The following is a 140,402-nucleotide window of genomic DNA, read 5'->3' as shown; positions in this document are numbered from 1 at the left end:
AAATTGTAAAATATTAACCATCCGATATATTTCCACGTGATTACAATAATTATAGTAATACGTAGATTATAATTATATCAAGCCCGTGTATAGTTTATCATTAAACAGCCTTAGCTTTGGGGATTGTGGTAACAATTGCATATTTAACTCAATATCGCATGTATACTTGCTCATTAATAATTATAATCATCATATCATACGATTAATTATTATGCATAATGCTACAAACCATACGATTGTGAGAATATATATATATACACATAGGGTTTTGATCTATGCAAAACTAGATTTAAATACAGAAACGTTTAGGTCTTAGTTAGTTAAACCCTAGCCCCTAAGCTTATTAACCCCTTAGGGGAAACAAGAAACGTGTGTCAAACATCATAACATGGTACATCTTATTCGTATGCATTGCAGTTCACATATTGTGCATTATATAGTTAATAACATCCATTACTCGTGACAATTTGGTGAATTATTCGTATTGTTTTATAATTTGTTATTAATGCGTACGTACTATACCCTAGCCCCTAAGCTTATTAAACCCTTAGGGGAAACAAGAAACGTGTGTCAAACATCATAACACAGCACATCTTGTTCGTATGCATTGCAGTTCACAAATTGTGCATTATATAGTCAATTATATCCATTACTCGTTACCATGTGAAGATTACATACGTGTCTACGTACTATACCCTAGCCCCTAAGCTTATTAAACCCTTAGGGGAAACAAGAAACGTGTGTCCAAACATCATAACATGGTACATCTTATTCGTATGCATTGCAGTTCACATATTGTGCATTATATAGTCAATTATATGCATTACTCGTGACCATGTGGTGCATTATTCGTAGCGGTTTCCAGCCATTATTAGATTACTATTGTACCCTCATAATGCACAAAATAGGACAAATAATGCAACACGGGATTAATTACCCAATGTTGATCTTGACCGTCCATTTCTCTAATCTAATGGCTGATATTAAGAAGGAAAAAGGAGGAAATATAGGAAAAGGAAATGAATACATCCCTATATATATATATATATATATATGGAGATGATCAAAATAAAAATGCATTTAAACCCAGAAATGCAGGCCAAATCTTGGCCCTAGGATTAGATGATCTAATGGTGAATAATTAACCAAAAACAAGGAATGTCATAATTAAGAAATTTTAGGTAATATTATAATATTTGAGTTTAATGTCATGCTAAGATCATTTTAGGTCATGCTTTGTTAGCATGACCTAAAAATTAACTAACTATGACCTACAAGTACCCTACGTTGTTCTGCGTTTCTGTATTTAAATCTAGTTTTACATAGATCAAAACCCTATATATATATATATAGGGTCCCCTTATATGCACAACACCTCCTTAGTGTAGAACTAGAGACTAAATTTTGATCATTAGATTTAAATTTTGATGGCTAAGATTAAAACTACTACATCTTAATTCTGTCATTCATCCAGTCAATTAATTAGTTCATCCAAGGGACAGTATAGTCATTTTGTATATGAGTCAAACCTTGTGAAAGTTATTATGCGTAATTCATGAGAGTATGAATTAGGGTAAAACAAAAAAATCCCCACTTTCTTCTCCCACAATGCGGCGCTGTACTCTAATCATCTTCAAGAATCGATTCTTCCGTCTTCCTTCTCAACCCTAGCTATCTGTCGATTCTCACCATGGTGGGCACAAGGCGGGCCAAGTTGAACGGTATTTGTTGTGTTCTTCTCCAACACAACGGCAGAGCGATACCAATAATCTTCTCCCACACCGCAGCGGCGCGATTCCAATCGTATTCTCCCTCACCGCGGCGGCCCGATTCTAATCGTCTTCTCCCACCGCGTCAGCACCATTCAAATCGGTTTGTTTTCTTATCCCTAGTTATCAAACAATTATCACCATGGTGGACACAAGGTGATCCAAACTTAACGGTATTATTTTTGTTCTACAATTTTACCATTCGATGAAAACTTTACAAACTAAAGTCTTGAATTTTGGTTGTCGATGAGCGGAATCTGTGTTCCAGATCTGGTGGTGGTGAGTTCAGTGATACGTTAATTTAGTAAGCTTCATGTTTTTTTAACTGTATAAGGTGAATTGATTTCAATGTAAGATGAAGTGATTTCCTCTTAAGATGAAGAAATTATATCATATGATGAAGTTATTTATTTTGGATTGTTGAAATTTTTTATTCATTTTAATTGAAATGTTCCACTTCCTGGGTGAAGTTATTACATTAAAAGATGAAGAAATTTGATGATAGGATGAAGTGATTTTATACTATAATTTTGAAATTTAATTCATTTTTTAGTGTATTTGTGGTTAGTATTTTCTGTTCTTTTTTGCTTATTTCTGTTGTAAAGATGATTCTGTAATTGGAATTTAGTCTCTGGTGAAGTGTAGATATATGTTTTGTAATGAATTTGTTGAACACGTGTAAAACAACTGTTGCTTGTGTAAAGGTTGGAGGTGCGCAAACCAGTAGGCCATACCCGAGATTGCCGCCTGTGATTGAGGAAACGACTGGTAAGATAAATCAATCGATGTCTTTAGATTACTGTCTAGGATGGTACAATTGTTGTCTACATTTTTTTTTATTTTTTTTAACTATTTTGGTTATGATTTTTGGAGTTAATGAACACTATTCAAGAGATAGGTGATTACAGTAAAGATGAAGTGGTTTAAGTGTAAGATGGAGTTTTTACATTGTTATATGAAGTGATTTGATTCAAAATTTGTTTGCTTCAAATTTGGATTATTTTTTTGGAAGGTTTAAATTAAAATATGAAGTTATTAAATACTCAGATGAAGTAATAAAATATAAGATGAAATTATTGTTACGTTATGAAGGTTTAAATTATAATATGAAGATATTAAATTATTATTTGGGATAAATTTTGGATATTTGATTAATATGTGTATTTTCAATTGTATTAGACCAGAAGTGTGATGCCAAGAAGCCTGTTGCGAAGAGGAATATCAAGGCCAGGCGCACAGCTACATATGAAGGGGAAAATAGATGCGATGTTGGCGAAAGTTAAAACAAGAAGATTAATTCAAGCATACACTATCCATTTTCATTGTATATTAAACCAATCGATAAAGATTTTACATATGTATTTTGAAATCTTATTCGGTTCACACTGATTATCAATTTGGTTCTACTAAACTTCAATTGGTTTGAATTGTTTATGTATTATGGTGAATCAAATTGCTAGTATTGTGGAACTAATTCTCAATTCGGGATTTCTTAGTGATCTTCAATATATGAGTTTTGATTTGTTTCGATGGTTCAAATCTGATTCATTTTAACTGTATAAGGTGAATTGATTATAATATAAGATGAAATGATTTTCTAATAAGATGAAGTTATTTATTTTGGATTGTTGAAATTTGTTTCATTTTAACTGAAATGTTTCTATTTCTCAGGTGAAGTTATTTCATTATAAGATGAAATAATGTGATTATAAGATGAAGTGATTGCATACCTTAATTTCTGATTTCGATTCATTTTTAGTGTATTTTGTGGTGAGTTGATTTTCAAGATTTGAGTTTCGATTTGTTTGATGGTTCATTTTAACTATATACAGTGAATTAATTACATTATAAGATGAAGTCATTTCGTAAACAGATGAAGAAATTATATCATAAGATGAAGTTATTTGTTTTGGACTGTTAAAATTTGGTTCCTTTAACCGACATGTTTCCATTTCTCGGATGAAGTTATTTCATTATAAGATGAAGTACAGTAATTATAAGATGAAGTGATTGAACGACAACATTGTAGCAGCTGCGGCGGTGGCACAATACATTGGGGCCGAGTTGCGGGTGAATTTCAACCCGGGACTGACCTCGAGACAGTGCCCGAACAACAACGCTGAACCGCTAGTAGGGAGGGCCGAGACGCGGTGTTGGGAGCCGAGTTATGGGCGGTAACCGACTCGAGGTCAGTCGGAGATGTAATTGCAGGCGTGAAATCAATGGAGATTAAATTGCAAATGGTGAATGTAATTGCTTGTGCTAAATTGCATATATTGAATTGCAGTCGATGGAGATGTAATTGCAGGCACTGAATTAAAGACATGGTGTGCGTTAATTGCAGGCGCAGAATTGAAACGTGTTCATCTACTTGCAGGCGTGAATTGGTGATGGAGATGTAATTGAAGGTGTGAGCGATGGTGTGGAATGCAAAATTCAGTTCCAAATAATCGTGAATCACAATAATGTTGATCCAATTTCCTTAATTAACTTAGCATGAATTATGGAAAAGCAATAACCGTATGAATTATGAATTTCCATTACAACCCTTTTGTAATATTAATTGAATAAACAAATGAGATAAAATTGATAATGAATTAACCGTTAGATTAGAATAAAGGGTGGATGAGATTTGTTCTCTAGTTCGGTCTTTAAAATTAGTTCGACATTGAATACTATCCTATATATATATATATATATATATATATGTATATATATATATATATATGGGTGCATTATAATGATAACCCCAATTTTCGTAATAACCCTATAACTAAATCTGGACCACACATTTTTAAAATCACGTGGTCTAGATTCAAACCTAGATTTACTTCATAAAAAAAACGCGGGGGTAAATATGTCATTTCGCTCATGATAAAATTTACGTATCCAAATTTCGCTCATTTAATTTCTGAATTTCGCTCATTTTATCATTTTATCAGTCGGTCAAAAGTATCATTTTATCAACTCAGAGTATCATTCTATCCGGTAAAACTATCATTATATGCAATAAACCTAACATATATCATTTTATCATTTTATCAGACTGTCAAAAGTATCATTTTATCAACTCAGAGTATCATTCTATCCGGCAAAACTATCATTCTATGCAATAAACCTATCATTTTATCATTTTATCAGTTAGTCAAAAGTATCATTTTATCAACTCAGAGTATCATTCTATCCGGTAAAACTATCATTCTATGCAATAAACCTAACATATATCATTTTATCAGTCAGTCAAAAGTATCATTTTATCAACTCAGAGTATCATTCTATCCGGCAAAACTATCATTCTATGCAATAAACCTAATATAATCGGCATAATACATAATATACAAACCTACAAAGCAGTAAACGTATCATTTTATCAACTCAGAGTATCATTTTTATAAGGTTACTGTCATTTTATCCGCTTAGATTATCATTTTATCAGGTAAAAGTATCATTTTATTAAACAAAAATGTCAGTTTATACACCAAAAATACCTATCATTCTATCGGCTGAAAGTATCATTCTACCCGGCAAAACTATCATTCTATCGGCAGAAAGTATCATTCTATCCGGCAAAACTATCATTTTATGCAGTAAACCTAACATTTATAAGCTAAAAGTATCATTTTATCAACTCAGAGTATCATTCTATCCGGCAAAACCATCATTCTATGCAATAAACCTATCATTTTATCATTTTATCAGTTAGTCAAAAGTATCATTTTATCAACTCAAAGTATCATTCTATCCGGCAAAACTATCATTCTATGCAATACACCTATCATTTTATCAGTCAGTCAAAAGTATCATTTTATCAACTCAGAGTATCATTCTATCCGGCAAAACGATCATTCTATGCAATAAACCTAATATAATCGGCACAATACATAATATACAAACCTACAAAGCAGTAAACGTCTCATTTTATCAACTCAGAGTATCATTTTTATAAGGTTACTGTCATTTTATCCGCTTATATTATCATTTTATCAGGTAAAAGTATCATTTTATTAAACAAAAATGTCATTTTATACACCAAAAATACATATCATTCTATCGGCTGAAAGTATCATTCTACCCAGCAAAACTATCATTCTATCAGCTGAAAGTATCATTCTATCCGGCAAAACTATCATTTTATGCAGTAAACCTAACATTTATAAGCTAAAAGTATCATTTTATCAACTTAGAGTATCATTCTATCCGGAAAAACTATCATTTTTATAAGGTTTCTGTAATTTTATCCGCTTAGATTATCATTTTATTAGGTAAAAGTATCATTTTATTAAACAAAAATGTCATTTTATACACCAAAAATACCTATCATTCTATCGGCTGAAAGTGTCATTCTACCCGGCAAAACTATCATTCTATCGGCTGAAAGTATCATTCTATCCGGCAAAACTATCATTTTATGCAGTAAACCTAACATTTATAAGCTAAAAGTATCATTTTATCAACTCAGAGTATCATTTTATCCGGCAAAACTATCATTCTATGCAATAAACCTATCATTTTATCATTTTATCAGTCAGTCAAAAGTATCATTTTATAAACTCAGAGTATCATTCTATCCGGCAAAACTATCATTCTATGCAATAAACCTATCATTTTATCATTTTATCAGTCAGTCAAAAGTATCATTTTATCAACTCAGAGTATCATTCTATCCGGCAAAACTATCATTCTATGCAATAAACCTATCATTTTATCATTTTATCAGTAAGTCAAAAGTATCATTTTATCAACTCAGAGTATCATTCTATCCGGCAAAACTATCATTCTATGCAATAAACCTATCATTTTATCATTTTACGTGATATTTGGCGAAATTCAGAAATTAAATGAGGGAAATGACAGTTTTACCCCCGCGCTTTTTTTTATGAAGTAAATCTAAGTTTGAATCTCAAAACTATCATTTTATGCAATAAACCTATCATTTTATCATTTTACGTGATATTTGGCAAAATTTAGAAATTAAATGAGAGAAATGACAGTTTTACCCCCGCGCTTTTTTTTATGAAGTAAATCTAAGTTTGAATCTCAACCGCATAATTAGAAATATGTGTGGTCCGGATTTGGTTATCGGGTTATTATGATATTTAGGGGTTATCATATGATCACGATTCTCTCTATATATATATATTCAAGCGATTTAAACGTGTCAAATTATTATTTAATTCTATTTCTAACAAACATATATCGCAGTACAAAATTCCAACGAGTTAAAATGAAGAACCGATATATATTTTTGTTTAAAATTATTGATTTTTTCCGATAAAATTACGTCAAACAATCAACTATTATGGGGTTTTACTAAGTAATCAGATTAATCTTTTTGCTGCGATTAGAAATAAGTAATATGGGTTAATCCTTCATTTGGTAGACTAAGTTTTATTGATTAATCCTTCATTTGGTAGGCAGCGACCTTGTACAAGGAAAATAATTACAAATATTGTGAATACCAAAATGTCCCTACTTTATTGGAGGAAATGACTCCTACACCCTTCACTGTCCTTGCTAATTCTGCAGATTGGCGCGGATTAGTACCCAATTTGCCGACATATCCTCCACCTTTCCACCATATAAGCACACCCTCTGTACATGGTTTTCATCGCAATTTCACTCTAAACGTCATCGTCCAATTGCAGTTTCTTCGATGGCTTCAAAGGGACAGCGAAAGCTCACATACGAGGGAAGTCCGTCTGGTATATTGTATCTCTTTCCCTACCAAATTCTGCTATATTTCGTTCGTTCGTGTGCGCACAGTTATAGGATGAGTTCTTTTTCAGGTGTTGCAAGTGGTGGACATGCCGACAAGGTGAAGGGCGATCGAACACGCCGTTCATGGAGTAAACGTGAGGAGGAGGCTTTGTTGGTCGCGCTTCATGATCTAGTCGCCGGTGGATGGAAATCTGATAATGGCTTCCGCAATGGTTACGCCACTAGGGTGTACCAGGTCATGAAGCGCGAGATCCCTGACACAGAGTTAAAGGTGAGTCCACACATTAACTCGAAGATCACAATGTGGAAGCGTGAGTACGGCGCTCTGTCTACCATACTTGATCGCAGCGGAGTCGGGTTCAACTCGAACAACGACTACAAGATTGAATGCAACAATGAGCAATGGGCACAAATTGTGAAGGTGGATTTTAACATCTTATGTTTTATACCTGCATATGTGTCGTTCTTATGGTGACCTAAATTTATCTCCCTTTTTGGAATCGTAGGCCGACAGCAATGCAAAAACAATGCGCAACAAGTCGTGGCCATACTAGGAGGATTGGAAGTCCATATTCGGGAAGGATCGAGGCAACGGGGTGCGGGCAGAGGATTTGACCCAGACTGATGAGCTGCTGAACGGGAATGACACATCCGTGGCTGACGAGTCACAGCCATACATGGCTCCTTACACCGTTGACGACTTCTTCACAGATCGATGAGGCCCTCAACTTTGAAGCTATAACTGATGTGCTCCCAACGGACACCGACACCAAAAGCTTCAAGAGCCCAAGCTTTGCCAAGAAGAACAATCGCAAGAGGAAGCCGGAGGATGTTTTCGAGTCTATGTTGGATGTGATGACGAAGATACATGAGGATACTAGTGACCGCCTTCGGACTTTATCCTCTCGCATCGACTACGACTTCGATTTAAGTACAAAGTGAGTCGAGAGCAAGGTGCTTGACGATATCCCTCTCCTATCGCAGAAGCACAGGTTTATGGCGCTAGACATTCTCGTGAATGAGCCAGAACGTTTGGACCTATTTATCGGTTTCTCAATCACTGACAGGTACGACTACATACTCCATATCTTGGAGGAAAAACAGGGGTTTTGAAGGATGGTGTTCTGGATTTAGGTTGCTATATGGGCGTGGGTTTACACCCCTTTTTTTGCATGCTTAATGGGGTGGTATGATATGTAGGGTTTAAGTTTATCTCCATCAACCAATTTTCCAACTTGGTTGACGAAGTAGTTGGGTCTATTGAATGCTATTATATGCTAATGTATGTATCTATTTTGGTAGCGGAATATGTTTCCCGTTGTGGAGTTTATTCCATTGGTGGGATGTTGTCTTAAATGTGACGCCTACATCCGAATTGTAGCCCCTTTTTTTTCGCACCTGGGACAGAAAATTACAACAAACTGCCGTGCTTCCTTAATTATATCCAAATAAATGTGAACATGCAGAGTGGCGAGTGTGAAGCTCAGGAATATGCATTTAAAAACTCTACTAGTTATGAAGGAACAAGTTTATTTTATTCTACACCATTAACACTCGATGGTAAACTTTGTGGCGAGTGGGAAGCTCGCCACGCGAGATGCAAATAACCGAGTCCCATTATTCCACTCTGTCGTCCTCAACCACTCCCATTATTCGACTCCTACTATTCCTTGTGGGATCCATTGGAGGTTGCCATCCAATCAGCCCGATTTAGCAAAAGATACCCTCTGAACTCTATTTCAATATACCATATCTTGAGTATGACTTGCTTTAGAGAATTTGTGATCAGCAACCCTCCTTGTGCTGTCATGATTCTCCCCCTGGCCTTATTTACACTCTCGTATATACACCCCATATATGTAGGTTATCAATTAATTTGATGTGGACACATTTCTACTTCCATTAACGCTTGCGATGATGGTAGTGAATACACTACCCAAACGCTTTCAATATAAATAGGGGGTGTTATGCACATATTTGTTCACACCTTTTCTCCACCAAAAAAGCTTCTTAACTCTTATTCACACTCCCCCATCGACAGCATCAATCCATCCAGCCATGGCAGGAGAAGCTCGCGACTTTATCAAGTGATATACCTTGTCTCTTACTTCATTTGAGCGACTAGGGTGTTTGTTTTTTTCTGATTTTTTTTCATGGGCATTTAGTTCTTGCAATGCGATCAATGGGGTTCCTGTGCTGCCACCCCCATTTGTGTCCACATTCCACGGCCCCATCAACCGAACACGAATGGTATGCACTCTCGATTCATCATATGAGCTCAAATTCTATTTTTTGCGACGTGTACGATGAAGTGTTGTTTTTTTTTTCCACAACGCAGCCACTGCCAGCATCATGAGTCTCTGTGTATGGCGTCATCCTCCCAATCTTCTGTCGAGTAGCCCTTCCGAACCAAGCTCATTGGTTCGTCGACTTGTGTTTGGAGGGAATCACATGGTGTTTCGGCCGAGGGTGAGAAAGTTTTGTACTACATGTCGACTTCCAACCGGGTGACGAGTTGATGTTCGCCTATCAAAGCGATGGACTATTCATTGTCATCCTCATCGCGTACGGACCTCAACTAATGTTTTTTGACGATCAGAGTATGTTGTAATTTGATGTCTGTATCCTTTCGGCTCATTTTACATGAAAATAAGAGAATAAATTAACCTTACATTGATGTAGTTGTCGCAAATGTAGAAGTCGAAGGAATCGACGCCCTTGCGTACATGCAACAACTCTTTGCACAGAAGGATGCAGCCGCAGCTGCGATGGCAGCGGCCGCCAACATGCCCCACCCTGCAGCCGAGGTCTTTGACATAGTGGAAGATGCAGAGGTAATGGTAGATGGCGACGAACCTCAAACGGCAGAAGAAGGCGATGGCCAGCCCCTGATAGAGGTCGATGCACACAATTTGCCACCGGTTGAAGAAATTGAAGTTGCTGCAGAATTGCACATCCCAATCCTCGACACACATGTCGGTGAGACACATATCGGTCGAGAGCTCCAGTGTTGGCCTTAACCTCAGGACATTAATAAACTTTTCGCGGAATGGGATGCTGCCGCAGCAGAGGTTGCCGCCGCGACCCATGCCGTTTTACCCGAAGGGCCAGTCGAAGTCAACAACGGCGAGGGTAATGCTGCAGCAGTTGAGGCTGTTGAACAGCCCCATGTTGAGCTGGTGGATCCCGCACCACCGGCGGAGGAACTCCCTGGCGCAGATGACGACATGCCACCTCCCGTGGTAGAGACAGAAGTTGGCCAAGGCTCCGCCCCAGCCCCGGACCTCGATTTGAAGTTAGGTGCTACATCGTGGAAAAGGGTGACGTATTCGAAGACCGTCGGTCCAATGTTCATAAAGAAAATTGAACGTACCCCCCTGTCCTTGGCCCTCGTAAGTTGTCGCGGTCGAATACTCCCTTTTATAGTGTTTTAATTTACATAACGACATGACTACTAACATTTTTTTCTAAAATGTTGGTGCGGTGCAGTCAATCCCAAAATCCTTTTGGGAAACATACATTCGCAAGCCCCCGGGTGCTTACGAATTCACTTTCCAGATGGGTCGCAATTCTTGGGATGTGGTTATCAAAGTCAACAAGTCGCGGGTTCGGGTGACAAACGGTTTCTCCGCCTTTGTGAAAGCAAATGACATTGGGGTTGGGACTATCCTAAAGTTCGAGTTGGTTAAGGCCCGTAGGACTGTTTTCATCGTGAGTGTGCAGACTTAAGGACGGACCTTCTCGTCATGCAGCCTTGATTGTCCACAAAGGCGGGGCATCATGCGTGTAGGGGGATCGGGGGGTTTGTTGTTTGTTCATGTGTTTGCATCTTGTTTGTGCATGGTTAATTTGTGTAGCTAAGTTGTGTATGGGTATTGTCTAAGAGGTAGTAGATGGATATGTTAGTGGCTTCAAAATATGCACATTTGTATGGTCGTTGTTCCCGCCAGTGTATGTGTTAATCGTGTTATCCTAGTTTGTTTAAAATATTTGTGTCCCTGAGTGTACTGTGTATTAATCCTCTAAGGAAAGCCAATTGAATAAACACCACAAAAATAAAGGGGATAACCAATTAAGTAATCCTCTAAGGAGAACCAATTATCCTAGTATTGTGTGTTAATCACCACAATCTAAACATAAACAACAAAAATAAAGGGGATAACCAATTAAATAAACACAACAAAATGCACCTCATAAGTCTGGACAGGAGAAAGCATGCCATGATGAGACGGGACTGAGTCTGGATGGGGTAAAAGCTAGCGCTCCGCAATATTCCCCACCGCATCTTCAAGATGGCAAAGGCACGCTCGGTGACATTCCGTGCCATGGTATGCCGCATGTTGTAGAGTTCTCGTGGACTAGTCGGCCTCTGATGTTGTGGCCCCCATTCCTTAAGATGGTACCTGACTCCCTTCAAAATTGTAAGGAAGCCTTCACTGTTGGCATAGCTGTTATCGCACAAGTAATATGATCCTGCAAGGTATAAACGTTGCACCAATGAACACTAACTCGGATTTGTAACTGCATATAATTATGTTGACCAATCCACAAGCAAATAAATTGAAGATTAAACAAAAGAGTGTTTACACGAGAGTTAACGGGAAATTTGTTACTTTTGGTGACACAGATAGTATGATTTTGGAATTTTGTTAACGGAAATTTGTTACTTTTGGTGACACAGATAGTATGATTTTCGAATTTTGTTAAAGATTATAAAAACTGACACAAAAAATATGGATAAAAATAAGCACAGTAGATATCTATAAATAATTAGCTGTATGTTCTTGACGACCAAACATCTCAACACATAAAATTTCAAATTCTGAGATGAAGTAGTTCGAATTCATTTTGGTGATCTCTAACATATCAACACTAATTACCTCTGGTGACTTTGAGTCCGTTGGGACGAGTCACAGCATCACGGAGAACGCAGGAATCAGCCATGATCCCTCCCATCCCGGTAGGACGTACACGAATCGTAAGAACCTGCCACACACTGCAAGTGTGTTCGTAGAGATCTGCCCTTTGCGTGACCTATACCGAGGTGCATCAGATATACTAACACCTACGTTAATGTATGTCCCGTCTAGTGCACTGGCATCCCTGCACCGGTCGTATTCAAGTTTCATAAATAACTTATTTAAAAAACATGGCAACAAAAACGTATTGTTTAATGGATTACGTTTACCTTGAACCATTTCCAACGTGGATCGTCACACGTATCATCAATCAGACTTGGTTTCACCAAAAGGACACTGTGTAGATGGATAACCGCACGCATGACCCGGTGAACGTAACGGCTGACGGTATATCCTGACCTTATGAAGTCGAACCCAACAATCCGAGTTTTCTTGTGATGAGCAATGGTACTCAAAAACATGGCAACATGCTCCTCGACGCTGACATATCTTTGGTCTACTAATCCGGACATGTCTCGGAGGATACGACACAACCGCCCAAATGCGTTGCAGTCCATCCTGAGATTGCTGATGCAGTCCTTGTCAGTTACACCAAACAGTCGGTCCATGCGCTTAACTTGGGTGGGACTTTTGTTTTCATGTTGTATGCGACTGCTGCACGACCGCCCCATCCCCCTATTCTGCGAAGAAATCATTGCGCGAACCATGTTCAACAATGCAAGCAAATCCTGTTACTGGGTACGGACAATGTCCTCCACCATAATGACAACGGCCTCCGTCTCCTTTCTTTTTTCTATCTATCGTTAACCATCCTATAAGAACAGGTTACGAAATTAGAAACAACGGCAACATGGTTGCCGTGTGCAAGAAAAGATCATCCCAAATTTGCATCAAACAGCCATCTCAATAACAACAAAAGCAAACACAACAGCTAGCGGTATAGAAGAAGACATCCAAATACCAGCAATCAAACACAGAAACATCTCAATAGCAACCTCAACACACAGCATGGTCAACACACAACCAAATTTAAATATTCATATAAACAATAAGCATAGACAACAAGAAAGATATAGTTGGTTGTCTCTGTTTGTACAGAGAGGTAGTATAGGCTAGACAAGGATATAGCTTCATAAATGGTGTGAAAAATAGATAAGGATGTCTATGTGTTAATATGATTTACATCTGAGCAAGATCGAATGCAGATATTTAAAATGCAGGAAGAAGGTAACAAGCACAATTCATTGAACTCTTTTTGCCAAACAGAAGCACTGGCACATAATATTGTTGTCAAACTTTCAAGCTCTCTGCAGAGTTGTGCACTTCTTTGATGGGAAAGAGTTTTAAAATAAACTTCTCAGCATTTAGGACATTATGGGGTATTAAAAAGCAGGAAGAAGGTAACAACGCATTTAGGACATTAAAATAAACTTCTCAGCATCACACACTATCACACATCAACCTTAAGTTTTCCTTAAATTTCACAAGTTTTCTGTAAAAAAAAATCCATTCCAAGCATAAAAATCCATTTCACAATAGAATCGGTAGCTCGTCGTCAAAATTAACTTTGGGATTAAGGCATGGAAGAATCCCCAGAATTTAGGTAAAGAATCCTAGTTAAGGAAAGTCGGCAGATGTTCATGAGTACATAAGCCCAGAAATGCATACCTGGTGAAGTCGATCTACTGGGTAGTATGCTTAACGATGCAAAACCTTACACAAACATTATATAGAACAAACAAATTCGGATCAGATCAGCAATAATATACGCAATACACCATTAAATACTTCAATTTTAGTGGACCTGAAATAATCGGCACTATACCACTGATATGATATAGCACTAAAATAATTCAAGGAGGATAAATTATTTTTTATGAATATTCAAGGACGAGGTCTCGAGAATTATTATATTTATTTATTAATCTATGTATATAACTTGAGCATACATTATTAATATACACTATTTTGACTTGTCATTGGGCGAGAGTTCTTGCAACCCAAAGAAATCCGACATCTTAGGTAATAATAATTAATAACTAGTGGAAGCTCAACAACAAATGCCGAATAATGTCATGTTTCAGAAGAATGTGGTCCTAAAGAAGAGAAGCTGGGAGACTGACACAATCCCTACAAAGTTCAAGGATATCGAAAACTTCACCACCTCATGTACAATTGGTGCTAAACAAGATTAGAGAGTAAGAATATATACAATTGGTGCTAAACAAGATTACAATAGAGTAAGAGTATACATAGTTTGAGTTCTAGTTTTAATCTAAGCCTTTATATTTATTCGAGAAGCTCAAATGTACTAGTCGTTTTGGGACATCCTTTCTTAGCTACGAAAAATGCATTTACTGATGTACCAAAATTACATGAGAGCTCGCACATGGTGTGAATAAAAACACATGCTCCATATAAAGGTGATCAGGGGTGGACACATGTATACTAAGGGCTCGTTTTTTAACATGGATTTCTATGGATATGGACAAATAATCCACAGAGATCCCACGTTTTATAATGTGGACCAACTGTCCGCATGACCCGGGTTTTAAACCGTGTGACCTGGAAATTTCCACTGTTACACTAGGAGATTAGCTGGATTATTGTCCACCAAAATTGCATGGATTAAAAACTGCCCTCGTTTTCCGCACCTGGATTACCCTCCAAATTACCCCATTTACCCTTTGTTCCATATTTACCTTCTTCATTGTCGCATTTGGAACCCCATACAAATTTGTGAGCGCATCGGCGAGGGTTTTGGGGACATTACTGGTGGTGACAACGGAGAATTACCTGTGCTCACTTGGTGGTGGAGGCTTCGATTAATCCGGGTAAGGATTTTCCCCCTCCTTGGTTGTCATTTCGTGAAGCTTCCGCGACAGAATTATCAATATGACAAAATCGACTTGTGAAGCGCAATTAGGCATCTAATAACCTAATCTGGTTGTTTGTTAATCAATTCCATTAATTTTTGAACAACTTGGTTGCAACACCTTGATTTATCTGCTTGGGAAGAGAACAAGATATTTGTTTCTTCGTATATAGGTCATGGCAAATCGAGCGTCAAGGAATGTAGCTGTGATTCAAATGGTGGAGGATATCTTACACAATCAGCAAATGGAGCTGCTGTCTATTGTTCTCCCTCTCCTCTGTCTGAGGGGGAATCGTTCTCGCAGGAATATGAGGACCATCAGAGCAGCTTTTGAGAGGCTAACCCGGATCCCTGCCCAAGTAAGGTACTTCAATAGGCTCGTGAATGTCTCCGACGTCGCCTGCGTAGATAACTTGCGTATGGACCGCAACACATTCGGGAGATTATGCATTCTTCTTCGTGGGACCGGGGATTTGATGGATGGGAACTTTGTGAGTGTGGAAGAACAAGTTGCCATGTTCTTGGGAATCCTAGCACATCACAAAAAAAATCGTATAGTGCTGTTTCAATTTACGAGGTCTGGATATACTGTATCACGTTATGTGCACGCCGTGCTCGGTGCGGTCCTCAAGCTACATGATACCCTGCTCGTGACACCCGAACCTGTGTCTGATGAGTGTGATGATAGTAGGTGGAAATGGTTCAAGGTACACACCTTATGTACAGCTTTGATTTTTGACAACACACGCATTTTTCAAAGCAAAAATGTATTGACGATAAACTGGTTTCCATCACTGTTGTTGCAGGGATGCCTTGGAGCTTTGGATGGAACATACATTAATATGCATGTGCCAAATGAGGACAAACCCCACTATCGATCAAGAAAGGGGCAGATTTGCACGAATACATTGGTTGTATGTGATCGTATGATGAGATTTGTGTATGTTCTTTGTGGATGGGAGGGTTCAGCTGGAGACGCACATGTATTACGTGATGCCGTCACTCGGGAACACGGTTTAAAAGTACCAAGAGATAATACCTACGGACTTCAATATGTCTTTGATTCGGCTTGCAATATGTTTTATTCAAGCCTTGTAGTCGATGCATCTAATTTGTATTAGGCAATTACTACCTGTGCGACAATGGCTACGCGAACAGCGATGGCTTCCTTACTCCATACAAGGGGGTCAGGTATCATCTCAAGGAGTGGGGTGTAGGTACCCAGGCACCACAAAATACGCGTGAAATATTCAACATGAGACGCACAAAAGCTCGTAATGTGATTGAGAGAGCATTTGCAATGTTAAAAATGCATTGGGGTATATTAAGGAGTGCTTCGTACTATCCATCAAAAATCCAAATTAGACTTATGATAGCTTGTTTCTTATTGCACAACTTTATTAGGTCTGAAATGGAAAATGACCCAATGGAAATTGACTTAGACAATGCAACAACCATTGATGTCGGCTAGGGTAAGGGCCAGGCGATAGAATTTGTCGATATTGTTGAGCCAACTCCGGCGTGGACCAACATGCGTGACACACTTGCAGAATCAATGTGGAATGGGGTATGGTTTCCGATTTCCACCGACTATTTTCATATTCATAATTCCTAGTAGCGGCAAAGTTAATCCTCATGGCTTTCTTAATTTGCAGTATGGGAACAATTTGGCGCCGTGATCGTGAGCATGGGGTACCTTTTAGGGAGGCACTCATTTTTAGCGCCTATAATTATACCCACTTATATTTATTTTTTTTTGTAATGAATATGTGATGGACTTAACATATGAGTGCTTGAATCTTCATCTATTTGCCTGTAATCTTTCAATTATTTGCCTGTAATCTTTCAACTGACTTGACCCTATTCATTGCACTGTTAACTATATAGTTGTTCCCATTCAAGTTAACTGATAAATAAATACCACATAAGCTATATTGAAAGTAAATTTTGTTATAACATGGCATTAACATTAAACTTCAATAAACCATGGCCTTACAAGCAGATGACAGGCAACAAGTTCGCTACATTGGGTCATACAAAAAAAAGTATAGGGACATAAGCATATACTAAGTTCACCCATGAATAACAAACACAAAAAATAATGTCGCCTACTATCATCTGTTCCCAAATTTAGACTAATATAGTAGACAATATAAGATTAATAACCATAAACCCAACGCGATCACCCAAGGCTATGGGTTGCGGTGCGGTGCTAACGGACTACAAGAGGCCATAGACGACACACCAGGGGATGACAGTAAGTTATTATTCCCCCACAGGGGGTGGTGAGTTTTAGAGTTAGAAATAGTTCGAAGTTGAGCACCATTTGGAGATGAGGTAAAGTACGGATTTGGAAGACCGTTTGCAGACTCCGTACCAGGCGAGCTTTCGGTGAAAAGCTTGTGTCGAACTACCTTCGGAGTTTGCGGTGTAGATGAAGTAACCTCATCAAGGTCAATCACAACAGGAGCAGCTTGTGTTGGGAGGGTCGGGATAACTTCAATAGTGTCGGAGATGACTATAGTCTCTTCTAGATGGAGCTACTTACCTTCAAGATTCCCCACACTTGGGTCAAAGAGAATACATAACTTCTCATACTCCGGCTCATCTCGATGATAGTTGGCAGCCGCAAAAGGATGCGTCTGCAAATGGAACCGAACTTAAAGGTGTCAATACTTACGCATGGTTATTGAATAAGAATTGTGTTATACTTAATGGTTGTACCGTTAAGGCAAGCATACCTTAATGATCTCTTGCCAAACTGTATAGTCTACAACGACGAGTTGCATGTCGGGCACCCAACAAGTGCCAGTGGTCGTCACAACATCTTTGAAGGTGAGATAGGGTGCATGCATAATCATCTGTCGTTGATTAACTTCTATCGGAGTGAGTTGGACTCTGATTTCTCGCTCGATGGTGGCGCCCGCCTCAAAGGCGACGGTCTCCGGGATGTTATCTTCCGGCCATGGATGATCACTTCTCATTCGGATGGCTGTATCAAGAACCAGCTCATTCGTCCTTGGGTTCCACCTACCTTTGTAAAAAAAAGCATTTTGTGGGGGGATTATCATCTTCCTTTTTTAACTAAGCAATTTTTGTTTACTAAATCATCTAATGCCCTGCTTCTTAAATAGAGGATGTGTAGTGCGTGTAATTACTATGATTGGACGAGGTAGATGGGGTGGCAGTTGAATGCATTCAATATTGGCAACAACCCAGTCGCCGACGCCATGATGTAAAGAAATTAATACTGAAATGATATGTAGTTGACTTCCAAATTGATTAGCGCATGGCACTGCACGAAATATAGATGAGCATTCAAATCACTTAAAGACTAAATGAGGTGTTATACGTTGTCTCTTTATTAAATGGGATACTAGTTCCTTTTACTTAAACCTAGTGGTGAGGGTATTGAGAGTTATCTTCTAATTGAAATTGAAAAAATGGGTGGCGGCACGTTCTATGGAGATGATTCCGATGACGAGTCCACAGATCTGCGCAAGGCGCCAAGCTTCATGAAAATTTTTGATGTGCAACGAAATATGGAGAGCATAGTGAGAAGTTTTATGATTTTCTATTATTTTATTAAGTTGTATCCACATTTGCTTCGAATCTGAGTAGATGTGCATCTTCTTTTTCAGCGCATCCCCGGCGAATGGGTGAGCAATTACGGCGACGGAGTCCCATCCCATTGCTCTTGTCCATGCCAAACGGTGTACCATGGAGTGTTCAAATGGTAAAAGAAAACGACGTTTGTTACTTCAGACAGGGGTGGGGTGTCTTCGTCCGTGGGAACACCATTGAAAACAAGGACATGATCTCTTTCACCCACATCGGCGGCGGTGAGTTCCATGTGCTACGCTGCAACTTCCTCACAGGATGCCCTTCAAGGACTGACTATGATGGTGAGTGTTGATCTCCCAACTAGATCTTCAATCATAGGTGATATAAACTGCGCAAGGTAGCGCAGAAATAAAACTAATTAGTTTAATTTCTTTACTTTAATTAACAACATTGAGCCGGAAGCGTGATGAAGAACTTGTTCTGGATGTTGGTTCCTCCGAAGACTACTCCACAGCTGATGAATCTGAGGATGATTTTGCTACTGAGCTAACTTCGTAGTAGTCTAATTTAGGTCTAGCTTTGGACTTCACAATATGATGTTGTGTTAACCGCAGATCACTATATGTTTTGTATTTGCTATCAAGTAATCCCTCGAAGTCTTAAACTGTGGATGCGTTTGCCTCCGATAGACAAAGGGGGAACAAATCTTGTGTGTTTCGCAATGCAATGATATTAGCTAATATTTCATGTATGATAAATAGGTGTTCATCTCGTTAACATAAGATAGATGTAAGCCATGTATAAAAATGGTTACCACCATGACTCATATATAGAGACACCTACATAGTCAGTTACCATATCTTACATATAGAAGTTCAAATTATAGACAAAAGCCAATCTAACTGGTACCAGTCCATGATAAGGGATAGTAGAAGGAGCAATATACTACATAATTTAGCTCCAACAAAAGTAAGAAGGTGATACATACACCTTTTAATAAGTCTAGATGTCAACAATTCCAAACAGCCAAAAAACCATAGCATACTTCCTTGTCATTCAATTGCCATTAAACTTCTCCAAAGCTCGGTAAACATAAGCTTGCCTTGCAACTTCATGAAGACTCGTGAAGAAGACCAAATTTTCCACCTTTGACAGTATGATAGCAGAGGCATCGAAGACTTGGTCAAGAGTGAGACCAGGAATTACCCCAACAAGGTTGAAAACCTTCTTCCTCGACTTAGTCAGGTCGAACTCATACCCAATTCGGTTGGCAAGATATTCAAGCTTGTTGTTAGTGTCCTCATGCATCATACCAATCACATCAACCAGCCTGTCTAGAGTATCCTCCTTGACTTTGCGCTTCTTGGGTGCACGTTCCTTCGGATCACTTCCTCCTGCTGCGCTAAATCCGCTGTCTGTTTGTGTCTCAGGGAAGAGGCTATGAGGCGCAGAATCATCACTGAGTAATGGATCGGGGACATGGTATGAACTCCCCTCACCTGCAGAAACCTGGGATGAACCAGAGAAGTTCTATTGATACGCCTCTCGCGGACCAACATCATGTTCACCACAGGCCCTATCCTTGCCGAAGACGATTTTCCAATCATCATAATAAGGCCACGACTTATTGAAGACCCCTTTTACACCTGGGTCGGACTACACATAGACACATAAATATCAATCGCTTAGGCAACGTCGGTTATGTATTCAATAGGGACAAGTATGATTCATCGATTACAAAGCAGGTCGGCACCCACATACCTTCAGAAGATCGATCCATGCAGCGTCATCGCAGTCGATTTTGTAGTCACCGTAGAGATTGAAGCCGATACCACTCCTACTGAGGACTTGTGACAATGCGCCGTAGTGCTTCTTCCAAATATGAATCTTGGACTGGATATGTGGGTTTACCTTCAAGTCAGTGTTAGGGAACTCACGGCACAGCGCGTCCTCGATCTTACCCAGGTACCCGCCCCTAAATCCATTGTCTGCTTTCCATCCAGTGGCGACGAGTTCTTTCAACGTTCCAATTAGAATCTCATCTTCTAATTGAACGAGATGCCCTCCTAGTGGTTGGAGATGCCATTCCAGTGGGTGCTATAACACAAAAAAAAGTATTTATTTTTACACAGCTAGCTTAACAAACAAATAAAGATCGTGTACGAGACAGTAGGTATACAGAAACCATCAAGTAAATGTGAGCATTTTGTCGTTTCCATTTGTCTTCCGTGGTGGCTCAAAACCAGTGCGACGTGACTCGGCCATGTAGACTGATGTAGCACAAGTATTAGAGGAACATCTCTAATGTGCTAACGAAAATGAAACAACACAATTTGTTGAAGGAACAACTTCAACGTGTCGTGAGATAAAATAATCCAAATCTACGGATAACAAGAGCTTAATCCAAAGCCCTCAAAAGACAAGATCTAATCCAAGATCTTAGAAGAGAACAAAGTCCTAATTATATTTGATATTCAAAAGTGAGTTCCATATGTTGAGGCAATGCCTCTATTTATAGGATACAAAAGCATTGACAACTCAATGACAACTATGACATAGCAACTAGTTGACAACTAATAAACAACCTATACTTGACAACTCATAAACAACACACATCCTTAATAACTAAGGCTTCTAGAAATGTATAAAGGATAAACTTGCCAACTAAGTGACACCTAGTAGCAAAGTTCAATTTGACTTTCTCTTCTTTGTAGTAGCAAAATTGATTTTGGCTTCTTCTTTCTTTTCTTGAGTAATATAATTGGTTTAACACTTTAGTGTTCATATTTGATGTCCCTCATAATTCTCCTCTACTTGTTTGAAACTCAACCTCGAGTTATCCTCCTAAAGTGTCTGCTCCGGGAGATAGAGTGATAAGTCTGCCACGTCAAAAGTATTTGAAATATTCATCTCACTTGGCAATTCTACCACATAGGCATTATCATTGATCTTGTTTAGGATAGTGTATGGGCCATATTTCTTTTGTCTTAATTTTCCATGAATACCGGTAGGTAATCTCTCCTTTCTAAGGTACACCATAACCTTGTCACCAACTTTGAAGGTCATTTCCCTCTTCTTCTTATCAGCCAATTGCTTGTATTTCTGATTTGAAGCTTCTAATACATCATGGACCTCTTTAAACAGCTCAGAATAATTGTCACCAGAGTCTTAGCTGATCTTGAACTCTCCTTTGTTGGTAACTTTACTAAATCAACCACATGCCTTGGAATTTTAGTGTAGACAATAGAGAATGGGCTACGACATGTTGACCTATGCTCGGAATTGTTGTAGGCAAACTTTGCAAGAGACAAAGCTAAATCCCACTGTCCTTTCTTCTCTCCGCATATACAGCGAATTAAATTACCCATAAACTTGTTCACCACCTCTGTTTGGCCATCTGTTTGTGGATACGCCGTGCTTGAAAATTTTAATTCTGTATTGAATTGCTTCCGTAATGTAAGCCAAAATGCAGCAAGAAATTTGCTATCACGATCCGAAACGATTGATCTTGGAATACCATGTAGTCTAACTACTTCTCTAAAGAAAAGGTTTGCCACATGATGTGCATCGGTTGTCTTACGACAAGGAATAAAATGTGCCATTTTAGAAAATCTGTCAACTATCACGTAAACAACATCATGCCCTTGTCGCGTCCATGGTAATCCAAGTATGAAATCCATTGATAGATCTTCCCATGGTTCAACTGGAACTGGTAGAGGCATATAAAGTCCAGTGTTTTGAACTTGGCCCTTGTATACTTGACAAACCGGACACCTTTGCACAAACTTGCCGGCATCTCGTTTAAGTTGGGGCCAATAATAGCGTGCTTCCAGATTAGTGATAGTCTTATCACGCCCAACATGACCACTGAGATTACTTGAATGCATCTCTCTAATAAACTTATCTCGTAGAGAACTTCTGGGGATATATAGGCGGTTTCCATTAAAGATATATCCATCTTGTACCACATAATTCTCTTCTAATGGTAATCCTTTAATATACTTCATCCAAATTTTCCCGAAGTCTTCATCATTTTCGTATAATTCCTTAATTTGATCTACTCCTGGCAACTCAGCTTCGAAAGAAACCATAAGACTTGCACGTCGGCTTAAGGCATCTGCTACTCGATTAGTTGCTCCAGACTTGTGGATGATAAGATAATTGAATCTCTCTAAGTGTGCCGCCCACCTTGCCAACATGTGATCCACATGCTTTTGATTTCTAAAATGCTTCAAAGATTGATGATCGGTGTAGACAATGAATTCCTTTGGCAATAAGTAGACCTCCCATGTCTTTAATGCTCTAAAAACTGAAGGTAGGTACTCCATTTCTGTCTAGCCTCACTTAGTTTCTCACTGAAGAAAGCAACAGGTTTCCTCTCTTGAGATAAAACTGCCCCGATGCCTACTCCGCTTGCATCACATTCCAACTCAAAAGATTTGTTGAAATCCGGTAATATTAAAACAGGTGATTGTGAAAGCTTCTATTTAGTCTCTTTGAAGCTATCTTCAACCTTTTCATCCCATTTGAACTTCCCTTTCTTTAGACATTCAGTAATTGATGCCATGATGGTATTAAAATTTTTAACAAATCTTCTGTAGAATGTGGCTAAACCAAGAAATCTCCTCACTTCGGAGATAGTTTTTTTGGTGTTGGCCACCTCTTTATTGCCTCTACTTTAGACTCATCAACTTGAATTCCATCACTAGATATAACGAACCCTAAGAAAACTAACCTTGTCTCAACGAATACGCACTTCTTAAAGTTGACATAGAGTTCGTTTTCCTTTAACACATCCATCACCTTCTTGACATGAGCAAAATGTTCCTCCTGGTTCTTGCTATATATTAATATATCATCAAAATAGACAACTACGAACTGTGATAAGAATGGGCGAAGAACCTGATTCATCAAGTGCATGAAAGTACTAGGAGCGTTGGAAAGTCCAAATGGCATAACGAGCCATTCATATAGCCCCTCTTTTGTCTTGAATGCAGTCTTCCATTCATCACCTGGCCTAATTCGTATTTGATGATATCCACTTTTTAGATCAAGTTTTGAGAACACCTTTGCTCCACTCAATTGGTCAAGCATGTCATCCAAACGTGGAATAGGAAATATGTATCTTGTGGTGATTTTGTTGATTGCCCTACTATCCACGCACATCCGCCAAGACCCATCCTTCTTTGGTGTGAGGAGCGCTGGTACAGCACATGGACTTATACCCCTTACGCAACAACTCTTCCACTTTCTCTTTCAAAATAGCATTCTCCTTTGGACTCATTCTGTAGTGTGGTAGGTTGGGAAGACTAGCACCTGGAACAAAGTCGATTCTATGTTGGATATCTCTCATAGGAGGTAGATGTTGAGGCTCTCCAAGTATGCTTTCATATTCAGATAATAGACTTTGAATCTCCGTTGGAATTTCTTTCACGAGTTGCTCATCTCCTTTAACAACTAATACAGCACATAGCTTTGATTCCTTCAAGTCTTGAGCAATTTTTTTTTAATTTTGAGTGATGGTCAGCATACTCTTCTCCTCTACTTCAGAAGCAATATTAGGAATTTTATCCGGAAGTATGATGATCTTCCGTTTATTCCAAATGAAAGAATACCAATTGTCTCTTCCTTGGTGTGTGATGTTTACATCATATTGCCAAGGTCTTCCAAGAAGAACATGACATGCATCCATATCAATCACATCACATAAAACATTTGAACGATAATGCTTACCCAAGGAAAGTGGTAACCAACATTGTTTGGTGATCTTGATTTTCACTCATTTCTTGAGCCAACCAATAGTATATGGATTCAGGTGATCTCGAGTCTCAAGATTCAAGTGTTTGACCATTCTTTCAGAAACTAAATTCTCACTGCTACAACTATCAATGACCAATTTGCATACCTTTCCATTCACCGTACACTTGTTTTCAAATATCTTCTTTCGTTGCGTCTCTTCAGGTTGTATAGTTGAGCATAGAAGACGTTTGACCACACATACTATTTCTTCCCCGTCTTCTTCACATAATTCAGTTTCTTCTCCGTTTTCAGGTTCATCTACGTCTTTATCACTTTCATCGCTTTCATCACGGCGAGTGGTGTTGACAAACTTCCTTCATGGACAGTTACTTGATATGTGTCCTTCTTCACGGCATTTATAACACTTGATAGGGTTAGATTGTTGTTTTTCATAAATTTTGCTAGAAGATGGTCCTTTATCAACTTTCTTCCCCTTAAATGGAATATGCCTTTCCTCCTCGCGACGTGGAGAATTTCTAGATATATTTTCCGGACGAGAATAAGAAATGGCTTTATAAGATTTCTTGGTCTTTATGTATCTCTCAGCTTTCAAGGAAAGAGTTTGAGCTTGATCTAAAGACCAAATTTGTTGTATGCCTAATCGTTCTTGAATAGAATCATTGAGACCGTTGACATACCTTGCAACTTGTTGGTCTTCATTTTCAAATAGATTGCACCTTACTTGTAACCGTAAGAACTCCTCAGTATATTCAGAAACAGATTGGCCACCTTGAACACAATTATGGAATTAGAGGTATAACAGTTGTTCATAATCTGCCGGCAAGAATCTTGCCTTTAAAAGTGCTTTCATCTGTGCCCAATCCCTCACATGATTCTCACCCTTTAAACGTAGCTCCTCTTGATGACGATTCCACCAAGCTCCAGCACCTCCCTTCAATTTATATGCCACCAATGGTACTCGTCGATCAGGCGGGATGTTCATTATTTCAAAGAATGTCTCCACCTCATAGATCCAATCAAGAAATCCTTCAATATTTGCATTGCCGTTGAAAGTAGGAATTTCTGCTTTAATTTTGTACATATCTCCACCATTTGCATATTCTCGTCTTCTTGGTTGCCGGTAATGATTCTCTTCCTCTGCATCATCTTCCTCTTCCATATGTTGTTGGACTCGTTGTCACCTCGGATTTCCTCCTTGGTTGATCTGGTACCCAGCACCAACACCTTGATTAGATCTCACTAATATAATAAGTTCTTCAAACCTTCTAGTGAGATCTTGATGAAGGGCATCGATTTGTTGATCCAATCTTTCTTCTAAGTTGTTCACCCGTGTTGTAAGATCATCCATAGCTTGTTGCATAATTCCTCCGAGATATAACGACTAGAGTCGATAGATCTGGCTCGTGATACCAAACTGATGTAGATAAGTATTAGAGAAACCTCTCTAATGTGCTAACGAAAATGAAACAACACAATTTGTTGAAGGAACAACTTCAACGTGTCGTGAGATAAAATAATCTGAATCTACGGATAACAAGAGCTTAATCCAAAGCCCTCAAAAGACAAGATCTAATCCAAGATCTTAGAAGAGAACAAAATCCTAATTATATTTGATATTCAAAAGTGAGTTCCATATGTTAAGGCAATGCCTCTATTTATAGGATACAAAAGCATTGACAACTCAATGACAACTATTACATAGCAACTAGTTGACAACTAATAAACAACTTATACTTGACAATTCATAAACAACACACATCCTTAATAACTAAGGCTTCTAGGAATGTATAAAGGATAAACTTGCCAACTAAGTGACACCTAGTAGCAAAGTTCAATTTGACTTTCTCTTCTTTGTAGTAGCAAAATTGATTTTGGCTTCTTCTTTCTTTTCTTGAGTAATATAATTGATTTAAGACTTTAGTGTTCATATTTGATGTCCCTCATCATAGACTTCACCGATGAAGCCCAACGCGAATTTGCACACAAAGAACACGACGACAATGAGTAATCCACTCAACAAGTTTAATCATATGCCAACATAATTGCGAATAAAATGTATATTATCGCATAAATGGTATTACAAACAGGAATGAGTACAACCAAATTCACAACAGATTATGGCGACTGAAGCATAAAAAAAGTAACTGATCAGTAAACATAAGCAAAGTAATTTTCAATTCTTACTTGGATCTTGTTGGTAGATGCTCCTCCCAAGCGTGGCGCGTAACTTTAGATGTTAAGGAGGGAACAATGTTAATTTATAAATACGGGCAAAAACATCGGGGATATTTTGGGAATGTGAGAAAATACCATAGGGTATAGATGCCTTTTTGGGGGAAAACCTAACTTCTAGAAACTGCTACCAAACGTGGGTCATGACATGGGCCGAAAAAGTCCAACCCACAAAACATGTGACAAATTTGAGAATAAGCCCTAGTTATCCTCATCCACAAACCCTAAAGTAATCCAGCCCACTAATTCTTGTCCATGTTAAAAAACGCGCCCTAAGGGTGGAGCTAAAGCCCTTAATAAATTTATTTTCTAAATTTTTTTTTGTAAATTTTTTAAATTTTATCCAAATTTAACCAAATTATTATGTAAAAGCCTCGTAAATATTTTAAAATATCCAAAAATATAGTACTTTAAAACAATATTTAGAAATTCCAGCCCTTATCGTTATTTATTTCTGCGTCCGCCCCTGAAGGTAATGTAGAATAGTGTAGATGCACAATGAAAGATAGAGAAAGAAGATAGGGAAGAAAGCAAGATTGTGAGAGTAATCGATGATTCTGGAAAAACGAACACTTGTGTCTCATACAAAATGGTGGAAGAAACAAATGGTGATTATCTATCCTTCAAAGCATAAAAAGGAGGATTCACCAACATCTTATGAACTTGAAGATGTCAAGCTAACCACATAAACCTACTACTTGTTGGGAAATCAAGCTAACCACATAAATGTTAGGATCATCGACTGCAACATTAGTTTGATATTGTCCGCTTTGGGTCAAGCCCGCACGGATTTATTTTTGGGTCACTCCCAAAAGGCCTCAAACTAATTGGGGTTGGACAGAATTATATACACCTTCCAACTTTCCCCCCTCATCCGATGTGGGATGGGTTTGTAACCCAACAAACCTCCCCTCAAACCGAGACCACATCGGGAACGCAGTCGACACGAACATGGGTTGTTCCAGCCCTGGCCCCTGGGTCATCCTGGGCCCGACTCTAACCCGAGTCCTTCATGGCCCAACCTTAACCGGGGCTCATCCAGGCACAACCTATAGCCACCTGGGCTCTGATACCACTTGTTAGGATCGTCGACTGCAACATTAGTTTGATATTGTCAGTTTTGGGTCAAGCCCGCACGGATTATTTTTGGGTCACTCCCCAAAAGGCCTCAGACTAATTGGGGTTGGACAGGAATTATATACACCTTCCAACTTCTCCCCCTCATTCGATGTGGGATGAGTTTGTAACCCAACAATAAAACTACTACTTGTTGGGAAACCCAACCAGGGCAATTTAGTTTTAATTTAAATTTGTAATAATATGTGGAGTATATATTCAAAAGGTATGTGTACTATGTCAAATAGAGTACATGATTTTGATGAGGCTGGTGATTGCAGTCGAAATAAATGTATGTCGACATTGAACAGTTGGTAGAGATATCATGGAAACATTGGGAATAAACTCATATTATAGTGGTATAGTATATTGCACTAGGGCTATGTTACCATATTTTGTAACTTGAATTATTTTTAGTTCTTACAATTTCTACAAAGTATGAGGTTATGTCACCTTTGTCTTTAACTTTTGGAAATCCTTTTTCGATTCTTTTTTCTTGTCTTGGGAGTTATACTCTTTTACAAGAGACAAGCATCATTATGCTTCGCAGAAGGTAATTTCTCAATTTGATCTCTTTGGCAAGTGAAATGTGCTATTTTGAGCTTTTGCTATCATACATAGCAATTCCAGTTACTTGTTTATATTTTTGTTTACTTTGTCATTGATAGGGGTTGGATTTTTTTATTGAGTGAACTGCACCAAAGGGCCCTGACTTTTCGCCTTGTAACATCAGAGGCCCCTAACTTTTAAAAATACCACCACAGGGATCTGACAAAACATATAATCACAAATCATGTTTTTTCGGACCATTAGACCCTCAGGGCCTGTAAGGGCAAAATCGGGCTTTTGCATGGCCGTCAGTGATGTGTCAGCTGCAGCACTGTTGATGGGACATCGAATTGCAATTGGTGTGACAGGTTGCATTGCTTGTTGTCCCCTATTATTTTCACACGCATGAATTGCAATCGGACTTGCATTGAAATTTCACAAATTTTTGCCATTCCAAAACATTTCGCCAGGCTTCTCTATATTTTTTTCCCTCCAATTCCACCTTCACTTCATCAATTTGCCATTTCGCCAAAATAATTAGCCTCTGCCTATCGCCTCTGCCTTTCACGCCATTTTAATCCTTTTCATCAATGGCTCCAAAACGGAGACGAAGTGCTGCTGGAGCGTCCTCCGCTCGTAGTTCTTCTAGGCGAAAAAAGAAGCTGGCGACTCCATCGTCTTCGTCACAATCACCTCCGGCATCACCTAGACACAGTAGAAGGGGTCGGGGACCGGAGATAATCGACGTAGACCCAGAAACGTGGAGCATTCGCGATCCTCTGCTTGATTTCTTCTATCCGGAAGAAGAATATAGTAAGTTCAAATTTAAAATTGGTTTCAAGGTTTTTTATTGTGATTTAGGGCTCCTAAAATTGGTTGATTTGTGAAACTGTTTTGATGTCCTCGTTTGGGAAATTGTTTGGACTGTGATTTAGGACTTTATATGTGAAAAAAGTTGGTTTAAATTTGGACGTTTGCTAACTCTGTACAAACCATAACAGGGGACCATCCCGGGATGTTTTTCGTCGGTTTTCATCACGGAGGGTCAATCTTCGAAATCAATGGAAAGAAGAAGTATGTTGGGGGGCAATTGACATTCTTTGACTATTGCTGGATTCGTCAGTTCGATTTCGTAGATCTGGCGGGCATGGTAGTGCGGTTGGGTTACAATAGGAAGCTCATATGTGAGTACTATTACGTTCATCCAACGTACAGTGCTGGTTGTAGTGGCGTGGAAATAGGAGGCCCATTGCTGCCCATAATTGACGATGCACATCTGGGTCCTTTTCTGAAAGTCGCGGCTACTAGCACAAAGCTAGTTCACATATATGTTGTCGAGATAACACAGGTGGCCGCCTTGCTGAAGAAGCGAAAAGAAGAAGCGGAGGAGTTGCTAAAATTTGTGAATGCTAGTAAAAAATCCACTGTGGTCATTGAAGAACTTGACGAACCGAACCCAATTGTGCCGAAGAGTAAACCGAAAAGGAAGAAACAACACCAGGAGGGGCAGAGGAAACCATCGGCACCATTACTGTTGCTTGAGTGGTACCCTAGGGATCTTGAGTTTGAAGAGTATTTGACCACGAGTTTAGAAGACAAACATCGCGAATGGAAGAGGCAAGAGGAGGCTGCCCGTAAGAATTTGATGGATGCATTTGCATCATGTAGTGCAGAGCAAGGAGAAGCTGTTGTGTTTGATGTTGAAGGGAATGAACCACTGGTTGGTGTTGTTGGACAAGGAGATGTCCATGAATGCGAATGTGGAGTTGAGGTTGAGGTTGAAGACGTTAATGAACAGGTTAGCCATGGTGAACACGGTATACAACCTGAGGCTGAGGTTGTAGACACTTGTGAACAGGTTAGCCATGCAGAGGTTAGTACACGACGGTGGTACATGTTTGTGATTTGTTGTTTATGTTTGGTATTCATATGTGATTTCATAATTTGTTCAGATTGGGCATCATGAAACCGATGCAATTGTAGACCCTGTTGATAGCGTGGCTGAGGTTAGTGCATACCTAAAGAAAAGTGGGTCAAGGCCTTTTTCTCTCCACACACCTGTTGTGATGTGATCCTGAACAACATCTGTGAGACATTCAATTCGAAGATTGCATTGGCTCGCGAGAAAGTAATTATCAGCATGTTGGAGGACATTCGAACAAGTCAAATGGAAAGAATTCAGATCAGAGGCCAATGGATCAAAAGTTACGAGCACGCAGTCCCGCCTGTTATCAAGGAGCTTGTTGATAAGTGGTTCGCGAGGGCTTCATCGTGGAGGGCTACATGGAACGGACAGTCTTCGTACCAAGTGTCTGGGCCGTCTGGCCAATATGTTGTCAACATGCGCGATTTTACTTGTTCTTGCAGATTGTGGCAGCTAACCAGAATCCCGTGCACGCATGCTATCGCAACTATCAACAAGAATGACGACGACGTGACGCGATTCGTTTCCCGATACTATTTGAAGTCAACAATGATCATGTTGTACGAGAATGTCCTCTACCCCATCAATGGGGTAGCCAGTTGGCTGAAGAGTACTGCGGATGGTTCAGTGGAAATGGCACCCCCGAGGTCAAAGCGACAGCTTGGTAGGCCGAAGAAACTGAGACGTGAGGAGCCCCGGATTCGTCTTCATGCAGATGGAGGTGAGTCATTGCGTCGCACCTTCGTGATGAAATGTCGTCGGTGCGGTCTAGAAGGTCATAATAGGAGGACATGCAGCAATGATCCTCGGACAGATGCCCGTTCTCAGGTTGGGGAGACTTCGCGTGAACATGGTGACAGTACTTTACCTGAATCGTCAAACAATCCCCAACGCCAAGAGGTACTATGCAGTAAGCATATGCAACTATATTATGTAATTGTACACAGTGCTTAAGCATGTATGCTTACTACACTATTAATTGTTGCAGCCTAATGTTTCGAATCCGAGACCAAGCAGTCGGACAAGGACTCATCCTCAGAGATGCGGCCGCCGCGGTGATCAAGATTGATGGCCTTTACTTATTAACGTTGGTTTGTTTCAGATGGGTTGAACAATTTGTGTCAGTGATGATATGAATAGTATGATTTGTATGGTACAGACTATTTTGTAACAGACTAGTATTTTGGTGGAAGTAAAGTTCTGTGGAAAAATTTTGGTGGTGATATTTTTGTGGATAGCGTACGTCGCTTTGTGATTTCCATCATATTTGAGTAACTTCATTTGTGATTTCAATCATATTTGCGTAACTTCATTTGTGATTTCAGCTTGGTAGTATTCATTTGTGTACATGGTTTGTGATTTCAATCATATTTGAGTAACTTCAATTGTGATTTCAGTTTGGTAGTATTCATTTGTGTACATGGTTTGTGATTTCAGTCATAGTTGTGTAACCTCATTCGTGGCTTTCAGACATAAATGAATAGCAACAAAGCAAAGCGTAGTCGATCAGGATTTCAGTTTGTGATTTCAGAAATGAACCACAGAGTGAACACGACATAGCATTGTTATAACAATAGAAAAATTACACTACATAAGAACAAGATTGTGATTTTTAAGCGTCGGAGAGTTGTTGCCATCTGACCAATTTTCACCGCCAATGCGTCACACTCTTCAGTTTTCATACCCAGTTGTAGCTTCAAGTCTTCAAACTCCATGGTTTTCAAGCGCAATTTCTCGTGCAGCACACCTTCGAGTAGAGATTTGCTTCGAAGTTCAGCTTCGAATTGGTCTCGCTCAAGTTTCACTCTCTGAAAATAACTGTCTTGACTTGGGGATAGACTCGCATCAAACCATCGAAAAAACTTGCAGTCATCGTCCTGCATAATAATTTCTCATTAATCTTTATGCCAACAAAATTAATGGACAACACGATCAAAATACATGGTTTTAACCTTCCATATAGGGCAGCGATAGTAACGTCTACCCGGGTTAGCAGTCGTCCTAGATGTAACGAGCTTGGCCTCAAGATCGTGATTACACTTCGCAATTTCTGGACGAGGCCAATTCCAATTGAAGCTTGAGCCGAACGATTGAGAAGAAGAAGAAGAAGACATTGCGTAACGACCTGAATTCAATTCAGTTTGACAATACAAAAATCAAATCGACCAAGAATTGCAAAAATAATTTTCAAATGTCCGACAGTAACCATACAACCAAAAAAATCAACCAACAATTGCAAAATAAAATTCCAACGGAAATCGCCTAAAACCCTCTTTGATACCCTAAATTCAGCAAAATCCAGATGAAATCCACTAAATTCGAGATCCCGAACGGCTGGCGAAGATATGAAATCCCCTAAATTGCCCGATGCCGAAGAAGGTAAAATCGCGTATACTGTTTTGAGAGAGAAAGAAGAATTTGAGTAGAACTTGAAAGGGGTAGATGAAACGAAAATGGAGGGAAGAAATAATGAAACAGAATTGAAAAATATAAATGGAATTATGATTACACAGGTGCTTGACAAGACCGCACCTGCAAATGCAGTCATAGGGGTGCAGCCTAATGCAATCAAAAGGTCTAAACTGCCCTTCACCCCATTTGGGCATTTTCGTCCGAAAAATGGCAAAATATACACGATTTGTGATTATATGTTTTGTCAGATCCCTGTAGTGGTATTTTTAAAAGTTAGGGGCCTCTGATGTTACAAGGCGAAAAGTCAGGGTCTTTTGGTGCAGTTCACTCTTTTTTATTTATCTATTTGCTAAGTGGAGATAAAGCGAAGAGTGCAACAACAATACGACGGTTAAGTGTGTTTCTAATTAACCTAGCTAGTTGATTGTTGTGAGAATATTCACATTTATACACGATTGATTAAAAATCAAAATATGTTGATGGACTTATGAATGTAGTTATTCAGTTATTCTTACCTTCCAATTTTTATCATGTCGAACGAAGGAGAAATTATTTAATTGATTAAATAATTCTCATAGAAAAAAAGTATTTACATGAATATATAGATTGCTTCACTTTTTTCCTACTATGTGGTTTTGTAGTTGACTTTTATAAGCACACACATGTTACATGTATGACATGTCTTCGTTTGATAAATGTGATCTGATTCCAATCCATTGCTATCAAAGTTTTAGGCATTTTAGAACTAAGAAATTTTCATTAATTATTGACTTCTTTAATATGTTGATTCGGATATTAGTTAGTTAATTACTCAACTAATTTCACAAATATATTATTCTAAATTTTTCCCTCAGTAATGCTGGGATAATATTTCATCCAACAAATTTTTTATGTTAGAGCATCCGTCGACGCAGAATTCCTACGAATTTGGCGGAATTCTGTGGCGGACGTCTGCCATTTGGCCATACACGCGCGGATATGGAATTCGCATGAGGACGTCGCAGGTCCGCGCCCTTCCGCTGAATTCCGCGCAGAATTCCGTCCTGACCTCCGCCATTGCGTGGATTGTCACGGAATTCCGCACGGAATTCCGATTTTTGCATTTAATTTTTTTTTGATTTTCTATAAATACGTCTCGTTGAACTTCATTTCATCCGCACCACTTGTTTTAACGAGTATTTATCTCTCTAAATACATTTCTTTTGAATCATCAATGGAGCACCACGATAGCGATTCTTCTCCCGCCTCGGGTGATTCACCGGCGCCGCATTTCCCCATCGGCAGGAGTACGCACTTTTCCCAGTCGATGTCCCAAATGCCGGGGATGCTGCCCCAATCTCAAATGCCATCGGGCATGATGCCGGGGTACTACAACATGTACCCACAGTGGTATGAGATGATGCCTCAGATGCCGGGGGTGATGCCTCATATGCCGGGGGTGATGCCCCAGATGCCGGGGATGATGCCCCAGATGCCGGGGATGATGCCTCAAATGCCGGGGATGATGCCCCAATCTCAAATGCCATCGGGCATGATGCATGGATCGCCTGGCGCTCCGGGGGTGACGAGCCGGTTTTTATTAAAAATAATGTACTTTTTTTAATTAATTATGTATTTTTTTAATGAAGTATGTTTTTTAAAAATAAAGTGTGGTCGTTTTCTCCGTATTCGCGTCGAAATTTTAATTCCGTAAATTATTTACTTCCGGAATTTGGTTAATTTGTGAATTTGTGAATTTTTTTAATGTGGGAATTTTGTCGGGAATTCCGCCATTGTACAGTGGGAAGTCTTTATGACGTGGCAGTGGGAATTCCGCGGGAAAGGGCGCCGGGACATCCACCTAGGCATGCACAAACCGGCCCGGCCGGCCGGTTAACCGCAGGTTCGGGCCCGCCGGTTCATGAACTGGAACCGGGCCCAGAACCGGCGGTTTGAACCGGCAGGCGGGTTGAAGGGTCGGAAGGGCCGGTTCAGGTTCGGCAATATATTGAACCGTGAACCGGCGGTTCGGCGGTTCGAACCGCCGGTTCAAAGGATCGAACAGTGTTTCGTAGGGTTCGCGTAGGGGTTTAGGATAGCCGTTGGAACCGGCGGTTTGCGGGGTAAACCGCCGGGTTGAGGGGTTAACCGGCGGTTTGTCGGGGTAAACCGGCGGTTCGGGAGCCGGTTTCCGATGGTTCCGACAACTTTTCAGAGGCTAGGTCGTAGGGTCAGTGTTTAGGCCAGCAAAACCGGTCATAAACCGCCGGTTTTCGGTCAGAAACCGGCGGTTTTCTGACGCAAACCGTGGCGAACCCGCCGGTTTAGGGTTGAACTGCCGGTTTCGGCGGTAAACCGGCGGTTCACAGCAGATTTCAAAATTTCAAATTTTTTTTTTTCATCCAATTTTGCTCCTATAAATACCCCACTTCTCCTTCATTATTCCTTGCCCCATTCCTTGAATTTTCGGAATTTCATTCTCAATCTCCATTTCTCTATTCTCTCCTCATTCTCTCTAATTGCGCAAGTTTAATTCTACACTTTCTACTCACTACTATATTTGTTGTGCTCATAATTTACCACTTCTTTTATACTTCATACATATTTCATTCCAAGTCCATATTACTTTTCATTTATCAATATATTCAATATGTTTTCAATTTGTAATTGTTGTAACTTGTAACGTGTAATTTGTAAACATGCAATTTCAATAAAATTGCAACTTTAGCCGTATTTTTTTCAATTTTATTTACTCACATTTCATACAAAAACAAACTTGAAAAGTGTAATGTAATTTGATTAAAATTGAAAAATTGAAAAATGCAAAAAAAAAAAAAAATCCTCGAACCGTCGAACCGGCCCGGAACCGGCGGTTTTGAACCGCCGCGTAAACCGCCGGTTTTTTGAACCGGAACCGTAACCGCCGAGAGCTAGGCGGGCCGGTTCAGGTTCATGGATTTCTCGACCCTTGACCCGCCGGTTCGGGCCCGGAACCGGCGGTTCCCGACCCTTGTGCATGCCTACATCCACCCCACTACGAATGCCCTTAAAGAGAAACCGGTAGCAAAGTTCAACAAACTACTGTTACACACATTTTTTCTTTCATTTCTTAAAGAGACTTTGAATTGAAATATACTCCTCTTTTGATGTGATAAATAAATCTACTGTGTTATAGTACTACAGTATATGATACTATATCCAAAATTAAAGTTGTATAGTCAAAAACTTGCAACAGTCGCTTATTATTTTTTTAAAATGTCATTTTCAAAAGTCGTATACTTGAAACCTAATTTGCATTATTAAATTTTCATTGTCAACATTACATATGTCATCGCATGCAACTGATTCTTTATTTATAGCCACTTTAATTGTTTATCATAAATAATTGTGAAGTCTTGTATAATATCACTAAAAAAGGTTATTAAGGACATTTTTAATGTAACTAAGGATGTAAATTTGTATTTTTAAATATACCATCATTGTTTCAAAAAGTATCCTTATTGTTGGTGTCCCAATTAAAATTAGAGCATCCACAGCGGTATCCTTGCCGACGGCAGGGCGCTGCTCTATGGATAGAGCACGTCTGTGCCAACGGCAAGAGCACGAGGTGTCGACATGGCATGCTCTGATTGGCCTGTTGGTTTATCATTTTTTATTATTATTTTTTAAAAAAATTGAAAAAACTTGAAAATTTCAGATTTAATAAAAAAAAAATTCCCACTTCCTAATAAAATGTATCCATTTTTTCCACAGTTTTAATTTATTTTTTCATTATTTTTACCCCAAAACTCATACTTTCATCTATAAATACACTCATTTCAAACACAAAAAAATGACACTATACCAAACAACTCTCTCTCAATATCAACTTTTAGGATTTTAATTATGTAGTTTTAATTTTTAGGATTTTAATTATGTAATTTTTAATTTTTAGGATTTTAATTATGTAATTTTTAATTTTTTATAATTTGTAATATTATTCCGGGTAATTTTAATGCATTTTAATATTGCGGAAATGTTTTTATTTAAATTGAATAATAGAATGGTGGGACCCTTGAGCTTGTCCTTGCGGAAGAGCACGGATGTGGGTGTTGTGCTCTTGCCTAAGAGTAGGGAGTAAAAGTGGGTCCGGGCCCACATCCATGCTCGTTGATAAGAGCACGGATGTGGATGCTCTTAGAGAGCACAAATGAAAGTGTCTTAAAAGCAAAAGAATAAGTTAACTTGTCCTTAATTTAAAAACACTAAATTATTGTTTTATTAAAATTTTTTTAATGCAAGTAATTTCGTTTTGCTTTTATATATCCTTAAAAATTAAGTTCTTATAGTGTATGCATTTACTACTACTAGCTTGTGGTTTTGGAAAAGTTTGTCATCAAATACATTCAATAACATATTTATGAAAATTTATTTGTTCCTATATCTCATGTTCCTCATACTTTTCATTTAAGCTAGTCTCAATAATTACACTATTTATATTTTAACTAGTCTCAATAATTACACTATTTATATTTTAAGTAACATTTTTATACTCTGTTATTACTCATTTTTTTAAGTACCATTTTTATACTTAAAAGTTTTATACTCTTAGTAACATTTTTATATTCAATTATTAATAACATAAATCAAGTGGTCCAATTTCTTTTGATTGCAAATTTGCAAATACATATATAATCCAATTTCCAACGATGATTCTCTCCAAACCGGCCATTTTGTCTCACCTTATGTTTTCTTCTTCTCTATCCTCATCAACGTCTGCAATAATATAAACTTGATAAACAATAACAATAACTGTGTGACACCTATTAAACTTCATTATTCAATTTGCATAGTTTATTTTGTGTGTGAAAATTCGAGTGTGTCTATCGTCATATAGCGTGGAGGAGACAGATGGAATCCCAGCAGAAAACCCCAAACCACAAGCCAAGATTTGATCCTTTTCATATTCCTTGCATTTACAAGTGAGCCACTTTTCTCTCTCTGAGTTGTAGACCAAAAACTGGAATATATAGTTTTTGGTTGGCGGATTGGATTGGATTGGATCAGCTCGTCCCCTTTCGAAATTTGATTGTAAGCTGATTTTTGGCTGCCTGAAAAAAATGGTGGGGATTTTCTCAAGATTTTCTGGCAGAGGTAGCCATCGCCGCACTCAAAGTTCTCTTGTAAGCTCTCTTTCCTTCTCTCTCTCTCTTAAAGATTGATTTTTTTGACTTGTTGTTTCTTGGATTTTTGGCATATCTGAAGGGTTGGATGATGCTGTCTAGTTTGAGCAAGTTTCCCCTAGCTCCCCTATTTGAGCTACTCTGTCTCATCCTAAAGAGTTTATTGGATTTCATGTTTCTTGGTTTTGGCCTATTTGATGAAGAGTTGGATGATGCTGTCCATTTTGTAGTGTGATTTGATTATGCTAATGTTTTTTTTCTGTTGGGGCATTTGGATTTCTAGTGGATTTCTAGTCAACTAGATCATCATTTTGATTGAACCATACTAAATCCTTAAGAGAAAAATTGATTATATTCATCCTAACCCAAACAAAGAGTCATCACTGAATTACTTTCTTGGATGTGGATATATGTATATGAGTGTATATTATGGCAGAGGTAGCCATCGCCGCACTCAAAGTTCTCTTGTAAGCTCTCTTTCCTTCTCTCTCTCTCTTAAAGATTGATTTTTTTGACTTGTTGTTTCTTGGATTTTTGGCATATCTGAAGGGTTGGATGATGCTGTCTAGTTTGAGCAAGTTTCCCCTAGCTCCCCTATTTGAGCTACTCTGTCTCATCCTAAAGAGTTTATTGGATTTCATGTTTCTTGGTTTTTGGCCTATTTGATGAAGAGTTGGATGATGCTGTCCATTTTGTAGTGTGATTTGATTATGCTAATGTTTTTTTTCTGTTGGGGCATTTGGATTTCTAGTGGATTTCTAGTCAACTAGATCATCATTTTGATTGAACCATACTAAATCCTTAAGAGAAAAATTGATTATATTCATCCTAACCCAAACAAAGAGTCATCACTGAATTACTTTCTTGGATGTGGATATATGTATATGAGTGTATATTATGGCAGAGGTAGCCATCGCCGCACTCAAAGTTCTCTTGTAAGCTCTCTTTCCTTCTCTCTCTCTCTTAAAGATTGATTTTTTTGACTTGTTGTTTCTTGGATTTTTGGCATATCTGAAGGGTTGGATGATGCTATCTAGTTTGAGCAAGTTTCCCCTAGCTCCCCTATTTGAGCTACTCTGTCTCATCCTAAAGAGTTTATTGGATTTCATGTTTCTTGGTTTTTGGCCTATTTGATGAAGAGTTGGATGATGCTGTCCATTTTGTAGTGTGATTTGATTATGCTAATGTTTTTTTTCTGTTGGGGCATTTGGATTTCTAGTGGATTTCTAGTCAACTAGATCATCATTTTGATTGAACCATACTAAATCCTTAAGAGAAAAATTGATTATATTCATCCTAACCCAAACAAAGAGTCATCACTGAATTACTTTCTTGGATGTGGATATATGTATATGAGTGTATATTATGGTAAAGGGTTTGATAGGATTGGATATCTTGTTTGCAAGATTACTTCTTTCAAATTTGTGTTTGCTGTTGGTATTGAACTTATGATTGAAAAATCATTGTAGATATAGCATTCATGATCAGGAATTCTGCTCACTGATTTGCATATATTGTAATGATCTCTTGTTTCATTTTTCCAAACTTGGATTTATGGTAACTTGTTTTCTTGATGTATAGGATGAAAGGGGAGCATTGCCTTGTAGCATAGATGCTCCAACCACTGCTATCTTGTCGACAGCTACATCTGCTGTTCCCCATGGGATTGAAGTAGCTGTCGAGTTTAAGCCCGTTGAACATCCAAGTGAGCCGCTCGACAATGACCAACCTATCCCGTGTCCACAACCCGAGCCTTCCATTCTTAATGTAAGTTTGATCCTTAGCCTTGCTTGATAGGAAATATGAAAATAAATTTACTTGCTTAAATTATTACTATAATTTCTTTTTAAATGCTATCTTTAGGTATATAAGCATGATCTGAGTTTTCTAATATGATGATATTGTATTTGTATCTCAAGAAATTAATATCTCACACCTTTAGATTGAGTTGTGAATTGCTTAGCTTATTGTTTCTGGTCACAGTTTCCCTAGGTGATTATACTTGTTTCGAAGGACCACCGCCATTTTTTTTTCTTGCTACACAAAATCATTCTTCGTTGCATTCATATTAGTTAATTCTCTGCAAATCTAGATGCATAATCAGGAAAGATCTCGAAAAGGCAATATCAATGTCATAAGGGGGTGTTTGCTTTACTTCATACTGCAACAGATTAAATAATTTTGAGCTCGTTTGATTGCATAATCCTCGAAATACTCCGTTCTGTGTACAATCAATCTAATTTACCCGATGTTTGTGTGATGATCAGGATGGAAGGATCTGGAAGGAAAGGGCGTCGTCGGGCGTATCCCGAAGGGTGGAGACGCCGGTTTTGGAGGAACAGATCGACATCGAACCCGAGACTCCAAGAACGAAGCCTCGGCCTCCTCGACGCATTCTGCCATCTATGAGTGCCCCCGAGCACAACATCATCAAACTGCTGGAAGAGTGCAATGCATCTGGAATAAGCTTCAATACCTGATCACTATTAACAACCTTTCTTTTTAGTTTTGTATAAAAACCTCCACCTTGTTATTTTCCCTTGTCAAGTGGTTTTATACAGTAGATTGATGAATGGTAAATTCGGAAAGTGAACTTGATTAATTTTTAATATAGTATTCTTTCGTATATTATGAGTAAATCATAAATACATGACACAGTTATTAACAATTAAGCGCGAACTAATTAAAAATGAAAAATACAAGTAATTGACTAATTACGATCCTCAAATAATAAAACTGTGAACCCTAAACACATAAATCAGGAATTTAATTACATACACAATAAGCTATCAATTTCATCAACAATCAAACACCTACACCATAACACGAACAGAGCAAATTCGCCAGATTTTGAGACTAAATAGGCAATTTAGGAACTGGAAACGGATGCTCAGCTGTGGGATTGACGAGGCGATCGCGAGGACCGCGGAAGCTTCCGTGGTTCATCCATGGCTTCCTCTGCCACCTCCGCCCACCCGCCGCCGCTTCGCCGGAAGCGATGATCAGAAGAAGTAGGAAGAATGCTCGTAAACTGAACATTTTCCGATTGTTTAGGTTACGCTTGGGATTTTTGACAGAATTAATAGGGAGAGAATAGCAACTTTTCTTCGCTTAGAAGTCAAATTGAAATCATTGCCGCACACACAGTCACACACGCACTTTCATGTGGATTCTGTGATTGGGAGTGTATTATGTTTTGGTGAACGAAGCAACCATAAATTAGATCACATGATGTTTACGGGCTGGGTCATTTTAGGCCCATTAAGAAGCCCAATAGCAAACAAACCTATTTAATTCGTTTCTTTGGGAAAAAGAAAAGAGGGGAAAATAAATCAAAATTGAGGAACATTTAAATTTGCAGATACACTCAACATATAACACTCCACCTCCTTCGATTTCTCTCTCTCTCTCCCTCTCTCTCTCTCCTTTAAATTTGTTAACGGCGAAGCACCACTTTTTCGTGTGATATTGAACGGCGGAAGAAATTCGATGGCGGCTCTTCAGTATCTGGAATCCCTGCGTAATGCGCATCCGGAGCTCAGCGAGTGGTACACCACACTTTCAGATCTGTACCAGAGGAAGCTCTGGCACCAGCTCACTCTCAAGCTCGAGCAATTTGTCACGCTCGCCGTGTTTCAGGTGCTGGAGCACTTACCTGTCGGAAAATTGAGCTTTGTTAATGCGTATTGTTGCTTTTTTTTTCGTTTTGATTGTGTTATTCGGGTGGTTGTCTTGCGTTGATTTGGTTTCTGTTTTGCTCCGTGATGGAATAGTGAATCGCAGTTTTGCTTTGTGTTGGAGAAATTAGGTTGAGTTTTGGGATGTAGGGACGGGGTTTTGGTGCTAGGGTTTTGTTATCGGTGATGTTTTTTAGGGGATTGAATTTTTTTATTGGGTTATCGGACCATTGGTTTATTTTTTCACTTATTCCTGTCATGTTTGTTGGTATTTGCATAAACTGGTTGTGCATACGGTTAATTGTGAAATTATGTGGATGTTTATGAAAACCCTAGGGAAATTGGCCTGATATTTGGGTTACGCAAGGAAATGATTTGGTATTCATGTATGTTGGCTGAGTGGCACTTCATTTTGGAAATCACTTCCTTGGATTTCATTCACATAATTTAAGTCTGTTGAGTGAAAGAAATACAGTTCATACTTAATGCAGCATGTTATTAATTGGAGCATTGAACCTAAGCTCGGTTCAGTTAACAAAGTTGAAATCATTATGAATAATTGTACAGTACTTGTTTAAGAGAGTCAATTGTGGAATCCTCACCAAATGACTAGACTATAATATCCAACTTCGAGATGAAGTGACAGCACGATTGCTCCCACTGGCCAATTTGGAAATAGTTCAAATAAATTCTACTATCAAGTTCAAAAGTTCTTTTAAGTTCCCAAGAATTCCATTTATATGTCTCTTGCATGTCCCCTTCTTTGCATGCTATTTTCATTACCAAAGGATTATAATGGATTACTGATACTGCCAAGAGCTCCATTGCTCTAAAAGGAAACTGCATATGTTTTTTGCCGATTCTGTTTACTCGGTAACTGTATAGTTATAGACAAGAGGTAATTTCACAAAGTACTGCAAGTGCTTGTGAGCTTATGATATATTGCTGATGACTGGCAGTCAATCATTTTGGAATTAAAATATTATGACAATTTGCAAGTTCAGATATTTATATTACAAATCCCAACTCTCTTATTTTATGTGATTTGGTCTCTATATTGTAAAGGTATCATTTGATAAGTAATACAACAAAGGTGCTTTTCCGATGCATGGTATGTGCTTGTAAAATTTTATGATGAACATGAAATGCATATGCAAGTAGTTTTTGTACTTGCATGTGCAATCAATTCCTGGAAGAATCAAATTGATCAAAATGTTTTTAAGTGTAAGGATTCTTTATTTGGTCAAAACCCATTTGCTACTTCTACAATTCTTCATTTGGAGACAACTTTTTTTGGTTGTGCTGTAATATATTATGCCATTTGCAAGAAACAATACTCTGTTATACAGGGTATAATATTTACACAAGTTTAGCTTTATTATACTGCATAACATTATCATTACATAGATAAACTGCTCATTATCATTCTTTACATATATATGCCTCACCAATGGCATGCATGTAATGTAGTCAATATTCCTACACTCTGAATTCTTCTACCTAGGGTAATCAAGGGTAAAAAGGACTAGTAAAGCTATGCTCTGACAGGCATCTACTTATCCTGATTCCAAGCATCAAGCTGTGTGATTTCTGCCTCATTATAAACTGGATGTCTCTTTGCATTTGTTAACATGAACGAAAAGTTCACTAGTCATACAAATCACAATGTGAAGGAATATCTTCCAAACTTACCTCAGTTTCAGAAGTTAATTTGTTTTTCTTATGCAGTTATGCTATTGACTGCATCTCATTTTTCCTACTTCCTGCTAGCCCTTGGATTTACCTGATTTTGAGTTGAATAATGTTCATTTATCACTTCAAAATCTCTTCTCACTTTGATTAATTTTTCTTTTCTTTTCTGAAATCCATGTCATATCTATAGGTGATTTGTATCCAACCCTTTTCTTTCTTTTGCCCTAATTCAGGCTGGGGATTCCCTAATCCAACTCTACCAAAACTTTATAACTGATTTTGAGACAAAGATCAATCTACTCAAGCTTGCCCATTTCGCTGTCATAGTTTCTCGGCGGTATTCAGAGAAAGATGCCGCCATATCATATCTTGAAGGAGTGATAGAGAAGCTCCGTACTACCAGTAAAGTACGGATAGAGGAGCCGATACTTTATGTCAATATGCAGATTGGTTTATTTAAGCTCGAGGTGGGAGACCAAAAGGAATGCAAGAAACTTTTAGAAGAGGGAAAGAGTACTCTTGACAGCATGACTGACATTGATCCATCTGTGTATGCTAGCTACTATTGGATTTCATCACAATATCATAAAGCCCGTCAAGAATTTGCTGAGTTCTACAGAAGTGCTCTTCTATATTTAGCTTACACTTCAGTTGAGACTTTGTCAGAATCATTTAAGCTGGTATGTTATTGTTTACAATACTGGTGTTTGATCATTCATACTACCTCCGTATTTGAAAATATAAACATTTGAAACGGCACGGGTTTTAATGCACAATTTGTGAAGTAAGAGAGAAAAATTGGTAATGTTAGAAAGAGAATGGAAAAAATGAATAAAGTAAGAGAGGAAGAGAAAAAGTAGTGAAAGTAGTGTTAGTGGATTGTGGGGCCCATGTCCAAAAATGGAAAGATTCTAGAGTTTCTATTTTTAAGAGACGGCCCAAAATGGAAATAGTTTCTATTTTTAAAATACGGAGGTAGTAACATTTTCTGATTATGAGAAAGTCCAGCATTATGTTACGATGGTTGTGCAATTTTAGTTGACATGGAAGCCCAGTCCTTTCATATTAATGTAATTAAATCTGTGGACTATTAATGTTTGTGAATAGTCATTTTACTTTTAGTGGGTTTTGACTTTTTTAGCATGGCTTATACATTGCATAAAATGATATCCTACTAGTCATGTTATTGTTGTGAAATATGTCCAAGTTGAGTTTTGAAGGAGTATCAGATAGACCAGTTTAGGTCATATAGGTTTGCTTAAATATTCTCTGAAGTTGATATTGGGGGTATATGGTAGTGGCCGGGTGTGTTAAACACTTTGGGTAGCAAAGACTAGACTACTGAACAGGGATCTTCCTAGGCTACCTGTATGTTGTCAGCTATGCCTCTTGTTGTTGCAGTAATTTATATATGTTCTACCCCTTATAAGTTGTTTCCTTGGCATTAAGTGTGGCATGTAGTAGAAATTAGTTTTTTTCAACCATTATTAATTAGTATGTTGCTTTGATGGTTAGGACTAGGGGTATATGGTAGTGACCGGGTGTGTTAAACACTTTAGGTACCAAAGACTAGACTACTGAACAGGGATCTTTCTAGGCTACCTGTATGTTGTCAACTATGCCTCTTGTTGTTGCAGTAATTTATATATGTTCTACCCCTTATAAGTTGTTTCCTAGGCATTAAGCGTGGCAATGTGGCATGTAGTAGAAATTAGTTTTTTTCAATCACTATTAATTAGTATGTTGCTTTGGTGGTTAGGACTAGGAGTTAGGTTCAATTTAGTTATGGTCTTCTGAATTGCTCGAAGAGCCTGTTATCTTTATCTTGCAATTGCTCACCTTATAAAGTAAGTAGATTCAAATCAATATTTCTCTTAAGAAAATAAGAAATTAATTAAAAAAATATGCTTCTCTTGAGATGCATAGATCTGTCTGTAACTAGAGCAATTCCTCTCATGGTTTTGTAGTCCTTTCTTTAAACCTTAAAGGGGCTGGTATTTCATGCTGCCTTTCTCTGCGAGGAGACATTAACTTGTTTTACATAGATCAGGCTGGTATTTCATGCTGACACAGTTACTGAAAATTCGAATTGTTTATTTATTTATTTATCATGTTGTGATCATCAGTAGTGCATTTCACAGTTTGTATTGTAATTGACCATCATACTATTTTCTCTATTTATTTTATCATCATTATAGCTACTGTCAATCATAATAGAATCACATTGAAATGCATGCATTTTCTGGTGTTCTAATAGTATGCTTGTTGGATGTTCCCACTAATTTTAATGATGCCATTGCTGTTGAATTAACCATGTATTTTTGTTTATTAGGATTTGACATTTGACTTATCTCTGGCGGCCTTATTGGGGGAGAACATCTACAACTTCGGTGAACTTCTTGCTCATCCAATTGTAAGTAATTTGTCAGTGCCAGTTCTGAATTTTTGGTTAAAGCTTATTTCTTCTGAACATTAGAGAGGTCATGGTGTGTATCACTCTAGCCATTTGGTGCTAGAATGTATCCCAATATGCCTGCTAATATTGTTGTGAATAATTAAATGAACTTTGAGTTGAAGTAACATTGTGTAGCTAACAGATATAGTTATGGATATGAATTACAATCGACATAGTATGATGTGAAGACTTGTACTGTGAATAGAAGTAATGTAGTTGTCCGATACTCCGATCATTATGTTGTATTGTTGCATATTTTCCTTCTATCATAAAATATGCTTGGATAAAACTGTGTTCTTCCTGATATGGGCATTTCCTTCATACTTTATCACATAATAATGACACTGAAAAGTTTTTCTAGCTAAATTGCAACTTCATTGGAGGCTCAGTTTTCTTACTTTATCTAACTCAGTTATGTCCAAAATACAACTATCATGTGAAGAAGACAGGGAAGCTCTGAGCATGTGCCACTTTGTCATTCCTTTTCTGAGCACTTGTTTATAAGCTAATAATCATTCTACTTCTGCAATTTCTGCAGATTAAAAGTCTTATGGGAACTAAAGTTGAGTGGCTTTACTATATTCTCGAAGCATTTAACTCTGGTGATTTAGTGCGTTATCAAGAACTGTGTCGTGTACATGGAGCCGCTCTCATCAGCCAACCAGCATTAGTCCAGAATGAGAAAAAGCTTCTTGAGAAGATCAACATTCTTTGCTTGATGGAGATCATATTCAGGTGAATTTCTTTCTTTATGCTTGTGAGCTATGTTACATCATACTTTTTTTCATCTGAAGTTGAAGAACACCTTCTACTTACAGCCGACCATCAGAAGATAGGACTATTCCGCTAAGTATTATTGCTGAACGAACAAAACTTACAGTTGAAGATGTGGAGTATCTTCTCATGAAAAGCCTTTCAGTAAGTTGATTCAATGTATTTTTTATTTGTTATGCTGAACTTTCATAATGTGATCGAGAGTAGGATAGAAATGTTTAGTCAATAAAAAATTGAACCCAGTTTCTGAATTGTCCTGGAGCTGGTAGAATAATTGTCTAATTACATCATCCAAGCTCAGGAACTTGTTGCAAATGTCACATCCGAAATCAGATCACTTTCAAATCATCTAGGGGCGCAGAGAGAGTATTTACTTGTTAATCTCATGGCAGGTGCATCTGATTGAAGGAATCATTGACCAAGTAGAGGGAACAGTTTACGTCTCATGGGTGCAACCCAGAGTTTTAGGGATCCCTCAGATCAAGTCATTGCGTGACCGGCTGGACAACTGGGTGGACAAAGTACACACTGCTTTGTTATCTGTTGAGGCCGAGACACCTGATCTAGTTGCAGCATGATCTTCTTAGCTCTCTCTTATGCCTTCGGTTTCTCCTCTGACAATGATTTTAGAAGGCCAAATCTGTTACTTCGGCTGGAAATGAATCAGTTGTTACGGTTGTCTTACGGTGCCTGTATTCTTTCCCCTTTTTTGAGGCTGATCTCTTAATGCGACTGAATATATGTTTCCAGCCAGAAACCATACTTGTAACACTCATTTAGTTTTTGCAATATCATTCTATTGAACAGGATTATTGAAATTTGTGTCTACTCGTTTTAAGCATCGTTGATCTATGAGATTCCAGCACAAGATATCCGATGTGATTGTAAGGTAAAAACTAAACGTGCATTACTGTTCCGGCGTGATTCCGACCATGATATCATGCTTTGTGGCTATGTATGGTTGGAAAGCTCTGAGATATTTATTAGTTTGGCGAATTGGGTGGTGATTTTTTTGTATGTATTCAAATCTTGATGCTGAAATTACACGAGAAATTTGCACCATAATTTTGGAGTGTAGGAGGGTTGGACTTTCTCCCTTGTTCGTGTGAGCAAATAAGAATCTAGAACCATGAATGAATCTCATAAACATGAATATATTTTGTTTTATGCCTAACTTGGGCAAACGCAAACGGAAATCTGAAGTAGGGCATAATCTACTTTTTTAAATGTGAAATAAATAGAAAATGAGTTGAAACTAAACGTTATTAGAAGAAAATGAAAACTTATAAAAATTTATTTTTCCACTCGTATTGCCACTTCAAATTAGAAGTGATTGTATACAAATTTGAGGTGCAAGAAAATTTATCTTAAGATAGATATCCATAATATCCTATAGTTTGTTAGAGCACCTGCATCGCTGCCTCGATGTGGGCTCGGTCTCGTCCCGGCGAGACGAGATCGCATCGAGACAGCGGGACGAGACCGAGACAGCAATGCGGGTGCTCCGTCGCGTCTCGTAACCCGGGGGAGGGGCGGTTGGCGGGCTGTCTCGCCACGTGCGTTGGCCACGTGGCGAGCAGCGAGTGGGGCTTGACGCCCACTCGCCGGCACTGCGAGTGGGTGTCGATTTCAGGCTATTTTTAATTATTATTTTTTAAAAAAAATCGGGAAAAAAAATTGACTGTTTTTTTACCGTTTTTTTTGCAGATTTTTTTTTTCCTTTTTTTCCCACATTCATCTATAAATAACCCAATTCTCCCACTATTTTTTCCACACACAAACACTACACTCTCACAAACACTATCATATCATCTCTCTTTCCTCTCCAATTTCTGCAAAAATGTCCGGTGACGGAAACTCCGGCTGCGATGGCGGCTACGACTTGGACGCGTTTGGCGACTGGGCGAGCATGTACAATGTTTTGGATGCTTCCGGTTCCGATTCATCGCCGGGCACCCAAGGCTCGTCGACGCCGGCGTACCAAAACCATCTTTTCCAGGTGATGCATACTATCGTGCCTCCGCCCCGAGGTATGGGCAAACGCAGGGATTATCCCAAATTAGTGAGGATATTCCGGAGGAACCTCCGGAGGCGGTGGAGGACGCAGAGGAGGACGGCGGCCGTCATCCATACACACAAGCGGAGACGATGGCACTGTTCGACGCTTGGATCAGCACGTCGTACGAATTGTTAAAGGATGAGGGATGCAGATGTAGTCTCTTAGTTAAGAGATGGGGTAAAAAGTGCCGTGGGGCCATGAATAGTTAAGGAGTGGTATGTACAAGTAGATAGAAAACCAATATATCTAATTATCATGCTAAATCCACAAACCCTCAAAACCCTAGTTATAGTTAAAACTTTATAGCCATACCGTATCTCATCTAGTAACCCAAAGTTAGAAAACCAAACCAAATAAAATCGAACAAAAGAACTAGTAATTTGAAATAGTGCATTCAATTAATATTTGGACTTGGAAATTGCCATCTATGGACCGTGAATGCCACGCATATTTCTAGCTCAAAAATATGTATACAAACGAAACTCACAGCTGCCAACTAAAATCTCATTAACTCCCGAAATTTAACAAACCAATAACTTATTATTCGTCACTCATTTTTCTCTCTTCCATTTATATACACATTCTCAGCTGCAGCTTTTCAAGAAGAATAACTTTCTTTCTCACTCTTGCTGGATAAATGGCGACGAGCTGACGTCCGTCGTGCTATAGAACGAGTCCTCCGCACCGTTATAGTATGTCTCCCCCTTGTCGTCGTCCCACCTCACCACCTCTCGTATGTACTTGAATGCCTCATCGACCGTTGACCTCTCCCTCGCTCTCGTCTGCCACACAAAGAGTTTCCGGCCGGTGAGGGAGGCGTAGAGGTCCTTGAACTTCATGGCGACGTAGAAGTATGCCTGCTGCGCGAGGGACTGGTTGTTGTGGTAGGGACGGACGGGGCTGAAGTCGGTGAACCACTCGCACGTGCCGAGAGGGACACGGCTGATCTTCTCCTCGAAGAGGTCGTACTTGTTCAGGACGAGGACGAATGGGGTGTTGGTGAAGCACGAGTGCTTGATCATCGTCTCGAAGAGCTCCCGGCTCTGAATCATCTTGTTATGGAGAAGGGAACCGCTGCCTTGGCCCTCCGGGCAGACCCACACCTGATCGTAGTCGCACAACGCGATGCAGAAGACGACTGCACGGACGTCCTCGAACATCTCGACCCACTTGCGCCCTTCGTTCATCCCCTTCGCGTTCACTCTTATCAGTTGATACCTGATGTACAAAATCTTTATAAGAATAGATACTTTTATAATAGCAATAGATTTATCATACTAGTAAACTTCCAAGTCCGTGAAACCATTAGAAAGAATTTCATATCCCAACATTCTTTTCTTTCTCATCAGCTATTTTATTAACTCTTTGTAACAGAAATAAGAACCTGGTGAGAGGAGGAGGCGCAGCGTCGAGATTTTCGGTGTAGGTTTCCGACATTGGGCTACGGTCATCCATGGAGAACTCCATAAAGGCCAAGCCGTTACCATGAGTCACCCCTTCCGCATACAATATATCACGATCCGAAGGTTCATATTCATTACTTGATATTTCAACCGCCTGAGCCAAGAATTTAGCAAAGAGCTTCTGATAGTAAAATAGAGTTTCCAAGAGGACGGGAAAGTAGTTTTAAAAATTTATAGAGTGATAAGATACCCTGCTCAAGAAGTACTCCGCCACGTCTGGTAGAAAGTGAAGTTCACTCTTTCTCCGGTATGTCTCCTGTATGGCAGGATCTCTCCACACTTCTTCGACAAGCGGAGCATATTCACGGGTCGCAGCAGGAAAGAAAGCATCCAAATCTCCGGTGGCTATGATGTCTAAGAGCCAGTCGGAGAAATGCTTCAACTTGGGATTGAGTGAATAAATACATTGGCTGTTTCCATTCGAGTCCAAGGCGTGCCCTGCAATAGGATCAAAATTCAGCACAATGTGAAGCTAATTCAAGTGCAAGCTATCCAAACTAAAAGCAGCAATAAAAGTGGGGGAAGTGTAAAAGCCATTTGAAAAAAAAACTAAAATATGCTTATACTTATCTTATGGTGGATAGTGGATACAGTTTAACAAGATGTTCTGGAAAGATATAAAGTTCCGAAAATTTATTGATGTACTAGCAGAACTTCGGGTTTAGTACCTGATTCAGAGACCTGTCCGACATAATCTTGCCCTTTGCTCTCCGATAAGGCTTCCTCCTCAAAGCGCTCACGACCATCGAGGAGAATGCTGAGATACTTGTACATGTTGCTTTGTATCATAAGCTTGATCTCCTGGATTTCCTCAAAGGTAAACTTACTACCATACAAAAATTTTGCCTGTTCAAAAAAAATAACAAGATTAATATCATAAACATCCACGAAATTAGTTTATTTTTGCTTCATACATTACGACAGGTTGATATAGATTACCTGCTTAAAAATTGTGCTGGTGCCGGTGCCAGGGAGTCCAAGTAGAAGAAGCTTCTGGGTCTTTTTCTGCTCGAGGAAATTGGGTATGGTTGTATAGTTGCTAGCCTCGTCCCTATGAACATGAGTCTGACCTTGAGGTACAGGCAAAGAGAATAAGGAGCACACGAATCTTGTCGAAGCCTGTCACAAAAAAACACTGTTGGTGAACAAATTTTGGGGGCCCACTAATCTATACATTGCATATTATTCTTGGAACGTACCTTCTCCCAGATGTTTCCCCTGATATTATTTTGACCTTCCTCCTCATAACGACCATCATCATACACCCAAAAATGGGTATCACGTGGGCATTGTACGTTAGCAAGCTGAGTTAAAAGCGAATAACATTGAAACCCAATCAGGCACATCTTCATCTCATCAGGCAAACCTCAAAATTGGAACCTAACCACTAAATGCTTATATTGACACATTGGTAAATATGACTTCTTCATTCATTCCTAATTCCTAAATAGCCTATGTTCTTACTAAGTGAAGAAAAGAAGGTTGGAGCAAACACAATTTTTCCAAGACCAATGATAGAAAGTTTTCATATACTACAATGTAAGTATCAGCTGATTCAAGAGTTGGAAACATAATCTCTAACATCACCTGTTTATCTGTTCCAGTAAAAGTGAAGTTGTATCTTTGTGGATATCATAGAGCATTAAACCTGTTTGGGTTTCTATATCCCCGCGAATCCAGTTATTGTGAAAATAAGTAGATAATATGGGTCATTTTCCTATTGTTAAAGCATTTAAGAAGAAACATCCCCCATTCAGGACAGCAAACAATCCAAATTAGGTCATGACACCCTACGCAGAATGATTGAATAACAAGGGTGTTTCATCAATGCATATCTAGGGTCAGCAACAATTTCTTTTACGAAGGAAATAAATCCATCAAATTGCAGAAAAAGAACAGTTCCAACTGGTTAACGTAGAGGGAGCAACAAAATTGTAAAAGCAACATTATTGAGAGATGAATCTCACAGCCATTAGACAAGGTACTGACCTTGAGTACTCTCAGCTCCAGTTTCGTGATTTCTCGACCATTCATGAATACCTCTGTATTCCCATTGCTGGCATGAGGACTGAGTTTTCCGGTGAAATTCAAATTCGAACTAATAACCCTATCAGGTTTCTCTCCCTCCTGTCGATTTGACAAGTGAGCGAACATATTGACATTCTAAGGAAGCATAGAGAACAAGCAACGAATAAAGACTTTACCTTTCCCCACAGACCCGATTCTTTGTCATACCAATACCTCCCTGGCTTCAACTTCTTGGGAGGTAGAAGGCATCCAAAAAGATCCGCCATTTCTTCCGGTTTCAAAGGATATCCGTTCACAATAAGCTGCTCTGGACGAAGCTGATTAGCAGCACATTCTTTTTCCGCCTTCATTATATGTTTGACCTCCAAAGGACTAAGTAATCGTGACAACAACCTCGACTGCTTACCCAATTTGGACCGATTCGATTCGTCAATTGGCTCCCCAATGCAGGTGACACATTTACGCCCTTCTGGCATTGACCCCATTGCTCTAAGCACACAGTTACTGCAATACTTCGCATCACAAACGACGCAGGACTCCTTCGTTTCCCACTTCCCTCTCCCACACCGATAGCACACTCTAGTTTTCTTCCTCGTTTTCTTCCTCTTCTTCTCATTCGCTACACCAACAAATTCGGGATACACCTGCTTCTCAGCATCCACCACTCTCCTCTCAGATCTTTCAACAGTGTTAAATGTTACCACTGTGGCTCTCCTCCCTTCACCGACATGCTCTTTTCCTGCATGAATATCCCGACTATTCACCGAGCCAGGCGAAGCCGAGGCAGAATGTGAAGCGAAGTCGATATTCTGAAGCACAGAAACCCCAGACTCCGAGCTTCCCGACACCCTAGGGCTTTGATTAGTCTGACTAGTAACTCTAGCTATACGAGACATGGGCAATGGTATAGGTTCTACTACAGCTGCTCTATCATGAGCCAGCGATCTTCGAGATTCTGAAACGGGCTCAGCAGTTGGGATTGCATTGTCATCCATGTCAACAGGCTCCACTCGGGGAAGCTCATACGAGACTGGAGGGCCGTTGTACTCAATAGCAATCGAGTAATCCAGTCTGTCCTCATCCGGGATGGGTGCTCCCGGCGGAAGCATTTTCCTCACCATCTCCCTCCAATCCTCAGCCCCATTTTCCCCCATCTCTCCTCACACCAGTCTTTTTAGCCTATCTACAACCAAGCACCCAAATTTCACAGATTCCAAAACAAGATTATTGCCTTGAACTTTCAGCCAAACTAAACAAGATCTAAAACAACCTTAACAAAACCAATTAAAGAATGAGTCAAACATTTAATTCAAGAATGCACGATCCCAAGAGTCTTACCAGAGCAATGACATTACTTTACAAATCACTATAGCCGGATTTCTGGAGTACTCTCCAAATCTGAAAAAAAAATTGAATCAATACAAAAAAACATCAACCGCTAGAAAATGCTATTTCAGCACAATGAAATAACAATCCAACCAAAAAACCACCCTCATAGAAGAAAGTGAAAAGCATCGAGGGATTCAAGTCAAAGTTGCAAACCTAATTTTTTAATAGTATAAATACTTGCAGTAAAATACTACTAAATTCTGACCCCATTACAAGAAAATCTTTCGAATCAACTCCATTGCAGGACCCCATTTGTAACATACACAAATCACAGTATCCCAAGTACAAATTAAAGAGGGGAGTCCAGAGATTTAAAGCAAAAGGGATGAAAAAAATTGACTTTTCATAAAGGTAAGAGCTTTATGCTTATAAAGAGAGTGAAAAAAATCAATTTTCAAGTTCATATGTACCTGAAAGAAAGGACAAACTGATGAAGGTGTATGAAATCAACAGTCCCTAATTTTTAAAAGGTGCTTTCTTAAAGTTTAAACTTTAAGGCTTCAACTGTAGAAATCAAAACGGCTGGAACAACAAAGAATCTAGCTTTTGGGGAAATACATACATAAAAATTGTGTTTTTGCACATGTATGTACAGGATGGGTGTATGTATAGCTGGAGGAGGTAAGACGTCGATTAATCAGAGAGAGAGAGAGAGATTAGGTGGGTCCGATTGATTGCACGGTTTGGAGTCGGCAGTGTATCAAAATGATTAGAAAGATTGAAAAATGCAAATGTTTGTGTAAGGGCACGTGACGTCACGCGCTAGGTGCGAGTGGGATTCTCGGCCGTTCCACTTAATTTTAATTTACTTACGGTATGATTTTATTTATGGATATTCGCCCCTAATATCCCATAACTTTAAAAAAATTAATTTTTTTTTATAAATTTTTAATTTGATTAATAATATCATGAATTTTTATCAAAATTTGTTATTTTTTACCTGCAAAAAAATCCGACAAATAATATCATGATACAAATTTTTTTCGTAATTTCTTGACAACTACTTCGATTGTTTCAAGTTCTTCGATTTTTTAGAATAGTTTTTCTTGAGACACACCCTCCAAAATTATTTTTAAACCCATTAATATAGCATTAATTTTTTGGCTAGTGTGCAATAACAAACCTGGATAAAAATTCATGATTTTATTTGCCAAATTAAAAATTCGTGGGAAAAATTCAACTTTTTGAAAGTTCCATGATATTAGGGTCAATATCTCTTTTATTTATAACTTAGTTATTTCTAATTTCATTTTTATATCCAATTAGGGTTAGAAAAAAAATTAAATGCAAAAATAAAATTAATATTAAGATAAAATTACGTATATCCGTATATAGTTTGAATTGGACTTATTTTAGAAAATCTGAAATCAAATTTTAAAAGAAAGTTATTTCAATATTTCAGTTTAGTTTGATCAACGTGATTTTGAATATTTTGCTCGCTCAATGATAATGGGTGGGTACAAGGTAAGGATCATCTAATTTTACTTTTAGTCGATTATTTACTTTATATAAATAGATTCCATATGTCTAATTTTTAGTGTATTAGGAGATGCATGAGGAAAAGGTTTAGGTAATTCTTATTGGTGTGTACCAAGTAGGAGTAATGAATAATTGTATATAATAGTGTCCTCATGAAATAGCAACTTGTTAATAGAACCAATTTTAATGTTAATTGGTATAGAGAGAAATATGAGGGAAAAAAAAGAGAGATGAGAAAATATAGTGGAAGGAGTGTTAGTGGATTGTGGGGTCCACGTTATAAATGATGTGTAATATTATTATTTGTTAAAAACTATCTAAATTTTGAGAAACTATCTAAAAACTATCTAAATTAGACTTAATCTAATTTTGAGAAACAACCCAGAATAGGTAATACTGGTCTATTTTTTAGGACGGATGGAGTAGCATTTTTGCTACTCACTTTCGAACGAAAATAACCCTAAATCACTCCCAAGATCATGAAGTGCATTTTTGGACTTTCCACCCAAGTACTACTCCCTCCGTCCCAAAATATTAGACTCATATATCACTTTGGGATGTCCCAACATACTTGAATCATTTCTATTTATTAGTAAAAATCTATTTTATTACCAACTCCACTTACACCACTAAACAAGTGGTGTAAGTTGTAAATTTATTCAAAAATTTACTAAATATAATATTTTTCTGAATTTTTCATCCAAATACTAAATATGATATTTTCGAGAACCTTCCACCTAAATAAATATTTTTCTGATATTTGGATACTTGAAATGAAGTTGTAAATTTATTCAAAATAAATAAATATAATAAGTTTCTATCTCCTTTTTTATGCAAAAATAATTAAAAATATTCTTTGACTCCCTGGGTAGGAATAAACAAGACATAAAGTATAAGGATATTTCTGTCCAAAAAAATAAAAAATAGCTCAAATAAGTCGAAGATGACATACCTAAAAAGATTTTCAAATATTACGGACCAAAAATGATAGTTTGGCATAGTTCGTGGACTAAAAGAAATATCCTCTTTTATTTATTTGTTTTGGAAAAATTTACAACATAAATATGAAATATCATTTCAAATATCCAAATATCAAATATTCCCTATTTTATTATCTGTTATTTCCTTTACAATAGTAGGAGTATTTTTTTTACTATGTGTATTTGTGTATGTTAAAAGAAAATTTATGTAATCTTCATGATGAAAATTCAGACGACTCACGTCATGGACTAGGGCTACGACTTGAATACTGCAAGATGTACTGCCTAACGTCATCCGACGTATTGCCGAGAGTGAAGATCGGGGATCATGGATGCACGACCCGTGCAACGATTTTGAATGAGCACATGACCTGTGTGGTACACAAGAAGAGGAGTCATAACAAAGCAGTAGATTCAGAGCTCATTGTTTGAATTTCAGAGACGGAACATTGCACTTGATCGAGTGGCTGGCAACGACAAGCCACTCGACCAAGTCAAACAATGGGAGTCAGCGATAATTTAATAATTTAAATATTTAAAGGATTATTTGTCATACTTTATATTATGACTAAAAAAATTGTGGTTGATAGATATGTTTCATGATGTAGTTTTTTGTCTCATTCATGCGACTCCATAAGTTGATGTAATTTAATTTCATATTGTAGGGATATGGACTTGCCAACACAATGTAGGGAACCTGAAAAATGGTTTTTACCATCCAAAAAATTGCTAACTAAAATGTGTGTCTTGATGAAATATCACCCTACTTTATACATAGGTCAAGATCAACGTCAATGTCACTCACAAATTCAAAATATTTCTCGAGTTTTGTTGAGCAAAGTCCAAATGAATAGGTCGAATTGATTTTGGCTGCTAGTTTGACAACTACTCTACTCCACTATTTTAGTAATGAATGATGAGTCTTAATAACACTACTAGCTTCATACTACTATATAGTCTAACTTTTAACTTAGTGTGAAGAAATTATAATAGAAAAAATTAATGGAATGCTATTTTCACTTTTTAAATATTCACTACGTCCCACTATAAATAAGTCGCATTTAAGTCATTTTTTAATAAGAAATAGTAGTAACACATTTTATATTCTTTTTACTTTATTCTATATTCATTTATCTATTTTATTTTTCTCATATTTTCTTCTTTCTTCATTTAACTCATTAAATAATTTTTTAAATTTTTATATCCAAATTTTATAATAGAATATAAATGCAGTAAATTAGTGGAGTGGAAAATCCAATAACTATTGAAAAATGAGACTTTTAATTGTATACTCCTAGCATTTATTTATGGTAAAAAAATTAGACTATGATAAAAAAAATGCGGTAAAAGTAGGATCGTTTTTCGTCTAATTTATAGTATCATAAATGATATTTGAAAAGATATTTTATTTTGTTTTATATGCTACATTAAATTTTATGTTCCAATGTCAGAGGAAAAAAGAAAAAGATGTGGAGAACATGTAGAGGACCACATGAAATAAATGTACACAAACAAGTAATACAACCTTGATGTTTACATTTGCATTATTGTCATAAGTGGGAACATCTTTTTTGGTCCACGAACTTTGTTAAAGTATCATTTTAGGTCCGTGAACTTTGAAAATATCATTTGAGGTCCGTCAACTATGAGTTAATATCATTCGAAGTACTTTTTTACTATTTCAAAGTTTTTATGGACGAAAATACCTTCAATACCTTGAAGGATATATATTTTTAATTAATTTATCACATACTCATATTTTTTAACGAATTTTCTAAATATAATTTGGCCTTCAATATTATCACTTAATTTTGTGACATGCAAGAAATGTTCCTTATTCAACTTTTTATAATTAAAGAATTTCAAAATATTTTTAAGATATGTATACTCGTAAAACTAATGTCACAATCAATAGACGATACTTGAATAATAATATATTATTTAAAATAATATCAATATATCAGTATTCAAGTATCGTCTATTGACTGGGACATTAATTTTACGAGTATACATATCTTAAAAATATTTTGAAATTCTTTAATTATAAAAAGTTGAATAAGGAACATTTCTTACATGTCACAAAATTAAGTGATAATATTGAAGGTTAAATTATATTTAGAAATTCATAAAAAAAATATATAGTAAAGATATTCATAAAAAATATGAGTATATGATAAGTTTATTAAAAATATATACCAGGCTATTTTCGTCCAGAAAAACTTGAAAATAGTAAAAATGTACTTAGAATGATATTAACTCATAGTTGACGGACCTAAAATGATATTTTCAAAGTTCACAAACCTAAAATGATATTTTGTCACAAACTATGACGGACCTAAAATGATATTTTCAAAGTTCACAAACCTAAAATAATACTTTGTCAAAGTTTGTGGACCAAAAAAGATGTTCCTCCTGTCATAATTGCTTATGCCCCACTAACACCATTGTACTATCGAAACTTATTATATACATCTTGTTTGATTTATTTTAGGGGATAATTAGGCACACTTACAACATCATTATCAAGATAAGATGCTCAGAGCATCTGTAACGCGTCGGGCCGGGCCGCAAATCGCGAGTCCCGGCCCGTCCCATGCGTTACACGGAGGCGAGTCACGGCCCAGGCCGGTCCCGGGCCGCGTTCCCGGCCTGGTGAGCGTCCCGCGTCCCGGCCCGGGACGGGGTTGCAAGGTGACGGGCCGCATGTCCCGCGGCCCGGCCCAGCATTACACGCTCTTCGGGCCGGGCCGCAAATCCAATTTTTTTTTAATTCGATGTCTATAAATACGAGCTTGCGTTCCATCCATTTCAATCCCGCGTTCCATTTCAATACTCTATTATACCCTTTGTTTCGGCGCCAATGGATTGGTTCAACAGCGATCAACGTGAGATGGAGGAGTTCGTTAACTCGAACAATTGGTACATACCGTCGTCGCAACCATCGCAGACACAACCTAGTCCGAGAGTCGGTAGCAACGTCGACATTACATCGCCGGTCAACACCGAAGATTTCGAGCTCAGTGATATGGAGCCCGCTCAAGAGCGGTGAAAGGAGAAGGTCAGGGAGGAGGATGGGCCGAAGAAGTACAATCCGCAGCGCCAGAGTTCGAGCAGTCCGACGAACAAGTCGAAGAGCCAGCCGATACTCACACTAGGCGACGATGGCCCATGGGACAACATGCCTCTATCCGCAGCGCCAGATGGGGTAGAAGGGCCTCCCGCCAATCGGCGGGCGCGTCCGGATCGCGCATCCACCAGCCCGCCCCAATCCCACAGCCCACGGTGCAACCCCCACGAGGTATTGGCCAATACCATAGACGTGCAGTTGATGCAACAACTGCAAGACGTATGCAGGTCATACGTAGGGGAAACTGACTCGTACGTCAAGAACGTCTACAAGAGGCTCATCACTCGGATTGAGAGTCGACTAGGGTTGGTTGATAATGCGCCTGGAGATACCGCGGCCGGCAGCAGCGAGAGAGGAGAAGAAGAAGAAGAAGAAGAAGAAGAAGAAGAAGAAGCCGACTCCGACTCCGACACCGAGTAGACGGTGTAGTTGTATTTTATTTTAATTATTCGTTGTATAATTTTACCGGTTTGCAATACAACGAATATTCGACCCTAATTACCTCGTATTCTAATTATTTACACTGCGATTATTTAAATTACACTTGATTGACACTAAAAATATTTTAAAATGAAAATTGATTATAAAATTTGGGGGCTATTGGACAAAAACTGGGGCGGGGCGATTGGGCGTCTCCGCCTTGAAGTGGACACCCTTAGAGCATGCGATCCGCTCGCCAGCACCGGGAGTAACTACGTTGTCACCGAGCCGCCCGTGCAGGGCCTTCCTCACGACATCCGCAATGTCATGGCTCGTTCAGCTGCGATGCGCCAAGAGGAACAACACACTCGCCTCCAAGCCGATCTAATCGAAGAAATTTGGACTCGCAACAACGTTTTCCAGCATTGACGTTATGTTTTTATGTATTTTATTTTCAGTTTGAAAATTTATATGTTGTAATTTTGCAGTATTCGATGAAATTAAATTTTTCGTGTTATAAATTTACAGCATTTTTTATTTTACTTTCAAAATAGGTTGGAGTTGTGAATAGTGTCATTTATTAGTTGCCGCCCGGGCCGCAACCTGCAGGGTTACAGCAGTTGGGGCCTGGGCCGCAACTGTAGAGGAATGATGACGTGGAGGGGACTTGGGGCCGGAAATGGAGACGGGGTTACTGATGCCCTCATGTCATGTCTTTTACTCCATTGAAGAAACACAATCAATAACAAAATCTACACTCTTTTTAGTCATAATTTTAGTCTGAATTTTAATTGATATGCAAGTCTCATAAACTGATCTAGTGTCAATTTTAGGCTTTAGTGATTTTTGACGTCGAAATTTTAGTTGGTATCTAATCTATCCATGTCATTTTTACGTATATAAATTCAATGACATGAAAAATATGAAGCAAATGCATTTTCTCACCCTTGAGAAGAATAGTAGTACTAAGTATTTGCCCATCAAATTAAACGATTTTTGTTTCTAAAAGTGAAGAGGGGAATTTAGGAGTCATGGTGTCATGTATGTAAGTAATGAATGCTAGTACTTATAAGCTTTCTTGGTAAATTAAATAGGATTCGATTCTTGATTTTGACCATGTCCCACCTTATGAATTATCTACAAATTAGAAGAAGAATTAGTCACTAGAACTGATTTTGAAATTGTTTTTTTAGGCACATGTTTCTCTCTCTCGTGCAAGTGCTTAATATGTATCCATGTGAGATGCGTATTTTAATAAGGGAGAAAAGATGATAAATACTCCATATGTGGCCATGTGAATACATACCATTACCAACAAGGGTAACTCAAGAAGACAATTGTTCTTCATAGTTTAATATACATTTTATATAAAATAAATAGTACTACTATGGAAAATGCACATGAACATTTTCAAGAACATCTCATAGTACAAATTATTACTGTAAAATACAACAGAAATGTTCTGTTTCCTTATTTTCTTGCAACAAACACAATATTTTAACAGTGGTAATAAGTTAAAATCCTCTATCAAACTCACTGAAATTTAGCTACCTGAGTTTCAAATGACAATACAGATAAAAGTAGTAACAAACATTTAACTTTCACTCAATACGAAGGGCAGAAACCGCACCAGTAATTTCTGTTGCCCGAGGGTCGTTGCTTTCCAAGGAAACTCCGCGAGGGTCCTCTCTCACTAGCAAGGCGAGCACATTGATGGAGCTCCAGACTTTGACCACGTTGCTGCCCGACTCCCCCAAGGTCACAGCAAAGACTGCATCAAATCCACCTGCACCAGGAACACCAGCCAACAGAACACCTTCCATGTTCATCGTTGTATCCAGCAGTTGAGTTTGTGACTGGGGCTCAATCTGGGAGAGGTATACACCGCGGGAAAAAGGGTCAACGAGATTTGAACAAGTTTGGAATGGTAAAGGCAATGTACAATGCATACTAGCAGAAGGAAGAGTCGAACTCATCATTAGATAGCCGACTTTGATAGAAGATGAAAAAGCTTCAGATTCAAATGCAATGCATGGTATTGGGATATAAGAGGTTTTTAGTTACTAGTATATCTTTCCATTTAAATATATTGGTTAGTCTCTTCAGATGTATGTGTAAATGGGTAGAAACTTCTACAAAAAGTCGTATAAGAATTTAAGCAAAAAGTTGGTGGATAAACTAAGATAGAAGTTTACAAACAAGCAGTTCTGAGATCAACTTATAAATCTATCAGATTCATTTAAAAGAAATGATTAAAATAAACTCAAAATGCCCCCGGACATAAAAAATAGAAGAGCTTACAGGAATCCCAGCAGCCTCGCCCATCTTGCGCATGTTACACCTGATAGCAAGCATGGCATCTCGAGCTCCTAGTAATGCTTTAACAACTTCTAATTGATTTGGTTCAGGAGCTTCGTCTCTCCACTGTTAAGAGAGTAGCCGGAAACATTATTAGAGAAAGAAGATCCAAGCTTTATGGCTAATTATGTACACATTCCATATTTAGCAAAAGATTTAGTGAAGTACATGATACATTCCAGTGCAAGTGTGCAGCACTACAAGAGCTAACTATAATAATACTCTGATTCTATCAGATGGAATGAAGAATACAGGCTAAATAAGTACCTTTTCCGATGTGACAGTGCTGCATTTGATAATGATATATTTATAATCATCAATGTTTATTTCTGCCAATTTGCTTAAGGTTTTGAGGTGCATCTCAAGAGCAGAATTAGCTTCTGACAACTTCTTCCATGTTTCAAGGGAATTTTGAGGGTCTGACTTTTGCCACTTCTTTACAGCACCAACCATTGACGGTGTTGATGATCCTCCACTTCCTGGCTCTCCAAGTAACTGGAAGAGAACAACAATTATTGAGTGACACAAAGAAGATTTCCAGGAACTTCATGCTAAAATAAATGCATCGAGCAGCATCCCTGGTTTTTCAAGTGCATGTGGAGGATATCAAATATGGACATCTTTACTATCTTTTGAAGGTCGTTGAGTCAATAATATACCATATAAAGCTATAAAATACTTGAAAGAGAGAGCGTGAATGCTCGTTTAGAATAATAAGAAATCCAAGTTTAGGAAACCCAATTGTATCTGGTTGGCAGAATATCTGACTTGGAAAGACGAAGGTCTAAGTGCATTGCACGGGAGTATCTTATAGGAAGCTATGCGGCACGGATACGGATACGCGTATCAGTATCCGAAGGATACGGATACGCGGATACGGCTCTTTCCCAAACAACCCGATACGCGGATACGTTTTAACTATTTTTTTAATAAATAATAATAGTGCATAATAAATTACAAAATAGATATTCTAATGTTATTATACAAATAAAAATAATAAAATTACAAAATATTAAAAGCTAAAGTCAATTTCTTTTATGGTCGATTACACCACATCGATTTTTTGGTTATACTTATCCATATTACCAATAATATTGATCAAAATATTTATTTATAGTTACAAAATTAGACAAAGTTAATGGAGTAATAAATTGGCCCAAAAAATGAGCCCCAAATATACTCCTTTTCCATCGTGACTACTTCTTGCCCAATTCATTCTCCCATTTCCAATTTTCTTCAATCCCTAGTTGAGGCAATAGCGGCGCCTCCCCTTTCTTCTTCTTCTTCTTCTTCTTCTTCTTCTTCTTCTTCATATCCGATTAACTGTCAATTTTGTTCCCAAATCGGATTGAAGTTCGTAAATTGAAAGTTGCGAAGTTCTTCGACAGAGATGGACGTTGATTTCGAAGAGGAGAACCTCAGATCTTTGCAGATAGAGGAGGATGAAGGCCCAATACGGCCCAGCTCGCGGATACGCCGAAGGATACGTATCGAATCTGAGGTTTCTCGGCCCAATACGGCCCAGCTCGCGGATACGCCCAGGATACGTATCGACGGTGTATCCGTCGCGTATCGGTATCGGATACGTATCCGATACGTGATACGGCAACAGGGTGGCGTATCGGTGTTATATAGATAGGAAGTGCCAACTGCTAACTAAGGTTCAACAGTAATATGCACAAAACAACACAGCCATTTAATTGGAAAGTCGGGGTATCTTTCCCGATACCATCATACCAGTAGTAGTAGATAAGCATTTATATTAGCATTATATCATCAACCATCATATGCTATACGTATTATGGAACTTACTAAAGTCATCATTGGGGGTAACGAAAATTTAGTCCTCTCATGATCCCAATTAGCTTTTAGCACATTCCCTATGGCCGCTTCAATTGGAGTCCCTCGACCAGCATCCTGCATTTTAGTAGTGGATTAATTATCCATATAACACACCATGTTTAGCATTCATCTTAGCTACGCCATCAATACTCTCTCAGGCAGGTTAATAGTAACCATAAACATGCATTTATACACAGCTCCAAATTCAAAATTCCAACCTAGAGTGAATTCATTGGGCTATAACAGAACGTTGAATACCTGAGCAGAAGAAAGTACTTCTGGTGAAAATCTGACATACCGCTGACTACCATAAACAGCAGAGCTCACGTCAAAACCACTACCAACTTTACCTTGTGCTATACAGTGAGCCGTTTGAGCGATAACATGCACGACATCCAGGTCTGCAGCAACACTATCCCCTTCAAGAGGACCACTGAACTCTGAGGGGAGACTGACAACTCCAAGGTAATGAAGTAAAGCAGCAACAACAGCAGTCGTCATAGCTGCCGACGAGCCCAGCCCTGTTTTGGCAACTTCAGGCTTGCTCTTTTGTCCATTTGATTCATCCTCATTAAATGCAATTGAAGTAAAAGGAGGAAGTGAAGCCAATGATTCAGAGGTCAATGGCAGGCCACGTGCTTCAATCTGAACAAGGCAAAACATAGTTGACATTTCCATACTAAAAAATAGACAGAAATGAGCTCACCAGGGTGCTGCTCTTACAGTTAAGATTCTTCTCAACGAATAAAAATAGTGATCTTGCAGCTAAGTGAAAAATGTTCACATTCAAATATCCAATCATAAATGTCAGTATAGTGCAACCCAAGATCATACCATTAAAACACTGTAGAAATGAAAATCCAACTATATTTGACATTAAGTTGAAGGACAAACTACTAAAAAGCCCCGACAAAAAAATCCAGAGGAATCACTGCAGAAGCAAATTACCTGATTCCTATATGAATAGAACTCATTGCAACCTAATATAGTAATGGCAAGACCTGCATGACTAAGTCAGAAGTAGCATTAGAACTTTGGAGATCTATTAAAAACAAAAGCAATATCCAATACTCTGTATCAGACTTTACCTCGCAACAAAAGTTTTTGCAACTCGTCCTTCTTAGGTTTGTCAAACGTGGCACAAGCCGCTGCTACAACATATTGCAGTGCACATTCAACAAAAGGATTCCTATCACTGAAGTTGGTGAAGCCAAAAAATGTCGTCAGTAATTAGCCATGCTATCTACCTACTTTTTTGTTCATTTGATGATACTTGGAGGGAACTCTGATATAGTTACCAGTTACGAGTACATCCATGATTTACAGACTAATGTTATTGGCAAGAAATATAGACGGATACAGTGTTTCACCTAGAGGATACACTCTGTAGCTGGAGATTCTTGAGCGACAATTTGTACATAATTTCTCTTCCCATCTGCAGAGACGTCAGTTTCACATCTGTCCATGCCTGAACACATTGTGGAATAGCATAACCATTTGATAGAAGGTAGGAAAAAGGATATCACACTTTGTTCCTAAGATGCTTGGGTTAAACAGATGTAAATAACATATAGAATGAGTGCCAACTTCAAGATAAACAGCATTTAATCAAGAACGACACTCATTAATCATAACTCACCACTAAGTTTCTCAAACATAGTACACTACTAGACCTAACTTTCGTACCTGTCAACAACAAAGAGCACCAGTCTAAAGCTAAGGCCAAACCACAAACCTTGCAACATATAGAAAATCTAAAACGAGTTCCACTGTAATCTATTTGAACTGATGGATAAGCACATATCCCTCAAAGTCTAAAGATATCCCCGAGAAAAAATTTGCAGGATATGAAGATTCATCATATTTTTCAACCAACAACGACAAAATCATTTCTCATGTTTAACAAGAACACCAATAAATATGCAGACAGAGAGTGTCACATACCCATGCCCAACTGTCGGGTTTAGTTTCCTCATAAAGCGGCTTTACAATTGCATAAAATCGAGCATTTGTACTCAGCACAATCCCAGCATTAGGCCTCTCCAAAACAAGGTAGCCTCCGGTCATTAAAACCTTCCCCGGAGCAGAAACAACCCTACAGATCATCAATCACAACCAATACACTAACATTTATGGATATGACGAACCCAAAATGTAACATAATGAGGGGAAATAGTATATGTTTATCATACCGAAATTGCAAAAAAAAAAAGCTTAAGAGGATGACTCACACTGCCATTTTTCACAAATGACCACTTTGTGCGATCTTTGAATTTCGGATTGTACCTGAGCAGAGCAACAGCTGATTAAGATTCATATTAACAAGAGCAAACAAACACGATTGCAAAAAAAGGTACTTTCAATCCACTGAGAACAATCAAATCAAATCAAACTCAAAATTAGTAACGTCGACTAATTAAATTTGTCTTTCTTCAATCATTTCCCAAATCAGGTAAAGGCTAAGTCACATTAGCTCCGTTCATTGATTGAAGAATCGACGGATGCTATAGATTGTTAAATTAAGCCGTGATTCAACTAGAAAAAGTTTTCTTGCCGATCAATGACAGGTAGATCATACTAAAACGAATAATACCAAAAATATGCATCTGGAGAGAGAGAGGGGGTACCGGATTTGGTGGGAGGAGTGATGTGGGAATGAAGGCGACGAATCGATAACAACCAAGTAAGGGAAGTGAGAAGCAGCGAGCGGCAGTCTTTATGAGTGTGTAAATTTTGACATTTTAGACTTGGGATTTATGACTTTCAACCTTGTACAGCTTATGCACCACCCCAATTTCCCACTTTCTTTAAATTATCATATTGATCCACCATTTCATGCTGGAGTGGTGTGCTATCTTCCTTAAAAAATTAGGTTGCTTTGTTTGGAAAATTTTCAGAGGCATTTCATCGAACGCCTTGAATTCGAAATCCTCTAGGTTGACTTGATTTTCAAAACGTGGTTTGTTAGCTTTGCTTATGAAAATACTATAATTTGATGAGGGGAGTTTTATACTAACGCATTTACATTATTTTCATTAACTAATCCTATCAATCTACTTGAAATTAAATCACATTTTATCAATGCCATAACTCATGTGCAGTCTTTGATTCATTAACGTCAAATTTTTTTATTTGGGCGACTGTAAATATTAATTTAAGTAGTAGTACGTACTAGTTTTTATTACTAACTCTCAGTTTTACTAAATCAAATCACAACGTATGGTGAAAAAAGTAACTTAAATTATAAGTTTTCTGTTAGTTTTTTAATCTTACTTAAAACTAAAATAGAAATGATTAATGCGCAACATATAGTAATAGAAAAGAATATCACATAGGAGTAATTTTCAGTTAGAATTTAATTAAAATTTTAAATAGAGCGTTGGTACGTGTTTATTAATCAATTAAAAATCTAAAATATAAAGATCAAACCTTTAGGGGCGAGTCGGGTCAACTCGGATTCGAGTCTGCCTTCTTCGATCGATATCACGGAAAAAAGAATACGCAATCGACTGTAGAAGTTTTTGAGTTTAGAATTGAATTGGGAGGCAAGGAGCAACGGATATGCAGACGTTGGGTGAATTCAAGCTGCCTCATTTCTTCAATTACCCTCCCTATTTCACGTAATACTTCGCACTCTCTTCTTTTTATATCTTTTTTTTTATCAGTATTAGTTTTAGTTTTCGCCTTGGCAGAGTTTGGTGATGGTATATGGTTTTGATTTTTTTTTTATCAGAATGTATATTGTCGTGTTATTTGAAGCTTTGTTGTTTTATAAGTTGCGGGACTGATTTGGGATTTTCTCAGCTTGGATTGAGAAATGAAAATTTGATTACACTGGAGAAAAGGGGAAAAATTAGGGATTTTCACTAGTTGAATTAATATGAGAATTGTGATCTGCTAAGATAATTTCAACTCAGCCAGTTTGACATCTGTTATCAATTGATCCTTTGATTGTAATGATGTGTAATGCGATTTTCGTGATTGTTGCTTGGAGACTCGTCCCTTTTGAACTCGTGTTGTCGTCTTAGTAGGTACTAGTAGTCTCGATGGAAGGTTTTCTTAAGATGCTCCACTTTTAGGCACTGGCATTGCCATAAATTTATTTTCTGTCACTGTATGGAGCAGTAATACTTTCCTTGATCTCAGTGGAAAAAGTCTTATGAATGTTGAGGAAAGACAGAATCCCTTATATGGAAATTTTGTGTAGCTAGTGAGGCTGCTTAAACCATTTTGTAGTTTTACGTGGTGTCAATGGATATTGGATACTGGAGTGTGTCATAGTTTTAGTGTTTGCTTTATTGGGAGATCTTCGGGTCAGGAGCTTTGGATTTTTTGTCATTTAAGTTTTTTCGATTACTGTAGTTTGCAGCCAGTAAAGGACACCAGGGAGAAGCAGATACAGCTCTGGAAGGAGCTGATACTCGAATATTGTCGGACACACAAAATATTTGTTGTTGGACTCGATGAAGACTTCCCACTGTTTAGCAATCAAGTGATTGAAAGTGAGAATTATTCTTGTGTTTTTGTTTCTTGAATGTATTGATTAAACTGTATTGGGATTTGTTGTCTTCTCTAAAAGAAAACAGCTTAGAATGTTGAATTACTGTGGTGTTTGAGAATTGGATAGTTGCTTGTTATTTGCACTACTACTGATGTTGAGATTAAGAACTGGATAAGGGAGCTTGCTCTATGTCTTAATCAGAAGAAGCTGTTGTATTTTGTAGGAGTATCCGACTATGTCTAGAAATACTATTTTATCAAGGTCAAGCTGGTTCAAATGTTGACGAATCCCATAGGAAATATGCTTATTAGCTCCCTGTACTTGATCAAAACTTTATATTCGTATTAAATACAAGAGAGCCAAGCATGAACTGATTTTTTCACATACCAAATCTTGTTTTCCTGTTTATTATTAATTCATTTTACATTTCCAATATAGTGATATGTTTATGATCTGTGCAGGATCCCTAAGTCATGAAGCTAGGGAGGCATTTCTCTCGGCCCTAGTATCAGAAGGTATGTTTTCATTTTGCTATTTGATTAAAGCTCTTGTTCGATCACTATAAGTTCCGCATGACAGGACGTGCTGAATGGTTGGATAAGAGTCATAGAAAATGTCTCCTCCTCTGGCATCGCATACCTGATTGGGCTGACCTTATGATAAGCTTTGTGAGTATTGCTTATCCTTTTGCCCCTTAAAATTATCTCATGAGTATGTTTTGAACATGATTCTTCTCGTTACCTTTTATTAGGTTAGGGATAATGGACTTGAAGACAGTGTGATGACTGTGGAGGAAATACGTTCAGGAATTGAGTCTCGAGGGACAGGTAAGCTTCCCATTTTCATCATGGCAGGAAACACATTGTTAGGTGGTTAAAATATCCACACAACGTAACCAGGCAAATGAATATAATCAATGTTCTAGTACCTTGGAATTATCTGATTGTCGGTCACATAAGATATCGTGCAAGTCCTGTTACCTGTTGTAATTTGTATACTTGAACTCTTTAAATAACCTTTTACCTAAGACTTGCATCTCCTGTTGTTAAAATAAATGATAGTTGGATAAGTCATCAGGTGATCCGACATTTGGAGTGATACGTTGTAGAATTATATGTCATCCACAATCTAGTAAATACTATCTTGCCACTAGTCAATCTTCCTTCTATCACTCGGAAAGAAACAGAAATGTTATAGGTTATGTGCAACAGTTCTCACAATAAGAAGTTTTTATTTGAACGACACCGTATATCTATCTCTGATATAACTGTGGTGCATGCAGAGCTTCATGGAATGGACCGTACTATTCTTATGCGAGCCCTAAAACACCTAGAACACAGGGGGAAGCTCGCGATCTTCAAAGGGACTTCTGCTGATGATGAAGGCATCAAGTTTTCCATATAGTTTGTGTAATTGCTTAAATGATTGGACTTGTTGTGGAAACTGGGTTCTGTCATATTTTTTATAGTAGAAAAATTATGCTTTACGAAACTCTCTACATATTTCAGTTAAGGAGGAAGGCAGAGGGAAATAGAAATGGGAGAAATGACAATGTAGAATTTTATTTTGTTAAAAAAATTAAAACAACATAATTTTGATTGGAACATAAGTTTTATTTTATCACATTTGTATTGATTTTCTTTGTAGGAGAAAAAATTTAAAGTTTATAGTAATTGTATTCAAAAAATAAAGTTAAGAGGAAAATCTAAAAAATGTTTTAAGTTTGTGTATTTACACACAAATAAATACCCCTAGTAATCATAAAATTATGTGGACCTTTAATGTAATACTATATCGCTATTGTTTTAATTTTTCTGTTAAATTAAATTAAATAGGTTAACCGTGAAGGCCTTAGTAACTAATTCTACACAGTAAATTTCCTCAGCAATCTGCTTAATCAAAATTAGACAAAGAGTATATAAAAAAATAATCATTCCTTTAAAAGAGAAATAACAAAAGTAGCATAAAAAGATTACGTCTCCAGTATCCAATTCCAGGATGGAAAGGATACATATCATACAACACATTATTGGAGATTGATCAACACAACAAACACTTCCACTAACGCATTTCATCCCAGGTAAGAAACTGGTTATTGCCAGCAACGCACCATGTTCCCTTGACCTCGTCCTAGTTAATACCCGAATGAGAGTATTACAGATATTTCACCATGCCACGACCCTCCACGCTGAGCTTTGTAGCCTGCAGTTGCTTCCGCTTAGGTGCTTTCAGCTGTTGCAACTTCTTGTTCATCTGCAGATATGAAACAAGGGATTACATAGCAACAATATCTTCAACTCTATATTCTTTTTGAGAATTGGCATTCCATCTGAGAGTTGCGTGTTTAATGAAAGAATTACCAACCTTTGCCCTACGCTGATCTTGTACCATTTGTTTAGCACGGGCTCGCACTGCTTCTGGGTCAACCTTGGATTGAGGACGGACCATAAAGTCCATGGACATTGCTTCAGGCCTAGAGGCATGTTGCCTCGAAGATGACTGACTGGATTTTCGCTCCCTACACATTGATACTTTACATGAGCAGAGATTTGAACATCGTGATAGTAATAAACAGGTTGAAGTTGCGCTGCAAAAAAGGAAGCAACAGCCACAATGCACTAATTCTTACTGCGAAAAATCTAGGTCATCATCCCGTGCCCTTCCTGCTGCATTATTCACTACCCTGTTGAAGATCAACAAGAGAAATTAGTTGGCAGTGCTGATTGAGTTTTCAAACATAGAGTAACTCTCCAGTTACAGGGTATATAATAATTTACTTTTTTACAGGTGTCCTCCTGTAGCTTCTTTCATCCTCAAAGTTTTTCATGTCTTCAAACCTTGTGCTCTTATTGAAAATTGGCCGGCTCTGTATGAATTACATCCAGAAAGTCTATGTGACTTGTTAGCTATTAGTAATAACAAACAACTGACAAATGATGCACTTTTCTCAAATAGTACAAGCAAACATGTGTTCATTTCATTTAGCTACAGAATAGTCCAGCAAATATCAATTTTCATGCACTACGGCTTGATCCCACACAATCAATATATCCGCCCATAACAATCGAGGAGTGACAAATTCTTCAATGAAACCAGAAAATAATATTTTACCCATTTATCCACCAACTCTTTAGCAAGTTTCCGGTTGGCAGTAGTTTCCTCATCAACCTTTGACAAAAACATAATAACCTGCCAAAATGTGATTCAGCATCAGCTTAATCCCCAAGCTAGCCAGCAAGCACATATACATAAATGCAGATCAGAAAGAACATGTATTTTGAATGACAATCAACAAAATAGAGAAAGAAAATCTTCTTGCCAGATCAACCATTCACTCTCTCAACAGTTATTAATAGTTTAATACAGGTAGTAATTATAACCACATAAAAGGAGACAAAATTCAAAGATAAACAACCATATGAGAATATAATTTGAAGTTAACCCTGACCTTGCCAAGACCACTCTTTTTTAGTTGTTCTTTGCGGTCATACTGCTCTAAGTCAATTGGGAACTGCAGTAGCACAAACTATTAGCTCCCTAGCTGTTTAAACACATTGAATGAACAACAGTAATCAAAGAGAACTAATTACAGACGTCATTTAGGATCTTCAGAACAGCGGAACGGACGTTAATGTTTGGTAAGCTTCCATCTGGCAAAGGCTCAAGCCAGTTCTTTAGTAGAGTCAAAACTCCATGATCAAGAAACTCTTGCTGGAGTTGCTTTCTGCATGATACACAATCCTCATTAGAAACAAATCAAACTAGTTTCATATGAGCATATAGGCCAGAAATTTGAAAGGAAAGGGGACTTATGAGCATAAGAAGAGGCCCAGAACGTTTAAGGGTTAGCAACAAACTTGGAGAGAACATCTGTCAGAAGGGAAAGCTTTTTCAACTTATTGATTGCAGGTTTCCCCTGTCTATTTAGCTCAGCATCTTCTTCTGCAACCACCTCAAGCTCAGCCATCACATTTTCAACTAGCAATGCAATTTCAGCTGGACTTTTTTCACTTTTCTTCTTTTTCCTTCCAACCTTAAAGAGATCCTTGATTTCGTCATCCTCTTCTCCCTCTTCTGCCTACAAAATAAGGACGCAAGAGAAAAAATATTATAGTTCAGCAAATTCAAAAGAATAAAACATATAACAACAGCAATTTGACTTTCTTTTAGATGTAGATTTAGATTATACTAGATCTTACAAAGTTAACCTATAGCAAAGGAACTGAATATTCGGAAAACTATAGTACAAGTACATAATCTAAACAAGATGTAATTCAAACCTCAGGAGCTCGACTTGGAGAATGTTCACGGTCACTTGCATAACGGTCAGAAGGATCTACGCCAGTATCATCGATGAAATTATCATCATCCAGAGTCCGAACACCTTCTTGGTCCTCCTGAATAATTTTAGGTGAAAATCAATCAACATTGAAGATGCATGCCATCAAAACAAAAGAAGAGCAACAATGATGTGCTTAATATTGGGTCAACAAATCGTGAATTCTGCTCATTAAGGCAACAAATTACATAGTCATATTCACAAAGTATGATATAATCCAAATTTGGCTAAACACACGGTATAGAAGCCAAACTACAACTTAACAAAATTTCAGTAAATTCATCATGTCCAATAAAAGTTCAAAATCAAATTATCAAATTCACCCATACAGTATATAATTTAGCAATATGTACCACCAAATGCTCGTCAATGCATTTTATCCCAACAAGTAGATGAAACACGTGACAATTGCCTACACTACAAGCACCAGTTTAAGAATAGAAACAAATTCAAGAACAAAATAACTGACTAGAAAACGAGTCGAACCTCAGAATTGTCGCCCGCAATAGTGTCCCACATCTCTTTCATCTCTGGATCTGCCTCATGATCTTTCATTCTTCCTCCCCCGCTCTTCCTAACATTAAACTTAGTTTCCTTCTCAGCTCTCCTATTTTTCTCCAGAACTCTCAATTTCTCTCCATTATCCCTCTTCCTCTTTCCGCCATTGGAGTAATCATCTCTCACCAACCCAGCCACATCATCCCTGCGGCCGTAATCCTCACCTAAATCATCATCATCGTCATCATCTAACCCAAAATCTATGGGGCCTGGTTCTTTAACAGCTGATTTTTTTATCAATCGCTTCCGGGGCTTAGAACTCGAGTCGTTGAGCACTGGAGTTGCAGATCTCTCTCTACGGTCATATACAGAATCTTCTATGTCATCGAAGAGATCGTGGGGCTGCTCCCCTTCAGATCGGACATCATCATCAAAGTCCACCAATGGCTCGCCTTCTTCATCACGGTAGCTAAAAATTCACCACCCAAAAAATGCCAATCAATTATTGTCTGACCCAAATTTAGTACAGAAAAACCGTAATTCACAAACTAACTCGTACAAAAACAACAGACAGCAATAAATCCACAGAAACCCCCAATTCCAAATCAAAACCCTAACTTTACGCATACACACACACACACACACACACAAAATCAATTAAGAAACCAATTCAACAATCTCAAATCGGGAAATCGGGGCGCAGCACTTACGCGTCGTTCTCGTAAGCCATGATTGTATCTTCGAATCGACAGCCCTCTCTCACAGTAGAAGCGAAGGAATTCGGTGAATAAATACGCTTTATTGCAATCACAATATCGCGCGCGTGTGTATATAGATAATTTGAGGGGCGATTGTAGATTTATTTATTTAATACTAGGTTTTACTGCGTGAATCAACAAATAGTATGAATCAAAAAACGACGGCAATCGGTGCCGAAGCCGTGAAATTATTGGAAAATTTTACTACTTTAAAATTTGATAGATTCGCGGGCAGAAAAGGAAACTGATGCTGTTTGGGATGAAATCTGACTCTATTCTCCTTAATAGGATTAGTATTTTAAAACCCAGTCGTATTTTATTTAATATCGAGCTGGGCCGGTCCGTGAAGTAAATTTAGGTGGCGTTCGGTTGTCATTACTAATATCATAAGACTATTCATTTAGGATTAAGTTGTGGGATTATGTTAGTTAGAGGGGGAGGCTATGACTAATTATCATGAGACTATTCATCTAGGATTAAACTGTGGGGTTCAATCTTATAAACCAAACATGATACATATTTAATCATGAGATTTAATCCTGCCAACCGAACACCCAATTATTATTCTCTAATGTTAACAAATTTTACATTATGTTTAATATTCTCAATCCAAAGTGAATAAGATATCTTCAGTGAAAACTTATTTTATGTGGCCAACCGTGAAACATTTTGTGACATTGAGACCATTTTTAAAGATACTGACAAATATGATAAAAAAAATTCATAGAAAGTCGCGTTGGGCTAAGGATAACAAAAGTGTATATACACTAATTGGATATAACGATTGGTCATTATTGGAGATAACACACTACAAAATATAGTGTGATATGTTCAACTACTTTTTAAATTTATGGCAAATATCAAAACTAGGTTAAAGTTCTTAATTTTAGTAACCAAAACTTCTTTTGAAAAGAGAAGCTGTTTTTATTTTTGTTGTGCCGACTTTTATGTGCAATTAAATAAATAAAGATGACTATCTGAAATGTTTATTGATACAATCCCTTAGCGTTTGAAGGCCCTGTAAAAATTGTGGTGAATAACATGGAGTGCTGCATTGTCAAATATTCTCACCGTCTCACTTTATAATTCTCATTTGAATTTAGCACGAGTTTTAAAAAATTTATAAGAAAAATTGATAAAAAAAAATAGTGAAATGTAAGTACTACTTTTATAATTATAATAAAATGTAAATAGAAAAATATTAGTGAAATGTGAGATTTATTACTATTTATAGAATATTTCAATGAAATAGTATTTTGAATTACTTTTTAAAATTTATGACAGACTAGAATTTTATTAAAGTTTATAATTTTAGTGACCAAATCACATTTTCAAAAGACAAATTATTTTAATTTTTGTTGTTTCAACCTTTATGTACAATTAAATAAATAAAGAACAGACTATATGAAAAGTTTATTTATATTATTAAAAATTACGAACTGATACAATCCCTTAGCGATTGAAGATCTGGTAAAAATTGTGGTGAAATGATTTGAATTTGTGTTTGAAACCATCATTATCATATCCATATCTCAAGACTCCAAAATTCCTTCAAAATAAAAATAAAACAAAGAGAAAAGAACTCACTCAGAAACTATCTCTTGCAAGATCAAATGTCCTAAGCAATTAACTTAATTACATACGTTACAGATTAGTAAACAAATCACAAACGTAAAAAAAAACGACCTAATTTCTGGACCACATAATACAGCTAGTTACAAGCACAGAGACTGAGTGAGAAACTACACTACTTATTTTAACACATTTCCAACTTCCAACTTCCATACTACTATGAAATAGTCCGACCACCTTCTTCATCCTGAATAATTTTGAGTAAAAACCAATCAACAACGAGGATGCAAGTCATCAAAACAAAAGATGAGCACCAACCACGTGATAATATGAATAAAATTCGACATATTATCCCGTGGTATGCCCAGTCAATCACAATTCAACATTTTTCCTCATTCTAGTACCAATCAAACACTAGATATTCCACCAACTCTATTTGAGTTTGTATATCATTTCATCCTTCCAACAGTTTTAAACACAGTTTATCACCAACGCAAGCAAAACTAAATTGATATTTTGACCTAAGGAAAAAATACTGCACATTAATAAAGGCTATAGTTTTACCCAAAGATAGGCAGAGGAAACCCAAGTCAGAGCAAGCACGCCATCGTGTTGTGCGAGGAGCATCTTTTCATGAGTAATAGTTACGACAAACTAAGCATCTGAGGTGTAAGCGAAGCAGGGTCTAGCTCCCAACAACCCTTAGGAAGGCCAGAGGCTTCTTCACCAGACAGTTTCTTTGAAGGAATCTGGTGTGAAAATATTTTGATGTCTTTTGCTCCAAGACATACGACAGCATTAGCCCCGATTCCCCTTCTATTGAACACGGTCGTGAACCCTTCTACCTTCTTAAGATACGCTATACTCAATCCATGTACATCACTATAACTGCTTAAAGTTACAACAATGTTGTAGCAACTCTTGTCCTCTATCATTTCGTCACTTTCTTCAGCTTCTCGGCCACTACTGCTATATATTGCCCAAACTGAGCCTTTCTTAGGATAGATTCTATACCACTCCCTGGCTGCTCTTTCACAGTCCACAAGATGAGAAAACAAATTCAAATATCTAATGGTTACTCTCCTAGTAACCTGGAAGCTCCCACAAGAAACAAAATATCCCTTTTTCAGCCTACTTATTAATTCTTCATCTTCATTATTTTGAGGCATCAACCAGCTCAATGTCACCTCAAAAGGGTTTACAGAGACAACTTCATTGATCAGAGCATAGTGCCTCGGCATTGCATCAACATCATCATATAATGCCCACACTTGTCCTTTCTTGAAGCTCCTCTCCCTTCTATCCTTATCAAAATCATGAAAATCAGAATCATCCACGGCCATTATCTCCAAATCACCCTTTTTGTTAGCAATGACCCTCTGAAGATCTAAATCCACACCATTATTTGAAGATTTTGTATTCAATATGTCCAAGTTCCCATACTTTGGAACTCTACGCCTGCCTTTGTTCTCCTTTATGACGTCAATTTCCTTTTCCTTCTCTTTCTCCATCAGCAGCACCTCCGGATCTCCTTTTTCTGATGATATATCCTTCTCAACCTCCGAAACGCCCTCTGTGTCGGCATTTAGCCTATGAAGATCTGAATCCATGCGATTCTTTGAAGATTTTGTATTCAATATGTTCGAATTCCCAAACTTTGGAACTCTACGTCTTCCCTTCTTCTCCTTTATGACATCCATTTCCTTCTCTTTCTCCACCAGCAGAACCTCCGATTCACCTTTTTCTGATGATATATCCTTCTCAATCTCCAAATCACCCTCTGTGTCGGCATTTAGCCCCTGAAGATCTGAATCCACATGATTCTTTGAAGATTTTGTATTCAATATATCTGAATTCCCAAACTTTGGAACTCTACGTCTTCCTTTCTTCTCCTTTGTGACGTCCATTTCCTTCTCTTTTTCCACCAGCAGAGCCTCCGAGTTGCCTTTGTCTGACAACGTATCTTTCTCAATCTCCGAATGTAAATAATTCCTTGAAGCTGCATGCACAGCTTCAAGATTCCTAATTTTTGGCACTCTCCTCCGATTTGAATTCTCCCTCAAATTCACCACCTTCTCCTTCTCTGCCCCCCCTCCCCTCTCCTTCACCATCTCCTCTATCATCACATCCTCCTCCATCTCCTCCACACTCTCCTCTTCTCTTAAATCCTCTTTATTCCTCTCCCCATCCTTCTCGGTTCCTCTCACCACTCCGTTTACCCTCAACTTCTCAGCATTAACTTTCTTTGCCTTTGTACTCAGTTTCCCAACAACTACCTTCTTCTTCGGTTTCTTCTTCTTCACCATCATCTGCATTTGGGACAATGTCATACTTTCCTCTTCCCTACCCTCCCCTCTTTTACTCATCTGATTCTCCACTATCTCGACCTCACCACTCTCCATTGCCTCCTTACCTCCATCAATCAAAGTTTCCATTTTCTTGAATCTACCATTCTCAACACCATGACCATCTCCAGAATCCTCCACCCTCTTACCCCTCTTCAACACACTTGTCCTCGCCATTTTCACCCCCAACCCCTCAGAAACCTCACCTAAATTAGTATTCCTCCTCTTCACCCCCAAACCAAACTTCTCCACACTCCCCACATAGTCCCCTTTGGAAACTCTCTCCCGAATTCGAGCACTCACCCTCGTATTCGCCTCACTCTTCTCATTCTTCCCCTCATCTCCATTCAGCTCCTCGGCTTCCACAGCCTTGAACGTCTTCATACACCCCGGGCAAACCAAATTATGTCCCAAATACTTCCTCTCAAACTGATGCAGCAGCCGGCAAGCCGAGCACGCCGTCCGAAACGTCTCTTTAGACCCCTCCTCTCCAATCTCAACCGCCACCGCGCCCGCCGCCTCTGACTGCATCGCAACCCTAAGACGCACATCATACTCCTTCCGCCTGATCTTATCCGACAGCACCCGCGCCGCCTCCCCGACCAGCTTGAATGCCTCCTCCGACGCTACGAAGGGGTTTTTATCAGGGTGAAGCGTCAAAGCCAACTTCTTATACTGCTTTTTAATCGAATTGATGTGCGAGAACCTCTGCACCTGCAGAATCATGTAGTAATCCGGCGTCGGCTTCTGATTCTCGCCGCCAGGGAGGGGGGAGGCGGCGGCGGCGCGGAGTATTTGGAAGGCGGTGAGCATCTGGTGCAGGCCGGAAATTGAGGGATGGAGGTCGCGGGCGCGGTCGGCGTATGCGACGGCGGAGTCGAGGTCGCCGGAATGATACTTCTCCTCAGCTAGGGTTTTGAGACGGAGAGCTTCTTCTTTGGAGTGGGCGGCGTCAATTGAGCCCGATTTGTCGTCTTTATCAGACATTGTTGCAGAGGTGAATGAGAATTTGGGGAAGGAGAGAAATGGGGGAAGAAGGGTTTTTCCAAATTTTGTCGATTCAAGTAAAGTTTCTGGTAGCTGCAGAAACACCCCCAACTTTTATTTATTTTTAATTTGAACCCAAATACTAGTATATGAAATGGAGTAATAAATTTTTGGTAATTGGAATTGTAAATTTAAATTTTTAAAAAAAGATATTGAGGAATGGAAGACATTTGTATGACAAGTTGAAGGTTATAGTTTGCTAATCCTGAATTCCTACATGTTTGTTAATAAGATCTAACGACAAACTAGAGATGGGTGCCGGGCCGGGCCGGGCCGGGCGGTAGACTCCATTTGTTGCAATTTGCAAACATGTGTTTTGACCATCAGTCAACCATATCAGTAGCAATTACTACTAGTCTAGTACTTGGCGATTATTAGCATTATTAAGTACTAATGTTGAATAAGTGCTAAAAAATTCTCCCTTCTCTTCTTTCTCCTCATTAAAATTTCAATTATTGTGTTCACTCTATTTTATTATATTCAACTATTCAATCTAAAATCATTTAGAAATCTTGAATGGGACAGAGATAATATTTCATATAAATATCTGAATTACTCGTACCGGATTGGGTAACATAAATCATTCGTTTCGACAAAATGAGAATTTTAAAAAATACAAGTTAGAAAGTTGTTGACAGTTGACACTAATATTTTCACACACTCGTGGATTTTCGAACTCATCAACATCCTTAAAGAAATCACATGCATTCCAAAAGTCATTATCTCATTGTGGAGGAAGCTTAGGCATCTTGGAAGAAATATAAATACAGATGTTCCAAATCTGTATACAAGAGTGAGAAAACCCAAATGTCATGAATTAAACACATTCATAGCTAACCAACGCCGTATTCGCTTGTACCATTGAACAAAAACAAATAGGAAATAAATCATGGTTTGAATTCTGAAAATTTAGCTTTAAGTGTAGGCAGTTGGGAAATGAATTCCCTCGTTGGTCACCAACCATAGTTTTTTTTCCCCCCAAATTTTGAAGATGCTACCAAAATGGACAAGTTTAAATGCAGGGAAGCACAGATAAGAGTGGCATTTGCTCGTATAGTCCCCTCACACAATGCGCTCCAGCTCCCTCGCATAACTGAGTGTCTGGTTGATCAGCTGCAACGATGGAATCTCCTTGCAAGGTACAGATTCCTTAGCTCTTTGGAAAAACACAAACCCATTCTTGATCTCCCACTCAGGATGCTCCTGCAATTTGAGAAAGCCAAGGTGCTGGTATGGTAAAACTCGTTTTTTGAAACAGCACCAAGATAAACAGAGCGAGGATTGAAGCCAAAAATGAGAGGTACTACTTTATTTGGTGAGCATAGTGCAGGAGGAGGAAACAGGGTGCAACACACTTTACCTCCTTGACATATTCAACTACTTCCTTGTCTGACGAATACAGCAGCATTTGACGTGCATCATTTAAGGAAAGAGAGTCATATGCCTTCTCACTGCACCCAGCTATCTCATCTCTACCAGTAATAACCAAACATCAAAATAAGACCAAGTACAACACGGTTCAATGGCTACACTCAGAAAGAGATGGAATTTGAAAATCCACATTAACGAGGAACAAAAAGAAAGAACAAGGTGACAAAGCCTATATAAAGTCCAGAGACAAAGCACAACTGAAAGCAATAAAGCAACTGGAGATCAATCTTAACATACAGTAGAAAATAGATGCATGCTTCCAATATCCATGATTATTTCTTCCAGTTTTATCTTCTTAAAAATGGAGGATGATAGTTGATGAAATTATACTATTAACAATTAAGCAATACACATGGTTCCACAAAAGCATATAATACATGACATATTGACAATGATGGTACAGTAATCTGCCTGACTACAACAGATTTTACCTGACTGTCTTTGCAAGTAAGTCCATGAAATAGACATATGTTTCATGAGGTACAGTCTGTCTAGCAGTCAGTACCCTGTTATATGCTCCTTCCATGAAGGATTGTTCCAGCTCGACAGCATGCTTTATACAAGGGTTCTCCAAAGCACTAGCAGAAAGTAATTCCAACTCAGTGTGGAACTCAGCTATTCTGTTTTGCACAAGAAGTCTTAGCAGGTTGAGACCTAGAATTGGATACTCCTGAGGAGAAGGTGGGAGACTAACACTGCACAATCACATGAAATAAGAGCTATGACCATTGTTTCATTACCAAAATGTGAATCAGTATTAGCTCAAGGATCACACAAGAGAAACCAGCACAACAAATAACAATTGTTGATCATCAAACATAGAAATTCATAAAATCATGATTATATCCCTTATCCTGGTTAAAAGCACTGCATCTTGCTTCGTTTGCAGGAGCAATTAGATATCAGAAGTTCTTAATACCTTAAATTCTGTAAATCATCGCTAATAATATATATCTTTGTTGCATAAACAACTACTAGTACTATTTTGATTTGCTTAAGAAACTACACTTGCAAAAGAAGATGATTATGATTATCTACATTTTCATAGAGTTGTAGATACTCCAAGGTTCAAGAAATTGTAGCACTAGACAGTAAGCAAAACAAATGCCATAGTTATCATCGTCAATTTTAATGCATTAGCACATACAGACACACCCTTTTCATGGAAATCCTAAACAAATCTACATCATATTATCTTATCATTTAAAGCAAAAGGTTCAATTCAGGGGCTAGATAGTTTTACTATTCTGAGAAACAATAGATGACAGACACTTACGCAGTATCAGTGTAATAAGGCTTCAGTTGGCAAAAGTCTCTCTCAAAAGCATCCTGATCCTCAATCTTCACGCTCAGGACAACTGCGTGCTCATAAATGTCCCCTAATAAAAGAGGGCAAAATTAGAATAATTCAGAATGTAGCAAAGAACACCAGAAGACGAATTCTTAAACTATGCAAAGATATGGACGAGAGGTAGGAAGTAACATTACTTGCGAGTGTCATTTCATGGACAGCATTTGGAGTTTTTTCAAACAATGGAGGCAGACTCTTGAATCCAGTCAATGCTATCTAGCATATTGAAAGTATATTACTAAACAAGATATATTACAAATATCAATCTTGAACAATGGTTTAACACTAAATTTACACAAAGACTAAGTAAAATTCAGTGTAGACAAACATAATTGTCTAGCTAAATCAGGCAACTCGCATAAGGACCCCATTAATAAGCGTTGACTGGTTATCTAAATTATAGAGTGAACCTAACAGAGTTTCAGGACCAATAAATTTGTCTCGCATAAGAATCCCGCTCATCCAACAAAAGGTTATCTTCACGCCTAAATCATCGAAGATCAATACTTCCTTATCAGCAAATGGATGCTCTCATCTTCACACCTATATGACCAGAAATTCATACTTCATTATAGTGATGCCCATTTTTTTTAACCCAAACTGCCGGAACCGCTTGGACCCTTCACGGTCCGTTTATGGTTTCACCTTCAGCCAAGCCAGAAGCGGGCGGCATCACTACTTCCTTGTCACTAAATGGCTTCTTCCTTTTCATTTAAACATTTAGTGTTGTAAGAAAGCAAACCAATAAGTATAATCATCTGTAGCTCGAAACGGACGAAATGAATTTCCTTTGTTCAACCATTCTGTTAATCAATTCCTCCTTGTCTCAGAGAGCACCAACAATTATCGGTCATCTGTGTGTAAAAATCTAGAACTACTAAACAAGAGCAAAAAAATCCCCCCTTTTTCTTGTAAATAAGTCCCGCTCATCTTTCTCTTATGTAACACTCCAATCGGCCTCTTAAACTCCAAATTCCAAAATGGTAGTAATATAAAAAAAATGATGCAGAACCCCCACCCTCCAAATAAAAGCACAACCGAAACGATCGATCTACCTTCTTCGTTTCTTCCACTTACCGAACAATTTGAAAACTGGTAGAAATGAGCAACATTAGGTCACTAATGACATTTATTTGAATTTACCTTCAATCATCTGAACCTATCCAAAACCCGAACAAAAAATTTCAACAGATACACTAGGGTTTACCTTCCAATTGAGCTCGTCTTAACCACAACCCATTATAAGGAGGAAAAACAGATACAACGCTCAGAATTTCTAAAAAAAACTAATCTGATTTCTACAATCACAAAAAAACTCCATGAACATGGAGGAATTGAGATGTACCTTGAGCTGAGACAGAAGCTTGGTAGAAGTATCAAAATCTTTGCGGAGAATAGCTGCTTTGAATCGCTCGAACAGCTGTGAAACCTCTGTGATTTTGGGATCCATTTCTCTCTCTAGATTTATCTTCTCGCCGAATTCCGTTTTGTAGATTTCACGAAGAATTCTTCTTGTTCAAGAAAACAAAAGCAAGCTGGTTTATATGTTTGATTTTTAAATGGGAAATGCTACGGGGCCACATTATGGCTGGCATAATAGGATATTTTGGTCAATATACATACCAAACAATTAATAAATTAATAAAATCATAAAGATATTCATATATTCTGATTTAAAAGTAGTTATAGATATTAAACAATTAAATTATAAAATATAAAATAATAAATTAAAGTTTAAAAAAACTGAGTGGATATCTAACATAAGAAATGAAAATGAGCTACATATTCAAAGTTCTAAGATGATTTGACGACTTAGTCTTTTATGTGTATTATTTCGGGACAAAGGGTAAATTAGTCTTAGATAATTGATACTTTTAAGATGAATTAAATCCAAGTAAATAAGCATTAAAGGTAACAATATTTTATTTTTATGGCCAGCCACATTATGGCCATTTAGCACTACTCTTTTTAAATTGGGTTTCATGTTTCGGATCATCCATGACCCATATTTGATTCACCATACTAAAACGGGCTCAACAACGCCTAGCCTAGCCTAGCAAATAAATTAAAATACTTTTAATTGTTGGTGTTTAAAAAAATAAGTACAACTAATTATAAATATAGAATATAACTAAAAATTAAAAATAAAATAAAAAAATTGGCTAGCCGATTGCACAGACGAGCAATCGGTTAACCGTGCTAGTCCGTGGATTAGAGCTCGTCTGTCTTCTGGACGTCAGTCGCGTTAACCTAACGCAATAGTGGATGTCCCCCATACCTTTCCAGCTAGCCTATGATTAGTCCGTGGACTCCGTGCTATAGTGGATGCTTCATTTACCAAATAATGTACGGGCGACCAAACTCTTGTGGGAGCTGACCCGACCCGACTAGGGATTAACTCGATCCGGTTTTTATAATCGAATATTCGTGCAATGATCGAAAACCCAATCAAAACCCTAAGAGCATCTCCAATCATTTCACTAAACTCAAACTCATTTTAGTATAAATTAGTATTTACACCCGAGCTATGCACGGGACATAAGAGTTTCGTAATGAATTCAAAATATAATAAATATATAGAAAATAAGAATTCAAAAAAGCAATGTGAAGATTTAAAAAAATATAAATGTACTTATTGTGTCTTACTCTAAATGAAGAATTTACTATTCCCTAATGAATGAAACAATTATGCAATTCTAATTTATAATCTAAGTGGAGTAAAAACAATAAAATTAATGACAAAAAGAAGATGTGTGACTAATGATCAAAGAATATGAGTTAATTAGAATAAGATATAAAATAGAGAAAATATGTGTGAGTAAATAAAAATGTTCTTGTGATGCAATATTGTTCATTGTTTAATAATAATATTAATTTAACTTCACTTTTTATAATTATTTTAGTTTAGCCAAATTTAAATTTAATATATACATATTTCAAAATTTTGGAAAGTCTAAAAGATAGAAATATAAGTAAATCCGAGTCAACTCAATTCTAACTATATATAGACTTAATTATTTATTAAAAAAAGTATTTAAAAATATATATTATACAAAGTCCAATAAATAAAAAATGCAAATTAAAAACTGTATTTAATCAAGAAAGATACTATAAATTGATTACATAGTTTTATAAGAAGTACTAAAAGCCTACTAATTCAAAATAACCAAAAGGGCAAACAAAATAGCTTCACAATTTCCCGCCAAAAAGAGCAAATAAGTCTTTTCATTCAACTGACACTTTATATTATGATTGATAGATTATTCTATAAAAATATAGCAACTTGGATCATAACAAATCATTTTATCTTACTTAACCATTTTGATTTAAGCCCAGAAATAAATAAATTCGAAATCGGGCCTCACATTCACCATGCACTGCAGCCCCAATTTATTTAGAAGTAGTTGGACTCGAATTTATATTTGCATAGCCCAAATAATTAAATCATGAGTCCAAATAAAGAAACCCACATTCAAATACCCTAGGTCTTCTTCTTCCTCCCTCGTGCACCAAAAAAAAATGACTCTCCCTTCCTCCCTGCCTTGTCGCCGCCGTCCCGCCGCTCTACCAGCGTCGCCGTCTCCGGCAGCGTCCCCTTCCCCCTCTCGTCTCTCTCTCCCTCCCTTCTCTCCCTCTTTCTCTCTTCTCTCCAGCCTCGCGCCGCCTCCCCCTCTCTCTCCCCCGGTCTGCCGCCGTCGCCACTGTGTATGCACAGGCGGCGGCTGCGCCTTCCTCCTCCCGGCAGTCCGGCCGTATCCAGTCAGCAGCAGTCTGTACTCTCTCTCTCTCGGTCGGTTTCTCTCCCCCTTCACCGTACCGCCGCTGCGGATCCGCCTCCACCGCCGATCTGCCCCCGCCGCCCAGCTTCCACTCCATCACCTCCTTCCTCTCCCACTCCTTTTTTCTCTCCCTCGGCTCTGCCGCCGCCGCCACTGTGCATGCACAGGCGGCGGCCTCGGCCTCCTCCGCGCCTCGCACCGTCGGCCGCCGCCACTGCCGACACCCCTCCCCCGTCGTACGTCGTTTTTCCGATAAGTATGGTGAGCAGATTTTGTTTTTCCACTTTTTTCTTTGTTTTATTTTCTAAAGATTTATTCTTTGATTTCAAGGTTTGGTGTTTAAAAGTGTTTCAAATCTTCTTCAAGAAGTTTGCATTTGGTTTGACTATTTGAGAAGCCACTATTGCTCTATAGGGCTCCCTTTTTTCTATCTAATGGTTGTCATTTCTCAAAATGACCAAAAGGGCAAATAAAATAGCTTTACAATTTCCCGCCAAAAAGGGTAAAAATGTCCTTTCATCAAACTGGCACTTTAGATTAGTATAGTTATCACACTAAATATTGATTTTACTTCAACTATTTACACTAAACTCAAACTCAAAAGAATATTTTCCACTCACTTCCTTTTTATACTTTTCAATTATACTTATATATTTTATCTAAATTACACACAAACCCATGACACTTTGTCAATAACTTAAATTTAATAAAATAATATGTGAAGATTTATTAGTTACTATAACTATATGAAATATATTATTTATTAAAATAAAAAATTATATAATTTAGAAAATTTAAATGTAATAAAATACTATAAAAATATTACAAAGTACATATAAAATAACTAAAATTCATTTAAAGATACCACAAGTATATAAATTGGGTATCGTTTTAATTATTAATTCTTAACTATTATTTGTTATACTTATAGCATATTTAGTTTGATATTAGTAGGCATTCGGCATAATATTAGTGGTAAATTAAAGATTTTTTTTCGATTCTTAGACTAAAAAATAACAATTTAATATTAAAAATTAAAAGCTATCAAATTATGTAATTTACTAAAGCACAACTAATCAATATTAATAAGCCTAACTAATTAATTTTTATATTTGTTAATTTAGAAGAAAACGTGTTTAGTTATTTTAACTAATAAATAAAATGTGTATTATATTAATATGGGCCAGCCCACTAATTAATTACCAACCAAATATTAATAGAAATCAAATTAGGTCATTTTTATATCTTCTTCTCCTAGCCGCTGCGCTTCCGGTAAGTTTCTACTCCTTTATATTTTTACTTCTCTTCCTTCCACTTTTCCTTCCCTTTTTCCTATTTTGATAAACATAAAATGATTTGGAATCTGAAAAGTTTTTTGGTATAGTTTTAGTGTAGAATTTTCTTCAAAAACCTATAATAGGATTGGTTTTGCAGTAGCGTTGGAGATGGTATAACTCTTCTAATTGTCGTCCTTGGATTCTACCTCGACAATTTTCAATTCAAACGAATTTGAAGCGCCTACAGTCGAAATCCATTTGAATCGGAACTTGAGCTATGCAGCTCACTCTCGAATTCGGGTAATTTTTCACTTCTATGGAAGTTTACTTCCACCACTCGTCACTGCTAATTGAGTTTAGTGCAGACAGCGGCATAAGAGTCGCGCTTCTATCATTCGTTTCTTTATTTTTTTTATCAGCGTTTTAACTTTCACTTTCTGGTTCTAACTTTGATGGACTGAAAATATCAAGCCTTTAGATTAGTCCTAGGCTTTATATATCCTGTAGTCTTTAATTCGTGATGATATGTTGGTGTTATGGCTCTCTATTTACTGCCCTATGTGAAAAAATTGAATGAGTGATCATTATTTTAATCATGGTCCTGCAAAGGGTGTTCTTTTTTTTATTTGATGTTTTTCAATAGCTTTAAATTGTTGGAACACTCTTAATATGTTGTGAGATCAATTTTACAAACGTTTGGCACGTTTTGGAAATTGAATAATTTGGCTTTGTTTGTCATTAAGAAGTCTGGCAAATGTAGTTGGAAACATAAAGAGAGGGTTAATTTTACGAAGTCGAGAATCCACTGATCCGTGATTCTCTGTTTAATCGAAGCATATTTGATACGGTTTAGAAAATTGAAGAATTTAGCTTTGTTTTTATTTGAAAGCTGCTGCAAATGGAATTGGAAATGTGAAGTAGTGTGTTGTGTAATTGGGTTCTGATATGATGCCTAAGGGTTTCTTTTACTTTAAATGAAACCTCTGACGGATGTAATTTGGCTGTCAGCGGTGGACTTGAACTTCTATGTGATTCGATCAAGATCCATAATGTGAATGTTGAGCCACAAGGTGAAGAAAAGAAGGTGGGTCTCTTTTTCCGTCTCTGTTCTTTCTTTTTAATGATGAATTGTAAGTTCTCTTCCCTCTGAATTTGTTCCTATTCTGTTGGTGCTTTTGCAGATAACCGTAAGGCACTTGCTCTCCTGGGTCCGTACGAATTTGATTAAGGAAAGACCGGAAATGTTTATGAAAGGAGATACAGTGTAAGCGATCTAATTGTTTTGATCTGAAAAAAGCTTTCTTTTTTTCATTCTAAGGTATTTCAAATACTTGCAGTTTCACATCATATGCTTTTACATACCTCCACGGAAACGTTTTCAATCCTTAGACGCACTATTTGGAGGGTGCAACTGATTACCTTCCCACTGAACTTAAATGAGGGGGGAGTCTATATTTATACTCCATTAATGACATACCCATTCGTTTATTTGTTATATTGCTTAGTTTCCTTGAATTTAGCTTTTCCATGGGGAAGGTAGAACATATAGTACATGATTATAGTTTCTGCTTCTTAATCAGAATTCATTCAGTCGTTCCATTTAGACAAGAGTTTGTGAAGACACCTGATTAAAGATGAATATCTACTATGGTCCCATGATTTTTGTTGCACTCTTCATGGTTCTTATTCGTGCAGGAGACCTGGAGTTCTAGTCCTCATAAATGATTGTGATTGGGAACTAAGCGGGCAGCTTGAGACGGTATTGGAAGAGAAGGATGTTGTAGTTTTCATCTCAACATTACATGGTGGCTAGGATCTGTATAAGCGAATTCTGTATTACATGGCCTAAAACATCTAAACGCTAAGCTCAATCCTTTGCTTGTGATGAATGCTAATCTGATATATATTTAAACCCAGAATAACTTAATCTGTCTTCCTTTTGTTTTGTGTGTGCTAAGTTTCGACTGGCAGTTCATCTATGCTTCTTTTGCTTTCTTTGGAACGATCATCTATGGTTTTGATTGTTGGGCGACGCAGAAAATCACTTGTAGGAAGCGTTTGTTTTGACATGAGGATGTAGCTGAATAAAAATATTACTCAAGCTAATCTATCAATCAACTCATGTTTCATTTATGCATTCTAACAACAAAGTAAACGCCTCTGTGATAGACTATATTGTCAGGAATCCATATTATCAAAATATTCATCACAATAATAATTATTGACATTTGAAATAGAGTACAAATCTGGTAATCATATAAAGAGGTAGAGAACCACTTACTTTCCTGAGCATATCATGTGTAGGAAGAGAGCATGTCATGTGTCAAAAGATATTGTATTGGCCTACCAGGATTACATAAAACATAACTAATCTAAACTGAGGATTTTTTTGTCATGTAAAAGAACAAATTATAATTGTTGAGAGTGGGATTTGAACCCACGCCCTTTCGGACCAGAACCTTAATCTGGCGCCTTAGACCAACTCGGCCATCTCAACAGTTGCTATATACGTTTCATAAATACTATTAATAAACTATACCAGTATCTGGGATATTCCGAATATCAAGTGACTGTTACACTAAAACCATAACCGGTAAAACGTAAATAAAATAGTGATATCTGTCAGAAAATTCCTGATATTTAAGTCGAACTGCACAATTTATTAACTTGTACTACTAAAATTAAGCTACCAACTTTTCGGACATTATTCAACTCAATAATTTTTGGTGACGAGGGAGTTAAATTCGAGCGTTCAAACATCACTTTTCATAAAATCAAATCGAATTGTGGATGCATAGGAGCCTAGATGATGCTTCAGTCTATCAATGTTAAAGTTAGGTTGAATATATGTCACCAAAAATAAAGGCAAAGTGAAAGCATAAATAGGTCTTCCACATGATTAATAATCAGAAGAACAAATTTGAAAACTATCAGACAAAATATTTTTATTTTATTTATTACTATATAACATTCTTAATTGTTTTTATAACTAGTTAAAAAAATTACTGTTAAATGTACTTTTCATTATTTATTTAAAAATTAAATTGGATCAAATGAGTATATTTAATTTCTAGTAGTTCTAATCAATCGAGTCTCAAATTGATAACTTTAATCCATTTCTTGAATCAATTTTTTTTGAAATCCCAAGTAAATCAAACTACGTGAAGCAATAATTTTTTTTTTTTTTATCATTTCATGCTTTTCTTTCCTTTCATTTTCTCTCTTTTTTAAAGCGAAAAAATTTCCATTCATCATAATTTAGGTTTAAGTAGTTGGTTTGTTTGATTCACCAAAGCCTAAATATTAGATCTCAGCCCAATATCAACTTCACATATGTCATGTATAAATAAATAAAATCACATGGCGTAGAGTAAAAGTAGAACTAGTAAGTAGATATAGATTTACATTGACGGGTGATATAAAATCTTGTCTTGCAAAAGATACTTTATATCGTAAGTATTAAACTATAAACAGAGGGGACCAATTTTCTATAATAAGGTTTAATGTTTTCCCACTGTACTAATCATACGTCACTTTGATTAATTACAAATTCCACCCTCGACTTACTAACTACTCCCTCCGTCCCAATAAATATGTAACATTTGATTTCCGGCACGAGACTTTATGCAGTGTTGTTTTGTGAGTTAATGAAGAGAGAGTAAAGTAAGAAAGAAGAAAAAGTAGAGATAGTGTTGTTTCTATTTTAGGAAACGTTTCATTTTTATTTGGACAACTAAAAAAGGAAAACGTTTCATTTCTAATGGGACATAGGGAGTAAATTATTCATATTAGTCTCATGATTTTGTCTCCCCAGCATAGATTAAAACCCGACTCATAAGTGAACAATTAAATCATTTTGTCTCTGTAGAATCTATTAATTCTCATAAATGAATACAAAGTACATTATATTGATCCAACATGAAAATCTATTATAATGATTCTCTTAGTCCAAAATTTTATAGATCAAATAAGTTCCTAGGCTATATAGTTTCTACAATAACACATCCCATTATATTGGAAATATATTAATGTTTCAAAAGTTGTTTCCAAAAGTGTGATATTTTTTGTGTTTATAGGAACCCACAGTCATTAGTTTAATCGTATATTGAGGTGGAACCTATGACATTTTTACGTTATGATTTTTATGTTACTTTCATAATGCTTTTGGTGCCTATTTGATTAGCAAAAGTATATGTGCTTTATATTCTTTAATTTGTGATTATTACGTTTGTTTTTGTTTGATCAACTAACCCAAAGAAATATGGTTATGCCCGAGAAACGAAGTAAATTAAAGAAAGTAAGAAGCACGTATTCTATCATGAAGCAACCAACTACTAAAATTCAATGGTTGAGCATAGACTCCTCCAGAAATACTATAAGAAAATGCGAGTAAAAAATCAACAGTAAAATTACCTTATATCTATGCACATGTTGAATCACAACAGAGTCAAAATCTTTATATAAACCACACACTTTCCATGCTAAAGATCAACAGTTGATTGAGATATCAAATTAATCAATAACTATCGATACCTCAATAACACTCATTCTCTATCTCCAATTTACGGTATACTCGCTTCTACACAAGTTGTAATCCATAGAATAAACACCAAATTTATGCTATCAGAATGGAGTAATCAATAATGTAATTTACTAGGAGTGGTGGAGTACTAATTATGTTGAATCCATGAAGACACCACAAGAGTAAAATCAATTCAAATTTAATTAATAGAGTGAACTACATAAACCATCCCTGACGTTTCCATTTGTTTCACTCCAGGCCCCTGACGTTTAAAAATATCGCCACAAGTCTCTGGCGTTTAACATAATCACATATCATATATTTGTAGTCATTTTTCGGACCATAATACCCTTATGCCTTGCAGGGCATTTTAGACATATTACCGGTGTGTTGCAGGCATACTCTGCCCGAGGCTGGGTCTGCATCGCTGTCACATCAAATTTTGTCCATTTATTCTTCATTAACTTCAGTTTAATCCAGAATACTCATGATTAGATAACATTCAACTATCACTTTTTTTTCGATTCCATTTGATTTGGTCGCATATTTTGGTCATTGCACTTAAATTACAGCGGAAATGGATATCAAATTGAACAAAGCCGCTAGCCTTCCATGTCAGCAAACGAGTAGACCAAACAACAACAGGTAGGGAAAAGTTTTGTGTTGTATTTCTTGTTTAGAAAAAATTGTTCCTATTTCTTGCTGAAAATCTCTTGTATCTGGTTGGTCACAGGGACTGACCTAGCGTATCTGGTTGGTCACAGGGACAGACCTAGCGTATCTGGTTGGTCACAGGGACGGACCTAGCGTATGCCAAGCCGCCGCTCCAGCGGGGGCTTGTCCGGTGCCGGTCGGTACCCACCATGGTCGCCTCTGTCTGCACCTAAGCTACATCTTTTAAGTTATTTTTACAGAAAGAATGAGGAAGGAAGGAGAGGGAACGAAAGGGAATGGGAAGTAGTAATTGTGAGCATTTAATTTACAGCTGTGTGGGGTCCACTTTTAATTTACCTTTACTTTTTTGTATATTTAAGTTTTTTGAAGAATACGTATATGCTTATTAATCCAATTGATTTGGAAATAAATTGCAGATTTACAATACACTGATATAACCAAATTTGCGTCCTATTTACATGTGGAATACTACTACTTCTATATGCTATTTTTTACATTTAAATGATAAAAAGTTAGTCAGAATTTAGTTAATTTATTTAAAAATAGAATATTAAATTATGCTTTTAATTTTTTATTAGAATATATTTTTTTTCTTTTTCTCTTATTTTAATAAAACATACTATCCTTTTAAATATCATCAAAAGAGAATCATTAAATTGAAAGTTTGTAATTTAATATTCTGATTTCAAACTTTATGAGATTGACCAAAATTTTATTGAGTCATTATTCTTTAATGAAAATTCAACATATCTCCAAATAAAAAAAGAAAATTCAATATTTTCGTGTTTGTTGGAGTAAATATCAATAGTCGGAAAAGTAAATTATAATGAATTCAATTACTACAATAATATTGTAAGTATTAATTTGCATGCCATTGCACTATATATACCCAGAAAATAAATTATGTGTACTGAATGAAATGTTAGTGATGATATTTAATTGATAAATTGTAGTAATTGAATTGATTATATAAACACAGAAAATTCAAACAACAATGACAAATCAAAAGAGAAATTAGAAAAGTGATCAGAAGAAGGTAAGAAACTTTTAGACCGTCAAATCACGCCAAGGTTGTAGCAGCAACCGCAGAGTACATGCTGCACTGCAGAATATCATGTGGTATGACCATCATGCCCTTTTAGGGCTGAAGGGTTTTTTTGTCCGAAAAACCCCGATATGTGATTATGTTAAACGCCAGAGACTTGTGGCGATATTTTTAAACGTCAGGGGTGTGGAGTGAAACAAATGGAAACGTCAGAGATGGTTTATGTAGTTCACTCTAATTAATAAATGGGGTACATCTGTATATGCAAAAGATGCTTGCTCTTAATAGTGAAGAAGGGTCAGATCTGTTTGAAAACAAGATTTCTAATTAATATCCTATTACTTTGCAATTGGCATAATTAATTGTATATGTTTGCATTATTAGGCAGACACTAAAGTCACATAACGTCAATATAATTGGTTTTCGTCACACTTTGGCACATAGCATAAAGCACTAATCCGCAACATAACAATATATAGGATCACACCTCCACCTATAAACACACATGGCTTCACATATATAGAAATTTTGCATGTCCACAAATATCCATATATACACGCATTAATTACCCTATATTCAATGCATTCAAACCGTTCACATCAAATAAGACTGTGGAATAAAATTTACACAACTATATATACATCAACAATTTAAATGGCGGGAAGTATTTTTTGCTACTAACATAAAATATTTACATAAATAAAATAAATAAACAAATAAAAAATAGCTCAAATTTAGAGTCATCACAAAACTCTTGAAACTATTTTATTTATGAAAATCTTTTATGTACAAACTATTGAATAATGTTGATATGATTAAACGTTATGGTTGGTGATTTTGAGTATAATAATTTTATTATTATTATTTTAAATTTAATTCCTATTTATTATGACAATCGTCCACTATATTTTGTTTATAGTGATATTTTGTGGTATACTAACGAAAATTTAATATAATAAGAATAGTTTTTGGTCAGTTTAATTTTATTAACTATCTTTATATTTTAGCATAGAATATAAATATTACCAAATGAATGTGCCATAGAAAAATAAAATAAGAATTATACTGTATAATCATACATATAGATAATTTATTGTGCACAATGCTAGCAATAAAAAAAACCAACGCCATTAAATATTACTCCTATATGCAATCCTAGCAATAAAAATATACTTTCCACAATGTAAATTGGTGATGACTATTATGTATGTAAATTTTTCTCCACAATCTCTATTTATTTAATGTGAAAGATTTAACAGCATTAAATACAACGTAATTAATGTGTGTATATAGAGGTATATATACGTGTTATATAAGGGACATGCAAATTTTCTATATAAGTGGAGCTATGTTTGTTTATAGGTGGAGGTGTGTCCATGTATATATCTAGTTGTCAAAATTTTATTGGTAGGACATACCACATCAGCTGTCCACCGTGATATGTCTGGAGCACTGAATTTTTTCTCAGGAAAAGGTTATTTTTTCTGACGTGGACTCAATAAATTTTTCCGTAAAGATCCATATAAGATTAGGGGTGTGCATTAGGGTTTCGGTTCGGTTTTTTGCCAAAACCGAACCAAAATCGAAAACCGAATTTAGTTCAAAATCCAAACCGAATCGAACCCGAAAAATCGAAAAACTGAAACCGAAAAACCAAAAACCGAACTTAAAAAACCGAAAAACCCGAAAAAAAAAACCGAAAACCCTGAAAAAAAATAAATATAATATAAATATATATTTATATATATGTGTATTTTATTTTATTATATATATACTAATAGAATATTTATATATAATATAAAATTAATAATACATATAATATATATTATATAGTAGAATATATTAAAAGAATATATATTATATATAATATAATATATTAAATTAATAGAATATATATAAAATTCGGTTTTTTGGTTTTTCAGTTTTTTTCTTCGCCCGAACCGAACCGAAAAATCGAAAAAACCGAACCGAATTTCAAAATTTCGGTTTGGTTCGGTTCGTATATTCGGTTTCCGGTTTTTTTGCTCACCCCTATATAAGATTACTATTTATCACTTTAAAATCTTGAACTTTGGAAAAAATCGATTTTGGTATGTGATCACTGATCACAAATTCAACGTCAAAAGGTTGAGAATTTTTTTTGAAAAGGCTACAATATTCCAAATTCCAATTATAGTATACGCCATTTTGAAATTTTTTTACCTTATGTAAAAAATCGAATATTCATTATATTTATAGAACATAATCCAAATTTTAGCGGTTAAAAATCAAATCTAAGAAAGTCCACTTAGGTATATTCGTGGGTCATTTCGATTCGATTTTCAACAATCAAAAGACAGTGACATCATAATCATTTAATTCTTTAGTATTGAAATACACGTCCTCAACTTTTAGTGGTTTTAGCATATGCTAATGCTACTCTATTAAATATAGTATAATGAATATAGCTAAGCTAGGTATGTGTTGGTGGGGATTGAGTGGAAAGCATCTCTCTTTTCGAATATATATCCTTAAAAGGGGACAAAGAGTTGCTTAACGACCAAAGGTTGCCTTATTCATAAATCATTATAGATAGTATTATTTACCTAATTATATTAATAAAAAATAGTCATTCTATTATTGTCACACGTTTGATGCCAACATTAACCTACTCATTCGTGCGATCTCTTCGTAATATTATATCCACATAACTACTTGACATTTGGCACTTATTACTAGGGGTGATATGTAACGAGATTTTTTAAATGTTTTCAAAATTGAAGTATGCATATGCGTCATTTAGTTATACTACCACTAACTATAGTATATATACTCCATAGATAGGGGCGAAACTAGAAATTAATTTAACAAGAGCAAAATATATATGAAGAAATTTTAGAAGTTTGAGGTGAGACATTTATAGGAGAAATTGATTTTTTTAAAAAAAATTGAATAACAAGTATAAATATAATATATTAAAACTAGAATATGAGTAAAATCACACAAAATTTTAGCGCCACATGAATTTGTGTTTTGTCAAATATGGGTCAATTAATGTCACATTCCAAATACTAAGAAATTCCGATAATATATATACTACTATATCATATTTTAAAACTGGAATGTGAGTATGGTCATTCTGACTATTACACCATCTAGCACAAGTTATTAATAAGATACTAGTACTATATTTTGTATCCATTGAGAAGTTAACATACACATACCATAAGTTAAAAAGGTTAATTATGTGTTTTCTTTTGAACCACCCTCATACATATAGGACAATGTACGTGATATTCGAGTTGGATATTTTTCATACAAAGCTAAATTTGATCTCTATTTAATAAGACAAAGACATATGAAAACAATTAGTGCTTGTAACCTTTACTTTCAAATTTCTTATCCATTTTAAATGAGACATGTACACAAACATAGGTTATGTGCAATGACGGATTCAGGTGGGGTCGATCGACCTCGTCTCGTTGATTTAGAATCTTGAGTTGTCACTCACTTCACGGTGCATCATCTAATTTGCTCATACTACATTTTCGATTTTCTTCCACTATATATTTTCAATAACTTTAGCCACACCAATCTAGCTTTGCAACGACATTTTTGATTGTACTAGAGCCTACCAATTCCTATTCCACCATTGTCTTTGTTCATGAACCTGACGATTCACCAAACTAGTTGGACTTAGCATAATATGATTTCCATTTATTTTATTGATGCAGGAGTATATGTTTATTTAGGTGTATGTGGCTATAATTGACATTTTGTTTTGACAGGAAACACAAAAGTTTGATTATTAATTATGATGGGGTCACAAAAACATTATTGAATCCACTTTTATCCGGCATAAAGCGAACCCTAGACATACATCATTTCCCATCCACATACTCCAATTGACCATAAAATTATGTTTTATTTATTTCTTTTCTTGGAAATCTTTTAAGCTTAATATGTTAAATTTTTTCTTTATATTTCAAATATTTGTGTGCAACAAATTTATGGAAAGTGGAATTCGCAAAGCTAGATATATATATCACAAAAAATCAATATCTAAGGAAAGAAATACTAGTTCTTCATAAGTAGGATTGATTACTTTTATGTTTAAAAATATGGATACTAATACTAGTCTTAAAAATCAACACAGTTGGGTCATTTTGCATTTCCACGTATTTAAGTTATTGTGACGATTTCAAATAATAGAATGTAAAATTACAAACAATTCCCCAATATTAAGCAATCAAAATAGTATTAGGCCATATATCCATGAAAAATGGAACTACAACTTTCACATTAGTGAGAATTGAACCAATAGACAATAGTTTTTACATCAAGAGGAGTCTATATTAATGCCTGACATTTAAAATTGAATTCTACGCATTAACATATGACTTGTGTTTGTAGATATTTAATTATTATTGGACAATAGTATATATTATATATATACTCTACTCCTCAATATACCATTGAATCATTCGTCGCAAAAAAAACAAAACAAAAATGCTTTGAATATAAGGGTGTCGTCCGTATCTATACTGTACTACTATACATAGTACACATACGTTATTTATGGAAAGCTGCAACCATTATTTTTAGGAGGGTTAGGTTAGTAAGATTGTATCTCAAAATTAAATATATAATGTCATAATTCATGAGATTCAATCTTATAGTTCAATTTTAGATGAATAATTATTGGATAATTAGTTATAGTTAAACCCCAACTAAAATAATATACACATGAAAATTCAAATATAAAACCTTTGTCCTAAATTAATGTACTATATATGCAAATACATGTATTTGCTAAATACTCTCAATTAATGTGTTGTACATCCTTTACTCCTGTTAACTTCGCCCACCAACAAATTGTGTTAAATGCTGTACTGATTGCAAATTAGATTAGGTTAGGGAATTTTAAACAAATAGACACAGATGCTTTAATAAGATTTGCGCTATAAAAAAATGTACTACTCCAGTATGTAAATGTGCTGGAATATTGGCATGATTCATGTGACATTAGAATAGAAAGGAATCATGAACTAAATAAAGAATAATGTTTTAGAGACATAATGGCATTGCCATAATGGGGGGTTTAAATAGTAATTTTACACTATATTTTATTTTTTATTAAATATATGTTTTTCATATATACTATTTTACCCTTAGAGTATATAAAACCATGCCTTCTTTTTAATTATGGAATGTCATAATGAGATAAATTAACGCCTAGCTCATCTAATTACATTTCTAAACTAATTATTTCATTCGTCGCCTCATTTCTTTCCTAATTTTATTCCTCCATGAAAAAATTTCACCTTCTTCTTCTCTAATTATAAGTCTCCATTAACAAATTATCTCTTAATCCAATTTGCTTAACAATAAAAAAATATATTATTTACATCATTTTTATCACAAACAAATTACAAACGATTTGATCAATTCCTTGTAGTGTTTCTTTCCAACTTAAAATTCTATAAGTATATTAGAAATACATGTATCTGATCCATTATATCTATATCTCCGAGAGTAGATTTCAATAAATACTTTTTTTATCAGACATTTAATTTCTTGATTCTTAATTTTTGGAGTGTTACAATCAAACCTCGATCAAAAAAATAATTACATGTTTCTCACTCGTCTATTTAATAGTTTAAATTAAATGATTCATATTTTGTCTTTTTCTTTTAAAATATTAGAGTTCTTAGTTCAACTATATGATATTATAAAATATATTAAAATTTGATATATGATGTGTTAATACTAATTAGGTTAACAGTTCTGATGTAATAATTTATAATTTTGATTTTAATTATTTAATTTCTAAATCTTCAGTTTCTTAAATTCTTCATTTTTGGAACATCCAGTCGAACCTGGATAAAAAAAACTCGCGTGTTCTATCTCATCTATTTGATATTTTAAAGATATATCGTCAATATTTTCTAACACTTTAAGACCATGTTTATCAGCAATCCCTCAACCCAACCCAACCATCCACTTTTTTAATATTTAATTCATTTCTATCTCATCCACATCATCTTCAACATCATTAATATTTATCCAACCCAACCACACATATTTTCATGGTTTATCAATGACCAACCAACCACATTATTATATATTTATTTTTATATTATTTTTTAATACTATTATTATTGTAAATTTATAGAAAAACGTAATAAATGACAAACTAAAAATTATAAAAACAAACAAATAAAAAACATAAATTACAATCATTGAAACACGAAATTGAAAATACATAATTGGTGCTCATACATAAGATGAAAACTAGACATTCAATTGCAATTGTCGAATTTTGCCCATATATGCTCAACCAAATCGTTTAGCAGAGCTTTGTGAGCAAATAAAAAATACAATAAATGACAAATTAAAAAGTATAAAATTAAACAAATAAAAAATTAAAATTATTATATTGAAATACGCAATTGAAGATATGTAATTGGTGCTCAAAACATATGGTGAAAAATAAACTATACAAAAAACCAAGAAATTATATGAAAGAAGAAGGATTATATATGGAGAAACATGAAAAAATTTTCGTATGTAAAAGTATAGCAATTGTGGTCTCTATTTGTAAAGGATGAAAAATTATAAATTTTAATATAATTTTTATAATTTTTTAATATAACATGTAAAAGATATTTAAATTTTAAATAAAATATTTATCAATCAATGAGATTGAATCATTTGACACCATCTCATTGGTTGAAATAACAAAAGAGGAAGGAGACCCCTGGTCTGGTCTCATTTCACCAACCGGCCAACCGAGGTCAAAGTGAGAAAGACCATCACTTTAATTTTTATTTATTTTAAAAAAAATAATGACATGGCACCCAACCATGTGATTGATAAACTTAGTCTGATAGAGTATAAGAATTCTTAGCTCAACTCACTGTAATATGTAATAAACTAAAATTTATACTATATGATACTCTATCTATTTTTTTTTTGCCAAATTAAATTCTGTGTAAATCAAAATACGAATTTGATCGCCTATGTAGCTTCTAAAGCAGTTTTAATAAATATATTATTTTGTCCAACTTATAATTTCTTGATTTTTACTTTTTGCAATATTTGGTCGAAACCTGATCAAAAAAGGAATCACTATGTTATATAATATTTTAAGACCCCGTTCAGTTGCCTATATTCAAGATTAGATTAAACTCAAGTTTGGTTGGTCTATTATACCCCTGTCTCAATCTGAGATTGCATCCGGGATGAATAGTAAGGAGATAAGTAATCTGGGCTGAACCCCTGCCACAAAATTAGTCGGTGCATATAGATATTAACTTTCCATCTCTACCCTCTTACCGTACCGAAAAATACCGAATTTTCGGTATACCGTATTTTTCGGTACGGTATCATACCGTACCGACAGTTTTAGGTACGGTAAATGTATGCATTTTGTATATACCGCGGTATACCGCATCATACCGCAATTGCGGTATATACCGGAAATCACGGTATACCGCAGTATACCGTATATTGCGGTATACCAAAATCACGGTACGGTATACCGACAAAAGCGGTACGGTAACGATATCTAAATTTTGATATACCGACAAAGCGGTACGGTAAATGTATGGTTTTTGGTCATACCACATGGTACGGTATGCTGTATGGCCATTTCGGCGCGGTACTTTTATTATTGAAGCATAAGAATGATTACGGATTTATAGAATCATAGAAATTTGTAGTTGAAGTTTAGATATTGAAGCATAAAAATAATAATGTTGTTGCTAGATTTTTGTTTGAAAATAGAATTTTGACATATATTTGTTTCTTTCTTTTGGTGGCACTATATAGTATTTCAAATCAAACATACTTTGAAAAAAAAATTAACAAAAAATCAAACATACTTTGAATTATATTAGTCTAAGATTGAGTCATGGCTTATCCTAGATTACATCTTGGTACTATTTAATCTTGGAAACCGAACACCAGCTAAGTTACATAATTAATAACTTTTTCTTTTATAGGGTTATACTTTGAAAAAAAAAATAAAATCAAACATACTTTGATTATATTAGTTTAAGATTGAGTCATGGCTTATCCTAGATTACATCTTGGTACTATTTAATCTTGGAAACCGAACACCACCTAAGTGACATAATTAATACTTAGCTCAATTTATTATATAACAAATTAAAATTTGATATATGATTTGTTAATACTAATTGAGTTTACATTTTAATTTCAATAATTTTATAATTTTGATTTGAATTCTTTACTTTCCAAAATTTGTAATTTCTTTAAATTTTTAGCTTTTTGGAAAGACTAATATAGATTAAAAAATGGCATGTTCGTAACTCAACTATTTAATACTTACAACATATATAGTTGATATTTTTATTTTTTGTCATAATAATTTGATATGTGATATATTAAATCTAATTGAGGTTACGATTTTAATTTTAAGAATATTATAATTTTGATTTCTATTATTTGCTGTAAATTTTAATTTATTTAAATTCTTAATATTTTGTAATGTTACAATTGGACCTAGATAAATAAGAATCACATGATTTTAACTCGTCCATTTAATATTTTAAAGATATATAGTTAAATATTTTTTTCATTTCTTTATAAAATAGAGTTCTTAGCTTAATCCGGAATAAAATGTAAAAAGTAAAATTTAATACTATTTGATATATTAATATTAATTGAATTCATAATTTCGAGTTTAAATATTTCAAAATTTTATATTTAATTCTTTATTTCCAAAATATTATATTCTATAAATTTTATTTTTGAAACGTTACGACGAACCTCTATCAAATAAATTATCACATATTCCTAACTAGTTATTTGATATTTTAACGCTGCGTAGTCAATAATTTTTTATGAAATATAGTACTATTAGAGTTTTAGCCATTCATCATGCAATAAGATATATTAATAATAAATGGGTTCACGATTTTAATTATAAGAGTTTTATAATTTTTATTTTTATTTTTCTTTTTAAAATTTTAATTCTTTAAATTCTTAAAATTTTAAGTAAGGGAGAAAGCTTGTCAAAATTTGTAGAATATATATCTTTAAAAAAAACGTATAAAGAAAAATAAAAATAAAGAATTTTTAAAAAAGGTATGCGGCTACATACCATTAAGTACTTAGTGTTGAAACATATATACTAAAAAGCATTTTTCGAGTTTATTATTTGTGTTTATTATGAATTTGATAAATTGCTTGTATATTGTAAACTCTCCTTATTTAATGAGAATAATAAATATTTTCTTCATGCTGTGTATTTTACTTTAATGGGTATTGACCGTCTTTAATTATATATTTAATTATATAATTAAAACGTCGGAAAGTAAAATCAGTCTAAGTCTTCTACATTGAAGGCTGAGTCATGGAACAGGTCATCACAGTAGGTGGCCCAGCCGGAACCTTGTAGAAGTAAAATTTTTTCACAACCTAGATAGACTTTGGCTACCTACCGCGAAAGGTTGTAGTGTCCATCTGAAAGTCATCTTTACCTTGAGAATGACTAGTGACACTAGTGTGGTATAGACATGTCTTTATTGCTATCTACTGTAAGGCGATGTCTTGGAGATTTAATATTTCTTAATCTTTGTAATAATATAGGGCACACGTTATTTAATCATGCGCTGCTTTGACTTATCAGTAGGTGCGAGTTTTTCGTAATCCAATATTCCTGATATCTTGAGTAATAGTAATTAATAACTAATAGCTGACAGACTAAAATGTTAAACCGAGACTCCTAATGACTGACAAAGAGAGTAATACAAAATAAAAATGTGTCATTTTTAATGAGCGGATAGCATGGAGATCTACAACTTGAGAGCCAGATGGGGTGGGGTGATTACGTTTTCTACTATTAGTATTTTTTATGTGGTATAAACCACTCAGAGACAAAAATGACAAGCAGCAAAGGTGTAATATGTAATATTCCATCGGTCTCACTTAAGATATTTACATCCTTAAATAGCATGAAATTATAGGTGGAATATAAGTAGAAAAAAAGACAATTAAATAGTATTTTAATAAAAAAAAAGAGAAGAGTGAGAGATTTATTTTCAAATATAGAAAATGACATCTTGACGAATGAGTCAAATTTAAAAAGAAATATGAATATTTTAAATTAGACGAGTGAAGTACACTGCATTGAAGCAATTTTGAATATAAATAATAATAAAAAATAAAATATTCAATTATGTATTTAATATATTGACATTATCTGCCAATTTCATATATAAAAAGTTATATTGAATTATTTATAGACCCGAAAAGTATATGACACACAACTCAAGTAATAAGGAAATACATCATCACAACTATAGTAGGAGTATTAACAATGTCAAAAGTTATAAAAAAATACACAAATTATTGATAAATTTATTTTCCAGTTGAAAATACCGACGTGGCTCACCGCTCACATGGTGCTCGTACACCCGATGATCAATTATCTCAGAGAGAAAAGAATCAATAATCATAGAGTTGCCCCGCGCCACGTGGAAGGATTTGATGACATGTAGTACCGTGGACCACTGATCACTGAGCTGCTCTGCCTGCAGCCAAACAAAACCCGAAACTGAACACGACCACGTGGTCGGGTGGGACCCAACCGGGTAGTGGCGATTATGTAATTTCATGGAGCTGTTGAGGTCAAATTTCGTGGGTATGAAGATTTGTGAAATCTACGGCCCAAATTGTTTGCAGGGTTGATGTGGAGCCATCCCCATTGCCTGCTGCGGAGCAGACAGCCTGCCAACCCAAATCCATTTCTCCTAGTACTGGTATCATTATTTTATTTTCATTTCTTACCTTATTTATAATTATCTACTAGGTCATAATCAATGCGCATTTATTTTTTTTTATCATCATAAGACCATCCACAACGCGTCTCGCGCCGGGCTCGCGTCTCGTCTCGGAGAGACGAGACCCCCGCGAGACGCATTGCAGCGCCCATCTCGTCTCTATCTCGCGCCCGTCTCGTCGCGTAGCTCGTCTCGGCGAGACACGAGACGAGATGGCTCGTCACGCGCCAGAGACACGTGGCACGTCCCCATGCGTGCGTGACGCCCACTCGCTGGCCCGCGAGTGGGCGTCGTCACTGATGACGCAATAATTCATTTTTTTTTAAAAAAATCGATTTTTAATTAAATTTTTTTTTCAAACGGTAATATTACCGTTAAATTTTTATTTTCATTTTTTAAATTTTTTAATTTTTTTACTCTATAAATAATTATATTTCATACTCATTTCAAACACAAACACACATCTATTCCTCTCAAATCCTCTCTATCACTCCAATTTCCATCTTCAATCAACTCAAACAAATGGATCCTTTTGAGCAAATGCGTCAATTAATGGAACAATCACTCGAAGAAGATCGACGACGAGAGGCGGAGGAAGCCGCACCACCCCCACGACGCTCCCGGAAATACATCAATCGGAACCGGGAGGAAGCCGCCGCACGGTTAGTACGCGACTACTTCTGCGATAACCCGATTTGGGGAGATACCTATTTCCGTCGCCGTTTCCGCATGCGGAAACCGCTATTTCTCCACATAGCGAATACTTTGGCGGCCAGGGAGGAGTTCTTCCGAGAAGGGTTCGACGCGGTCGGCCGTCCCAGCCACACGACGCTGCAGAAATGTACTGCAGCCATCCGGCAGCTTGCGACTGGACAAACGGCCGACATATTCGACGAATACCTGCACATCGGAGACAGCACTGGGCGCTTGTGCTTGCTCAACATCTGCAGAGGCGTCCGGGCAGCCTTCAGTGACGAATTTCTCTGGAGGCCAACCATGGAGGATTGTCAGTTCCTCCTCAACCTGCACGAACAAGTGCACCGATTCCCCGGGATGCTTGGCAGTGTCGATTGCATGCACTGGCAATGGAAGAATTGTCCGGTGGCTTGGAGGGGTTCCTACACGAGCGGCCACAAAGGCACCCACCCAACCGTTGTACTCGAGGCCGTTGCCGACTACCGACTTTGGATCTGGCACGCGTACTTCGGGGTCCCTGGCTCGAACAACGACGTAAACGTGCTCCAACAGTCCGACCTCTTTACCGAAGTTTTGGATGGTAAAGCGCCGGCCATCAACTTCGTCGCCAACAACCGGCGGTATAAAATGGGGTACTATCTCGCCGACGGCATCTACCCGAAGTGGCCGACCTTCGTGAAGACGTGCGGCAGGCCAGCGAACCCAAAGCAGGCTCTTTTTGCGCAGAAGCAGGAGGCTGCGCGCAAGGATGTGGAGAGGGCGTTCGGGGTTCTCCAAGCGCGCTTCAACATCATCAAAGCCCCGACTCGTTCGTGGTTCATGGAGAGCATGGTCGACATCATGTATACGTGCATAATCTTGCACAACATGATTGTCCGAGACGAAGGACCCGATGCCGGAAATTGGTTCGACCCCGAATCCCCCGGAAGCTCAACCGCAAGTAGTCCGCCGCGAAGTGGAGCGCATCCATCTATACAAGAACGGTTGGCTATTCGGGCAAGGACACGCGACTCTAGCGCCCACACCCAACTCCAAGAGGATCTAATTGAGCACATTTGGGAAAATTTTGGCGGAGAAGATTAAATTATGTCATTTTTATTTTTTTAGAATTTTAATTATGTCTTCGTTTTTTTAATGTTAAGTTGTAATGTTGTTTTAATTTTAATAAAGTGTGTTTGTTTAAATTGAATTGGGTTTTAAAAAAAATTTATAAATTAAATTGAATGAATAGTAATTAAGAGACGGTATAGAGACGGTTAAGAGACGGAGAGTTGCAGGTTCCGTCTCTTAGTTAATAGATGGAGGAAAAAAGGACAGTGGGGCCCTCAAATAGTGCTCAAATAGTAGTTAAGAGACGGTTTAAGAGACGGTATAGAGACAGCGTTGTGGATGGCCTAATCAATACTCGCTATTTATGATGTCATAATCCACTTATATAAGTAGAATGCAAACTTGGTAAGAGTGTCCACATTGGGGGAGCCGCGGATGGTGGCTCGGGTGCGCGGCCCCGCCCCACTGCAGAGAGCCACGAAGTGTGGCTGAGAGCCGAGGGCCGAGAGAGAGCCGCCGCCGCGGCCCACCACTGCAGAGAGCCGCGATTTGGTGGCTCGGCCACCAAATTTTATTTATTTATTTATTTTTCGAAAATTCTTTTATAAATATTACACTTCCATTTCCATTTCTTCCCACTCCATTTTATACCCTTCAAAACCTTAATTTTAATCCTATCAAAAATGGAAGATGGTGATGGTGATTTTCCGGGATATGGAGACTCGGGATACGACAACTTCCCATCTTCCCAACCGTGGAGATCGAGTCCAACCCCCCCTCCAAATCAGATGTGGAGTCCACAATCGCTCCAATACCGGGTTCAGTCATCCTCCCATCAGCAGAGGAACGTGGTTCGCCAACAATCGGGGTTCGGTGACTATCAGCCGAATATGGACGCGATCAACAACCCGCCTCAGCACTTCCAATCCTCCCAATTCCAATACACGCAGTCTCCTCTGTCTGAATCTGATAGATTCACATGGGAACAATTGATGGGTACACCGGAGACCCCGACATCCCGTAGTGTGGAGGTGGAGGCCGGCGACGGGGGTGGCCGAACCGGCGGTGGCCGAGGCCGAGGCCGAAATGGCAGCGGTGGTGGGAGGCGAGGCGGCGGCCGAAGTGGGCGGAGACGTGGCGGAGACGGAGAGCAGGGGCCCGGCGGAAGCGGCAGCCGAGGCGGCGGGCGCGGCGGTGGTGCTCGGCGGGGGGGGGTCCCGTACAACGACGATGAATCCCTTGCTGTTGCGCGGGCCTGGGAGCCCCCCTCGACAATGTCGAGGCGCCAATGCCCGCAGGGCCAACAAGCCGCCATCCGGGAAGCTAGAACCGCATCTCAAGTCTCTGCTGGCACCGCTCCCATCACCGGCCGCGGCGTTGGCTCAAACACTGGAGGTGCAGATGATGAAGCAACTTGGGGATAACTTGTCCTTGTACGAGAAGTCGACAGACCCTCTCACCAAGAAGATGTGCTACGACTTCATTATTAGATTGAGGTCGAAGTTGGGGTGGGCAGAAGGGTCGGAGACGGGCGAAGCTAGCGGCAGTGGGGGCGGTGGCGGCGGCAACGAAGGTGGTGAAGAAGATGTGCCGGATTCCGATGACGCCACCGAGTAGGAAGCGGTGGCGTCTTTTTTGTAGTGTTTTTTAAAAAATTTCATTGTATAATTTTCCTCTATCTATAATACGACGAAAATTTGTCTTTAATTTGTTTTTTTAATAAAATTATGTTTATTTTCCAAATTATTAGTCTAATTAAATTTATTGTAGTTAAATTTAAAATATCATTAAACGAAACAAACAAATTAATTTTTATTTTGGAGAGGGCCACATTTCGTGGCCATTGTTGTTTTTGGGTTTTAACCATTGTGGAGGGCCATGGAAAGCCACATTTGGTAGCCGGGCCAACTTTGGTTGCCCTCAAGGGCCACCATTGTGGACACTCTAAATAGGTTGCCCAGAAATACTCCATGATAACTAAAAAGTAATTCCTCTAGCATCCACAATAGTTCGTGGACAAGCAATAGCCCAGCCACAAACTCCTCTGCCACATCAGCAGCACTAAATTCCTCCTTTCACATCAGCAGGACAAGCAACTGGACAAGTAATAGCCCAGCCACATCATCAGCACTAAAAACAAATAATTAAACAATCACACAAAATACGAAATTAAATTTACGACACATATACGGGAAAATTCAATAATAATATTAAAAATTTAAAAAGTACATTAATTAAAAAAGTCGAATAAAAAAAATTTACATTAGTTAAAAAAAACTCATAATCCACGCACGAGCCCCCCGCCTCCGTCGTCGCCGCTATCCGGGACCCCCAAATCTGCGGCATCTGAGCCCGCGTCAGAGTCCCCCACCTGTGCCGCGCCGGGATTCAAATCCTCTCGCATACTCACGAGCACGGTGTGAAAAAAACTCTTCTCCTCGGGGTCAGTTGCATTCTTCCATTGATCTATAAAAAAAATAAAATTGCGCTCGCCGATCGGGAGGCTGCAATAGGGGCGAGCAGATCGGCGAGCACCCGGGAATCGGCGTGCGCTCGCCGATTTGGCGCTCGCCGGCTGCAATAGTTCGGCGAGCGGACCGGCGAGCGCCAAAAATCAGCGAGCCGGTGCGCTCGCCTGTAATGCGGATGCTCTTAAGCACAAAATTTTACAATAATATTATTTGAAAAATTAAGTAGAGAGAAAGTAAAATAGAGAAGCGAAGAAATGATAAAGTGAGAGAAAAAAAATAAAGTAATAGAAAAAAATACACCTACTACTTTTTTGCTAAAAAGGAAAATAATTCTTTTAGATGAGACATTCCAAAAAGAAATACGACTGAATTATTTATGGTATACATACCCGTTTAAAAGATTTCCTTTTACTATAGCCTAAGAGGTTATATAAATATTTTATTTGTTAAATAATTAATAATTAAGTTGAACATATATGGGTGAAAATGGTATGTTTTCATGATATACTATCACTTTAAATAATACGCCAGCAAAAAAATGCGTTAACTAAGACATGTGGATTGTGGAGTAATATTGGAAAGGAAGTAAACCATATGTTATCTAAAATCCGAAGTACTGTAAATTATATTTGTGTGTATGAATTGATCAAGTATTAGAGTAATTGATGTTTGTATCCAAAAATTTCAAATTCAAGTATACCGTAATGTAATGCGATATTTAAATTTCAATTCATTTACTTATAAATAGAAAAAAGTGGAACACCTACTTCCATTAGTGAAAATGAAGTCTAAAGTTTTCGACATCAAGAGTACTAATATATGCACTCCTATGTAAATAAATAGAATATGCCACGAACAATACAACAGGGTGTTCGGTTTACAAGATTGTATACCGGGATTAAATTAGTAGTATGTTTGGTTCATGAGATTTAGTCCCCCAACTTAATCCTAGATGGAAAATCATGGGATAATTAGTATAGCTAACCCCCTATAACTAAAATAATCACACAACTCAATCCTAGATTATATCTTGGTATTATTTTATCTAGGAAACCGAAAGCCATCCTAGTGTATAAAAATATGTTTAGTTTAATAATACGGACTATACGCCATTATCTTATCATCTAAGTGGTCTATAAGGAATACTAGAAAGACACTTGTCACATTAATTTATTAAAAGAGAGATTTAAAGTTCAATTTAATTGCCCTGTAAAGTGATACTCCTAGTCCTAAGTCATGGCAAATTTGCGTTTAATATAACATAAAACTTTCAGTTTGCTGGAAATTATGGACTAGCATAAATGAAGTAAAAAAATATGCACAAATTTAGGGCATCCATAGAGGCGGCGTGCCGGCAGCCCTGGAAACGCCGCAGCCGCGACGACCTATAGTGGGAAAAGCGTCCGCCCCGGCCTGGACGCTTGGGAGGGGGCGGAAGGGCCATCGCCGAGTATTCGCAGAGGACGCGCCGGTGGGGGAGCGGCGCGGCGATAGGCGCGGCGGTCCGCCGTTTTTTTTAAAATTTATTCTATAAACTATGGAGGTTTAATTTTATGCAGGTTATGGAAACAAAATTTGGGGAAGATGAAGTGAAGAGAGAGACGGAAATTTGGGGAAGATGAAGTGGAGAGAGAGTGTGTGTATTAATTTATGTGTTTTAAATTTTTAAAATTAAATTATGTGTGTTTTCTAATTATTATAGTCCGGTTATTTTTTTTGTGGAGAAGTGGTGGAGAAGAGGCGGCAGATTCCGACTCCGCCACCGAGTAGACGGTGGCGGTGTTTTTATTTGTTTTTTTAAAAATGTTCGTTGTATAATTTTTCCGTATCCATAATACAACGAATATTTGGTCACACTATTTTTTTTTAATTTTTATCTTATTTTCTAATTATTTACAGTCCGATAATTTTAATTATAATTGAATTAAAATATAAAAAATAAAATAAAATGAAATGTGGTAAAAAAAATGTCCACTATTACTCTGAATTTTTTTTTTGTGGCTGCGGATAAATCAGAAGTGGCTAAGGTTAAAAAAAAAGTGGATTGTCCGGGGAAAGTGTCTTGCGTGGATACCCTTTCAATGGGTAGGCGAGGAGAGAAGGCTTCATTTATGAAGAATAAATTAAACAATTGGCTCAGAGGTACATGGAATGGTGGAGGTGGATAATTGGTTGGTTCCAAAAAATAAAGGAAAACTAAAAGAAAAAATGGGGTTGAAGAAGAGGTGGCCCTACACAAAATTTCCCGACAGGAAATGTCATCACGCCTCACTGGAAATACCCAACTCTGGTTAAAAACCATGGTTAGATATGTCTAACTACAGTGACAACCAAATACACTGTGGGTTGTGCAGTGAAAAAGGAGACAACCTAACCACGTTCTGTGAAACCGAAACAAATTACTCATTACATTAACAATTCATAGAGAGAGAGACTGAGGCGTATGTTAAGCTGTTTCTTGGGATTCTGCAGTGCCGTTGCTCACGATCCTTGCATTTCCCACCCAAATAGAGGAGCAAATATCACTGAAAAAAGCACAATTTACTGGTTTAATTCTGTAGTGGAAGGTTGGTTGTAAAATAAGCGAAATTGGACATGGGTTTTGGTTGAATTTCAAAAAGAGTGGATTTTTTGGAGCTGAACGTGTAGTCATGGCAAACAGAGTTCCTTTGTCGCAGCAGCAATACGGTTTGTCGCAGCAGCAATACGGTTGTTTTCCAGCTGAAGGTCAAACTTTTGAAATGGCCTTTCATTTTATCTTGGCCTAATTTCTGATTTTTTACCTTTTTTTTGTTGAAATTCTGATTTTATAATTTTAGGAGGTGGAGCAAAAGATGTAATGTATGAGGAGTTATGGAGGGCTTGTGCAGGTCCCTTGGTGGATGTTCCACAGGTTGGAGAGAAGGTTTACTATTTCCCACAAGGGCATATGGAACAAGTGAGTGTTTTTTTTTGGTGTGTGTGTGTGTGTGTGTATGATTGTGATGATTGCTTGAATTTTATGTTTGAGGGTTTCTTTGTTGCTTTAATATTTTAATCTGGTGCTTACTTGTGATTTTTGTTAGTTGGAGGCTTCAACTAACCAAGAATTGAATCAGAGGATACCATTGTTCAATCTTCCCTCAAAGATTCTTTGCAGTGTTTTCAACATTAATCTGCTGGTATGTTACCCTAATTTTAAAATTGCGTGTTCAGGGATTTATTGAATTTAGTGAATGCTGTATTGTGCTTTGTGAATTGATTATAGTACTCTTTAGTGGCTGTGAAGAGTTAGTTAGTGAATGTATCTTCTTCTGTGTAGACTGAAGTAGACACTGATGAGGTTTATGCACAAATTACTTTGATGCCTGAAGCAGATGTAAGCATTTATACACCTCCTTTGATTTTGATGTTGGTGGGGTTTGGAAGAGATTTGTTTTGAATTTTATGGTCACACTATTTGTAGCAAACTCAGCCAAGAAGTCCTGATATCTCTTGTGATGAGCCCCCTAGGCCTGTAGTTCACTCATTCTGCAAGGTTTTGACAGCCTCGGATACAAGTACCCATGGCGGATTCTCTGTTCTTCGGAAACATGCTAATGAATGCCTCCCTCCCTTGGTATGATTGTCTATTTCTCCTTGTTTGCTCTGTGTTCTGTTTAATTTTCTATATTGTTGCACTTAATAGGGTTCTTGTTGTTCTGTAAAACCAGGATATGACACAGCAGACGCCAACTCAGGAACTAGTCACCAAGGATCTCCATGGGATTGAGTGGCATTTTAAGCACATATTTAGAGGTGATCTTTTGCTCTTTTTGGGCTGTTGATACGAGTTTGTTTTCCTTGATATAAAGAATGTCTTGCTATGTTTGATCTATGAGCAGTAACTTATTCAAGAAAGTTGACATGTAAACTGCACAGGTCAGCCTCGGAGACATTTGCTTACGACAGGATGGAGTACGTTTGTTACTTCTAAGAGATTAGTTGCTGGAGATTCGTTCGTGTTTTTGAGGTACAAACTTTTTGATTTGATTTTGTTTTGCATATCTGAATTTGACGCTGTGCATTGGCATTCTCTCTAGGGGAGAGAATGGAGAATTGCGTGTTGGGGTCAGGCATCATGCTCGCCAGCAAAATTCAATTCCCTCGTCGGTTATTTCTAGTCAGAGCATGCACCTAGGGGTGCTTGCAACTGCATCTCATGCTCTCTTAACTCAAACATTGTTTGTAGTATATTACAAGCCGAGGTTTGTTGTACATTCCAATGATTTGCTGCATTTGTATCGTGTTTCCCCTTTTATTATGTTGGTTTTATTGTAACTTTTCAGAACAAGTCAGTTCATCATAGGACTGAATAAGTGTGTGGAAGCTGAGAACCACAGATTCGGAGTTGGCATGAGATTCAAGATGCGTTTCGAGGGGGAGGATTCTCCTGAGAGGAGGTTAGTGGGCACAAAGTCACACACGATCAGAGAATATCTGAGAATGTAGGCTGAGTTTCTAAGCTCCTCTCTTTATTTTTGCCTGAGCAATCAGGTTTTCAGGCACAATCGTTGGGGTTGAGAATATCTCTTCTCATTGGGAAGATTCTAAATGGCGGTCATTGAAGGTTGGTATCTGGGCTGAGGTTCCTTTATTTGGATTCAATTGTTATTGATTCAAGGCAAAAAAATTCCATTTCTCTTATGATATTCCTAGGTTCAATGGGATGAACCTGCATCAATTCGAAGACCAGAAAGGGTTTCACCTTGGGAAATCGAACCATTTGTGGCATCTGTACCAACTGGCCTATCCCCACCACTGATGTCAAAGCACAAAAGAGCTCGTCCTCATGTTGAAATCCCAGTTTCTGGTTCGATTTGCCTTCCAATATCTGTACCATTTTGTCACATTTATTTGCATTTCGTGTGCTTTATACCTTTTAGTGCCATGATTTTAGATAATCAGACCTCTGCTGTGTCGGCCATCTGGAATCTGCCTCAGGAGTCGCATCAGACGAATCATGGTCTTGAAGGACACAAAGGCAATCACACGTCTAGATCTGTTGCGGAAACAGGTACGGGCGCTCCTCCTAATACAATGACTGAAGAAGCAGAAGAGAGTAAAACTGCATCAGCTTGGTCCATTATTTCAAATACGTCGGCTCTGAGTTCTGTGAAACAGATCAGTAGCCCTGTGTCTTGCCAGACCGAGAGGAAACCGGATACTGCTGCGACATGCAGATTGTTTGGAATTGACTTGAATAATCCCTCAACATTGCCACTTGCTGAGAATTCTTCTATGGTGTCAGATGACACACCACAAGAAGGTGATGGATTTGTCACAAAACAGTCGAGAGCACCAAGAAAAGACACTCAGAGTCGCCATGGTCAGTCCTCCAGAAGTCGGACTAAGGTACTCGAAAAATGCCTCAAATCTTGTAATATACATTTTCCCTGATAAAAATATTTTTTATTTGAGATTTTGAACCAAACTGTTGTGGAGAAGGTGCAAATGCAAGGAATTGCAGTTGGCCGTGCAGTGGACTTGACCACGCTGAAAGGGTATGGCGAGCTCATAACTGAACTTGAAGAGATGTTCGAGATTAAAGGAGAGCTGCAGCCTCGAGATAAATGGGAAATTGTGTTTACAGATAACGAAGGGGACATGATGCTTATGGGTGACGATCCATGGCTGTAAGTGCTCGTTTTCTTTCAATTGCCACAAACAACACAACATTTACCAAAATATGCAACTTTCCACACGATTTTTAACTCACTGCAGTTACAATACTGCCTTATTTTGTCTCATCTATACCTTGAAATAAAGATAGTAATTAGTACAAAAAAATAAATGTGGTGTGATTATTAACATTTTAAAAGCATGTCTTAATATTGCCAATCCAGGTAAGCATTGTGTTATTTCCAAAACAACGAACCCTTCTTTGAAATGACTGTATACTGTACGCACTCTTTATTGCAGTTTTTCTTCAGTTCGTGTGTGATTCTTACGGAGAATTTGTCAGCAATGAACCCTTCTTTGAAATGACTGCACATGCTTGTAAATTCACTCTTCGTTGGAACTTTTTCTTAAGGTTGTGTGATTCTTGCAGAGAATTTGTCAACATGGTTCGTAGGATTTACATCTGTTCGAGCCAGGAGGTAAAGAAGATGAAAGGATGCGAAGGAACGAACCTCGTCACGCAACATCTTGGTGATTAAACTCTATTCTCACTTTGTGTTCTCCTTCTCATGGACCTCTATCACTGATTGGCTTTCCCCTTGTTCCATTGGAGAAAGGGATCGAAATTTCATGTGGTTAACTAGCCAACTGGCACTAGCTTAGTTTTTGTCTCGATTTTTTGAATCTGTTGGCTTGTTTTTAGGTAGACGAGAGCGGATCATCCCCCTCGTGTAGGTTGGTTAGATTATGTGCATATTTAGAGAGTGTTTGTTGGTTAGGAGAATGTGGCCTCTTGATGTATATTGGCAAAAAAGCTGTGTTTGTTGAAATAGCGCTTTTCTTTCTTGTGAGACTATTTATCATCATCAAGCACAAGGGTTATTGTTGTTAGTTGAACTCCTTAGTTTAATGAGATAATTTATTCTAAACTGCGTTTCATTTCCTATTTATAGGGGTGAGATAAAAAATCGAAAACCGAACCGAACCAAATAAAAAATTTGAAATTCGGTTTGGTTTTTTCGATTTTTCGATTCAGTTCGGTTTTGAAAATATAAAATTTTTGTTTTTTTGGTTCGATGGGCCCCCACCGCCCTGGACTCAAACCCATCTGCTCGAATGTAAAAGTATCAAAATCACCCTGCGATTAGGTGGGTAGGACGGTGGGAGTAGTCGTATCCAAGCGCGTATTGTTGACTGCGTCCATGTTGGGCCGATACTCCCCATACGGCGATGGGACGATCCACAGTCCTCTGATAGGAGGACTGAGCCAGCAACTGGGGTGGATGTTGCCACGTCTGGGATACGTGGGGAGGGCTACCCCACATCTGGGATTGAAGGGAGGGGGACTGGATCTACACGTCTGTGATGGAGGCTGGGATAGAGGCGGAGCATGACTATAATAATAGTTGCCATAGCCGGCATTTGCCCCCGCATCGATTGTGGGGGTGCTGGTGCCGGTACTTGCTGCACCAGACACGCTACTGTAGTACTCAGTTGCTCAGGTACCTGGATTCTCCAGTGCCGGGGGAATCATTAACGTTGCCTTGCATATTGAATAAAGAAATCTAGAGATATGAAAATATGTTGTGGAATTGTAGTGTGGATGTGTGAAGTTAAAAATGAGAGGAATAGGTTGTATTTATAGAAATAAATTAAGAAAAAAATTATAATTCGGTTGCTGTCGCGGTTGGCGGGGTGCAATAGGCTGCCGCCGCGGCGCTGCAACCACTGCTGCATCGCCCCGTCCACGCTGCGTACGCGGCGTCTCTCCTCCGCTGCGGCGCCCGTCTGGGCGGCAGTAGACCGCCGCGGCTAACCACTATTGACACTCTTATACTTATTCCCAGATGAATAAAGATTATTGTACATAAATATAAATTGTACAAATTTTCACATGTCTTCGAGTTTAATTCAAAATAATTATGATATAGTATGAATTAATATGTGCCTCGACATATCATGCGTTTTCTCTTTTTGAAGTTGCCCTAGCCTAAACAAGAACAACACATCAAATTCCAACCATCTAGGTTTACTAATATTCCATTTTGAAATATACGAGCTAGCAAAGTATCTGTCACTGTGTCACAGGGCGAGAACACAACAACTGAATTATGATGGCCTCCAAGCTGCTGCAATAGAATCAAATCACATATTAAATCATAAGCATCTTTCATGCTATTAATAATTTTTTGATTAAAAGACAATTGAAAATTTGTTGATATACATATATCTACGGAGTACTTTTTGTAATTCTGATAGACCGATAGTTAGGATTTCATACCAACATTTACTTTATGTTGCTTCTTTACATTTGGGACAGTGTCAATGGTGACTTCATCTTCCAAATCCTAAACACACTTGGAATTAGGTAACAATCACACTCTAACAACACTTGATTTTCTCCAGCAATCATCATCCTTCCCGAAGAGAAGCCGCGGATCTGGCCGGCTATCTTAACAGCAAAATCTGATGTATCAAATCTGTCGATGAGAGTGATGCCGCTCTCTTCAGCAAGCAATTTGTTGTAGTAAACATCAACATCACTTCCAAACACAGAAACAAGCCCCATTCCACTTATCACTATCCTCTTTTCTTTGGATCTGTTTCTCTCTTTGGAGAAGTGGAAGAAGCCATTGCCTTCATCTCCTCATTTCATTTCTCTTCCATTATTCTGATTTATTACACGATCTAAGCTCCAGAAACTCCATGTTTGCGAGTTGATCGTTAGAGAGTACCGATCAATTTTCTCACTAGAATTTGTGCAGCCGAATTGGGTATTTTATTGTGATGAATACAGAATGCAGATAATACTATCGAACTTGTTTTTGACGTCATCTTAACTTCCAAGATATAGAATTTGGGAGTAGAACTAAACAAAATTTTAAAACTTTTGAGTGGATATTGCGGACGTAGTAGAGTGTGCTATATATACAAAATGATAGGAGTATTGAAGATAGATTTATAGAGCTTGCCATAAATATATGTGCTTGTAAAGACGTTACATTATTAGAACACTAAACAGGGATATATATGAGATGTCTCGTCATGTCTCAAGGGCTGAAGGGTGGCCTCCAAACCCAAATGAGTTAGATATGGCTGTAATATACAGTACAAGTCAGAGATTAAATCATATGCATCATATAATTATAAACTACTAAGTAATATGGAGTACTAAATAATTTTGATTCAATATTGTTGAGGATTTCATACCAACATTTATTTTATGCTGCTTCTTCACATTTGGGACAGTGTCAATGGTGACTTCAGCCTCCAACTCCTAATGGGACATACGTTTAAACACTTGGAATTACTGTGAAAATACAAACTCTAACAAGACTTGATTGATCCATAGATAGTTGCAAAAAAGCTTACATCTTGGTTGAGTGTAGGATGTAACCAACCGGTGTTGATTGCTTTGATTGTTGCTATTGCTTCCAGTCCACCCGCAGCACCAAGTCCGTCTCCGATGATTGACTAATGAATACAAAACATTGATCATTTTTATTGCTGGACAAATAATCTATTTATTCCACTTGTTCATGAATAAATGTCTCACTTTAATTTGACACATAACTTAAAAAATACTCCATATAAAAAGTGGATAAAAAATTTAGCCAAATGTGGAGTGTATATATATATATATAGTAGCAATCATATAATCATAACATCATTTTTTGACCTTGGTGGAATTGGTCTTCAACTCAGAGGTGTTGTTGAAGACTCTCTTGATAGCCTTAACCTCGGGTAAATCTCTGGCACGGGTTGAGGTCGCATGAGCATTCACATAGTTAACCTTATATATCCACACTAAATTTTAGAATTCATTATAATTATTTTTAACTATATTAATTATATTTTTTGTCTATAACTTGGTGTTTTTAAGAAAAATATATTCAATGAAGGGGATAATTTTCGTAATAAGGGACACAAAATATAAAATAATTTTTTTCAATCACACATAAAAGTGAATTGAATGGGAACCTCTTGAGCATCCACTCGTGCATCTTTCAAGCTCTTGATCATGCAAGACGCTACTCCAAGCCCATCAGGGTGTGGATCTGTAATGTGATGAGCGTCACAACTAGCCGCGCCTCCCAAATACTCTGAATAAAGTAATTAGAAAAAAAAGTAGATACTGATATTTCTATTTTATGAAATTTGTCATTTAGAGTGAGACATCCCAAAAAGAAAAAAATGTCCGAAGAGAATATTATTTTATTATTTAAAAAATTAAATTAATTCTCACAGTGTCAACAGCTTTTTTCCCAAGGTTAGCATCATCGAGAGCCCGTTTTCCGGCAACCAAACAATATCTCCAGCAATCATCGAGACGGCGATCATCCTTCCCGTCGATGTATCCATCCGAAGAGAACCCACGAATCTGGCCGGCGATCCTAACAGCGAAATCTGATGTATCAAATCTGTCGATGAGAGTGATGCCACTCTCTGCAGCAAGCAATTTGTTGTAATAAACATCAATGTCACTTCCAAAAACAGAAACAAGCCCCATTCCACTTATCACTATCCTTTTCTTGGGATCTATCTCTCTCTTTGGAGAGGTGGAAGAAGCCATTGCCTTCATCTTCTTCCCATTTCTCGCTGCTCAATCAATATATAATTACACACAGTTACTTGATCAAAACAAGAACAAGGAAGTATTAGGAATTAAATTTATCATTAATTCACCTGAAGTTGTAAGGAACAACAGCTTAGGGTTTGTTGATTGAGTAAGCAAAGTAGAAGATGGAGATGCTAACATAATGCTCCACATTTTTTGTGGCTTTCCATAACACTACTCATGCATTATATTTTTGGTTGTTGCCGCATTCATTAATTTTCTCCAATAAATACCTACTAACACAACTTGCATGCAAATAGTTAATGTAAGTAACTACTACAGTCTACATATATGGTTTCATATAGAGATCAACTCTTATTGGATCAGAAATTCGATGGCTCTTAATTAAATCAAACGCGAGTAATATTCTCTATTAGTGTTTTTTCCTATTATTGTTTTATTGGCAACTTTAGTGAATTACACTCTCGTTAACTGAAACGGAATCCCAACAAAACAATGACTTGACTGCAACCGCCATTCGTGCAATCACCGTTTTTGTCATCGGCATAGCCACATACGAGACTAACGTAGATGACACAAGATTTTTGCGTAGATGACTACGAGATTTTCAACATGGAACCATCCCCTCCAGAGGTTAGATCTGGTTCACGAGTGAACTATTTTTGAAGTAGATTTTATTTTAATTCATAAGTATCGAAATTTAAAACATATATGGTTTATAAAATGATGAAATTGATAATTTTACTATGGCTGAGACTTGAGATAAGGATGGCTGATGTGGCGGAGGTTATGGCTGAAAATCAAGTCTTTATCAAGTTGAATGGTACGAATGACCTAAACCCTAAAGGAAAGTATTATAAAAGTAGAAATTAAAAGTACAAAGTGAATGGTGATCTTGGCTGGCTGGCTCTTTAATTGTGCAACTAAATGTTTGTGTGCTCTATTCATTGCAAGAAGCCACTACCTATAATACCACTATATATGTTTACCCCCGCTACTAGTTACTAGTTAATTAATTAGTTATTATCTAACCACTTTGTGAGAGTGAAACATTAACGAATGACCTCCTATAGCCTATTCTAGATAAGTATTAGTAACTATAGAGACATGCATTGTTCGTGTGGCATTAGAATGCATATTGGGCCTGTTAGAAATTAATTATAATCGTATAATCAATTGGTGATAGGAGAAGTGACAAGTGCGACTTATATAATAGTTTTATAATCAATTGGTGATAGGAGAAGTGACAAGTGCGACTTATATAATGGTTTTAGTTCTCTTTTTATACTAATTGTGTGATGTTGTTAGTACTATTTATTTTTGTTTCATCCACCAACAAAGGCACCGGATTACTCTGTTGGTTGTGTCAGTAATCGGATTCTTCATCTTTCCAACTTTGTGGGCTCTTTCATGTGTTTCTCGGTGTTTGCTGAGTATTTAAGTTTCAAAACTAAGAAAAAAACTTAACGCATTCTAACAATTGATTAGTTCCTTAATTAATTAGTTGTAGAAAAGTTTACCTCTTGGTTGATTGTGGGATGTAGCCATCCAGTGTTTACTGCTTTGATGGTTGCTATTGCCTCCATTCCACCGGCAGCTCCCATCGCGTGTCCAATAATTGACTGATGAAAACAAATGATTGAAATCGTAAATATTGAACCTTAATTAATTATTGGAAATATAATTTTTATACCTTGGTGGCACTGATCTTCAAGTGAGAGGTGTTGTGGAATACTTTCTTGATGGCTTTTAATTCAGCCAGATCTCCAAGTGGGGTTGATGTTAACCTCTTCAGCAGAAACTCCAGCATCTTCCAAAGCCTTTATTATGCAAGATGCAACGGCAAGCCCATCGGGGTGTGGATTTGTGATGTGATGACGTGACCGCGCCTCCCAAATACTCCGCATGCATAAACCCTAGCCCCTCTTTTCATCGCGTGCTCCATGCTTTCCATTATCTGAATTTGCATCGTTATGTTGATGTCGTAACTTAGGAGTGTTAGGCTAAATTTATTTTATAGAATTTATAACAACTTAGAAAATATTTCAAGAGCTACTATGACGATTTAATAACTTAATAATGAGTTGTATACGGATAGTATAGTTTATAAGTTGAAAAGAAAATTACGAACTAGAATAATAAAATCCCTCTTAATGATAAATGTAATAACCTTTTAAATTCCCAATAAGAGATTGTGTGTTTTTTTAGTCATTATATAGACCTTTTTGTAAGGCTCTGTCAAACATTATGCAATTATTGTTGAAGTTTGCCTACAAACTTTGACTTTTGTCAAACTTTCTCATCCCACATCGATGGGGAGTTAGAAGTTGGGGGAGTAGCTGCCTATAAAAGGAGCACTCTCCCCTCATTTGTAATGTACCTCAAATATTGTATTCTCTTCTCCGTCTAAATATAAGCGGGCTCTGCAGAGGGTGCTCGGAGACGTAGGCAATTTGGCCGAATTCCGTTATCAAAGTTTCGGGTGTGTTCTTTCTTTATTATTTATTTTGTTCCGCATTTATTTCTGGGTTTATTTTCTGTTGGGATATTGTATTCAATATTATTTGCGGGTTTGGTAGTAGTGTTTTGTACGGTTCTTTTGGGTGTTTTTATATTGTGATAAATACACCGACTGATAAATTCTGTTAGGAATCTGGTATTTAAGAGGGACCGTGTCCCCGCCAGTCTTTCCAAAGAATTTATTTGGAGAAGTAATTTTATCGAGTAGACCCCATTAGGTTAACTCTGAAATTACTGAATCGGTTCATTTCACTATTTGAGAGAAAATTACCCGGTTTTCTCAACAAGTGGTATCAGAGCCAAAGGTTCGTCCTTGGTTATGTTTGTTTGTAATATTGAATACTTTATTTTGAGTCTGTAATGGCGGGTAATGATCAAGAAACAAGACTAGTTCTTCGTCATCGTGGTCGAGGTTTCCACTGTCAAATATGAAATTGACGGTGGAGATATTTGACGGTACTGGCCATTTTGGTATGTGGCTGGGGGAGGTTCTAGACTCTCTTTTCCAACAGGGTCTTGACATTTCCATTGAAGAAAAGAAACCAGAAGATATAGATGATAAAGATTGGAGTACCATAAATCGGTTAGCTTGCGGAACAATTCGGTCGTGTCTGTCCAGGGAGCAGAAGTATGCTGTCAAGAATGAGACTTCTGCACATAGATTGTGGATGACACTGGAGGACAAATTTCTGAAGGAGAGTGGTCAGAATAAGCTCCTTATGAAGAAAAAGGTTGTTCCGATTTGAATACCGACCAGGTACCACTATGAATTAACACATTACTTTGTTTAACCAATTAGTAGCAGACCTGCTAAATTTAGATGTGAAATTTGAGGATGAGGATCTGGCATTGATGTTGTTGTCGTCTCTACCTGATGAATTTGAACATCTGGAGACCACATTACTCCACGGTAAAGAGAATGTGTCTTTAGATACTGTATGTTCTGCTTTGTATAGTCATGAATTGCGAAAGGCAGATAAAATGAAAGGCAAAGCAGTTACAGATTAAGCATTAGTGGCAAGAGGTCGTCAACAAGGCCGATCAAAGAAGAGAAGAGGAAGGTCCAAATCGAAAAGGCGAGTTGCCAAAGATGAGTGTGCTTTCTGTTATGAGAAAGGACATTGGAAGAAAGACTGCCCAAAGTTGAAGAAGAAAGAAAAGGCTTCGCAAGATGCAAATGTTGCTGAATGCAAAAATGATGTGGAGTCAGATTGTTCTTTGACGGTTTCACTTTCAACATCGCATCCAGACGAGTGGATATTGGATTCAGGTTGCACCTATCATATGTGTCCCATCAGGGAGTGGTTCTTTGATTTCGAAGAACTCAATGGCAGACTTGTTTACATGGGGAATGACAGTCCATGTAAGACAGCCGGGATAGGCTCAATCAAGCTACGGAATCAGGATGGATCCACAAGAATTTTGAAGGATGTGCGGTACGTGCCCCAGTTGAAGAAGAATCTCATCTCATTGGGGCCTTAGAATCTAAAGGCCTAGTTGTGATGATGCGAGATGGAATTCTTAAAGCAACTTCAGGAGCATTGGTGATGCTGAAAGGCGTGAGGAAGAACAATTTGTATTACTACCAAGTAGTACAGTTGTTGGGACAGTAGCAACTGCAACTTCGAGTAATAAGAAGGATGCAGAGGCGACGAAGCTTTGGCATTTGCGATTGGGACATGCTGGTGAGAGATCATTGCAAATTCTCGCCAAGCAAAGATTATTGAAAGGTACGAAGTCTTGGAAATTAGAGTTTTGCGAGCATTGTGTTCTGGGAAAACAGCGAAGAGTGAAATTTGGCACTGCAATCCATAATACAAACGAAATTCTGGATTACGTGCACTCAGATGTGTGGGGACCTGCCAAGACTCCGTCACTTGGAGGTAGACACTATTTTGTCACTTTTGTTGATGATTTTTCCAAGAGAGTTTGGGTGTACACTATGAAGAGCAAAAATGAAGTCCTTGGGATTTTTCTGAAATGGAAAGCTCAAGTTGAAAATCAGATGGGGAGGAAGATCAAGGTTCTCCGATCTGACAACGGTGGAGAATACAAGAGTAATAATTTCCAAGATGTATGCCAAGAGTGTGGCATAGTTCGGCACTTCACAGTGAGAAATACACCACAGCAGAATGGAGTGTCAGAGCGTATGAATCGAACACTAGTGGAGAAAGTTCGTTATATGCTGTCTAATGCTGGGCTAGACAGAAAATTTTGGGCTGAGGCCATCACATACGCTCAACACATTGTCAATCGTTTGCCATGTTCTGCCATTGATGGCAAGACTCCTTTAGAGGTATGGTCCGATAAACCTGCAACTGATTATGATTCTTTGCGTATTTTTGGTTCTATTGCATATTATCATGTGACTGAGTCAAAATTGGATCCACGTGCAAAGAAGGCTTTGTTTATGGGTTTCAGTGCTGGTGTTAAAGGATATCGGTTATGGTGTTTGGAGTCTAAGAAGACGATTGTAAGTAGGGATGTTACCTTTGATGAATCTTCCATGTTGAATAAGGTAAATCCAAATAGTAGTGATACTTCGCAGCAGGTGGAGTATACACCGAAGCAGGTGGAGTTCGAAGAAGCAGTTGTGATCCCAACTACGAACACCACAAATGACTCTCCTAAGGAAGAAGAAGAGTCAGATGATGAAGAGGTTCCACCCCAAGAACCTTCGCAGCAATCAGAGCCAATTGCAGTCAGGCGAACGAGGCGGGAAAATAAGAAACCTGCTCGATTTGCGGATATGGTAGCATATGCGCTTCCAGTTGTTGATGATGTTCCATGTATCTTTTCGAAAGCTATTGAAAGTTCAAAAAGCGATGGTTGGAAAGGTGCTTTGGAAGAAGAGATGCAATCTCTTCAGAAGAACAAGACGTGGAAGCTGATGCCATTGCCGAAAGGCAATAAGGCAATTGGATGTAAATGAGTTTTTGCAAAGAAAGAAGGATTTCCTAACAAAGATGATGTTCGCTACAAAGCAAGATTGGTAGCTAAAGGCTACGCCCAGAAGGAGGGAATTGATTACAATGATGTATTTTCTCCTGTTGTTAAACATTCCTCAATTAGAATTTTGTTGGCTTTGGTAGCGCAGTTGAATTTGGAGCTAGCTCAACTTGATGTGAAGACCGCGTTTTTACACGGTGATCTGAAGGAGGAAATCTATATGACCCAACCGGAGGGATTCAAGGTTGCTGGTAAAGAAAATTGGGTTTGCAAATTGTACAAATCGTTGTACGGATTGAAGCAGTCTTCAAGACAATGGTACAAACGGTTTGACGAGTTTATGAAGGATCAGATGTACACAAGAAGCAAATACGACCACTGTGTGTATTTGCGCAGACTTCAAGATGGTTCCTACATCTACCTACTCTTATACGTTGATGATATGCTGATAGCATCAAAGAGCCAAGTTGAAATTGACAGATTGAAGGCTCAGTTGAGTAATGAGTTCGAGATGAAGGATTTGGGGGAAGCCAAGAAGATTCTCGGCATGGAGATAACAAGAGATAGAAAAGGAGGCAAGCTTTGGCTAACACAGAAGCAGTATTTGACCAAAGTACTACAGCGTTTTGGTATAAATGATGATTTCAAACCTGTAAGTACCCCACTTGCTCCTCATTTGAAACTTAGTTCTCAGTTATCTCCAAATACGGAAGATGAGCGAGAATATATGGCGAAGGTTCCCTATGCTAACGCAGTTGGAAGCTTGATGTATGCAATGGTGTGTACAAGACCAGACATTTCACAGGCCGTTGGTACTGTGAGCAGATACATGCATGATCCAGGAAAGGGTCATTGGCAAGCTGTGAAATGGATTCTGCGGTATATCAAAGATACTGTAGATATTGGTTTGTTGTTTGAGCAGGATAAATCACTTGGTCATTTTGCAGTTGGATATTATGATTCCGACTATGCTGGTGATTTGGATAAGCGAAGATCTACTATGGGCTATTTGTTCACTTTAGCGAGTGCGCCAAATAGTTGGAAGTCTACCTTGCAGTCAACGGTAGCTTTGTCTACGACAGAGGCAGAGTACATGGCCATTACTGAAGCTGTGAAGGAGGCAATTTGGCTTCATAGGTTGCTGAAAGAATTGAGTGTTGGTCAGAAACAACTTGAAGTATATTCTGACAGCCAGAGTGCTATTCATTTAGCAAAGAATCAGGTCTTTCATGCAAGGACGAAGCACAATGATGTTCGCTATCATTTTGTGCGGGAAATTCTCGAAAAAGAGGAAATTGTCATTCGAAAGGTTCTGACTTTGGAGAATCATGCAGATATGTTGACCAAGGTGGTGACGAGGGCCAAGTTTGAACATTGTTTGGACTTGGTTAATATTCTGCGATTTGGAGCTGGCGCTTGACTGTGCCAATATGAAAGCACCGCGAGTCGTCTGTTTAGAGAGAGAAGATTTGTGTTCGGTGGGATTTGAAATTTTGCCAAGGTGGAGATTTGTTGAAGTTTGCCTACAAACTTTGACTTTTGTCAAACTTTCTCATCCCACATCGATGGGGAGTTAGAAGTTGGGGGGAGTAGCTGCCTATAAAAGGAGCACTCTCCCCTCATTTGTAATGTACCTTAAATATTGTATTCTCTTCTCCGTCTAAATATAAGCGGGCTCTGCAGAGGGTGCTCGGAGACGTAGGCAATTTGGCCGAACTCCGTTATCAAAGTTTCGGGTGTGTTCTTTCTTTATTATTTATTTTGTTCCGCATTTATTTCTGGGTTTATTTTCTGTTGGGATATTGTATTCAATATTATTTGCGGGTTTGGTAGTAGTGTTTTGTACGGTTATTTTGAGTGTTTTTATATTGTGATAAATACACCGACTTATAAATTATGTTAGGAATCTGATATTTAAGAGGGACAGTGTCCCCGCCAGTCTTTCCAAAGAATTTATTTGGAGAAGTAATTTTATCAAGTAGACCCCATTGGGTTAACTCTAAAATTACTGAATCGGTTCATTTCACTATTTGAGAGAAAATTACCCGGTTTTCTCAACAATTATTGTGTGCATTGATATAATAGTTGAGTCTATAGACTCTGTTATTTAAAAATAGAAACTTTTGAAACAAATATATTCAGTAACATACCAAAACAGCAGCGCCCTCTCCCATGCCAAAACCATCGCTGTGTAACATACCTTATGTGGGTCTTCGTTTCTGTGAGACAAGGCCCTGCAGGTTATGAATCCACCGAGTCCGAGCGGTATGATTGCAGCGTCGGTCCCACTGGCCACCATGACGTCCGTGTCACCTCGTCTGATGTGGTTTGCGGCAGCGTTAAAGCAGTAGTTTGAAGTGGCACTAGATGCTGAGACCGACCAAGACGGCCGGTGTCGATAGCCAGCAACGCGGACCCCATGTTCGATACAGAACGTGGAATGAAAAATGGACTTATTTTCTTATTCCCCTTATCGAGCAAGGCTTCCATTCCATCACTGAAACCCATCTGGTTTCCCATTCCTGATCCCACCATCACTCCCATTCTCGTCTTGTCCATTTGCTAAAAATGAATCTAATCAAATTGCTTGCATTTCGAAATTCAACCTTTAAAAAATTGAAATTAAAAAATGAAATTAATTCTCACGGCGTCAATAACTTGTTTGCCAAGGTTAGCATCATCGAGAGCCCTTTTTCCGGCAACCAAACAATATTTCCAGCAATCGTCGAGACGGCGATCATTCTTCCCGTCGATGTATCCCTCCGAAGAGAAGCCGCGAATCTGGGCGGCGATCTTAACAGAGAAATCTGATGTATCAAATCTGTCGATGAGAGTGATGCCGCTCTCTCCAGCCAGCAATTTGTTGTAGTAAACATCAATGTCACTTCCAAACACAGAAACAAGCCCCATTCCACTTATCACTATCCTTTTCTTCGGAGAAGTGGAAGAAGAAGCCATTGCCTTCATCAATATATTATATATACACAGAGTTACATGATCAAAACATGAAAAAGGAAGTATTAGGAATTAAAGTGTTAATTTACCTGATGAAGTTGTAAGGAACAGCTTAGGGTTTGTTGATTGAGTAAGCAGAGTAGAAAAACAAGATGCTAACATAATGCTGCACATGCATCATTCATGATTCATATTTTTTATAGGGAAAGTCAATTCTCATCTTTCTTGTTTAGAGTATTGAGCTAGAATTAATTATTGCGAATAAAACATGTAAACAGCAAGTCAAGCCAATACGTGGGCGACGGTTGCTGGGCTCTATTTCTCATAGATGGGCCAATTCCAAAGTTCTGTTGCTGCGTAAGTGGGCTGATTATGGCGCTTATTTGGGCCGCCACTTGGGCTATTCAAAAACTTGTATTTGAATTTCAATTAGTAATATAATTCCAATTACAAAATTAATTTATTAATTGAATTAAAATATTGTGATTTTTTTATTAGTTTTGTGAAAAAATAGTAGTAAATTTTTTTTATATTAATTTGTAAGTAATATTAAAAGTACAACTATATTAAGTTTAGAATTATTATAGATTAGAGAATAAATTTACTAAATAAATTGTGATTTATATTATATATTGTGTGTTTTCCCACAAATTATAAGTCTTTTTTTTAAATAAGGGTATCGTCCATCATAATTGTTTGATTTCGAATCTTTTTGACCACAAAATATTTGCTCTTAATCCACAAAATATATTATTATAGGCTCATCCATTGGAATCTTTTTGACCACAAAATATTTGCTCTTAATCCACAAAATATATTATTATAGGCTCATCCATTGTTGGTTTCAAGTAATAATGTGATTGGCTCATTTCCATCGGTACCTCTTACAAAAGTGTCTTGTGTTTACAAATTTTGAATTTTCCATTATATTTCTCTATACATTTATTTTTAAAGATAATAATATAATGCAATAACTTTATTTTCATCAGTTACTATTAGTCCCCTCACGTAATTAGGATCCATAGTCGTTAATTAGTATCCAATGGAAATGGAATAATCTATTAATCTCTCAAAGAATATGTTTAATATCGTATAATACTTCCAAACATAAAACTATACTATTTGTGAATGGACAATCAACTTTTCTATGCGTTCAAAATTTCATACACCAAATAAAAATGTGCACAGAAAAATGTGAGGACATTTTAATGGTAGTTGAATGGGGCGAAGACAACTACTGAATTGTGGCCTCCAAATCCAAATGAGTTGGATATAGCTGCAATAGAGTAACATAATCTTAATCAGTAGACATTCTACTTAATTAACTACATTTTGATTCAAAATAGTTGAAAATTTCATACCAACATTTACTTGATGTTGTTTCTTCACATATGGGACAGTGTCAATGGTGACTTCAACCTCCAACTCCTACACATATATTTTATAGTTAGGATTAGGAAATGGTCGCACTCAACATAATTAATAATCCTAGCCAATGCAGAAATTAGGTTAATTACATCTTGGTTGAGTGTGGGATGTAACCAGCCAGTGTTAATTTCTTTAATAGTCGCTATTGCTTCCAGCCGACCTGCAGCTCCCAGTCCATGTCCGATCATTGACTAATATTAACAAATTATTGAAATTAGTCATAAAATTGATTTATTATTAGCCTTGTTGTTGGAAATTAAATACTACTCCCTCCGTCCCAACTTAAAAGTCCTAATTAGTTAGGGCACGGGTTTTAAGAAATGTAAAAAAAAGTGGGTTGAATAAGCTAGTGGAATATGAGTCTCACTTATATATAGTATTACTTTTATAATAAAATGTGAGTGGAATAAGTTAATGGAATATGTGGCCTACTTATCATTTATGATAAAAATGAAATAGGACTCTTAAGTTGGGACGGATGAAAATGACAAATTAGAACTCTTAAGTTGGGACGGAGGGAGTAGTAATTAATTTGACATTGGTGGCATTCATCTTCAAGTTAGGGGTGTTTTTTAATACACTATTGATGGATTTAACCTCAGCCAGATCTCCAGCTGGAGTTGATGTTGCATGAGCATTTACATAATTAACCTGTCATGCATTGCAAATTTTAAAATCTTATTCATTTTAAGCAAAATAGTCAAAAAAAAGGAAATTAGGGTATAGGGTTTAAAAACCTGTTCAGCAGACACTCCAGCATCTTTCAAAGCCTTGATTATGGAAGACGCGACGACAAGACCATCAAGTGATGAGCATCACATGTAGCCGTGCCTCCGCGTAAACCCTAACCCCTCTTTTCATGGCATGCTCCATGCTCTCCATGACCTGAGCTTTCATAACTTATACTAGTAAGATATACTCCCTCCGTCCCATTTTAGGAGTTCCGGTTGATCAATTTCGGGCGTCCCTCTTTAGGAGTCCCGGTTGAGATAAACTAATAAAAAATGCCTACAAAGTAAGTAAAAAAGTGTTAAAAGTGAGTCCCAACATCCACTACAACATTTATTTATTACACACTCAAACACTTTCTTAAAACATGTGTCCGACTCAACCGGGACTCCTAAAGCGGGACGGAGGGAGTATTAATTACTCTGTCGGTCCTATTATAAGTGATCCAATAATTTTGACACGTCGATTAAGGAAGTTATAGTACTTTACGTGCAACGTAAATATAGGTGAAAAAAACATGCCACTTATATAAATTAGGTGAGTGACATACCAAAACAGCAGCACCTTCTCCCATGACAAATCCGTCGCGGTGTAGGTCCCACGGCTCTGTGAGACAAGGCTCTGCAGGCTATGCAACCTCCTAGTCCAAGTGGCACAACTGCTGCATCGGTCCCACCAGCCACCATGACGTCTGCGTCGCCTCGTCTGATGTGGTTCGTGGCGGCGTGGAAGCAGTAGTTTGCAATGGCGCAAGCTGCTGCGATGGAGTAAGTGGGCCCCGTCAAACCGGCGTCCATAGCCAGCAAGGGAGAGCCCAATGTAAGACCATCTCCAACCATTTACACCAAACTCAAACTCATTTTTAAATATATGTCATACCTAAAAGTAGTTTTACTCCAACCATTTACACCAAATTCAAAATTTACACAATTTTTGAGTTTGTCTCACAAAATTTTTGGGGTAACACCATATTTGGTGTTGTTTCACAAAAAAACACCAAAAATGCGTTTGAGTTTGGTGTATGGTTGGAGAAAATTTCTACATCAAAACTCATTTTTAGAGTATGGTTGGAGATGGTCTTAGATAAAGAATATGGAGTAAAAAAAGGACTTATTTTCTTATTCCCCTTTAGGAGTAGCGGCGGATGGAGGTGGGGTCGCGTGGGGTCGGCAGACCCCACCGCCGACTCCGTCGACAATGGGATAAAATTACCCTCCATCAACCTCCGACCCCACGGCGTTCCTGCCCTGTCGCCTACTCTTCGTCGTCATTCTTCACTTCTGATCTATGAAGCGGTGGCGCTTATTATCTAACAAAAACTCCCACCGCCCATTCTCTTAAAAAAAAACTCTCACCGCCCGCTTATTCTCTAATTTTAATTAAAAGTAGGTTGTCTTACAAGTGGTCCTTTTATTAGGTTTATAAAACTTGTGTTTTTACAGCCCAATTTTTTAAATATTATTCCAATTCCTAACAAATTCAAGCAGAATTAAAAATTTGACTTCTGATAGGCGATGTCAGTAATTTTGAAGTAACCAATTCTTGCTGAGCATTTGCAGAAAGAATTATTTTTTTTTGATTTTATAGTAATAATCATTTTTTTTAAAAAATTTCTTTTATTAGCTGATTCTATTTACCCTAACTTAAATAATAGATATCATAATTATCCTTATATTTTACTACAAACTTAAATGATTTGTTTTAAATCTATTAAAGTATTGATTTTCGTTACTTTACTTCTAGGTTAATGGAAAAAAAACCTCATGTTTTTATCTATTCTTCTAATGTTGAACAAAAACCACAATGATTGAAAAATCATGGAGTAGTTGATAACAATCTTGACGAGATTAAAATTGATAAAAGAAAAATTAAGGTTAATCTAAGATTACGAGATTCTATTGATAGTTTTTATGTGAACATTCGAGATCATATTCGTAGAGAATATGTAGTCAAAGGTCCTTGTCAATCAAAAGACCATGATTTCCAAAATAACTAACTAGAAACTCAAAAGATATGAGAAGTTTTAGGATGTTTGTATAAAGACTATGTTTGACTTGAATATAGTATGAAAAAAGATGTTGGATATTGCTTTCGGTATTTTTTTTCAAGCGCGATTATTTATATTTTAATATTTTATTAGAAATAATTATTTAAATATTATATTATTTTTAGTTCGACCCCACAGTTCTAAATTCTTGGATCCGCCATTGTTTTAGAGTAAGGCTTCAACTCCATTAGTGAAACCCATCTGGTTTCCCATTCCTGATCCCACCAACACTCCCATTCTCGTCTTGTCCATCTGCAACGTAACATATTTCCATTTTTTTATGTTGCACAAAATTTATCAAATTTCACTTTTATCATTTTTTTTCAATAATCCACACTTTCCATTAATTTATTCACACTTATATTTTATTATAAAACTTATATATAAAATAGGATTCATATTGCACTAATTTTTCAATCTACTTTCCATTATATTTATGAAAATCTGTGTTGGATCAACATGTGACAAACTTTGAGGAAATAAGGGATAATTGTTCAATTACAAAAATAAAAAGTACTAGCAAGTACGATTAAAATATAAAGAGAAAAATTGGCAAATAAATCTCAATAGATGATCAAGTTTTGATATGTTTCACAGCTTTCAAAATCTGAAAATTAAATCACGAATGATAAAAATTTTGCAATTATCCCATCTGCCTTATTTCCGGCGAAATATACATGATGTGAATTAAAGTAAAAAGATTTTAGTAAGTATAGTAATTAAGGCGAAGTCAATATTTTTTATGTGGCGAGCTTAATGATTATTATGGTGATTTGCATGCACCTCAAAAAGATAAAAGAAATATTTTGATGTGTTATCAAAATTTTTATTTTGTAAGTTTAAGAAGATGCAAATTCCTCACTTAACAGTGTCAACAACTTGTTTCCCAAGAGCAGCATCATCAAGAGCCCTTTTGCCGGCAACCAAACTATATCTCCAGCAATCATCGAGACGACGATCATCCTTCCCGTTGATGTATCCCTCCGAAGAGAAGCAGTGTATCTGCCCCGCAATCTTAACAGTGAAATCTGACGTATCAAATCTGTCAATGGGAGTGATGCCACTCTCTCCATCAAGCAACTTCTTGTAGTAAACATCAATGTCACTTCCAAAAACAGAAACAAGTCCCATCCCACTTATAACTATTCTTTTCTTGGGATTTGTTTCTCTCTTTGGAGAGGAAACTGTTGGAGTTGGAGATGCCATTGATTTGATCTTCTCATGTCTTCCTGCTCAAAACATATCATAATTTAGATCAAAATAGTATATACCTAAGTAAATAATAACATAATGAAGAAATGGTGCAGCAAGAAAAATAGAATGTGTAGTTGAAAGAATGTAATGATCACCCGAAGATCTAACACTGTTGGGAAGAAAAGTTGAAGAAACTGCACATGCAATGCTTGACATTGTTACACTTGCTGATGATATTGTTTTTCTCTTTAATTTATAAGGAGAAAAGAAAAGTGAATGCTGATCATAACTTGTAGTTGATCAGTTGTGTAATAACTGCTTTGCGTAACCATTCTTCCAAATCACATAGCCTTACCATAGATACAGCTAATTAGTGGTAGGGCAAGATCCCTGAAATAGGCTCTAGGCTAAATACTTAAAAGAGGCCAGCCCAAAATAATATTTCTAGACTTTTGTGGTTAGCTAGAAATGGTTGTCTTGTCTTCCATACATTAGCGGATCCATAAATGAGACAATTTTATGTACTCCTATAAAATAAATTACAAAAGCAATACAAGTGGTGTAGTAAAAGTTGAGTTATGTATAAAATAACCATGTATTAAGTATGCATCAACAAAAAATTAAAACAAAGAAAATGATTCCATTAAGAATTGAAATCAAAACCTCATTCATCAAAGACGAATTACATTTTCACTAGACTTCACTTCATTAATTTTGACCTATATTGAACAACAATGATATATACAAATGTTTTGGCGATCATGATATTTTCCGATTCAATAATAAATAACAGTTAAGCTATCCAGGCTATCCGGGAAGTCGGCCACCCCCTCCCCCAATCCGGCAATGCTTCGAATATGTATAATAAGTCATAGTATAATTATTTAGGTCTTATAGTATTTTATGGAACATTATCATCCAACAATAACTTCATGAAGATCAAGTTTTGCAATACACATATACAACACAAAAAACGTACATACAACACACACTGCACACATTCACTAAACACACGCACTGCGCACGCACACACAATGCACATTGCACATAGACAATACACTATATACACACTGTAGGGACTAGAGATTTATGCTTCACAACCACAAAGAACTATAATCAAGTCTAACTTACTACATTAATAAAGGCAATAAGTACCGTAAGCAAATAAATAGCTATATTTAAATCTTTGTGGATACTATATAATTCAACAACAATAAATATGTATTTTAATGTACAAACCGGTAGGGGCAAGAGATTTTAGTAACTTTATTAATACTCTACAAAAAAATAGACATAAGGGCATCTCCAGTGGCTTTCGCCCATCAATAGCTCAGCCACAAACTCCTCCTGCCACATCATCAGCACTAAGCATCCTCCTGCCACATCATCAGGACAAGCAAATAGCCCAGCAATAGCCCAACAATAGCCTAGCCACATCACCCCTAATTATATAAAACAAATAATTGACAATCACACAAAATACGGAATTAAATTTACGACACAGATACGGGAAAATCCAATTATTTCATTTTAATTTTAAAAAAAAGTACATTTAAAAAAATTACATAATTAAAAAAAACTAACGTCGTGCAATCCTCCGCGCCCACAACTCTTCAATTAAATCCTTTTGGAGTCGAATATGAGCATCCGTTTGGCGCATGTCGGCATGTGCTTGGAGGAGGTCGGCTTCATTGTGCGGGACCCCATTTCGTACGTTGGGGGCGGCTATGCCGTGGCTTGGACCGGCTTCATTATCGTCGTTGGCCCAACTAGTCAGTCGTACACATTCATCTTCGACAATCATGTTGTGCATGATAATACATACGTACATTATATCAGCAATGCAGCCGATATGCTACAAACGCGTTGGACCCCTAATTGCCGCCCATCGAGACTGGAGCACACCAAATGCTCGCTCCACGTCCTTGCGCGCCGACTCCTGGCGTTCCGCAAAGTAGGACTTCCTCTCATCCGATGCGCATCTGATCGTCTTCACAAAGACGGGCCACCTAGGGTATATCCCATCCGCCAAGTAGTAGCACATATCATGCTGGGTCCCGTTGGCGACAAAACTGATGGCCGGACCGACGCCCTGGAACTGCTCGTTGAAAAGGGGCGATGAGTTGAAGACGTTGAGGTCGTTGTTCGACCCGGCTATCCCAAAATACGCATGCCAAATCCATAGCTGATAGTCAGCAACGGCCTCCAGGATCATCGTGGGATTATTTTCCTTGTAGCCGGTCGTGTAGAACCCCTTCCAAGCAGCGGGACAGTTCTTCCACTCCCAATGCATACAATCTATGCTGCCTAACATACCCGGGAACCCATGCTTCTCCCCGTGCATCTGCATCAGATACTGGCAGTCTTCGCGAGTAGGGCTTCTAAGGTACTGATCACGGAAAATTTCAATCACGCCCTGACAGAAATACTTCATACATTCAAGGGCAGTCGACTCACCGATGTGGAGGTACTCGTCCCACATGTCTCCCGCGCCTCCGTAGGCCAACTGCCTGATTGTCGCAGTGCACTTTTGAATAGGTGTGTGGCAGGGTATGCCAGCCGCATCGTGCCTGAAGCGGAAATACAGATATCGCTGCTCCAAGGCGTTAACAATATGCATAAACAGGGCTCTGCTCATCCTAAAACGGCGCCTGAAATGGTTGTCGTTGAACCTCGACTCCTGTGCGAAGTAGTCTGCGTATAGGCGCTGATGTACAGCTACGTGATCACGTTCAATCACTGTTCGGCGGTGGACAACTGGTCGTGGTCTAGGTCGAGGTACCGCCGGCTGCAAGGCCCTCTGCTGCAGCCGATCAATCTCACGGTTCGTATAGGCCTCTAACGCTTCGTTCATTCGACGATCGTACTCCTCATCATCCCCACCACTACCACCACTACTACCACCAACGTTGCTCATTTCCTGTTGTTGATCTTGTACAGAAATTAAGATAGAGAGATTACTCGTTAAAACAAGTGGTGCGAATGAAAATGACGTGCAAATCGTGCATATATAGTGTTTCGAAATTTTTTTTAAAAAACATTAAATTCGCTCGCCAATTGCTCGCCGGGCCTGAGCCTGCAATGGCGGCGAGCAGACCGGCGAGCGCATCGGCGAGTGCTCGCGAATCGGCCAGAGCTCGCCGAAATGGCGCTCGCCGGTTCCAATGGTTCGGCGAGCTGATGGATCTTTCAGTATCATCAAATTCTGTGTTGGAGCGCCATCAAATTCTGTGTTGGAGCTTTCAGTATCAGCGTCATATGGAACAACGGCGGATGGATCTCCATAGTTGTAGGCCTCCATACTATCCCCCATCAACGGATGTGTATTATATGTTGTATGTATAGTGTGTGTAGTATGTGTGCACTATGAGTGCGTATGTGTGTGCGCTCTATGAGAGTAATGTATGTATTGTGTGAATAGTGTGTGTATAATGTTTATTAGGGTGAATTATTTCTATTTTATATATACTACACAAACTGGAATTAAGGGACATAACAATAAAGGGTATATTAAGCAAATAAAATGCAGTAGCATCGTCGACGCCCAGAATCCTAGGTGGTGTGGACAATCCTCCATAATTAGCCCCGTCATGAGCGCCTTCAATGTTTGCGTCGGCGTCATATGGAACGACGGCAAAGGTTTCTCCATAGTTGTAGGCAGCCATACCATCCTCCATCAGTGGATGTGTATTGTGTGTTGTGTGTGAGTGTATAGTTTAGTATGTGTGTGCTATCTGTCTAGTGCTTGTACATTGTTTGCATGTCTGAACGTGTGTGTGTATTGTGCTCTATGTGAGCAGTGTGTATGCATTGTGTTGTGTGCTTTGCTATGTACATAAGCTGAGTACACAAGGAGTGCTCTGTGTTCTAGTGTATGATTTTTTTAAATAGCAAAAATGGTGGCGCTATCCCAATACGTTGACGTCTCCCATTTTTGGATTAAAATATCCATAACACAATGACCGAAATCATTACAAGTACTCCTCCGTATCACACAAAGAGCAAAGGTCGAAGCTCAAAATGGAGACGTGCTTCATCATCATCGTCTCCCTCTGCATCGCCGCCCTACTCAAATCCCTAATCTCCCTCTCCTCTCCGCGCAGCAACCGCCTGCCGCCGGGTCCGCCGGCGCTCCCGCTCATCGGCAACCTCATATGGCTGCGCAAGCCCATCTCCGACCTCGAGCACGTTCTCCGCCGCCTTAAACCCCACTACGGCCCCATCATCACCATCCAAATCGCTCGCCGCGTCTTCGTCTTCATCAGCGACCACTCCATCGCTCACCGAGCCCTCGTCCAGAACGGCGCCGTTTTCGCCGATCGCCCCCCAGTCACCTACCACAACGCGGCGCGGAAGACGATCAGCGCCTCCTCCTACGGCCCGACGTGGCGCCTCCTCCGCCGCAACCTGAATCAGGAGATCCTCCACCCCTCCCGCGTCAGAGGCTACTCCGCGTCGCGCCGATGGGTGCTGTCTCTACTCATGGATCGCATCCGCCGTTCCTCCGCCGCCGCGCCGGTGAGGTTGATTGATCACTTCCAGTACGCTATGTTCTGTTTACTCGTGCTGCTCTGTTTTGGGGATAAACTGCAGGAGAGTCAAATCAAGGAGATCGAAGCGATCCAGCGTAAATATCTGTTGAATTTCCAGAGATTCGCCGTTCTCAATTTCTGGCCTCGGCTAGGGCGGATCATATTCCGGAAGCGGTGGAAGGAGCTGATTGAAATCCGCGGCGAACAGGATAGAATCCTGATTCCGCTCATCAGAGGTCGAATTGAATCGAAGAAAACGAGGAATTCGAACCAATTGGTAGCGTACGTGGACACGCTCGCGGATCTGATTCTACCGGAGGAGAAGAGGAAGCTTCGCGAAGAAGAAATCGTGAGCTTATGCAGCGAATTCCTCTCCGCCGGCACCGACACCACATCGACGGCGCTGCAATGGATCATGGCGAATTTAGTAAAGCACCGCGAAATTCAGGAGAAACTGTACCAGGAGATGATCGGCGTGGTGGAGGGCGACGCGGTGGAGGAGGAGGATCTGCAGAGGCTGCCGTATCTGAAGGCGGTGGTGCTGGAGGCGCTGCGGCGGCATCCGCCGGCGCACTTTGTGTTGGCGCACCAGGTGAAGGAGGAGGTGGATCTGGACGGTTACCGAATCCCTAAGGAGGCGTACGTGAATTTCATGGTGGCGGACATGAATTGGGATCCGGAGGTGTGGGAGGAGCCGATGGAATTCAGGCCGGAGAGGTTCGTGGAGGCGTGCACGGGGCAAGGGTTTGACGTGACCGGAAGTAGAGAGATAAAAATGATGCCTTTCGGCGCTGGGCGGAGAGTTTGCCCGGGATTTTCGGTGGCGATGTTGCATTTGGAGTTCTTCGTTGCGAATTTAATTCGTAGCTTTAAGTGGGAAGCGGATGAGGTGGATCTCACAGAGAAGCGAGAGGCTACTATCGTCATGAAGAATCCTCTGCTTGCACGCATCTCTCCTAGAAATTAACCTTTTTCAACAATACAAATTTGGCATAGGAGCAGCTTAGCATTAGCCTGAGTATAAATAAATAAATAAATAAATAAATTGTTTTTCTATACTATTTGTATGATATTGTTGAATTTTCAAAACATATAGCCTTGTAAAAAAAATGTGTGTAAGTTATGCTTTTGTATATTTGTGATTCATTTCTCGTTATATAAATCTTTGATATTGAGTAGTACTCCCTCCGTCCCGCACTACTCGCACTTATTTCCTTTTTGGGCGTCCCAAGTTACTTGCACTCTTTCCATTTTTAGTAAAAAATTTCACATACAACCGTCATTTTTGACTTTCCTATACACTCATTCCTTAATCTCCGAGTCGAAAAGGAAATGAGCGAGTAGCCCGGGACGGAGGGAGTATTTCTTTTGCATCGTAACTTTAATTACAATTTTAAGTTGTATATCTAATAGTATGAAGTTTGTTTCTGACCAGAATGTAATTTCCTCTCCAATTGCACAATGTACAGATATCATGTTTTGAATTCCAGGAGACTTGTGAGTTTGGAGGAGAATATTGCATAATGTTGGAACGGAGAAATCAATTAATTGGATAACAAGAAATCAAGAGATATGAAGTTATGTCAAGAATAAAGAAGGAAATCAATTTAAGATTATGGAAAATCAAATAGAAAGGATATTAGTATAATTTGAATATATTTTCTATGTATAACTAGAATTAGAGCTTATAAAGGTGGTGTAACCATCGAGAGTAATTCACAATGTAGTCTTTAGGCCATGTTTGGTTGCCAGGATTCTGTCTGGGAAAGTAATCTGATTCCTTAAATTTTAAATTCCTGTGTTTGTTTCCGTTTTTAATCAAACTGGGAAAGTAATCAAAATCCTGAAACAAGGAAAGTTAGTACAACTTTCCAGGATTCTGAATCCTAACTTTTCTTAGTTATTCTTTTTCCCGGTTTTAGGATTCTTACATATTTAATGCAATATAGTATATTATTATTATTATTATTATTATTATTATTATTATTATTATTATTATTATCATTATTATCATCATCATCATCATCATTATCATTATTATTATTATTATTATTATTATTATTATTATTTACAATGTTTTAAAAATAATTTAAAAGTATAAACCATACTTAATTTCAGGGTAATAAATAACTATAATTCAAATTATCATAATTATAACTATATTATTAATATTTATATTTAATTTTTATTATCATATTAATAATAGTTTATTAAATAATTAAATATAATTATAATTATATAATAATATAATAATTATTAATTTATAAATTAGTAGTAATGAACAATAAAATTGTAGTAAATTTTAAATTATAAAATGTATTCAATTAAAAATTTAGTAAATATAATAATAATAATAATAATAATAATAATAATAATAATAATAATAATAATAATAATAATAATAACAATAATAATAATAAATAACTATAATTCAAATTATCATAATTATAACTATATTATTAATATTTATATTTAATTTTTATTATCATATTAATAATAATTTATTAAATAATTAAATATAATTATATAATAATATAATAATTATTACTTTATAAATTAGTAATTAACAATAAAATTGTAGTAAAATTTTAAATTATAAAATTTATTCAATTAAAAATTTAGTAAATATAATAATAATAATAATAATAATAATAATAATAATCTTATTTATTACTTATATTATTATATATTATGATGTATAATCCATATTTAAACTATCCATCGTAATAATAAATAAAATAATATAATTATTATCATTTGTAATTAATAATTTATTAAATAATATGTATTATTATTTTTTATAAATAAAAAATGATAAGTATATTTTTAGTTTAGTGTTTAAATCAAATATAAACTTTAAAATCTTGATATTTTCCAAACAAGGGAAAGTAAAGTTATTAGGAATCATATTCTCGGGATTCATTTTCCCAGGAATCATTTTCCTTGTCAACTTTACTTTCCCGCCAACCAAACATGGCCTTAAAGTTTTCTCTATCTTTTACTTTCTGCAATAATCTTTTATTTTCCGTATTATATTTTCAACATGGTATCAGAGCAGCTAACGATTCTCCGTTAGTTTGTTCTAAACCAAAAAAAATAGATTTATGTTCGTTTATGTTGGATCCGTCTTTTGTTGGTTGAGAAAAATCAAAACTAATAACTAGTCGAGATCTTGAATATCAGCTTGTTTATTGGGCGGCTAAAAAAAAGGTCAAATTTATCTCAAGTCTCCCGGATACAGCCTCGGCTTCTAATTTGGAATCCGTCACAGGGAGGAGGAGGCTGTCACCGGGAAGAGGGGGTTGTGGAGGCGGTTGCCGACAAGAGAAGCTCCGAGAAAGCAATCTTGGAGTCATGGTGGCCATGTTGAAGACTAAGGGCTGGCCGAAGTTTACACACAACTATGAACCGAAGGAGGAGCCGCCACGGACGGAGAAGAAGGCTGCAGGGGAGCAGTCATGGAAGAGATCGAGTCTCCACCCCAAAAGAGAAGAAAATATAGAAGTAGTTATCCGGCAGAGGGGGAAAGGAAGTACCCTATCGGAAGAGAGATAACGAACGGTCATTGACAAAGCCTCTGAAGAAGAAGGCCAAAGAGACCGTTGAGAAAGCCACCAAAGCCGAGGTTGAGATATAGGCTGTCGATGAATTGTCCGGCCAAGGAGGAGAGGAAGTATCTAACCGAAAAACTCATCACCAAATTGAGTTGAGTCGAGAAAGGATACTAGTGTTGCCGTCGGGAAAAGAAGCAGATCGGACAGATCCAAAAAATGAACTCCTTCATCTGACAGAGAGAACAGGGCAGCTTATGAGAGGTGGCGCTTGGAAGATTGCCTAGAAGAAAGAGTAATGGTCAGTATACTGTGGAGAAAATGAGGAACTCTCCGGCAAGAGGGGGAGAAGAATTACACCTCCCGGGTAATTCCAACATTGACGGGAAAGGCAGTAGCATTACAGTGA

General features: G+C 37.4%; 17 protein-coding genes, 1 long non-coding RNA gene, 1 other non-coding gene and 2 pseudogenes across 31 annotated transcripts; 9 read left to right on the top strand and 12 right to left on the bottom strand.

Annotated features, from left to right (window-relative positions):
• Window positions 1–7,320: 7,320 nt before the first annotated feature.
• LOC121772317 lies at window positions 7,321–11,454 on the top strand. Of its 4 annotated transcripts, XR_006044326.1 has the most exons (8): window positions 7,321–7,471; window positions 7,556–7,908; window positions 7,994–8,554; window positions 9,529–9,574; window positions 9,653–9,737; window positions 9,826–10,087; window positions 10,170–10,879; window positions 10,977–11,454. XR_006044326.1 is itself a non-coding variant. In XM_042169359.1 (3 exons), exons 1-3 carry the CDS (start codon window positions 7,423–7,425, stop codon window positions 8,039–8,041), a joined length of 450 nt encoding a protein of 149 aa, XP_042025293.1. In that variant the 5' UTR covers window positions 7,321–7,422; the 3' UTR covers window positions 8,042–8,867. The 4 variants fall into 4 exon arrangements, 2 of the variants coding, with proteins under 2 accessions (XP_042025293.1, XP_042025292.1); XR_006044325.1 differs by having other exon boundaries at window positions 9,529–9,737; XM_042169359.1 differs by lacking the exons at window positions 9,529–9,574; window positions 9,653–9,737; window positions 9,826–10,087; window positions 10,170–10,879; window positions 10,977–11,454 and having other exon boundaries at window positions 7,994–8,867.
• Window positions 11,455–11,549: 95 nt separating this feature from the next.
• On the bottom strand, window positions 11,550–14,439 carry LOC121772318. Of its 2 annotated transcripts, XR_006044328.1 has the most exons (4): window positions 14,075–14,439; window positions 12,676–13,218; window positions 12,368–12,590; window positions 11,550–11,960 (listed from the first exon to the last, which is right to left on the bottom strand). It is a non-coding gene; the product is annotated as an uncharacterized LOC121772318 (long non-coding RNA). The 2 variants fall into 2 exon arrangements; XR_006044327.1 differs by having other exon boundaries at window positions 12,676–14,430.
• Window positions 14,440–15,008: 569 nt separating this feature from the next.
• LOC121772316 lies at window positions 15,009–17,144 on the top strand. Its single transcript, XM_042169357.1, has 4 exons — window positions 15,009–15,240; window positions 15,455–15,988; window positions 16,088–16,848; window positions 16,937–17,144. The coding sequence occupies exons 2-3, from the start codon at window positions 15,458–15,460 to the stop codon at window positions 16,400–16,402; spliced, it is 846 nt and encodes a 281-aa protein (XP_042025291.1). The 5' UTR covers window positions 15,009–15,240; window positions 15,455–15,457; the 3' UTR covers window positions 16,403–16,848; window positions 16,937–17,144.
• Window positions 17,145–17,188: 44 nt separating this feature from the next.
• LOC121771089 lies at window positions 17,189–18,357 on the bottom strand. Its single transcript, XM_042167880.1, has 2 exons — window positions 18,023–18,357; window positions 17,189–17,923 (listed from the first exon to the last, which is right to left on the bottom strand). Exons 1-2 carry the CDS (start codon window positions 18,350–18,352, stop codon window positions 17,822–17,824), a joined length of 432 nt encoding a protein of 143 aa, XP_042023814.1. The 5' UTR covers window positions 18,353–18,357; the 3' UTR covers window positions 17,189–17,821.
• A 1,349-nt stretch (window positions 18,358–19,706) lies between these two features.
• On the bottom strand, window positions 19,707–21,304 carry LOC121770970. 2 transcript variants are annotated; one of them, XM_042167757.1, is made up of 3 exons: window positions 21,025–21,304; window positions 20,607–20,942; window positions 19,707–20,501 (listed from the first exon to the last, which is right to left on the bottom strand). In XM_042167757.1, the coding sequence occupies exons 1-3, from the start codon at window positions 21,031–21,033 to the stop codon at window positions 20,376–20,378; spliced, it is 471 nt and encodes a 156-aa protein (XP_042023691.1). In that variant the 5' UTR covers window positions 21,034–21,304; the 3' UTR covers window positions 19,707–20,375. The 2 variants fall into 2 exon arrangements, with proteins under 2 accessions (XP_042023691.1, XP_042023692.1); XM_042167758.1 differs by having other exon boundaries at window positions 21,031–21,304.
• A 16,225-nt stretch (window positions 21,305–37,529) lies between these two features.
• LOC121769841 lies at window positions 37,530–40,605 on the top strand. Of its 2 annotated transcripts, XM_042166603.1 has the most exons (4): window positions 37,530–37,950; window positions 38,418–38,914; window positions 39,561–39,746; window positions 40,247–40,605. In XM_042166603.1, the coding sequence occupies exons 2-4, from the start codon at window positions 38,858–38,860 to the stop codon at window positions 40,457–40,459; spliced, it is 456 nt and encodes a 151-aa protein (XP_042022537.1). In that variant the 5' UTR covers window positions 37,530–37,950; window positions 38,418–38,857; the 3' UTR covers window positions 40,460–40,605. The 2 variants fall into 2 exon arrangements, with proteins under 2 accessions (XP_042022537.1, XP_042022535.1); XM_042166601.1 differs by lacking the exon at window positions 38,418–38,914 and having other exon boundaries at window positions 37,530–37,979.
• A 726-nt stretch (window positions 40,606–41,331) lies between these two features.
• LOC121769840 (26S proteasome non-ATPase regulatory subunit 13 homolog A-like) lies at window positions 41,332–47,395 on the top strand. Its single transcript, XM_042166600.1, has 6 exons — window positions 41,332–41,618; window positions 43,582–44,028; window positions 45,681–45,761; window positions 46,342–46,538; window positions 46,622–46,721; window positions 46,970–47,395. The coding sequence occupies exons 1-6, from the start codon at window positions 41,469–41,471 to the stop codon at window positions 47,153–47,155; spliced, it is 1,161 nt and encodes a 386-aa protein (XP_042022534.1). The 5' UTR covers window positions 41,332–41,468; the 3' UTR covers window positions 47,156–47,395.
• A 1,617-nt stretch (window positions 47,396–49,012) lies between these two features.
• On the bottom strand, window positions 49,013–54,192 carry LOC121771648 (extra-large guanine nucleotide-binding protein 3-like). 6 transcript variants are annotated; one of them, XM_042168475.1, is made up of 10 exons: window positions 53,927–54,192; window positions 53,466–53,525; window positions 52,304–53,306; window positions 52,089–52,226; window positions 51,299–51,403; window positions 51,039–51,218; window positions 50,768–50,945; window positions 50,290–50,537; window positions 50,021–50,193; window positions 49,013–49,854 (listed from the first exon to the last, which is right to left on the bottom strand). In XM_042168475.1, exons 3-10 carry the CDS (start codon window positions 53,279–53,281, stop codon window positions 49,257–49,259), a joined length of 2,598 nt encoding a protein of 865 aa, XP_042024409.1. In that variant the 5' UTR covers window positions 53,282–53,306; window positions 53,466–53,525; window positions 53,927–54,192; the 3' UTR covers window positions 49,013–49,256. The 6 variants fall into 6 exon arrangements, with proteins under 6 accessions (XP_042024409.1, XP_042024406.1, XP_042024408.1 ...); XM_042168472.1 differs by having other exon boundaries at window positions 52,304–53,310; window positions 53,927–54,191; XM_042168474.1 differs by lacking the exon at window positions 53,927–54,192 and adding an exon at window positions 53,722–53,863 and having other exon boundaries at window positions 52,304–53,310.
• Window positions 54,193–60,929: 6,737 nt separating this feature from the next.
• Window positions 60,930–66,661, bottom strand: LOC121772005 (phosphomevalonate kinase, peroxisomal-like). Its single transcript, XM_042168919.1, has 11 exons — window positions 66,350–66,661; window positions 65,954–66,008; window positions 65,667–65,817; window positions 65,093–65,190; window positions 64,811–64,917; window positions 64,671–64,723; window positions 63,981–64,367; window positions 63,693–63,797; window positions 62,148–62,375; window positions 61,824–61,946; window positions 60,930–61,390 (listed from the first exon to the last, which is right to left on the bottom strand). Exons 2-11 carry the CDS (start codon window positions 65,959–65,961, stop codon window positions 61,124–61,126), a joined length of 1,527 nt encoding a protein of 508 aa, XP_042024853.1. The 5' UTR covers window positions 65,962–66,008; window positions 66,350–66,661; the 3' UTR covers window positions 60,930–61,123.
• Window positions 66,662–67,132: 471 nt separating this feature from the next.
• LOC121770527 (vacuolar protein sorting-associated protein 25-like) lies at window positions 67,133–69,827 on the top strand. Its single transcript, XM_042167245.1, has 6 exons — window positions 67,133–67,342; window positions 68,085–68,224; window positions 68,685–68,738; window positions 68,803–68,891; window positions 68,975–69,050; window positions 69,506–69,827. The coding sequence occupies exons 1-6, from the start codon at window positions 67,284–67,286 to the stop codon at window positions 69,625–69,627; spliced, it is 540 nt and encodes a 179-aa protein (XP_042023179.1). The 5' UTR covers window positions 67,133–67,283; the 3' UTR covers window positions 69,628–69,827.
• A 313-nt stretch (window positions 69,828–70,140) lies between these two features.
• On the bottom strand, window positions 70,141–74,093 carry LOC121772563 (protein IWS1 homolog 1-like). Its single transcript, XM_042169709.1, has 11 exons — window positions 73,771–74,093; window positions 73,049–73,529; window positions 72,504–72,620; window positions 72,081–72,301; window positions 71,818–71,947; window positions 71,672–71,734; window positions 71,335–71,412; window positions 71,001–71,089; window positions 70,853–70,906; window positions 70,588–70,741; window positions 70,141–70,476 (listed from the first exon to the last, which is right to left on the bottom strand). The coding sequence occupies exons 1-11, from the start codon at window positions 73,788–73,790 to the stop codon at window positions 70,378–70,380; spliced, it is 1,506 nt and encodes a 501-aa protein (XP_042025643.1). The 5' UTR covers window positions 73,791–74,093; the 3' UTR covers window positions 70,141–70,377.
• A 1,299-nt stretch (window positions 74,094–75,392) lies between these two features.
• On the bottom strand, window positions 75,393–78,851 carry LOC121772142. Its single transcript, XM_042169133.1, has 2 exons — window positions 75,955–78,851; window positions 75,393–75,637 (listed from the first exon to the last, which is right to left on the bottom strand). Exon 1 carries the CDS (start codon window positions 78,720–78,722, stop codon window positions 76,035–76,037), a length of 2,688 nt encoding a protein of 895 aa, XP_042025067.1. The 5' UTR covers window positions 78,723–78,851; the 3' UTR covers window positions 75,393–75,637; window positions 75,955–76,034.
• Window positions 78,852–79,485: 634 nt separating this feature from the next.
• On the bottom strand, window positions 79,486–83,082 carry LOC121772382 (26S proteasome non-ATPase regulatory subunit 8 homolog A-like). Its single transcript, XM_042169463.1, has 6 exons — window positions 82,910–83,082; window positions 81,702–81,780; window positions 81,490–81,592; window positions 80,645–80,908; window positions 80,143–80,254; window positions 79,486–79,985 (listed from the first exon to the last, which is right to left on the bottom strand). Exons 1-6 carry the CDS (start codon window positions 83,012–83,014, stop codon window positions 79,845–79,847), a joined length of 804 nt encoding a protein of 267 aa, XP_042025397.1. The 5' UTR covers window positions 83,015–83,082; the 3' UTR covers window positions 79,486–79,844.
• Window positions 83,083–86,560: 3,478 nt separating this feature from the next.
• LOC121769876 (ubiquitin-related modifier 1 homolog 1-like) lies at window positions 86,561–88,547 on the top strand. Its single transcript, XM_042166639.1, has 5 exons — window positions 86,561–86,615; window positions 86,778–86,920; window positions 87,629–87,704; window positions 87,802–87,884; window positions 88,316–88,547. Exons 2-5 carry the CDS (start codon window positions 86,898–86,900, stop codon window positions 88,431–88,433), a joined length of 300 nt encoding a protein of 99 aa, XP_042022573.1. The 5' UTR covers window positions 86,561–86,615; window positions 86,778–86,897; the 3' UTR covers window positions 88,434–88,547.
• Window positions 88,548–89,036: 489 nt separating this feature from the next.
• TRNAL-AAG lies at window positions 89,037–89,117 on the bottom strand. Its single transcript has one exon. It is a non-coding gene; the product is annotated as a tRNA-Leu (tRNA).
• Window positions 89,118–106,081: 16,964 nt separating this feature from the next.
• Window positions 106,082–106,822, top strand: LOC121770265 (RNA-binding protein FUS-like). The gene has a single exon (XM_042167027.1). The coding sequence runs from the start codon at window positions 106,082–106,084 to the stop codon at window positions 106,820–106,822; it is 741 nt and encodes a 246-aa protein (XP_042022961.1).
• A 3,389-nt stretch (window positions 106,823–110,211) lies between these two features.
• Window positions 110,212–114,438, top strand: LOC121772179 (auxin response factor 9-like). Of its 2 annotated transcripts, none has more exons than XM_042169179.1 (14): window positions 110,212–110,596; window positions 110,689–110,807; window positions 110,935–111,030; window positions 111,171–111,227; window positions 111,315–111,467; window positions 111,562–111,646; window positions 111,770–111,860; window positions 111,931–112,095; window positions 112,177–112,290; window positions 112,385–112,457; window positions 112,547–112,700; window positions 112,788–113,242; window positions 113,333–113,523; window positions 113,940–114,438. In XM_042169179.1, exons 1-14 carry the CDS (start codon window positions 110,521–110,523, stop codon window positions 114,046–114,048), a joined length of 1,938 nt encoding a protein of 645 aa, XP_042025113.1. In that variant the 5' UTR covers window positions 110,212–110,520; the 3' UTR covers window positions 114,049–114,438. The 2 variants fall into 2 exon arrangements, with proteins under 2 accessions (XP_042025113.1, XP_042025114.1); XM_042169180.1 differs by having other exon boundaries at window positions 110,214–110,596; window positions 113,336–113,523.
• A 1,038-nt stretch (window positions 114,439–115,476) lies between these two features.
• Window positions 115,477–118,652, bottom strand: LOC121770264 (3-oxoacyl-[acyl-carrier-protein] synthase I, chloroplastic-like). The gene is made up of 8 exons (XM_042167026.1): window positions 118,196–118,652; window positions 117,756–118,108; window positions 117,491–117,610; window positions 117,189–117,302; window positions 116,882–116,983; window positions 116,720–116,786; window positions 115,791–116,605; window positions 115,477–115,638 (listed from the first exon to the last, which is right to left on the bottom strand). Exons 1-7 carry the CDS (start codon window positions 118,278–118,280, stop codon window positions 116,553–116,555), a joined length of 894 nt encoding a protein of 297 aa, XP_042022960.1. The 5' UTR covers window positions 118,281–118,652; the 3' UTR covers window positions 115,477–115,638; window positions 115,791–116,552.
• Window positions 118,653–119,584: 932 nt separating this feature from the next.
• Window positions 119,585–126,515, bottom strand: LOC121770263 (annotated as a pseudogene).
• A 1,202-nt stretch (window positions 126,516–127,717) lies between these two features.
• Window positions 127,718–132,126, bottom strand: LOC121770261 (annotated as a pseudogene).
• A 3,203-nt stretch (window positions 132,127–135,329) lies between these two features.
• On the top strand, window positions 135,330–137,503 carry LOC121772114 (cytochrome P450 89A2-like). The gene has a single exon (XM_042169095.1). It carries the CDS (start codon window positions 135,931–135,933, stop codon window positions 137,407–137,409), a length of 1,479 nt encoding a protein of 492 aa, XP_042025029.1. The 5' UTR covers window positions 135,330–135,930; the 3' UTR covers window positions 137,410–137,503.
• Window positions 137,504–140,402: the final 2,899 nt, after the last annotated feature.

The sequence above is a fragment of the Salvia splendens genome, chromosome 16 (genome assembly GCF_004379255.2).
Source record: "Salvia splendens isolate huo1 chromosome 16, SspV2, whole genome shotgun sequence".
Lineage (NCBI taxonomy): Eukaryota > Viridiplantae > Streptophyta > Magnoliopsida > Lamiales > Lamiaceae > Salvia > Salvia splendens.
The sequence above is the reverse complement of the archived record's forward strand: the minus strand, read 5'-3'. Positions and strand labels throughout refer to the sequence as shown.

Excerpts from the sequence above, each read along its gene's own strand:
- LOC121772005 (XM_042168919.1), bottom strand. Across the intron at positions 65,191-65,666 it reads AACCCGACAGTTGGGCATGG|GCATGGACAGATGTGAAACT; the intron begins GTATGTGACACT and ends CAATGTGTTCAG. Across the intron at positions 61,947-62,147 it reads GCACTGTCACATCGGAAAAG|TGGAGAGACGAAGCTCCTGA; the intron begins GTACTTATTTAG and ends CTCTCTTAACAG.
- LOC121772114 (XM_042169095.1), top strand. The coding sequence starts at position 135,931 with ATGGAGACGTGCTTCATCATCATCGTCTCCCTCTGCATCGCCGCCCTA.
- LOC121772382 (XM_042169463.1), bottom strand. The coding sequence starts at position 83,014 with ATGGATCCCAAAATCACAGAGGTTTCACAGCTGTTCGAGCGATTCAAA. Across the intron at positions 81,781-82,909 it reads AGCTTCTGTCTCAGCTCAAG|ATAGCATTGACTGGATTCAA; the intron begins GTACATCTCAAT and ends TCAATATGCTAG. Across the intron at positions 81,593-81,701 it reads CCATGAAATGACACTCGCAA|GGGACATTTATGAGCACGCA; the intron begins GTAATGTTACTT and ends CTCTTTTATTAG.
- LOC121771089 (XM_042167880.1), bottom strand. The coding sequence starts at position 18,352 with ATGATAATCCCCCCACAAAATGCTTTTTTTTACAAAGGTAGGTGGAAC. Across the intron at positions 17,924-18,022 it reads TTTGGCAAGAGATCATTAAG|ACGCATCCTTTTGCGGCTGC; the intron begins GTATGCTTGCCT and ends TTCCATTTGCAG.
- LOC121772563 (XM_042169709.1), bottom strand. The coding sequence starts at position 73,790 with ATGGCTTACGAGAACGACGC. Across the intron at positions 73,530-73,770 it reads ATGGCTTACGAGAACGACGC|CTACCGTGATGAAGAAGGCG; the intron begins GTAAGTGCTGCG and ends GTGAATTTTTAG. Across the intron at positions 71,413-71,671 it reads AAAAGAGTGGTCTTGGCAAG|GTTATTATGTTTTTGTCAAA; the intron begins GTCAGGGTTAAC and ends ACATTTTGGCAG.
- LOC121772179 (XM_042169179.1), top strand. The coding sequence starts at position 110,521 with ATGGCAAACAGAGTTCCTTTGTCGCAGCAGCAATACGGTTTGTCGCAG. Across the intron at positions 111,468-111,561 it reads ATGAATGCCTCCCTCCCTTG|GATATGACACAGCAGACGCC; the intron begins GTATGATTGTCT and ends CTGTAAAACCAG. Across the intron at positions 113,243-113,332 it reads CCTCCAGAAGTCGGACTAAG|AAGGTGCAAATGCAAGGAAT; the intron begins GTACTCGAAAAA and ends ACTGTTGTGGAG.
- LOC121770970 (XM_042167757.1), bottom strand. Across the intron at positions 20,502-20,606 it reads CATGGATCGATCTTCTGAAG|TCCGACCCAGGTGTAAAAGG; the intron begins GTATGTGGGTGC and ends GTCTATGTGTAG.
- LOC121772317 (XM_042169358.1), top strand. The coding sequence starts at position 7,423 with ATGGCTTCAAAGGGACAGCGAAAGCTCACATACGAGGGAAGTCCGTCT. Across the intron at positions 7,909-7,993 it reads AATGGGCACAAATTGTGAAG|GCCGACAGCAATGCAAAAAC; the intron begins GTGGATTTTAAC and ends TTGGAATCGTAG.
- LOC121769840 (XM_042166600.1), top strand. The coding sequence starts at position 41,469 with ATGGCGGCTCTTCAGTATCTGGAATCCCTGCGTAATGCGCATCCGGAG. Across the intron at positions 41,619-43,581 it reads TCACGCTCGCCGTGTTTCAG|GCTGGGGATTCCCTAATCCA; the intron begins GTGCTGGAGCAC and ends GCCCTAATTCAG. Across the intron at positions 46,722-46,969 it reads TTCTCATGAAAAGCCTTTCA|GTGCATCTGATTGAAGGAAT; the intron begins GTAAGTTGATTC and ends ATCTCATGGCAG.
- LOC121770527 (XM_042167245.1), top strand. The coding sequence starts at position 67,284 with ATGCAGACGTTGGGTGAATTCAAGCTGCCTCATTTCTTCAATTACCCT. Across the intron at positions 67,343-68,084 it reads AATTACCCTCCCTATTTCAC|TTTGCAGCCAGTAAAGGACA; the intron begins GTAATACTTCGC and ends CGATTACTGTAG. Across the intron at positions 68,225-68,684 it reads TAGCAATCAAGTGATTGAAA|GATCCCTAAGTCATGAAGCT; the intron begins GTGAGAATTATT and ends TGATCTGTGCAG.
- LOC121772316 (XM_042169357.1), top strand. The coding sequence starts at position 15,458 with ATGGCAAATCGAGCGTCAAGGAATGTAGCTGTGATTCAAATGGTGGAG. Across the intron at positions 15,989-16,087 it reads GTAGGTGGAAATGGTTCAAG|GGATGCCTTGGAGCTTTGGA; the intron begins GTACACACCTTA and ends CTGTTGTTGCAG.
- LOC121770265 (XM_042167027.1), top strand. The coding sequence starts at position 106,082 with ATGGAAGATGGTGATGGTGATTTTCCGGGATATGGAGACTCGGGATAC.
- LOC121771648 (XM_042168475.1), bottom strand. The coding sequence starts at position 53,281 with ATGGGGGAAAATGGGGCTGAGGATTGGAGGGAGATGGTGAGGAAAATG. Across the intron at positions 50,946-51,038 it reads CCAGCACAATTTTTAAGCAG|GCAAAATTTTTGTATGGTAG; the intron begins GTAATCTATATC and ends TTTTTTGAACAG. Across the intron at positions 50,194-50,289 it reads CGGAGTACTTCTTGAGCAGG|GCGGTTGAAATATCAAGTAA; the intron begins GTATCTTATCAC and ends TTCTTGGCTCAG.
- LOC121772142 (XM_042169133.1), bottom strand. The coding sequence starts at position 78,722 with ATGTCTGATAAAGACGACAAATCGGGCTCAATTGACGCCGCCCACTCC.
- LOC121769841 (XM_042166601.1), top strand. The coding sequence starts at position 37,917 with ATGGTGGGGATTTTCTCAAGATTTTCTGGCAGAGGTAGCCATCGCCGC. Across the intron at positions 37,980-39,560 it reads GCCGCACTCAAAGTTCTCTT|GATGAAAGGGGAGCATTGCC; the intron begins GTAAGCTCTCTT and ends CTTGATGTATAG. Across the intron at positions 39,747-40,246 it reads CCGAGCCTTCCATTCTTAAT|GATGGAAGGATCTGGAAGGA; the intron begins GTAAGTTTGATC and ends TGTGATGATCAG.
- LOC121770264 (XM_042167026.1), bottom strand. The coding sequence starts at position 118,280 with ATGTGGAGCATTATGTTAGCATCTCCATCTTCTACTTTGCTTACTCAA. Across the intron at positions 116,984-117,188 it reads TGAAGACCAATTCCACCAAG|TCAATCATCGGAGACGGACT; the intron begins GTCAAAAAATGA and ends TGTATTCATTAG. Across the intron at positions 116,787-116,881 it reads ATCCTACACTCAACCAAGAT|GAGTTGGAGGCTGAAGTCAC; the intron begins GTAAGCTTTTTT and ends ATGTCCCATTAG.
- LOC121769876 (XM_042166639.1), top strand. The coding sequence starts at position 86,898 with ATGCAGCTCACTCTCGAATTCGG. Across the intron at positions 86,921-87,628 it reads CAGCTCACTCTCGAATTCGG|CGGTGGACTTGAACTTCTAT; the intron begins GTAATTTTTCAC and ends TTTGGCTGTCAG. Across the intron at positions 87,705-87,801 it reads CACAAGGTGAAGAAAAGAAG|ATAACCGTAAGGCACTTGCT; the intron begins GTGGGTCTCTTT and ends GTGCTTTTGCAG.